This window comes from Myotis nattereri (assembly GCF_964212035.1).
Source record: "Myotis nattereri genome assembly, chromosome: 19".
NCBI lineage: Eukaryota > Metazoa > Chordata > Mammalia > Chiroptera > Vespertilionidae > Myotis > Myotis nattereri.
The window spans coordinates 22640330-22762225 of record NC_138095.1 but is presented as its reverse complement, the minus strand read 5'-3'; the positions used below and the strand labels follow the sequence as shown (position 1 = coordinate 22762225).

The window sequence follows — 121896 nt, the reverse complement described above, 5'->3', positions numbered from 1 at the left end:
CACTTTCTTTCCCAATGAACACAGTACACGAATGTGAAAACGAAGATTTGGAGCCACTAAAAAGATCAAGGACAGGATGCAGATAATTACGATGTCAAGTTTTGTATATTGTTATTAACTTAGAAACGAACAATAAAAGTGCGCTGGGAACAGGACCAACAAGTGGACTTTGGAAATTGCTGTTATTATTTTTAGTCTGATGACACGGAGGAGGGCTTTGCTGGCAAACACACTGGTTCTTATAACCCAGCATTTACTTGGGGCGTGAGAAGGGCCTGGAACTCGCCAGGGGAAAACCACGGGGAAAGGACGCCGCTGGGATCAGGCGAAGAGTCTTCACGCTCTAACGTCCCGGTCACGGGACGACCCGCCCAGGGCACGGGGGTCACTCACGAATGACAACATAGATCCAAATACACAAGGAACCCATTGGGACACAGTCATTCTTTTTTTCAATAAAATTCATTTAAATTACACCAAAAGGTACAACAGTGTCCTTCCTTCACACATCCATCGCTGATATGTTCTCTTGAGGTCAGGCAGAGGGAACCAGATGGCCCGCGTCACACCACGGCCTGCTGTCGAAACCCAACGGACTCGCCCCCAAACGTCCCTGTGCACCCGGACACGTGAAAGTGCGGCTCGCGTGCTGGAAGATTTCTGACGATCGTCATTACCCTGAAGTTTAAAACCCTGCGCTGGCCTCGCCTTCGGGATGGCTGTCAACGTCTCCAGTGGTCGAGCGCCTGCAGTTCCCACGGGCTCCCGTGTCCACGGGGGCCGCGCCCTCTGTGCCCAGTGCACCGAGCGCTCCCGGGGAAGGGGGGGGGGGCAGACCCGCAGCTGGGGGTGCAGCCACACGGTGAGGGGCCCAAGCACAGTCGTCCCAGAAAGCATCTTCAGCTTTCGACCTCAGGACAGCACGGAGCCGGGTGTGAGATGCACAGAAGAATCACGCGGCTGGCCTCCCATCCCCCGGGCGCACGGGGCAACCACGTAGAAAATCCGCAGTGACTGTTTCTGGGTAAAACATGGCGACCCCGGACGACCTGTGAGCCCACACTGTGGACGGGTACCTTCCGTCCGGGCAAGTCCAAGATATGTTTGATATCAGACGTAAAAACGGGTGAGTAGTGATCGCCTCCAGTTCTAGGTTCGTCGGTACCAAAACGAGTGTGTGGCGGAGAAAAAACTTCCTTTTCCTCAGGAGTTTCGACTGTGGACAAATATGAGGCCGGCGGCGGGGGGGCCCCCAGGACGGGAGGGAGGCCGCCCGGGCCGAGAACGGTCACGGCCCCGAGCAGGAGCATCCCGGCGGCCGGGTCTTCCCAGCGATGCCGGAACCGGGATGAGTGATCCACCCTCTAGGCCTCCTCTGACTGCGAAAGGCTCCGCGTCCAGGGCCGAGAACACCCGTGAGGACGTCCCCCAGGCACCGTCTTCCCCGGGACCCTCGTCCCGGCTGTCACCGGCGTCCCTCCCGGCTGTCAGAGGCCGTTGCTGCTCCGGTGGCAGAGGGGCGGCTTGGAGAGCTCCACGGCGCCCGCGCGGGGCTTGTTGAGGAACTTGGGCGCGCGCCGCAGCAGCTGCTGGGCCTCCGTAAACGTCTCCGTCAGCTCCTTCTTCCACTGCACAAACTCGGGGTCGCTCTGCGGGGAAGCGCACGAGAAGGTGTGACAGCTGCGCCCACTGTGCCAACAGACGTGGGCACTGCTGGCAATGCCCGGGTCCCGACACCCCCCCCCCCCCAACCCAGCGAACGCACACTCGACTCTTCTGCCCCCAGAGGGGAAGGAGGGCCCTGCCAGCCCTGCCGTGACCCCCGCATCCACTGAGGACGCTAACAAAACAGCTCGAGTTCAAATAACAGAGGAACACTTTTGACGAGTTTAATGTTCCTTCCCATGTAATGATGAATTAAACACACTTTTGTATCTACTACTGGTTATCTCTCTAAATATGCTTCTCTCTCTCTCTCTCTCTCTCTCTCTCTCTCTCTCTCTCTCTCTCTCTCCAGTGCCCCAATGGAAAAGGATTCAGGAATTAAACTGGGGCTACAATAGAGTTTTAGGGAGAGAAGCATGACATTTCCCTATGCCGGGTCACTTTGGTATCTTGCATTTACTTAGTTATTCCAAACTCAAACTCAAACACGCTGGAAGAGCGGGGAAGTTATGGCACAAGTGCTATTGTAGGACCCGCCAAAATATGAGACGAGTTATGCAGTCAGATTATGTCACCTGATTCCTCCGCACACGCGCTATTTGCTTCTCTGAAAATAACTGAATTTGCTGAGAACCTTGAACCTTAGGGCTTTCTTTCTAAGTATGCAAGTGGCAAAGCGTGGAGTAGGAGAATGCTCTCTACCCAAGCAGCCCTCGTGGCTGGAGAGAGAGAGAGAGAGAGAGAGAGAGAGAGAGAGAGAGAGAGAGACACGGAGACAGACAGACAGGAAGAATTGTTCTAAACTGCATCAATGAAAAGAGTAACAAAAACTCACCTCACATTGTAAGACAAATTGCTTCCCTCCTTTTATCCTCAACAAAATGCATTTTTTGTCTTTAAACTGAGTTTCTTCCACAGACATAATCTGTTCCATGGTCAGTAAATTTTGCTGATCATAAAAATAAAAACGACCGATTACTTCACATCATTCATGATTTCTGAAGTTAAATTACTAACGAATACCGAAAACTACCCACTTAGGAAATGTAAACAAACAAAAAACTTGGCATTTGTCTTTCTTTGCTGATATTCTAAACGTGGGGGAGATGGCTACAAAAGTGCAAACTATACCATCTCAAAAACAAACAAATAAACAAAAAAACCTGCAAAGAAAGGAATGTCTCTAAGGCCAAATAGCAAAGCTGTTCCCTCCACACGGGACTGATGTCTGAGTGACGGGACTGATGTCCGAGTGGCTGTGAGTCACGTGCTTTTGGCACCACGCACTCATCTAAATGCCACCAGTAAAGCCGGGAGGGAACACGGGGGCGCCGAGGGCGATTCACAGGAGCCAGAGGCGAGAGGCTGAGCTTTCACCCAGCAGCTCCGTAAATGCCGGGCGATGCAAGCTTGTCGGCTGACGCTATTTCGATCACATCCAGACGATGCTATAAACACAGGTGACATCCTTAAAGGACTGCCCCGCATGCAAGGTCTATAGCAGTATTGCTTAGGGTGAATGCTATAGCGTCCCGAGGACCTTACCATTTTATGTTTTTTTGGATAAATACTCCAGGAGTCCTAAATGAGAAACGACATCATAAACGCGCATGTTTGCTTTTTAACTCATTGGTACCTACGAATCCAAGCAGCTTCTCAAACGGGCCATTAAACATTGACTCTTTTTATTGCATACTAGAGGCCCGGTGCACAAAATTCGTGTACGGGTCGGGTCCCTAGGCCTGGCCGGCGATTAGGGCCGATCGGGGCCTTCCTTCCCTGGCTGCTAGCTTTGGCCTCAGCTCCCTGGCTGCCAGCCAGGGCCTTCCTTCATTCCATGGCACCCCCTGGTGGTCAGCGCACATCATAGCGAGCAACCGGTCTCCTGGTTGAACTCCCGAGGGGACACTTTGCATATTAGCCATATATATATTAGAGGCCTGGTGCATGACATTTGTGCACTTAGTGGGGGAGTCCCCTCAGCCTGGCCTGCGCCCTTTTGCAGTCCAGGAGCCTGCAGTTGGACATCCTTAGTGCTGCAGCGGAGGCGGCAGAGGTTCCTGCCACCACCGCTGTGCTCACCAGCCGTGAGCCCGGCTCAGGGCTTTTGGCACACTGAGCACACTGAGCACACTGAGCACCAGGGGGCAGTTCCTGCAATGAGCGCCTGCCCCCTGGTGGTCAGTGCATGTCATAGCGAATTGTTGTTCCGCCGTTTGGTTGATTTGCATGTTAGCCTTTTATTATATAGGATAATATATAAGAAGATTCCTGATGTTAAACAAAGAACGTTTTTTTCGTTTTGTTTTTGTTTAATTTTCAAATATACTGAAAAGTGGGACAATTTCCTGTCTGCTTTGGACCTCACAGAACAGCACATTCTATTTTCTGATATTACAAAATCCTTCCTTGACTCGGAAGTCTAAAAGTCACAGTCTGAACATCAAAATCACATGCACACAAGTTAAACAGGTGCACAGTGCTTCAGAGGCTGTTTTACAAAACGCGTCCTCACTACGCGATAACCACGTGCTATCCATTCAGCGTTAACGACAGCAAGTGCTTGGTAACGGGCGTCAGACTTACCCGGGACTCCCCCTCTCCTCGCCATTCAAGTCTGTTTGGAAAGAGGTAAAAATATCGACGCTGCCACTGAGTCAGAAACGGGTTCCCCAGTTTCAGCATGTACCCATGCATAATACAGTCCTTCCCCATGGCGTAATCTGAGAAATAGAAAGTCACTGTAAGTTAAATAGGGTCTGAAACAGAATGTCTTAATGTAGATGTGCCTCAGGAAAAGAGAAGTACACACTTTCTGGAAAAATCAAGTTTCTAGCAGTATGCGACATTACAGAAATCATTACTTCTTTCTTAAAAATTTTAAATTAAATTAAAATAAAATTTTAAATTAAATTTTGACAATACTTAAATTTTAAATTAAATTTTAATTTAAATTAAACCTATATAAAAATTATATAGGTTGCACGTGTAGAACTGTACAATACGTCACCTGTATACTTCATTGTGTTTAACACCCAAAGTCAGATTTCTGTCCATCACCATGTGCTTGACCCCCTTTACCCTCTACCACCTCCCCCCACCCCTTTTTACTCTGGTAACCACCACACTGTTGTCTGTGTCTCTGCGCTTTTGCTGGTTTGTCTTGTTTGGTCATTTGTTGCAGAAATAATTATTTCAGTCTTTAAACACGTGGGAACTGGGAACTGAAAAAATAGAGGTTTCTTTAGCTCTTTCCCTGCTGACATTAATAATTGCTTCTCAACTTCCTGATAAATTCACAGTGGTCGCTTATTGCTCTGAGAGGGCAAAAGTTTGTTCTGAAATGACTTTTTCATCTATAATAATAAAAGCGTAAAATGCTAATTAGACCAGACATCCTCCGAACGTAGCCCCTGGGATGGATCCAGGCAGCTGGCCCTCAGCTGGGAGGAACGGATCCAGGCAGCCACGACAGCTGCGAAGGCCTGCTCTTGCATGAATTTTGTGCATCGGGCCTCTAGTTGTATATAACGACAATGGAAGAACAGAGAGTAAATGAATGCAAGCCCCAGGTACCTTTGCCTCTATGTGGCACTGGGCCTCTCCCTTTCTTCTACTTCTTGTTTTCTATATAATAACTGAGTGGGGGTTTCCGTGGCTGACTAAGCCAAAGTAACACAAGGGTCAAAACTGTTTATTCCTTGGCTTGAGGTTATATTTCTCTCTCAGATGCATGGCTATGTAGAGAGATCAAGTTCATTCATTCACCCTGAGTCCTGATGACCTTTTATAGGGAAGTGTTGTCTCTTAAAACAAAAACAGGTTCATTTTCAGTGGCTTGCTTTGCCTTCATGAAAAGCTTGGGTGATTGGGCTAAAACCATTCATTCCTTCTCTCATTTGTTCATTCAACAAGATTAAGTGAGCAGCCAAGTGTCGAGCATGTTCTAGGCATCGAGGACTCAGAGGTGAGCAACAGACAAGACCCCTCGCCCTCAGGGAGCTCACAGTCTAGAGCAGGGGTTCTCAACCTGTGGGTCGCGACCCCTTTGGCGGTCAAACGACCCTTTCACAGGGGTCGCCTAAGACCATCCTGCATATCAGATATTTACATGACGATTCATAACAGTAGCGACATCACAGTTATGACGTAACAACGAAAAGAATTTTATGGTTGGGTCACAACATGAGGAACTGTATTTAAAGGGCCAGAAGGTTGAGAACCACTGCTCTAGAGGGAGGTCAGACAATAAACATGTAAGTAACACCCATAGGACAGGGTCGGGGGGGAGACCAAAGAGGGTCAAAACCAGGGAGTGAGCTTCCCGGAGGTGTCCTTTTCATGAAAAAGTACCTGCATTTCTAGAGTATATCTACGGTTGACATCTTGTGTTTTTAGTTGAAATCTAAGCCTAGACCAGTGGTCGGCAAACTGCAGCTCGCGAGCCACATGCGGCTCTTTGGCCCCTTGAGTGTGGCTCTTCTACAAAAATACCACGCGCGGGCGCACACGTACAGTGCGATTGAAACTTCGTGGCCCATGCGCAGAAGGCAGTTTTCGGCCTGGGCGAGTCTATTTTGAAGAAGTGCTGTTGATATTTGGCTCTGTTGACTAATGAGTTCGCCGACCACTGGCCTAGAGTGTTTTGTTCTATAGAGGTGACTTCTGAGGTCTTCAACCAAGACCTAGATATGCCCAAATTAATTCTTTATACATGAAGATGGATTCATTAACTTGTTAGAAGAGTTCTAATTCCAGCTCTAATTAAAAGGAAACACTTCAGTAAGGTCACTGGGATATATATTTTTTTTTCTGGGTCTAATTTGTCAAGACATCATGGCCCTCCTTGGAGCAAATGACCATTGATAGAATGTCATCAGTTCGATGTAAAATCTGCTACGGCAAATGCAGGCCAGAGGGATCTCAATGGACCTTTTCTCTCCAGAGCACCTTAGAAACGAAGCCCTCTCCCCAGAGAAGGGAGGTGAGCTCGGGGGACTTTTAATACGTTATTATTGATTTCAGAGAGGGAGGGAGAGGGGGAGAGGGACAGAAACACCAATGATGAGAGAGAATCATCGACGGCCTGCCTCCTGCATGCCCCACACTGGGGATCGAGCCTGCAACCCGGGCATGTGCCTTGACCAGGAGTTGAACTGAGACCTCCTGGCTCCGAGGTCGATGCTCAACCACTGAAGCACGCCGGCCGGCCCACAATACATTTAAATATCCCAAAGCCATAAAATCTTACACAATTGAAAGAGCAACAATACTTAGTGCATGAAGAATGCCGGATCACTGTACTACTCTATGTTACATGTTCTGCTTTGAAAACCGTGAGAGACGTGAGCTCCTTTACCTTCTTCGTGTCCCAGCTGCTTGTTCTTAGCCCTCTTCCTGGCCTCGATCTTATCCGTGTCCGAGTTCACTGTTTCGTAGATGGTCTCCACCACCTCCTGCTGCCAGCGCTCGGAGATGACCAGCGGGAAGTTCTTGTAGAGCTCTTGGTCACAGTCCAGAAGCTGCGTGTGGCGAGAAAGCGAGACGTCTATGAGCGACCGTGCTTACCGAGGCGAGAGGTCCATGACTGTGCGCAGGAACCGGGTGGCACGATGGCACGCCATCACTTCGAACAGGTTCTCCCCGGTGACAAATCCCTGCTGAGGACCGCCCAGCCGCCGGGACCCACAGGGGCTGTCACTGGTGAGCACTTCACTCTCAGTCCCCGGGTCAGGTGGCTTCGCCCCAAATGTCCTTCACATTCACTGCAGTTTTGCTGATGAAACCAGCACACACAGGCCTTTATCGGGAGTATGAAAAGGTTTTGACAACAAAATAAAATTTCCATTGTGGTGGGGATATTCGATTTACGTGGAAAACAGACTCCGATCGTTTTTAGAAGCAATGAAAAGGGAGAAGCCAGCAGAGTCTGCTAGCCGCCTCCACTGACTCTGGAAAGTGAGGAAAACAAAATGTGGGCGGGGCCAAACCTATCATTCACTCCATGAACCTCCCAGCGAATCCAAGCGCAACAGGTTCCATCCCGTGCACAAGCGAAAGCTCAAGACACAGGGAGGGTTTGGACAGCTTGGCCTTTAAGAGGAGCCGTGATAAACATGACACTCGTGATGTGTTTCTTTTTCCAAACCGTTACTCCGGCTTCCTCATCCTTCTCCCTGAGTGAGGCTGCACCCCGGAACCGAGTGAGGAGAACGGCTTTAGGCCTCGGAGCTGCAGGTGTGTGATAGAAACGGGAGTGGGCCTGCTGAGAGGCGATGGGTGGCCTGCAAAAGCAGGCGTCCCTATACGAACCGGACCTGCTCACCCCTCTGCCTGAGAGATGAGTACAGCTGACCTCTGACCTCAGGTGACCTTTCGACTCGGTGGTGTGAAAGTGACAGGCATTCAGGAAAAACTGTACGTCTGCTCCCCTGGCTGCGCCCCCTGCCCAGCCGCCGTCACGCCTCCTCCAGCCCCTTCCCCACCCCGTCTCTGCCCACATCCCATGGGATCCATTCTGTGTCTCTGGTCACAGCCCCTGCTGGGCCCGGGCATTGCACGTGGCAGTCTTTTATGCACACCTTGCAGGCATGTGTGTGTTAACAGTGCCCTGGCCTTTAGGAGGCGGAGCTACCAGGTAGGAAAAATGGGGGGGGCTAGATAAGAAGGGTATATAAAAGCAGGCAGCTGAGAGGAGACCAGGAGCATCCAGGAGGGAGGGGAGGTCCTGGGATGACAGTGGGGTTGGGGGGAGCCTGACGTGCAGTGACTCTGCACCCCAAAGAGGGTGATTTTCTCTCATGACTCACCATCCGTAATGATATCCTGACTACGGGAAAATAGTGATACGAACGAGCCAAAGTTTGAAAAATGCAGAGGATTGTATTTAAACAACAGCGATTACTTCACTTTTGATTGACAAATGCAACACGATGCACACGGTTTGCGCCATTCACCCCGACAGAGAGATCTGAGGCTTAGGAGAATCGGGTCGAATGCTGACTGCAACTCAACTCTAATTCAATACGACTGGCTCTGGGGCACGAGAAGTAGCTTTGCCTTCACACGGTTGTTTTTCCTGCTTCCTACACACTGGACTTTTATTTCAATCACCAATCTACCCAGGTCAGTAAAAATCTGACCATTTTGCAGTTTACCAAACAGAGTGATTATCCCCCAAAAAAGCTTTCAGTTTCTCACTCGTTTCGGTCCGAGACTTCTACATTCTGCAAATGTGCAGATGGCCCTTTGTAAGTTACATCCCACGGGGGGCGGGCCAACACTGAGACAACCACAGCGTCTGATTTCCGATTAGAAACTCCCCCGCACCCTCCGACAACATTGAGGGCCAACAGCACGTGAGCACCTTGATGCCTCTGGTGTCCTCTTCGTCAAAGGAGCCGATGTCGAAGGCGTCGGCCGCGTTCACTTCTCCCCGGGGAGGGATCAGGGGTGGAGGGTACTGGAGGGCCCAAAGGGGGAAGGGTCAGAAGCCAGCCGCCCCGACGGCCCCGCCCCAACCACCATCCCACAGAGAGGACTCGGTGCCGAGCTCACACAGAGCACGTCACAGGCTTTACCGAGGAGCTTCTGCCCCGAACGGCCCCAAAGGAAGACCTCAGATCTTAGACATATTTAAGGGGGAAAAAACCCAACAACACTCATGTCCAAGTAAGTCTTAAATAATTATTACATGGAATGGAGGCTCAGGACTGCACATCCTTCCAACTCGGCTTTAAGTAAGTACGTTTTCTCGGGGGGTTGGGGGCCACATTCCACTTGCTGGGCCCCTCAAGGCAGACAGAACACCCCACACCACACAGTCCTGGAGCCCGAACCCTAATTCTACGCAGGCAGGGCTAACAGATCACTATTCCTCCACAGTGTGAGTTTATGCAAAAAAAAGAGTCCAAAGCTGATAATCAACATTAAAAAACAAACAAACAAAACTTCCAACTTGGGGTGTTTTCCTGTATCAGTGAGAAAATAAAAATACCTTAAAATAAGATAGGGGAATTATGCTGATATGCAATCACGAGAATTCTTAAATTACATGGTACTGGGCTAGAAAGTGTATGTAAATTTACGATGAATGTTTCCTGTACATTTTTATATGGAAAAAATATAAAACTACAGTCATGCACTGAGATAAAAAGTCAAGTGGGTGAGCTAAAGCGAAAAAGCCTCAATCCTGTGGGCATTTGAATTCGCTACATGTCAGCTCCATGTCTCCACTTGTTAATTTGTGCAGAAGGTATTCTGAAAACCTTTAAACTAGGGGAAGAAGGGGCAGCAGCGAACAGCCCCCCAGGAGCGAGCCAGCCATCCAGCCACCCTTGGACGGAAGAGCAAGAAGGGCTCTATGGACGGGAAGCTGGGGGTGGGGGACGTTGGGGCCAGAGCCAGGAAGCAGAGATGGGGAGCACGCGGGGGTGCCCAGGGTGGGGTCCCACGGGGAGTACCTTTTGTAAGTAGACGTGATGCCAGTCGATGCCCCTGAAGAAGCTGTGTTCCTTCACTTCCTGAGACCTGTAGCGGAGAGGCCGTGACAGTGGTGAGCGCGCACTGAGAGATCCAAGCAATATTCTGCAAACACTCTCTCCTGGTAGGAGCACAGAGGAGCAACTAGTTCCCGTTCCTTAAGCAAGCAAGTAAAAAACACTCTTCCAAAGCAACACAGGAAACACGGTGACGCTGAGAAATACTGCTCGCCATGCCTGGCACCGCGGTGTGGCTGGGGCGGGGGGGGGGGGAGGTTTGAGCGTCGACTGATGAACCAGGAGGTCACGGTTCGATTCCCGGTCAGGGCACATGCCCGGGTGGTGGGCCCGACCCCCAGTGGGGGGCGCGCAGAAGGCAGTGAGCGATCAATGTTTCACTCTCACATCTTTGTTTCTCTCTCTCTCTCCCTCCCTCTCCCTTTGTCTCTCTTTCTAAAAACTAACAACAACAAAAAACTTTTTAAAAAGTTGGCGACTCCTTCAGCTTTAATTACAGAACACATGAGACAATATGCCTGCTTCCCATGTGACCCCCCCCCTCCCCCACTGGAATCGAAGTGGAAGACGTTCACGGACAAGGAAATGAAATACTGAAAAGGAGTGTTTTCTGCCCCGCGTGACAGTCCCGGCAGGCGAGCAGCAGCCTACCCGCCTCCGTGGCAGCCCAGCCGCTTGCTGACTTCCCGCTGCAGCAAGCCCTCCAGCAGCGACCTCAGCTCGGGGGAGAAGGCGTCCGGAAGGTCCACATTCTGGGGGGGAACGAGAACACGATTTCAAAGGCGCGTTCACAGGAAAGGCGCCTCCGCCCCCAACCAGACAGAAAGAGCGTTTCTGAGCAACGGACGGTGTTCAAAATCACAGATTCACCGCCAATTAGTATCTCCTCTAAAGAGACATCAAACGGGTATCAATCATCTTCAAAGTCAATCAAAAGAGAATCCGAACATCTCCTCCCTTCTCTGCATCTCATTTTCCCTTTTATTTGATTGCTTTGGTTTCGCTCTTGATTTTCTATATCTTTTTTTTCTTACCGATTGTTAGCAAATCTTCATTCCTGCCCTACCATCTATTCCCATTATTTTTTTTTTTCTTTTTGGGGGTTCTTCCAGGGATTGTATCTTCGCTTCTTTATTTTTAAGAAAGCAAAATTTTACATCGGTTGCGCAGGAAACACGACACTGAATAGAAATAGAGTCGTTCATCTCCTTACCACGGTGAGTGTCATCCGGTCTATTTCATGCTTATCTTTGGTTTTGTGTTGTCTGAAAGGGCTGTGGCTGCAGGAAGAAAGGACACTCTGTTATAACGCGGTATCAGCCAACCTAGCGCCAGCCACTGACTAACATTCGGTAAAGGATTGTGTTCTGTCGCTGTTTATTCAAAACTACAGAAATACCAAAGCCATCAACACCGATCATTTTCCGAGGAAAAACTGGTGATCAGACAGTGAGGCCCAGGAATAGCAAGGCTTATGTTTATCTGCTCTGCCTGAGCCTCTTATCAATAAAGTCATGGCACTAATAAGATACACGTCAGCAAATATATTCCAACTGATGTTTTAAAATATATTAACAAAAATTATGCCCTGGCCAGTGGGGCTCGGTTGGAATGTCATCCCGTGTTCCAAAAGGTCGCCGGTTTGATTCCCAGCCAGGGCTCATGCCCAGATTGTGGGTTGGATCCCTGGTCAAGGTGCATATGAGAGGCAGCCGATCAGTATTTCTCTCTCACATCGATGTTTCTCTCTCTCTCTCTCTCTCTCTCTCTCTCTCTCTCTCTCTCTCTCCGCCCCTCTCCCTCCCCCTCTCTAAAAATCAATAAAAACATTTTTTTAAAAAATGATTAACCAGTAGGCAGTCACGAAAATGAAAGTCATTTATACAAACACTTGTCAGACTAAGTGTTTGAGATCATTTTTTTTTTTAAAAAAAATGGTTATTAGTCCCTCAAGGAACTATAGTCAAATCAAAACATGCCCAAGACGAACACGCTTCCCCTCCAGAAGCCAGGCATCGTAAGCAATCAATCCCTCTGATGCTAACAGAGATAACCGCAGCCCCGAGCTGCTACTCCCTTTTTACTGACGGAGACCGCCTGGGCTCACGCCGGGAACCCAGTCATGTAAAACGTCAGCCTCAACTTCTTCATCGCTAAACGGGCATACTGCCACACACTTTACCGAAACGGTGCCGGGACAGCCACAATAAGGAACAACCACAACCTCCGCGCTAGCAGTGAAGACAACGGCAGCGAGCGGCGGCATCTAATAGAGAAGCCGTTTGTGGAATCAGTGAAGTTGAGCCTTACTTTACAAAATGAGCGTCTGCTTGATCAACTCCGTCAAACCAAGTATTCTTACTCTTCACCATGTTTTTAAAACTCCGGGGAAGCTGGCTTTTCAAGGCAATCTTCGCATTTGGAGAGACCAGCTAACATGCAGATTAGAAAACCACTGCCTTATTGACTTATTTCTTTGAAGATTAAAGAACGGATATAAATGATTACGTTTTCTTACAGTAAGACGTGCTGTAGAATTACTAATCCTAGAGATGTATTTATAAGGCATCTGAGGTGAGATATGTAAAATATTCTCAAGTGAACACCATGAGAGAGATTAGAATGTCGAACACACAAGTCAACGGGATTTACCAAAAACACTAAAATCCCACCCATTTTTGCACTTCCGCTCACTGGGACTGATCGGGCCATCCTGCCGAATTAGTGAAGCCATGCACTGAATCAGCTCGTGATGAGATTATTACTTTTCAGAGCATTTATTATCTGAAATATTTTCATTCTCATTTTGTACAAGAGAGGGCACTCTCCCACCTTATTTTCTTTCTCATCGTGCAAGTGAAATACAAAGTTATTGCCATCTCTTGAGAGCACTCATTTGAAAAAATACATATTAACAAGGAGAATTAGTACCCAGCAGATTGGAAGTATTTTTTTTTACCCTAATTATTTCCAAGGACAAAAATGTAAAATTACTACATTTGAAAATCAAATAGGATATAAGAGCAAACGGTACTGCTTTGATACTTAGAAGATAGTCTAACGTTAAAAAAAAAACAAAAAACACTGGCATCATTCCTCTATGCAAAATACAGGGACATATGAGCACGCTTATGGTTCGAAAGGACAGGAACAAAGTGTATTATTAAATCTGACTAAAACCTTGGTCTTTCTGCTCTGCACAGCTCTTCCCACCCAGTCCCTGAACGTGTGCAGGGGACTGTCTGAGGATCTTGGGGTTCTTGCGGCCCGCCACCCGCTGGTGCAGCTCTTGGTGCAGCGCCAGAGAGCCACTCCGCCCTTGACCCCACCCTTGACCCCGGGGTTTGCCTGCGCCTGACGCTGGAAGGGAAGGGCTGCCCTGCCGTGCCCCCACAGAGACGCTCTGGGCTAAATTTAAAAAGCTTCTCATGAGACCAGAGAGAGGCCTGCAAGGGGACTGCAGCCAGAGCTGGCGACTGCCAGAAACATTTCCGGCACACGGGCCCCCGCACCACAAAGCCCACGTTATAAACAGAGATCGTCCATGTCCAGCTGGAGGGGACGTGGCCGGGGACGCGTGGCGGCTCCTCAGCGCTGTGCTGCGGGGCTGGGAAACATGGGTCTTTCAAGCGCAAAGCCCGGCGCACATCTGCCTCCAGCGCGTTCGGTCCCGATTATTCTTTGTGAACAAAACCGAAGATTCCGTTTCTATTTTGGAGAAGGATAAAGAAAGGCCCCAACAGCAACGATCTCCGTGCGGAGCGAGGCGCGTGGTGCTCCCAGGTCCTGTGTGAGCACAGCTGCTCCCCGGCGAGCTGCGTTCCCCCGGCGGCACAGGCGATGTCCCCACCGCACCAGGGAACGTGATGGGAGCAATTCACAGGGGCAGCGGCCAGACCAGACGCGGCTTTTGAATCACAGACAGAGTGGGAGAGCGGCCTAGTCCCCTCCCCACGAGTGGGAAAATCACTCAAATTATGATAAATGGCGGCTCCACCCCCAGACACACACACACCATCATCACAGTGAAACAATGGGTTCAAAAACATGACAAGTGATTAAAACCTCTTACATCGAAAATTAATTTTAAAATGCCAAAAACATGGTGTTACACGCATTTTGAACCTGAGCCAATAGCTGCCAACATGCTCGTAAACATGCCTTGTTTTCTCCACGCGGAAGCACCTCAACAACCTCAGGCAGAGCTCGACTCTCCCCAGACACCCCCCACCCCCCTGGGGCTCCCTCCCCGCGTCTGACACCTTTGGGGACAATCAATGGTGACAAGCATAAGATCAGGCGACAGGGCGATTCTTTTCCCCTAGAGACACCTGAAACCCAGACTGAGGACCGTGACGGCAATTCCACACCTGCCACGTGGACACAGCGCAGGCACAGATGCTCCTAAGCATCTGGCCGCGGCATCTCCAGGGGAAGCGGGGACCCGCGCCCGCCCTGAAAGCATGGCCTCCGAACGGCTCGTCACTGTGACTCAGGGATGCAAGCCCGTGCTCAGGCCTGCACAACGCTCTTACACCGGTTCCTTCCCTCCTGCCCAGGGGGTATTCTTCCAGGGCGTCAAGACAAAAGCAGAAGCAGGGGACACACTGGTCCATCAGGGAGTATTCAATCACAGAGAACAGAAGCTCGGCCAGCCCGGTGTGGCTCAGTGGTTGAGCCTCGACCTATGAACCAGGAGGTCAGGGTTCAACTACCAGTCAGAGCACATGCCTGGGTTGCGGGCTCCATCCCCAGTGTGGGGCGTGCAGGAGGCAGCCAATCCGTGATTCTCTCCCATCCCCGGATGTGGCTTCCTTCCTGCCCCTCCCTCTCTTCCCCGTCCTTCCTTTCCCCACAGCATCAAGCACAGTCTTGCATACTGTAGGTGCTCAATAAATGCTCAGCAAATTTAATTTCAATCCATTCAATCAATACATACTCCCTACTCTTTGGTTTTAGCGCCACATCCTTTCCTGGGAACGGCTTTTGAACAACAGGATGGCATTAGACCACAAATCCCGGTGTGGAAGACCCATCGGGTCCGACCCATCCTACCCTGGAAGGACTATTCCCACTTTGGGCTCAGTAGGTGGTCCCCGGACAGCGGCAGGGAGCTGGCTACCTGGGCGGCAGGACATGCCTTCCTGGGCAGCCCATGCTGAAATGGGGGTTCCCATCCCAGCCTCACAACGCCTCCCCTCTGGGGCTACACAGCGTGACCTCCGCCCCGTCAGTAAGGCAACCAGCTCCTTCAACCTTCCCTGTGAGCCATGACTTCTAGCTCTTTCTCTTCTCCTCACCCATCCCATCCCATCCTCATGACCAACCCCTGGGTGTGTCCTGTCGGCCAAGACTCCTCTCCTAGGAGCCACACCGAACGTGCCGTTTCACCAGAGCCTGACCAGGGACTTCACAGAGGGGTGACCCCCTCCCGATTCAGCACTGTGGACGTGAATTCTGGCCAAATAAGGCTGAATTCACACTGTTAACCACAGATGGTAATGCTGGATCCTATAGAGTTATTAAACCAAACCCTCAGATCTTCTAAAAGGACTGCTATGCCACATCGTCCCTAATGGACACGCATGGACATTATGATAAACGGAGTAAGAATATGAAACAAAATAAAGACGCGCGCAGAGCCCTGAACGCAAGGCCTTGGCAGGTTTCCCTGGACCATTTTACGGCAGATTTTCGGATCCTGAACCGGTGCGTTCAGCACTTGAGCTGCTTTGCAGTTTTTCATCGTCTTAAACTTCTTGTCAGTGTGCATTCTGCATCTCTAACCTCATCTCCAGCGGAGGCCCGGGCAAAGACCCTGGCAAGCAGCGTGCGCCCACCGGGCCCGCTGACTCCCAGGGGTCGAAGGATGTCTCGGGTGGGAGCGGCTGTCTCTGGTTGGCCTGGCAGAAGCTCCCTAATTAGGTCAGCTAGTCTGATGACGGGAATTAAGCCCATCCAGGCTCCACAAACACAATAATTCAATTCAGGACCGACAAGACCTGCCTCTCTAGGCAATAATGCAATTTCAGTGCCCAAGCAGATGGGGGAGCAGAGATCAGCTGGATCGGCGGAGTCCCGGGGGCTCCGGACCGAGTGGGGGGGGGCCAGCCCCCTCCCAGATGTGCTGAAGAGAAGAAGATGAGTGGTGCTCAAGGAGGCTTTCCGACGGGAAAGTGAGAAAGTCAGCAAACACCAGCCTCGCGCGCTCACGAGGGAAACATCAATGGGCGAACCTGGATGGGGACATTTTCCTGTCGAGCGCTTTTTGCCTCTTCGTGAATGAAGAAAAAGCAACGCTATATGCTGAGAACTTAAGCTCCCTATTAAAATTGGCTCAACGTTCTTAAGCTCCGTGGAAATGCTAACAACGTTTAATCATTCGAGATGAGGACACGTTTTGAGAGCGCTTCCACGGCGTCATCTGTCCCCTCGATTCCACCATGTTTGGTAGCTTAGGACTGGGGGTCCGTTACAGCCAAATGAATTAAAAACACAAGACTACACAATCCCATCTTTGCGTTTCAAAAACAAATCACTTTCAGCAGGATTACAAATAAATGCACGTTTAAAACGGCTTCATCACGGGTCTTCATCCACGTGCGTAACCCTGAAAATGACCTAAGCGCACAAGACAATCATGGGTAATGCATTTGTAGAGGGGGGGGGGGGGAATCCTACCTTTGTCAATTACCCCCATTTTCAAATAACACTTATTCTCAAATAAGGGGTATCGATGGAAATATTTCAAAGCCGCCTTATTTTATTATTTTTTTAAAAAAATTTTCACGGCAGTCTTATTTCAGATTTAAGTATGCTGTGACTCCCACAGGAGATGGAATTAAAAACACCACACTGTAAGCTTTCTTCTATAATCTTACAGGAACAGAGCTGTCGCTTTCACGAGGCAGAGCGAGCCACGGTCCTCATTTAGATGAGCTTATAGGTCACGGTGGGACCCGGAATGGCATCAAGTCTAACAGCCTTGACTGTGACCCCAGCCGGGAGGGGGCGCCTCACTCACCCTCTCAGAAGCTTGAAGAGCATGCAGCCCAGAGAGAACCAGTCGGCGCTGCTGTCGTAGGCCGTCCCCTTCTGCAGCACCTCGGGGGCCATGTACCCGTGCGTGCCCCTGGGGAGGAGAAAGGGGGGCGCGTCAGCGGAACGTGGGCACCTCATACAACACGAACGGGCTCACCAAACGGCAGCAGCTGCGAACAAGGGGCCGGGACGATGGGGCCTCTGCACAGACATGATCCACCCGACACCCGGTGGGGGGAGCACCCCTTCCTGTCTTAACCAGGATAGGAATGAATCGCAACAGATCACCCCACGGAATCAATGTGAAGACTAGTGCTCCGTCCTGGAGGCGACATCTGAATCCGGTCAGCCCCTCCTCCACCGGGACAGCTATGAAGAGCGGAAGGTCCCCTGTGCGGACCCGCAGGGCCCATGCTGAGGTGGGGCTATTTTCTGGGAGTCAGACAGACAGACAGACCGGACTGTAGTTCTGGCCCCGGGATGTGCCAGGTGGGTGGCCTAGTTTTTCCACCACGGAAAGTAGATAATGGCGTCTACAGGCTCCTGGGCTTCTGTGAAGGTAACAACCTATTCAAAGCAGCAAGCGGTGCCTGCCTGGGACAGCTGAGGCCCCACCGATGGCACCGCCACCCCACGCCCTGGTCACCTCCCGGAGGTCAGGGGTCCTTTCTGTCGTGGTCGCCGCGGCGCCGCCAGCACCTAGCACACGGCCAGTGTAAATGAACACGTGTTGCGTTCATTCAATGACTGAATCCTCACAACTGTCATTTGAATAATCCCGGGTATAGAGAGGCCCTGGGGCCAGTGTCAACACGCCCCGATCACGCATGGCCACCGCCACGCGCAGCCCAGGGGGCCCTGGGGAGCCAGGTGTGGCGGAGGCTGCGGTGTCTGGGAGGGTCCCCTGCGCAGTCACTTAGAAAACTGATCCATGTTCAACAGCTTGAGCTGCAAGTAGATGTTTGGTTAAATTTAAAAAATATTCCTAATTTCTCTTCAGAAAAAACAACAACACACAGTTATTTTGTAAAGGAAGGAACAGGTGGATGGAGAAACTTGACCTCCGGCCGTCCTTGGAGAGTTCCCCATACAGCTGCCTCTACACTCAGCCCATGGACTATTTCATTTCTCCTTATCACGACCTTCAGAGATTTATTACTGAGGGTCGACTTGTGAACCAGGAGGTCACGGTTCAATTCCCAGTCAGGGCACACGCCCGGGTTGCGGGCTTGATCCCCAGTGTGGGGCGTGCTGGAGGCAGCCGATCTCTCTCATCAATGTTTCTCTCTCTCTCTCCCTCTCCCTTCCTCTCTGAATTCAATAAAAATATATTAAAAAAAGAAAATGACTGCTGGCAAGAAAAAAATGGGGGAGTGGAGGGGACGGTAACACGTGACCAGGGCGGGGTCCGAGGGAACAAGCGGGCTGCAGTGGAGAAATGATGGTGGGCAGAGGCGATGCACTACTCACACACTCGCGTGCGGCTTCTTTTTGGAGAAATCACAGGCCAGGCCGAGATCTGATATCCTGACGTGTCCGTACTCATCCAAGAGGATATTTGCGGGCTGAAGAGAAAGAGAAGGTGATCTGCGAGAGTTCCCCGGATGCCTGGAGGAAGTCTAAAACTACAGGCACAGGGTACCTCGTTATCTTATCACAGTTCCTTCCTGAACACAGACTCTAGCTCTATGAGATCACAGCCAAGGAGGGCATGAAGCTGAGAATGAATGTGGCACGTTAACTTCCGCTGAGAGTGGCAATGATGGGAGCGAAGGATTCAACTATTAAAGAAAATCAAGTGCAGGTAAGAGAGAGGGGCTGTGAGCACAGCTCATCAGCGTGACAAAGCTAGTTCTTTTCCCAGCCTTCCAGCTGGGACACGGTGCCTCTGCGAATCCTAACGACGTCTGGGAAGGAGACCGTGAGGCACAGAACAGAAAGGATTCTTGCAAGGTGGTACCGGCGCTGACCTAAGAAATCAAAGTCCTCCACGGGGCCACACGGGCCCCAATCAATGTCATTTCTGTTGACTGGTGCCCGATCCACCCAATGACCAAATGTAATTTTGACCGCAGCTCTGATGAAATGCAGCCACTGAGATTAGATTTGGTCAGCATAATCACGGGAAACAAAGCTCCTCTCCCCGATATACATTGAATTACAGTCGTCTTAATCGTTTTCTGCTGGAGATCACCATTGTTTCGCTTGAAATAAAAATAATGGCATGCTATTATAACAACGGAGCATGAATAATCATGAGTGACGAGGATGAAGTTGGAATAGAAATGAAATAATACCACTGCCTACTAAATAGCTGAGAAAACAAAACCATGGCATAAAGACGCTCAGAAGCCGGTTATAGATGCAAATGGAAACGCATGACAACGGTACTTTCTAGATCTTCGGCTTGTATTTTATTCTTCTGTAAAACTCACACGAGGAAATAAAATGTCACATACCAGCCAGTGTCTCATTCTTTCTATTCGATGAGAACAATATTGTTCCTTAATGCTCTTGTGAAAATTAAGAGAATAATTTACTAACTTTGAAGAAAGCTTTAAAATTGCATGCCCCCTACTGGGGATGGAGCCCACAACCCGGGCATGTGCCCTGACTGGGAATCGATCTGATGACCTCTTGGTGCATGGGATGACGCTCAACCACTGAGCCACACCGGCCGGGCACCAGTGAGATTTTTTTAAAGAAAACAAGAACAGAAGCCCAAACATAGCACGCCGGGGTTCTGTAGCTCAGGGATCTAGAACAATCTATCTATCTGTGGTTTTTATGGTGACCTCGAAACGTGAAGCTCTGGCACTGGCCTTTGGGGGAAGCTCTGCAGGCAGGGCAGCCTCGCCCCCCATGAACTCTGACCGGCCAGTCTATGTCCTGGTTCACCAGGGTGCGTCCTGTGAGACGCAAGCCCTTCGCTTGCTATCCCTGCACATCTCCAGCTCTGATGCAGCGCCAGGGCCAAGGCAGTGGCTTAGTGAGCATCGACCGAATTACAATTAATGGTAAAAATGAGCAGCGACACCAGAAAAGCGCCCATCCCTGCTTTGCACGAATCAACCAGTTAAAATTTTAGAATGAGCGTCTGAGCTGCGCCAGGCACTGTAGCAGGCACTGAGGTGACTGGCCCCTAGGACAGACACGAGCTCCGAGGACAGAGTCTGGAGCCTGGAAGAGACCGACATCACACGGATGTCGGGGCTGAGTGAGGAACACGACGGGGAATGTCTGAGCGCCGGGACCACACGCCTCCCGCGCAGACCCGGTGACCGGCGAGCCGGCCGCGCGGCTCACCTTCAGGTCCCTGTACACGACGAAGCGATGGTGCATGTGCTCCAGTCCCAGGATGATCTCGGTGGCGTAGAAGCGCATCTCCTTCTCGGAGAACACCCCGTGCTGTGACAGGTGATAGTGCAGGTCGCCCCCTGGAGTCGGAGGCACAGGGTTTATTTTAAAAGTCGCTGTCGTCCTCAAGAGTCTGCGTGCCTGACTTTGATTTCTGACAGTCACATAAATAGAATCGTACAGGCCGCAGGCCGCTGCGTCTGGCCGCTTTTGTTCGTTATTATGTCTGTGAAATTCCTTCATGTCGTGCGACAGATCCAGTCTTAAATCAAACACTCAAAACATAATAAAACATCCCAGGACCCTCAAAAAAAGGCCCTTTACTTGTTGAATTGTATGCCTTTTTATTTCAGCTCTTGTTACCAAGAAGACTTTCAGTCCATCCCATGTCGCTTTCTCGTATTAGAAATCGTTATTCTATCTAAACCTTGTTCGCCATTCTAAAGGCCGTCATTCACTCACAGTTTAAAAGGTCAAGGTACAGTTGTTCTGGGCTAAAGGTACAGAAAATCGGGCGAACACCCTTCAAAGTTGGATTTTAAATACATTTAACCTATACTCTTATGAGACATTTCATTCCTAAAAGTTGAGGGCCAGGAAGCAACCTAATTAAAGGCCCAGGCCAGCTGCATTCCAGAAAATCACGTCTCGCTGTAAGTATTTTATGAAAATCTTTTCTAGGAAATGCAACTTCCAGGGAAAGACGGGGAGGGGCAGAGGGAAACCCAGGTCAACATTTTACATGAACTGTAATTAGGCTGAAGAGTAAACGGCTGCCTCCATCTTCAGGGGTAAAATACTGATCGGAAAGACCCAACCTGCCCGTCGGCCGGGTCACGGCCACGTCCTGCAGTGAGTCCGACCTCGCAGGCTTACCATTCATCAGGTCCAAGATGAAGCAGAGTTTATCTGGAGTATGGAAGGCGTAGGTCATGCAGACAATGAAAGGACAATCCTAGAACGAAGGGGGGGAAAAAAAAACACATGAAAATGTGTAAGAAAAACAAAAGCTTCCCTGAAAAGCACATCTGCTACCAAACATCAGCTGCAGATTTTGTTTTTAATCCTCACCCGAGGAGTGAGGACCTTTATTCCACTGCTTTTTAGAGAGAGTCGTAGGGAGGGGGGAGAGGAGGAGAGAGAAACATCGATATGGCAGAGAGACATGGATCCGTTGCTTCCCACACGTGCCCCGACACAGGGCAGGGATCGGACCTGCAACCGAGGTACATGGCCTTGACCAGGAATCGAACCTGCGACCTCTGGTGTACAGGCCGACGCTCTAACCACTGAGCAATGCAGGCCAGGGCCGGCTCCAGATCTTTGCAGCCAGGCACTGCCCTGTGCAGAATGGGAGAAAATATCCGTAACCCATAAACGTAATAAGGACTCTTACTTAGAATACATAAAGAACCCCTGTATGTCAACAGAGAGAGAAAGCCATCCACTCAATGGAAAATTGACTGCTAATGCTAATTAGGAAGAATGCTAATGCTAACAGGAAGAAATGGGCCCTTCACATAAGCGGCTATCAAATGGCCCAAGGGCCTAGGAGCAGATGCTGAACCTCAGGTGTCCCCAAGGAAATGCAAGTTCAAAACCACACATGCCTTCACTTGAACTCACCAGAACCGGCTAAAACCGGCCATACCAAGTGCTGGAAAGGCACGGAGTAAGTGGCTGCCAGGAGCGTGCCACGGAACCACCACTCTCCCAAGCTGTTTGGGCGGCATCCGCTAGAGCCGAGCACCGTCCAAAACCCTGTGACTGGCGTTTCCACCCTGGGCTGTACCCCGCCGGGGGATCTGTACTTCCGTGCACCCAGAGGACTGCACGAGAATGCTCCTCACAACACTATTCAAAACAGCCCAAACCAGCAAACAACCAAACGTCTACCCCCCGAGAACGGGTCCCTAAACTGTGGCCTCCTGACGCAATGGAACCCCGGAGAAACAAGGGCCAGCAAGTTTTTCCTACCAAGGGCCAGACAGCAAATACTTTCGGCTTTGCAGGCCCCAGGCAGCCTCTGCCAGGCAGGCTGCTAATTTTCTCTACGACCCTTTACAAACATCCAGGCCATTCTGAGTTCATGGGCTGCACAACAGGAGGCCACACGCCCGATCGGGTCCGGAGGCTATACATAGCGTGCCGGCCCGTGTTTAGCTGCGGGATGCACTGTGGCCACGTGCAGGGACACAGACGAAATGTCACCCGCAACACTGAGCGAGAGGAGCCAGACACAAAAGGGAGCGTTTATATAAAGTTCAAACACGGGGGAAAGCTAAATTACGGTGCTAGAGTCTGGGTGGTAGTTAGTTGGGCGTGGGGTGAGTGGCGAGAGGGGCACGGGGAGGCCTCTGGGACACTGGTAACTCTCTATCCCGTGATCTGGGTGCTGGACACACACGTGGGCTCCCCGGGGAGACTGCATCGGGGCTGTGCTAGACCTATAGCCAGGTCTATTTAGATTCCTTTTGTACAGTGAATGCCTGCCCCTCCACCGATTCAAATAAAAAAACGGCATAGAACATCTGTATCCACTTTTGTTAAACAGAAGGGAAAAAAAAGAATTACTAAATTCAAGTTTTAGCAGGATAATCTGTAAACAGAATCCACATTGTTCAAACCGCTGCATTAAGGGCATCCAGTTAAACTTGAGCTCACACATTCCTATATGCTAAAGACTCATGAAGTTAGACCCCATCGCCACAAAGCTTCCAGGGGAAACTGCTTCCGAGTGAACTACAAAATTCGTTTTGCGGTTACCTAGTTTTCCTTGGAGTTCTGTTGAGATAGTATTAGTGTGTCCTGATGCCAAGATCTCTTTTGCTTTAAACAGGTAAAGTAAAGGTGCTCTCACTTTCCTGTTAAAAGCCATGTGACCTTCGGGGAATGGGGGTGGGGGGGCACTCCCCCTTAGAACCTACTACCCACGTTTCCCCAGACCTTCCCAATAGCCTGCTGCTCCTCCCTAAATGGGGTTCCCCGCCCACTCTGGTTCCTGATCTGGTGAGCAGTTAGTTCATCTGTAGCGCGGAGAAGTGGGCGACCCCAGAACTTAGTGAAGTCGGGATCTTCCCCAGGTCGAGACAGCTAGGGGACACGCAGACCCGGCCCAGGGGCAGGTGTGACCCGATGGCACACGACCCGTCTAATGACAGCGCCGAGAAGACGTCCAACGGTTAAAGGATCCTTAAGATACTGCGTCATTCAGTGAGGCGCAAACTGTAGATTTAGCATCATAGGCTGTCTGAGTAGAAAGGGCTCTTTTAAATAAGAAATTACCTGGTTCGACTTCTTTATTTTAAAGACAAGAAAATTAAGGGACTCTCCCCCACAACAAGGGAAATGACTTGTGAAAGGTCACAAGGAAACTTGTTAGCCGGCCAACATCCAAACCCCAGGCCTCCTGACCCTCCCAGAGTTCTGTGTTGGGTTGCCAGTCAGGTTTCCACAGCAACGCTTGGTTGTGAAGATGACTTGGTTCCCTCTACAGAGCCCACGGACTGCGCTCGAGGCCTCGCCTCTCAGGTGCCGAGCGGATCTGCGCAGAGTCTCACGTCCACTCTGAGATCCAGACCCGAATGCTGACCAGCAAGGACAAACAGGCGGCGATGTAACGAGTCATGTTGACACAGCTACTGTTAAGATGTTCTGCCTTGATTACAAATGAGGGCCAAGAAGAACGCGTGAACTTTTAGAAGCAGACCCTTCAATCAAGTTCCTCAGCAGAGAACTGCCTGGTTTCCTGCGGGCCAGCGAGCGAAACGGCTTCACTTTGCAGCAGCTCTGTGTAGGACTGGGATAAAAGAGGCCGGGGGTATTTTTTCAAGAAAGTTCTCCACATTGCAGCCAGAGGCATCCTCGCAGACCACAAGGCTTATCACGTTATCTTCCCACTTAACACGCGTTGCTTCCAACTGCTGGGAGATTTTTCAAAACCCTCAATATTGGCCCAGAAAGCTCTTTAGGGTCTGGCCCAGTCTGTTTTTCTCTCTCTGCAGCTTCGGCTTGTGCTCCTCACCCCATCACCTCGGACCCCAGCTCCATGGCTTTCCCTGAGGCCCCCAGACCCTCCGTGCTCAGGGCCAGATACACGCTGGCACCCTCTGACGTCACAGGAGCTCTCGTTGGCAACATCTCCACCCTGGTAAGTGCCTCCCGAGCCCTGCGTGCGCACCTTTCACAGCTCTCGCCACCTGTTCCAATCACCTATGCACTTCCAAGATGACCTGAACACTACCTCCCTCTCTCATCCCATATGCAGCTCTGCAAGAGCAAGGGCCAAAGTCAAGTCCTAGGACCCCCATCTCAGAGCAGAGTGCATGGCTCAGTCGAGGCCCGACATTGTGCTTCAATGACGGAAGAAATAACACCAGCTGAACGCTAAGGGACTATGTAAGGGAGATGCTGACTGCTCTTCCCACTTGTGGGCGAACTTATCCTGCATCTCGCAATGCCTTCCCTTGTTACTTGACAAGAATTACACATGAAAACTGACAACAGTACTTCCTGCTGTCTCTTTGGGGGATGAGGGGTGGAATACTCCGTTTGAGATGGAAAGGAAAAAAAAACAAAACACTTCTGGTAAAAAAAAAAAAAAAAAAAAATGAGTGCGTGCAGTTCAGTCTCATACCAGCACCTAGAGCATCATATTGATGAAGGGGATTGAGAGTTCACTTTAATGAGGCTATTTAAACTGAAGATCACTCCAAACCGATGAACAGTGGGCCGCTGATTAGCAAAAGCCATGCCAAACAATTTTACTATAACTCTTTTGGGTAAAATTTGTATTTATATGTAAAAAAAAAAAAAAATCTAGACAGTTTGCTACTGGAATACAAAATATAAACAATTCTTTTAAATTAGTTCAAAGCAGTAGCCCAATAAAAGCCCAATTTTTTATTTATTGCCTTCGGGGGAGACTGGCGAGGAACTACACAACTAATTAACCACATTCCCCTCAGCTGGATACAATAAATATGCAATCGCTACAGGAAAATTGTAGAAGAGAACGCGTTAAAAATTAATGCTCTTAATAAGCCCTGAAACTCTGCAGTGAGCGCACGTCCACGTGTGGAATTTAAGACAAAGACTTTTCCCGGGGAAATGAGGAGCCGGAGCCAGGCATATAGATCCCGCTACAGGGAGCCGGCCGCTCAGCCTCCGCTCCTGGTGGCTGCAGACGTGGTCGTGCGCACAGGGACTCCGATGGGAAATGCTCAGTGCCCATGTGCCAGGAGGTAGCGGCGCACAGTTATTTACAGCCATGGCATTTCCATTTGGTAGAGTCGAGCTCGATGTGGCTATTCTCTCGCTTCAACAGCAGGTAGCCCTTCTAGAACCATTCAGACTAATGCTAGGACAATATCAACCACAATGCGGTAAACTCAGGGGATGAACCCAAACCGCGCGGCCCATCGAGTGACGGTGGGAAAGGAACCGGGGAGTGTTCCTGGGAGGCCCGAGCCTCTGGGTGAGGGAGTTAACCTCCTGGGTCTCTGGCTCCTTGCTGAGGAGGTGAAAGGGGTTCTTGGACGAATCATTAAAATGCGGGATGTCTCACTGTGTACAAAGCTTCCTGGCTGGTGCTTTTATTTTTAACCAGTCAACTGCCACGATATTTTGAATTTAATTAAAAAAGGTCCACCTAGACCTAACCTGTTTGGTTCAGTGGATAGAGCGTCGGCCTGCGGACTGAAGGGTCCCGGGTTCGATTCCGGTCAAGGGCATGTACCTTGGTTGCGGGCACATCCCCAGTAGGGAGTGTGCAAGGGGCAGCTGATGGATGTTTCTCTCTCATCGATGTTTCTAACTCTCTATCCCTCTCCCTTCCTCTCTGTAAAAATCAATAAACTATATTAAAAAAAAGAAAAAAGTCCACCGCTTGCGTCTATAGACGCTTACAGCGTACAAATGGTTAATTTGATGTATTTATTGATTTGAGAGAGAGAGGAAGGGAAAGGGAGGGAGGGAGAGAGTAAGAAACAGAATGAGGGAGGGAAACGAGAGAGAGAGAGAAAGGGAGGGAGAGAGGGAGAGAAAACACGGATCGGTTGCTTTCCACACGGGTATCAAACCACAAGCTGAGTCTGTGCCCTGGCGGGGACTCGAACCAGTGACCTTTCGGCCCACCAAGACAAGGCCCAGCCCACGGAGCCACCCTGGTCAGGACGTGGTTTGGTGTTTAACGTGAAAGTCACATGTGAGCTTCTCAGCACGGGCCTGGCCATTCCGTGCTCGCTACATTCCTTTCCGCGAACGCTGGACGACAGACCTACGGACGCGCAGAGGCACGCCAGGTCGCCGGGACGGTGCGGTTTCTGGATGTGCCTTTACAGACACCTGCCCAAATAAATAAGAGCCACGGCTTTGATCCTGGGCAACGCTGTCGCCAGAAAAGAAATCCGCGGAAATCCGCACGGGACACTGCTCTGCAAGTGGAGACACGGGGTCAAGGTTTGTCTGACATACAAATACAACGCCCAGCAGGTGGACACGGTGTCCTGGGGAATGGGAACGGCCAAAGGCCACAGCAGATAAAACATGGCAAGTGCTGAGAAGGCAGAGCCACCTTCCGAGGAGACACTGACTGGGGACAACCCCACGGGGACAGCGCAGAGCTGGTGAGCCCCACTCGCTTGCTCTCTGTTTGTCTGTGAAGGACAGGAGCGACGGTCTCTTACTTTCTCTCTCTGGGTTAGTCCTGCTCGGTCATGCAGTTAATTCCTAACTGTACTCAGGGGATTTTTGTTGTTGCTGGAATGATTATTTCCTGCCTTCTCCCCAACCATATTCCGCAGCGAAGTTCATCATAAATGCATACTATTGGGAGAAGTCACGGGCGTTCATGGTGCAGGTTGCTGGTACTTGGCTACCTCCCCCAGGAAAGAGGTAATGTCTGAATGGTACACTGTATCAGCTCAGTGCTACCGTTCCCTGCTATGGATTCCAACCCACCCCAGAACCGGCTGGCCCCATAACTCAACCAGAAAATGCCTGCATTTTAAATACATCGTCCTGATATAAAACAGACAAACACATCCACACACAAAGAGCAATGCTCGCAATTGAGTATCGATCGCCCTGGCCGGTGTGGGTCAGATGATTAAATGTGGTCCCAAGCACCAAAAGGTTGCTGGTTTGACACCAGTCAGGGCAAAAAATAAAATAAAATAAAATAAAATAAAATAAAATAAAATAAAATAAAATAAAATAAAATAAAGGAAAGAAGGGAGGGAGGGAGGGAAGGAGGAAGGGAGGGAGGGAGGGAGGGAGGGAGGAAGGAAGGAAGGAAGGAAGGAAGGAAAATTTGAATACTTACTCCTGTACTCACGAGCGACAACATAATCCTTTCATTTAAGGCTAATGTTTCTCCTTGTTTCATCTTGATCCTCTTCTTATCCAAGCATTTCATTGCATACCTAGAAACAGAAATATGGCTGAAAAATCAACACCATAAACACACCCAGACTGATTTCAACACGACACACCGTACCCGGACAGATTTGGGCAGTGTTTAAAAAAAGCAAACCGGCACCCGAGTGCCATGCAAAAAAAAGTCTTACTGCACGTATTAAGGGAAAAAAAATCACCTCCCCTCTGCAGGAGCACAACCCCCCCACTCCTCAGGTGTGGGCTGTGCGTAGGGACCTCCTTCCAGAGCACAGCAGGGAGAAGGGGAGGGTGACTTCACGGTCAAGTCTGACACACACAACCTCGGTCAAGGGATCAAGACCAGTGTCAACAGAAATCCGTCACTTTAATAACAGGTAGCCTTGATGTGATCTGATGCGATGAGAAGGGCATTTTACCTCTGGGTCTTCCTTCCTGAAGCCCACCACCCCCATCCAACTGTGGGAAGAGCATCGGACAAACCTAAAGAGCATCAGACATTCCACTCCGTGCAAATGTGTCTTTAGAGACAAATCGACAGCATGTGCTTCTACAACATCATGGGACTGCCTAGGTATTCTAAACACCTCAACACACTGCAATTAAGTAAAGCTACTACGTTCCATGAGATGTAATAAGCGAGGAGAAAAGTGTATCGTTTAGGATCAAAGCCCCCGGGGTGAGTACTGGACGGGAAAGGAAGTCTTCATAGCAGGACTCTGTTTTGACAGTGTGTTCTCTCATTTAATTCTGCAACGAGGCAGGCGCTCTTTTTCATCCCTCCCTCCCTGACAAACGAGGATGTGGAGGCTCAGAGAGGCACAGGCTCTGCCCAAGCCAACGAGAACGTGCGGAAGCGAATCTGACCTGGCCGGGTGGCACCGGCGACCCACACCCCGGACCCCTACGCGATCCCGTCTCAGCAGGACGCCAGACGTCAGGCACCTGGGTGCCAGGCACCGGCTGCACCCTGCGCCGGGCCCCACAGCGGGAAGAGGAGCCCAGGTGGGCACAAGCCAGTGAAGGTGCGTTTCAGCCGCCAGAGAATACGAAACGTGCCAAGTGGAGGACCGGGACGGACTCGGGCAGGGGCTGAGCGGCAACCCCGGAGGTGATGCGGGGGGCAGCGGGGGTGGCGGGCACCGAGCTGGGTGACCTCAACTCCTCCGTCTCACCCTGACTGATGTCTGCACCACCCTCACAGGCTGTCCCGCCTCGCCCACTGCTCTCCCGTGCCTGCCCCTTAACCAGACGTGGAGGTCTGGGTCCGTCACACCAGACTTGCCCGTTCTCTTGCCTTCAGAAACATGTTCACTTAAACCGCTTCCATATTAACATACGTTCCCCACACTTCACAACTCCCCCATTCACTCCCCAGAAGACCCTTATGTCCCACACGTAACCCCCTCGCGTCCACCTCCCACGAGACGAGTGACTGAGATGAGCGATGGGGCCCATGGCCTTGACCTTTGTAGCAGGGCGTCCACCCTCCTCAACAGCACCCAGCTCCTCATCTGGGGGACCCACGCCGCCTGGATGCTACGACGCCCCGAACTGCATGTGCTAAATCGTGGACGGGCCTTTAATCAGGAAAGAATGTCTATTTCTTTCCGAGGCAGACAAGTCCCGGAGCGAGAATCACGGGCTTCCAAAAAGTCCGTGCAGGGGCTGTCTTTGGATGCGAGCACAAAACCCTCGTCACAATCCCGGGAAAACGTAGGAACGTCAAAAACTTACATTTTCCCAGTGTCTGCTTTCCGACAGCCATAGACTTCTCCGAAGCCGCCTCGCCCGATGATCCTATGTACGCTGAAATCATTCATGGTCAACTGTGAATTCAAAACACGAAATGGGACACGTAACGGCCGCATAAAGATGACGGGGTTAAGGGTTTTTTCAAGCAAGACACGCACGAGTTACTAACGCGGCGGTTCTGAGGGAGGGACCTGCCGCTCCTGCGACTGACTCCTTGAACAGAGGGGGGGCAGCAGGAGGAGGCAGGGCTTTCTAGAACCTCTGCCTGCTCCACCCGAGAAGGCCCAGCACAGAGGCAGACGGGAAGGAAGGTGACGGGAGCGGGAGCCCGGGGAGACTGCTGTGCCCACCTCATCGGTCTCAGACTACAAGACACACGCCTGGAAGCCAAGCGTCTGGGGAAGTTTCTAGTCAAAATGCAAAGCAACTTCGGCCACTCTGAAGCCTGAAGTTTGGCAACCACGCGGCGATCCCAGGAACCGCCGTGGTGGGAGAATAAGCCCGTGTCCGGGGCATCCGCGTTCCCCAGAGAGCGAGCCATATGATCAGAAAACCCGGCGGACGCCGGCCATGTGATTTTTTTTTTTATTGATCACATCCGTGAAGAGAGAGGGGACTCGTGCTGGGCATGTGAGCCTGCAGCAAGGCTAAGTGTGAGCAAAGTCTATAAAGAGGCTTTATTCATGGGCGCTTTTCCTTTTGGTCAGGATGTGTCAGCAACGCCCTGCTTCAGACGGAGTTTTAACAGCACCCAATGGTGCCAAGGCAGACAGACAACCCTACGGTCATGGGAAGAGGCCCTCGGATAACAGCAGAGGCCTGCTAGGCAGATTAAGGGTCAGATTCTTAACAGTTCCCCTACCCGCCCCCCAAAACGTCATGTCTGCAGCCAGGTAGGGGCAGCTGGCCACAGGCTTCATGTCTGATCATGTCTGTAGCTGAGAGGACATGGGACAAGGGGCATGAGGACACAGACACCAGGCCGGTGGAAGGAGCATGAGCGTGAGGAAAATCCACAGCAGATATAAGGGCTTTTTTATTCACTTATTTATTTTTGGCTAATCCTCACCTGACGTCATTTTCCCATTGATTTTCAGACAGAGTGGAAGGAGGGGGAGGGACACAGAGAGAGAAACATCGATGTGAGAGAGCTACATCGATTGGTTGCCTCCCGCACACGCCTGGACCAGGGCCGGGGATTGAGCCTGCAACCGAGGTACATGCCCTTGACCGGAATCGAACCTGGGACCCTTCAGTCCTAGGGCCGACGCTCTGTCTACTGAGCCAAACTGGCTAGGAGAGGGATTTTTTTAAACTGTGTGTTATTGCCTCATGCTTCTAAATCCTGCCAGGAAATGTGATGGAAAGGAGAGGTTCGATAAATCAATAAACAAACAACAACAACAAAAATAACTTCTTCCAACAGGACCATTCAAGTAAAAAACTCCCTCCAAAAAAATCCAATTGATAATTTTTTCCCCCAACTGCAAGCCTCTATGAAGGGAAAGGAGGAGGGAGGAGATAAGAGGCTGGGCAAGAAGGCATGTTCTCCAAGTACAGCAGAGGTTATGTCCTGTAATCACTGACCTTGAATGCTAATGGAGGATGGAATGCCAGGGGAATGAATACAGGTTAGAAAGCAGCCAGTGTTTGAGGACCGTTCTTAGCATTCTCAAAATTAAAAAAAAAAATTAAAAAAGGTAAAACTTTGGTCTAAAAAAGATGTGATCAAATGTCCTTTCTTAAAGAAATAAACACATGCTTATAGGAATATGAAAAAAAAAACACAGAATTAAGCTCGACCGGCGTGGCTCAGCGGTTGAGCATCAACCTATGAACCAGAAGGTCACGGTTCTTTTCCTGGTCAGGGCACAGGCCTGGGTTGGGGACTCCATCCGCCGGTGTGGGGCATGCGGGAGGCAGCCAATCAATGATCCTCTCTCATCGCTGACGTTTCTACCTCTTTCTCCCTCTCCCTTCCTCTCTGAAGTCTAAAAATATATTTTTTTAAAAAGAGAGAGAATGAAAATTCAACTTGTTTGCAGCTGGGATGGGAGGGCAGCTCTGTCGTACGCAGAGCAGCCAGGACATCTGCGCGGGCAGGGTGTCACCCTGGGGAGCAGGCTCCAGAAGCAAGTATTTTCTCACGAAGGGAAGCCAGGGGGAGTTTTTAATTTTAAAAAGGAAGTAAAAAGACGATACTCACATGGATATTTAATTCTACATTTTTCCACTGACAAAATCGAGTGAACTTGTCACTGAAAGAGAACACAAAGAATGGCCAGAAAGTTAAATATCAAATTAACCGCATTGAGAGAGAAAAGAGTTGGGAGATAAACTAGCGTCGCGCAGCTTGTTTTACGTCTCAGAGTTCGTTTTCATAAACATCTTTTCACAGTGCATTCACCTGTGGGCCTTATTTCGTGGCTCACATGAAAGGCATCATGTTTCCTTTAACAGTCATGATGCTACAGGGACGTCTTCATCGGAACCACCGTTGTTCGACAGAAGGGTAACACAAGCCACATATACACTGAGTGGCCAGATTATTATGACCGGCCAGATTACTATGACCACCCCATCGGTACTTCATTGACACTTCCAAACATACTGGATATTGAAAAAACTTCCTAAGCAAATACTCTCAAGGTTTTATTATTATTATTATTATTATTTGCATAACGAATTCACTTCATTGTACTGATGGGGTGGTCATAATAATCTGGCCACTCACGTGTCATCAAATTTTAATAATATATTGGTTTAACCGGATATATCAAAAACGACTATTTCAACATGTAACCAGCATAAATTAATGAGAAAGTCTACATTCTTGTTTTCCTACTAAGTCTTGGATCCTGGTGTGTACTTTGCACTTACAGCCCGTGTTTACTCAGGCCAGTCACGTTTTCAGAGCGCAGTAGCTACCTATGGCTCGCGGCTACGGTGCTGGACAGTGCGGCGCTAATGACCAAAAGAACCACCCGCTGACGAATCATTGTAAGAGCGGCGAACGCTCCGATGGGCCGGGTTCTGAAGGCTCGTTGACCCAACCCAGCAACTCCCTGGGCAGGGACTATGCTGATACCCATTTTACAGCCGAGACCAAGGCCTGCCCAAGGTCACACAGTGAGAGAATGGGTGGAGCAGGATTTGAACCCAGACCACGTACTGCCTCTCAAAGACACAGAGGGCATAGGACTGCCCCCCCTCCCCCCCCACTAGACCCGGAAGATGCCGTGGGCCATAGGGCAGCGTGTGCTCTCACGAAGCACTCAACTGCTGGCTGAGGGCTCTTCCCGCCCACGGAGTAAGAAAAACTATCTATTTAATAAATACATTGTTTTGATTACTTTTTTGTTACTGAGCAACGTATCTAAGCAAAGAACATTCTTGCTGACTGCTGGGCTCATCTCGCCCCTGCTATGATTTCTTAGACACAAGCAGAGTATGCAGCATTCTTTGAGTGAATAAAGGAATGAAGTAAAAAAAAAAAAAAAAAAAAGGGAAAGGAAGATAAAGGGGGGGGGGAAGGGAGACAGAAAAGGCACAAGGGGGGGAGGGTTCATATAAAGTACAAGTTATAGGAATTATCCTACCAGCGTTGTAATAACATGCTGTAAGGCATCCAAATACCCAGTTCTCTGGGGTTTGCCTCTAATACGCCTTCTAAGGACCTTTTAAAAATATTTCTGAGGCTGATAATCAAATTGAGACTCAAAAGTGTCATGCAATCACACATCATCTTTTTACAATGAATCTAAAAGGCCTTTTAACGAGCGTTTCGTTGATCCTCCTGACAAAATGACACTCTATTTTTGAGACTTCAAACTGTTGTTTTTTTTTCTTAAAGTATGGGGAACGCAAAGGGCAAAACCACACTGGGTGTGTGTACTCTGTATTTATAAATCGATGACTTGCTGTGAAGCTCACGTGGGGGGCTGGGCTAACTCATACTCCTCTCTCACACTGGAGTCCAGAGCTGGTGAGGGGCAGGTGAAGGGGGTGGGGGGTGGTTAGCACATTATAAACCACCAAATGCTTGGTCTGAGATGGATTTGTTTGTTTTTTTTGGTACTCATTTGAGAATGTATTAACATAAAAAAAGCACTTGAGAATGTATTAACATAAAAAAAGCACTTGAGAATGTATTAACATAAAAAAAGCACCCCAAAAGGTGTAACAATAAATTAGTTGACTTTAAAAATAATGCATTTATACAAAGTAGTAAATGGTTCAGGAAATCCAGAATTTCTAAATGCTCGCCTAAAATGCAGCCAGGGTGACTGATTCAGTCGGATTTTGAAAACCACATGCAGGTTGAGCCTCTTTCCCAACCAAAATGATCACCCCCATCTCTCCCCTGCACCCCAAGGATCCCAGAGCAGCTGGGCTGACCCCGAGGTGGGAAAGGCCAGCCCTGAGGACACAGGGCAGTGGAGTCAGCCCTGAGCCAGGGAGTCAGCCCTGAGCCGGCAGCCCATCCCTTCGGTTTGCTGCTGCTGCTGCTGCTGCTTTTTGGCCAAGTTCCTGCTCCCACCCAGAACAGTGTAATCATTCGTATGCATATTCGTTTCCCAAACTCTTGACTCCGCTCCAGGATAAAATTATCCCTTGAACTCCAGTGGAACCACAACACAAGCTTGTTTCTTTTCTAAATCCCTAGAACATGTGGAGAGCAACGCTGCCATGAAGCAGCATTTGTTCTTAAAGGGCAATCACGGCCCAGCTGCAGGCGGCCCGGCAGCGGGCACATCATCACGGCGATTGTCTGGATCGCAGCCGGGTGTGCGGAGAAAGGCACAGCCGGAGCGGGCGGAGATGCGGGTTAGAAAGCCGGACTCCGGCGGTGCGTGGCCGCAGACAAACATACTCCCCGCACGGAAGGACTGGCTGCCCGGAGCTGAGTGCTTTAGAGACGCCACTGAAGTGTGTCAGACCCGTACATGGCTCAAGGGACACACCTAGTAGGTATGTTAATGATACATACGATCACAGACATCACTTGCCTACACCCTTCAAATTCTATTAGAACCAGGCACGAGCTTGTGCCACTTTGGGGGACACGATTTACAAAGCCCAAACAAATGAATTAGGCGAGGAAAGCCGTGTGCTTGCGTTAGGAAGGGTGTCCCAATAAGAAGCTTTCAGCATCGAGGTTCCCCAGCCTCTTTAAACGTTAGACCACTTTGAGGTTGAAGAACTCAAAGTCGCAAGGGGGTGGGGGAGCTCTTACGAAGCACCAAGTTAAGTTTTTATTTTATTTTATCCCCTCCTGGCAAATCAAAATTATAATGTGAAGTATCAAGGAAACAGACTAACACAAAGCCTGGAACATAGGTCATGGTCAATAAATACTTGGTGAATGAATAAATTAACATACATTTTTAAGGACAGCATTTATTGGGTTAAGTGGGGTACACCTGCACAGTACAAGATTTTATTTATGTGTGTGTGTGTGTGTGTGTGTGTGTGTGTACGCGTGTATAAGATTCACGCGATAGGCCTTCCTTTCCCTGGCTGCTGGCACTGGTTTTCCTCTGGCACCCGGGACCCAGGCCTTTGGTCCGGCCGCAGCGGAGAAGCCAAGCCTCTTCAGCCTTCAGTCTACGCTCCACGCCTGCATATGCAAATTAACTGCCATCTTTGTTGGGTTAATTTGCATAGTCGCTCTGATTGGCTGGTGGGTATAGCGGAGTGACACCAATTTGCACGTTTCTCTTTTATTAGTGCAGATATATATATTATTCTAATACTATAATGTTACATGTCAAATATCACAGTAAAAGATTTTATATATGTATATATGTACACACACACACACACACACAAACACATATATATGGGGAAAGTTTCATACCTTTCCATAAATTTTTGAAAAATGTTGCCTCGAAGACTTTCACAGATTTCTTCTATGTATGGCTGAAAGGAAAGGAGACAAATTCCGTTCGGGGTACAGGCGGGAGATAATCAGTGGATGTGTCTCTCTCATATCAATGTTTCTTTCTCTTCCCTTTCCTTCCTCCCTCCCTCCCTTCTACTCTCTCTAAAATCAATGGAGAAAACATCCTCGGGTGAGGATTAACAACAACACCAAAAAAAGTACATTTCAATGAGGAGACAAGCAATATTAAACTTCAGCTGCTCCAGATAAGAACAGCCTGACACGTCAGGTCCTCCGCTAGCTACACGCATGGGAAGAAAACGCCACCAAGTCCAGCTGCTAAGCGAAATAGATGCTCTCACCGCGAAACGCTTTCGCCTCACCTGGAAGAGCGCGGACGTCGCCTGTTTCTTGGACAGAAGATATTGCACGTGGTCCACAGCTTGCTTCGAGAATGGCTTTTAAAAATCAAAAACAACATTGTTTCCAACAACTATCAACCATAACCAACCTCTATGTTCTATAACATCACAACGCAAATGTAACACAACATGTATTCAACAGTAACCTAGAAACATAACTAAGGACATTATAGTAGCGTGCATTCGCTAAAAAAGATCTGAACAAATGTGTTCCTCTGAGGATTCCTAGACACCACACGTTGGGAAAAATGGGTGAGCGTGGGGGGAGCTGGCTGATATCGAATCCCACAAGAATTCAAGATTCCTGTGAGAAAAAGAAGTTTAGAGAATCTTCCTTATCATCAGCTGATGAACTGAAAATATCCCTCGATGAGCTGATGATGGGGTCTTACAAATGTACAATTCCTATGAAACTGAATTATCTATGTGAGAGAAAATGAATGCGTGCAAACAGCCTCAGAATTAAATGCCAGGACTGCAAACGGAGCCAGGGCGGTGAAAGGCTCTAGGTCAAGGGAAAGCCCTGCTGTAGCCACAGAGGAGGGAACTGCTTCTAAAAGAACAAAGTTACTACACGACAAGGATTACAAGCTCTGTCCTCCCCCCAAACTCCAAACGATGTCTTCTTCAGTAATGCACAATAAGAAGAAATGTGGGTGGGCAGAAGGTAATCAACCAGGACCTTTATATGCATATATGCATGGCCCATGGACACAGACGATGGGGCAGTGAGGGCCTGGGGCGGGGGATGGGGGCGGGCTGGAGGGGGTCAATAGGGGACATATGTAATACTTTCAACAATAAAGACTTTAAAAAAAGAAGAAGAAGAAAGAAAGGCTTTAGGCCCGGCCGGTGTGGCTCAGTAGTTGAGCGTCAACTTACAAACCAGGAGGTCACAGTTCGATTCCCAACCAGAGCACAAGCCCGGGTTGTGGGATCGATCCCCAGTGGAGAGCGTGCAGGAGGCAGCGGATCAATGATTCTCTCTCATCATTGATGTTTCTATCTCTCTCTCCCTCTCCCTTCCTTTCTGGAATCAATAAAAACATATTTAAAAAAAACAACGACAGACTTAATGTAGAGAGATCCCATGGTAAATTTTTCCATGTAATCTCACTCCTGGTGGAATAATTTCCTAGGAACCTAGTTTATTCTAATGACCGAATTAAACTGTTTATCTGATTTATAAGAAAAAGAATTTCAACCATTATTTAACAATTAATGAACACAATTAATATAATTGCAATCCTCCCTATAAATCCAAAGAAGCCACTTAAGACATATTTGCCAATATCTCATTAGTCTAATTGCGAAAGTATAACTACACTAAAATAATGTAGTTATTTCAAGCTTAATTTTCTTGAGAAAGTCTAGAATTGAGGCTACCCTTTTCTCCTATTGCTCTGAATTCGCTATTCATCAATTTTTGCAGTGAAAGCATTTACTTTTTGGAAATATATATATATATATATATATATATATATATATATATATATATATATATATCAAGAGTACATGGAGCCCTGGCTGGTGTGGCTTAGTTGGTTGAGCATCATCCCATTCGCCAAGAGGTCGCTGGTTCGATTCCCAAGCAGGGCACATGGCACGGGTTGCACGCAGGAGGCAGCCCATTGATGTTACCCTCTTACATCAATGTTTCTCTCTCCCTCCCTCTCTCCCTCTCTCCCTCTCTCTCTCTCTGTCTCTCTCTCTCTCCCCCCACCCCTGCCTTTTAAAATCAGTAATAAAAGGAGTATGTGCAGCAATGGGCACTGTGTCGGGATTATCAGGAAACAAACCACAAAGCAGAGAGAACGGGTTCCCTCCTGGATGAGCCTCATTTGGCCTGTGAACGCCTTCCTCCTGCCTGACTCACATCCTGGGCCCTGAAGGCTGCCTCGCGCCGCTCCACACGGCAGTGACAGACCCGACAGGCAACACTCACATGCGAACAAGACAGCAGCTCCTTCATGATGTAGGTGTCATAAATCTGCCGACTTCGACTCAGGCGATCTTCCTCATTATCAAGCTTTTCGTATTCTTTTATCTAGGTTTCAAAAAGCGATCGTTGTTAGATGCGTCTTCCTAGAAACCCACTTGATTAAAAGGCATTACTGGCCTTGGCAGAAAACGCGAGGCCAGGCAAATTACAGAACGGGCTATTCCACGGGAAACAACGGCTCCTAAGGTTGTCGGAATGAAATTGGGATCATTAAAGTCAACGGGAAAACGACCAATGGGATGTTTCCAATGATGAAGCTCATCACTTAAATTTAGAAACACAATATTGGGAAACAAATGCTGCCATGGTTACAATTATCTTACACTCTACCAGCCACGGGCCACTCGCGCTTGCCAACTCTCCTCTCCAAAGCGCGAGCAAGTTCCATCTGGCTGTAATTCAGGCCTAAGAGTTATGAGGTCGTTCTTGCTCAATGACAGCATTGCAAAACTAACAGGAGAAAATGCATAGATCTGGTCAGGGTTCCTGCAGAGAGAATTTTTTTAAATCAACTAAGTATTTTGGAAAGGCGTTAGCTGTAGATGAAAGCATTGGAACCCCTTCCACACTATGAAAGTATTAACAGAAAGATCACCCCAAAGGGTGTACTTGCTAACTGAGGGAAGGTAACCCGACCAGTGTTGAGAGGGGCCCAAAAATAAAATGTGCCTTAGAAATACGCGCCTCACGTGGAAACAGCCCTGATCATTCTAACCTGATAACGGAAGCTCCTAGGTCAGAGGAGCGTTTTTTGTTTTTTTACTTTTAATCCAAAAGACAGAAAGAGAATGAAAACACAGATGAAATGTGGAGCTAGTTACAGCCGTGGGCGAACTACGGCCCGCGTTTGAAATGAATAAAACTATTGAAAAAAAAGACCGTACCCTTTTATGTAATGATGTTTACTTTGAATTTATATCAGTTCACACAAACACTCCAACCATGCCTTTGTTCCGGCCCTCCGGTCCAGTTTAAGAACCCATTGTGGCCCTCGAGTCAAAAAGTTTGCCCACCCCTGAGCTAGTAGGAGGCTAGCAGAGATCTCCACTGTAACGACTAACTTCAGGCAGTCCTCGGGTTACGTCAGACTGGCTGTATGTCGTTTTGTGGTTATGTCACCATCTCCCATTCATTTATTTAAAAAAAAAAAGTTCTGTCATTTCGACGTATGTACATATGTGCTTTGTGTTTTTTATTATTTACTGAATTTACCACAAGGAAAGGTCAGGAATTGTTATCTTCCTTTTAAATTTTTTTTACTGTTTCACTTCATTACTGCTGTGTGTGTGCTCCATGTGAGTGACGTAGGTGTTTATGTAGGTGGGTTCCGACTTACAGTCAAAATTGCGTCACATGCCAGAACCGGTTTGGCTCCGTGGATAGAGCGTCGGCCTACGGACTCAAGGGTCCCCGGGTTCGATTCCGGTCAAGGGCATGTACCTGGGTTGCGGGCACATCCCCAGTGAGGGGGCGTGCAGAAGGCAGCTGATCGATGTTTCTCTCTCATTGCTGTTTCTGGCTCTCTATCCCTCTCCCTTCCTCTCTGTAAAAAAATCAATAAAATATATATATTTTTAAAAAATTGCATTACATTGCGCCGTCCGTAGGAACGGATCTCCGACGTAACCCGAAGACCTACTGTGCTCTGTGTGACTTACTAAGGGGGGAAAAGGGAGGGGAAATGTTTCCCCCAGGTAGCCAGGTGTTCCACTGACTTCCATAGTTACTGAAAGCTCTTTATTCTCGAATAGTAAGAGGTGAGGCTAAGTCCTCCCAGGGGAGAGTACGAATCAATGGAAAGAAGTGTGACCCGTTTCCTATATTGTCAGGGTTGGACAGGTCTGAAATCACAATCAGTCAATCCTGTAAGAATTTCTGATGAGGAAAGGGCAGAAAGAGGGGGATGTGAAAGGCTGGGGTCCCCCCGAGGTCCCCGAGAAGCGACTGGGGTCCTCTCCATTGGCCGGAAGCGCCATCGGTGTAACACCGAAAGGCTGCGCTTCGCAAATCCACCACGGAGTCTTCTTGGAACAGAGGCTAAAACCTGCCACAGAGGCAGGCAGGTGGGGGTAGGCCTGGGCCCCATCCCAGAGGGAAAGGCGGTCTTCATGAAGACGTGACCCAGCAATGACCAAAGGGCCTGGGCTCACCCTCCCAGGTTCACTCGGCAGGGCAAGTCTCAAGGGTCAAACTTCAGGCCAGATGCGACCAGGGCCGCTGCAAGGCACAGAAACCAGACACCGGCACCAGAAGCAGAGCCGGGAAATAAACGCCGGCTTCTGGTTTGGGGGGGGTTCCTCCGGTTGTTCTGTTTGGGGCGGGCCAACGCCAGGATGCGAGGATGACACGGGTAGCCCGCCAGTGAACCCGAGGCCAGTGTTTCTGCCTAAACATCTGAGCAAACTCTAAGAATAATAAGCCTGCCCGGAATTATTATCCTTGAAAACAAGTGGGGTGACACCTAAGTCTGAGTTCCAGGGGCCCTTTCAAGCAGGTGGCACCTGGTTCCGCTAATGCTGATTCTATGGAAGCTTGGCGAGAACTGGAATAAGCCAGCTACACCGGACAGGCTCGTGTCCTGGGCAAGTGACATCTGAACCACGACACTGCCTTTGTTAAGAGCCTTGTGCTTCAGAAACTTCAGCTTGAACAACAGAAAAGGAAACCCTTACTTAGCAGGCAAGGTAAGAGCCTCAAGCACCTGGGTCCCCTTCTGCTTTGGTGGTTACACCGCTCACAGCCTAAACACCCCAGTAGCCTGAACACCCGGGACCCCAAGAGCAAGCGCTTTTGGTCTACGGGCGCCGTGGTCTCCACGTTCTCGCCCCTGGTTTGTTCCACGGCCATCCCAGTGGGATGGGCCAGCACCATTGCGAATGGCCTCTACTTCGCCTAGTCGGAGCGGGGTGCTGGGGCAACGCCCTTCACCCACAATATTCTCCTCGGGCACAACCGCTCGGTCCCACAGATTCAGAGACCAATGCCCTTCCCTGACGAAGCGTAGATCTTTGGGGCTCACCTGTCCCCCTGAGCTCCAGGTTCGAAGGAGCTACCTACCTACTCTGACATGTCCACATCCTGCCCACCCCAGCCACGCTCGCTCTTCCCTCACCCTCTTTATCACAAAAGTACGAAAGTCATACTCCTAGTAGCTTCCGCCAAAAAGGAATAGTCATCATTGATTCTGCTCTTTTGCTCACACTCCTGTCCCCACCCCCCGCCACGGCCCCGACCCCTGAAATCCAATTCATCGGCCAATCATGTTGGCTTTATACTCAAAATATATCACAAACCCAGGCTATGCTTCAGGTAACAGCCAACTAACTGCTAACAGAGCAATCCTCCCGGGGCGGGGGGGAGGGAAGGGGTTCGGGGGGGACACCTATAATACCCAATTACTGCCACTCTGACCTAATGGATATTTATAGACTCTTCACCTTAAATTTCCCATGGGGCTTTAGAATCAAATCTAAATCTGTTACTCTGGCCCCCAAACCAGGTCTCTGGACTGATCGCACACGACTCCAGCCCTCTCACCCATGCCCAACACGCCACACTCGTCTCTCAGTTCCTCAAGCACCCCGAGGTCTTTCGCACACATCAGGGGCTACACCTCAGCCATGGTGTCAGCCCAAAATGGTCTCCCCACCCCCACCCTGCTCCCACCTTCAGAAGGACGACCTTCCTCGCCATTCGAGTCTCGGTTTAGAGGCCGCTGCCTCGGAGGCAGGCTCTGACCCGGCACTCCCCGTGGCCACCCAGGCACAGGCCGTCAGCCCGGAGTCTGTTCGGAGTCGCTGCGCAACGGTTATTACTTCCTGATAGAGTTCCTACGTTTGCAATCTGTCGTGGGTCACTGCCTACAGCAGTCATTACTTCCTGATGTATTTCCTGTTTATTACTTGTTCATTGTTGCTTCTCTCAACAAAAATAGGAGCGAAAAGAGAGCAAGCACTTTGCCTGTCTTGTTCATCCCACCAGTGCCTCCGAGCACTGGTGTCTGAGAACTACTGGTTGAATGAGTGAAGAAATTTCTAGATGGTAACTTGGCCTCTGATCTTCCGTTTATTTTCTGTTTCCTATGATTTATTTCTAAACCTAGGCATCAAATCCGTATTTTTCTACACTGCCTCCAAATCTAACTGGAACGAACAAGTGTGTAAAGCAGCAGTGCCAGCATGTCAGGTACCGATCCGGTATGTTGCATTCACACACGACAACCCTAAGAGACAGGCACTGCTGTCACACGCATTCTTAGCTATGGAAACCCGGGGGGAGCCCGGCCGGTGTGGCTCAGTGGTTGAGCGTCAACCCATGAACCAGGAGGTGACAGCTGGATCCCCAGTGGGGGAGGGGCGGCAGGAGGCAGCCGATCAATGATTCTCTCTCCCTCTCCCTTCCTCTCTCTGAAATCAATAAAAACATTTTTTTTAAGAGAGAGATTGAGCTGAGATTGGTCTGAGTTGCCATTTTTGTAGGACTCGGTCTGCCTCTTGCTTGTCCCAGTCCCTAAGGCAGTGGTTCTCAACCTTCCTCATGCCGCGACCCTTTAATACAGCTCCTCATGTTGTGGTGACCCCCAACCATAAAATTATTTTCGTTGCTACTTCATAACTGTAATTTTGCTACTGTTATGAATTGTCATGGAAATATCTGATATGCAGGATGTATTTTCATGGTTACAAATTGAACATCATTAAAGCATAGTGATTCATCACAAAAACAATATGTAATTACATGTGTGTTTTCCGATGGTCTTAGGCGACCCCTGTGAAAGGGTCGTTGGACCCCCAAAGGGGTCACGACCCACAGGTTGAGAACCGCTGCCCTAAGGTGTGGGCTCTCCATGGAGTTCACTGAAATTACTCCTGCCGTTCAGGGTTTTCAGAGCAGCTCTCTGCCTCCTGCCCCACTCGTGTTCAAAACCTGGCATCTGTCTTGAGAGCGAGACTCACCACCTGCTTGGGGCTCCTCCAGCCCCACTTGTTTTTTTTTTACTTTAGCCCCAGAAACCTCTTCTGGCTCTTTTTCTCCCAGAAGCAGCTTTCTGCCAAGGGCCCAGCCTGGACTCTGTTATGCCCAGAATCAACCGCTGCCCCAGGGGATAAGTAGCAACAGCTCTTCCCTGTCAACAGAGCGTCCCCTGGGGCTGGTGTTTCTTGCCCGTCTGGTTTCAGATTGCTGCCCACAGCAGGACTTCAGTGTGTCTCCCACAGCTTCCAGCCCATCGCTTCGGCTCCCCTCCACCCTCCTCCACCAAGCCTCCCATGTGTCACTCCAGCGATGTGTGACCAGAAAACCGCCAGATTCTCTCTCACCCGGAGGTGGCCAGCCCTCGGCATCAGCTTGCGTCTCCAGAATCTGCGAGCTTCTGCGGAAAATGAAAAGGCCGGGAATCTTCGGGGCACCTCGGAAGGAGCCGCCCTGCTCAGGGGTTTTAGCCCCACTGCCCCTCCCTACTGCCACAGCACCCCGGGGCCTTTGCAAATCGGATTCGTGTAGAGGTCAGCATCACGAATACACCGCGTAGCTTATCCTGTGTTACTAAGTGCGTTCCATGGGTTTCTAAATATCTGCGAGATGCTCGGGTCGTCTTAAATGTTTTCCAAAAGTACAGTTGAAATGTGCTTTTGAAGTAAAAGCAGCAGTAAAACAGTTACTTCTTACCTCTTCATAAAACTTCACCTGAGGTACAGCTTCATTAATTTCATTCAAACAAAAATCTTTAAATAGCAAGAAACCTAAAGGAAAAGAATAAAAAATTTCAGGGTGGGCAATGAATGGAAATCTTACCCCCCACAGGGTACTTTCAAAGTCATGTGTTTGTACTTTAACTTCTTCCTCCCCTACCTTAGAAACAGTAAAAAACGCTGACTTCAAGAAGCTAATTACATCCTAGAGGGCAATACTCCAGGGAAAGCAAGGGCACCACATACCTGCCTCCTGGCTTTGGGGTTCCGTCTGTACTGGCCACCCCCCTCCCACTTTTTACAAACGCATGCTCAGCAGTGCTAGTGGTCACCACCACCTAGGGCAGGGGTGGGCAAACTTTTTGACTCGAGGGCCACAATGGGTTCTTAAACTCGACCGGAGGGCCGGAACAAAAGCATGGATGGAGTGTTTGTGTGAACTAATATAAATTCAAAATAAACATCATTACATAAAAGGGCACGGTCTTTTTTTTTTTTTAGTTTTATTCATTTCAAACGGGCCGGATCCGGCCCGCGGGCCGTAGTTTGCCCCCGGCTGTGACCTAGAGCCACTGGTCACTACAGCGAGCAGAAGAATGAGCACAGAAACGAGAGAGGCGGGGCGCATGGGTGTGTCGGTAAGGGTCGTCACGGGGCTAATAAACACTCTGTTCTCAAAAACAGGACAAAACTCCCTTAAAAGACAGAAGGACTTTCACAACCTTTCTAGCCCTTTTCTCTCACCACTTACTACCTCAGAGTCCCCACCAAATGCCTCCTGGCAGAGCAGGTAACCCAGCCCCAAACCATCCCTGGCTCCTTCGCGACTCGATGCTCCTCAGCTTTAAACAGTCAGCGCTGTACGGCCACAATACTACCCCCATCGCACAGTGCCGGGCACACAGTAGGAGGTCAATACATATTTGCCGAATGAATGTTTACTTACATCACCTTTCCAGCACGCCTCTCTCAAAGTACTCAGAACACTCTAATTACCCGATCTATGTCTCCCACCCCATTTGCAAACCTAGTGCCTAGCTTAATGCCCATTACACAGTCAAGCCTAAATGAATGAATGAAGTTGAACAGGACAGTAAAAAACAATGAAAAAGTCAAGATCATTGAAGAATTGCCGGAAGAGCCCTAGCCGGGTTGCTCAGTGGTTAGAGCATAGGCTCTCAGACTAAAGGGTCTCAGGTTCGATTCCGATCAAGGGCGAGGACCTCGGCTGCAGGCTAAATCCCCAGCCCTTGACAGAACGCCTACGGAAGGCAGCCGATTGATGTGTCTCTCTCACATCGATGTTTCTCTCTCTCTCTGCCTCTCCACCTCTCTTCCCCTCGCTCTAAAAATCCAGGGAAAAATATCCTCGGGTGAGGATTAACAACAACAACCAAGAATTGCTGGAAGAAACATAAGTCACAGAAGGGAAAAAGGAAGGACTCACAAAAAGTATAAGAAAGAAGGGAGACCAGAGTCCCCCAGGTTAAACTGACACAAAGGAAATGGCTTTGGCAAGGTTTTCATTAGAGTCATTGCCCTGACCGGTTTGGCTCAGTGGATAGAGCGTCGGTCTGCAGACTGAAGGGTCCCAGGTTCGATTCCGGTCAAGGGCATGTACCTTGGTTGCGGGCACATCCCCAGTAGGGGATGTGCAGGAGGCAGCTGATCGATGTTTCTCTCTCATCGATGTTTCTAACTCTATTCCTCTCCCTTCCTCTCTGTAAAAAAAAACACACCAATAAAATTTATATATTTTTACAAAAGAATGAGGATGTATTCTCTACTCTTCGATTTAAAAAATAAAAAATAAATAAAGGTAAGAGTCATGTAACTCGAATTAGCCTGATACTGCTCTGTAAGTTCCCCTCCATAGTTCCAGGAACGTGACCTTTGAAAATGGTAAATGGTCGTTTCCCTGGAACCGAAAGGAAAGCATTATGACGCCTACTTAGTGAAGTCAGCAAGGCCGACTCGCTGGGGCTGGAGGCAGACCGGCAGCAGGAACTCGGCCCCACTCATCTTGGCCAGGTCTTGAGACGAGGCTGACACGGGAAGCAGGTGGGAAACTCAAGAAGCGGACCAGCAGGAGGAGTTGGAGAGGGGACTCTCTACCTCTCTGTGTCATCGGTGGGGTGCCTCTGGGGGAGTGGGCTTCTTGGGGTGCCACTGAGGAAGGTGAGGAAGAGGGGAGTTGAATGAATGGCCATCCAACTTGAAAGGTTTTTAGCTGCTCCTTTCATGCCATTTTTCCATTGTCCGTCCACGTGCAGGATGGGCCAGAGAATTACCGAATTATTGTATTCTACTTTCTCCAACACCAAACTGAATCTGTCCTCGGGGCTTCTAAGTCGCTACCCCCACTTCCTCCAACACGCTTCCCCTGCATCTTGTGCACCTTCAGAGCTCAGCTCCAATGCCCTGAGGCCTTCTCTGATTCCCATTCTCTCTTCCGTGTCTCACCCATTCCCTCTCACAAACACTAATGCACGCATACGCACACAAACACGCTTTGTTTTGCACGTATGACCACCAAACCTGGCCCTGTGCACAGGTTCACGTCTTCACCATCGACCTCCCCACTACAGTGTGAGCTGCACATGGACAGGCCACAGAGGTGTTGTTCTCTGCTACCCTGACAGGGACAAGCACACTGCCTGGTGCATGCAGGGAGCTCAGAAGGAAGAACGAAGGCAGGAAGGAGGAAGGTGGAGGGAGAAGAAGGGGGGCAGTAAAAAAAGAAAAAAGTAGGGAAAACAGGAGGGAGGAGGAAAGGGGAGAAGGGAGGGGAAATGAGGAAGATGAGGGAGAAGGGAGTTCAATGAATGAACATCCAACTTAGTATGTTTTTAGCTACTTCTTTAATGCCATTTTTCCGCTGTCGGTGTGTCGGATGGGCCGGAGAACTACTGTAACACACTACAGGGGGAAAAAACATCGCTTTCCTCATGTCTTCCCATAAGCTGAAGCTGGACTTTCTATCACAGCAGCTGTTAAAATGGAGCAGGCAGAAGGTATTCTGCCTGTTGGATTAATTCTAGATCATTGTGTTCCAGTCTGAAAGCAAGTTACCTTCATGGAGCTTAAATTACATTTAAAAAAACAAACAAAGTACTTCTCAAATCAGAACAAAAGCTAAAGGACAAAAATTGGGAAATAATTTGCCTAACAGGTTCCTTTCATAAGTGCGATCTCTCCAGACTTTAAAGAATAAAAAATAGTGACCCAACTCCTGCTCCCGAGATAATTGTGGATGTGTCTAACCTTGTTTCCATATTTGAACCCCTGCAAACAGCATGCATACTGATTAACTTCTGAATGTATTTATAACATCCAGCAAAGGCAAACTATCCCAATTTCCCACCACAATATTTTTCAGAAATTAGTAGGAAGAACTGTGTTGCTTTTTATAAAATATCAATGAGAATTTCTGCAAGTGTTAAATATAAGTGGTATCTAAGAGAGATTTGAAAATGTGATCGCCTAAAAAAAAAAAAAAAAAAAAAATTTAGAACTTATGCACACCCAAAGACACTGTCAAGAAAATAGACTCCACACAGACTCAGATAAAATATTATAAAACTTAAATCGGAATAAGGCTTTGTATAAAATTTCTACATACACTAAAAAAACTCTTACAAAGAATGTTTAAAAGGAAATCATCTGGTTAAAGAATGGGCAAAAACACTGGAACACTTCACAGAGGAAGAGAAGTGAATGGTCAATGGGTACATGAAACAGGCTCATGGTCCTCATGCACATGTAAATTAAATCACGTTGACATACCCGCTGCTCAAGGACTTGAATGGCAGGATTAAAAAGACTGACAACACCAGCCCAGCCAGCGTCGCTCAGTGGTTGAGTGTCGACCTATGAACCAGGAGGTCACGGTTTGATTCCTGGTCAGGGCACATGCCCGGGTTGCTGGCTCAATCCCCAGTATGGGGGCGTGCAGGAGGCAGCCAATCAACGATTCTCTCTCATCACTGATGTTTCTCTTTCTCTCTCCCTCTCCCTTCCCCTCTGAAATCAATAAAAATATATTAAAAAAAAAAAGGCTGACAACACCCAGTGTTGGTGGCCAGAACTCTCATTGGCTGAGAAGCATGTGCAATGGTTTGGACTCCCCGTGCCTCTGAATCAACAGGCGAATAAGGAAGTTACTGTGCTGGTGGGGGTGACTGATCCCAGCTACCCACACAAGCATCTGCACATGGGTATTTATAGCAGCCTTATATACAGCATCCAAAAACTAGAAACAACTCAGATGTTCTTCCATTTGCAAACTGCGATGTATCCTACAACTGAACTCTGCAATGAAAAGGAATGTTATGGCCAAAACCGGTTTGGCTCGGTGGATAGAGCATCGGCCTGCGGACTGAAAGGTCCCAGGTTCGATTCCGGTCAAGGGCATATACCTTGGTTGCGGGCACATCCCCAGTAGGAGGTGTGCAGGAGGCAGCTGGTCGATGTTTCTCTCTCATCGATGTTTCTAGCTTCTCTATCCCTCTCCCTTCCTCTCTGTAAAAAATCAATAAAAATATATTTTAAAAAAAAAGAAAAAAAAAAGAAAAGGAATGTTAAGGATACCAAGCACCATGAGTGAACCTCCAGTGCATGATGCGAAGTGAAAGGAAACAGACTCCAAAGCTCCACACTGAATGGCTCCCCTTACGTGCCATTCTGGAAAAGAAGAAACCATGGCAACAGAAAACAGGTCAGTGGCTGATGGCGTTGGGGTTCAGGGGGTGGTCTAGAAAATTTGGGGAGGTGATGAACTGCTCCGTATCTAGATTCTGGGGGCGGTTGTACAACGTTACGCATTTGTCAAAACTCACAGACCTGTACAACCTGAATGGTACATTTTAAAGTCTTTAAATGAAACCATGAACGGAGAAACATGAGATTGGGTACAGACAGCGGAGCCACGTGCAAGGCTCAAAGGATGTTCCTGAATGAAAAGCGGCCGCAAACTGGGATCTAAAATTTCTAGAAGCCAAGGCCTGATCACTTCCTTAGACAGGTCTCAACAGCTACTGGATGTTTCTCGGAAAGCACAGGTTTCCACGGGACATAAAACCATCCCCACGCAGAGGCGTGGGATAAAATAAGGAGAAAGTCCCTAGGAAGGCAGAGATCAAAAACCATGACTCTGACACATCCAGAACACACAGTCTCCTTGACACGCGAAAACAAAGGCAATCTCAAATGATAAAAACAGAAAAGCCAGCTCATAAACGAAGGGGCGAAGGCACACCAATGCTAACCCGGAAAACTCCCACAGGGCGTCAGGGTCCCTCCTTGCTGCGTACCACTCGCCCAAATTCCCGGTGAGTAACACTCCCTTTCGTCTCTTCCAAGCCCCAAGAGGAAAGAATGAATATCAATCAAAACAAACGTTTAGCTAATTATAGATTTATCTAGTCCACATAAACCTTAAACATATTTATTTTCATTGAACTCTACTTAACAAATTAGAACCTTCACTTCTTGGCTTAAAACTTTACAGAAAGAGACAATTCTAAGTGAAAAGTGATTTAGGGATATTGTCAATAGTTCCGACCCCCCAATTTAAATTCAGCGCGGACATGCCCAATAGAACATTGTTGTACTAATTAATGGCGCCGTTCACTTAGGTCATGGAGAGCCGTGGGGCCCTGAATGTTAAGAGTCTGTTAGACAAAAGGACAAATGGATCATGAATGTGGCCAAAGAGAAATTCACGGAATGTTCCGAGCAACTGGCTCCTAACTCAAAGGGGAGCAAAAAGGAAAACTGGACGGAAGATGTGAAAATACGGGGCAAGAACATCCTATCTTAACTCCTCTCATAGTTGGATTGCTTTCAGCCTTTCAAAAGTATCGTGTTGTGAAATGATAGAAAAGAAAAAATTCCTGGCTCTGTCACCAGACGGCGGTCAGTGTTTTCCTGGATCCACGGTTCTGTGGACATCTAACTGTAAACAAACCAACTGACAATTAAAGTGAGATTTAAAATAATGTCAAGTGGCCCTGGCTGGTTTGGCTCAGTGGATAGAGTGTCACCCTGCGAGCTGAAGGGTCCCGGGTTCGATTTCGGTCAAGGGCACATGCCGGGGTTGCGGACTCCATCCCCAGCAGGGGGCGTGCAGGAGGCAGCCGATCAATGATTCTCTCTCATCATTGATGTTTCTCTCTCTCTCTTCCTCTTCCTCCCTCTCTGAAATCAATAAAAATATATTTAAAAAATAATAATAGCCCTAACCAGTTTGGCTCAGTGGATAGAGCATCAGCCTGCGGACTCAAGGGTCCCAGGTTCAATTCTGGTCAAGGGCATGTACCTTGGTTGCAGGCACATCCCCAATACGGAGTGTGCAGGAGGCAGCTGGTAGATGTTTCTCTCTCATCGATGTTTCTAACTTTCTATCCCTCTCCCTTCCTCTCTGTAAAAAATCAATAAAATATATTTAAATAATAATAATAATAACTTCAAGTGAAATAAAAACATTATTCCAAACCCTTGGTTCTTACCCCATTTAAGACATTCTGCCACTACACTGCCACCATCTACGTCTATGTCTTTGAATGGAAAATGGTTCAAAGTTCAAAAAACATGGAAAGAAGTCCTATTCCTGCCCCCGCCCCTCCCCTCCCCAGCTGTGCACCCCCACCGTCAGCCCCACGGGAACCAGTTCTCGGTTCCTGGTACCTTTTCGGGGAAAGGGTGTGTGTCATTTCTGGGCACAGGGCTGTTAAGAAATCGGTGGGACCTCTTGGTCCTCTTTCACCCAGTGGATGCGGAGGACTGCGAGTCCTAAGGGACACCAGCGCCACCGCAAGGGAAAAGCTCGGCACAGGGATGGCGGGGAGGCCCGATGCGAACCCGGGACGCCTGTCCTGTCACCGAACGAGGGCGAAGCGTCTGTGTGTAAAGCCTCTGACGTTTTGGATCTCTTCGTTACAGGTGCTTGTGTTACGTCCATCCAGGCTCAAATACCAACTCTTCTTTTCACCAGGCCAGACACACCGCCCCTACCAGCCTTTTCCCCACAACGCGGCACCTGGAGATCTCCCTGCACCAGCCAGGTACCGCTTGGCCGCGTCTATAGCTGCCGGGTATCCCATCGTCACAATCTCCGTAACCTGCTCCCTAATGATGAGCGTTTGAGATGTTGCAGATATTTCGCTTTTACAAAACTGCTGCCATGCCCTCTCCGCGCATCATTTCTCACGTGGTCAGGCATGTTCGTAGGAGATGCACCTCGGAGTGAACCTGCGGAGCCAAAGGTCATGCAGAGGCGCCGAGGTCTTACTCGACCTGACAGATTAGCCGCGCTGGATCGGTCCCGATTCGTGCTCCCGCCAGCAATGGTCTCGGAAGTGCCCGCTCAGACCCACGGCCTCACCAGAAGTGTGTTATTACACCTTTTTCCGATTAGAGTTGACGTACGATATTATATTAGTTCCCCTTCTGGTTTTTTTCTGTCCAACCCCTTACGCGTCTCCCCTCTGGCAACCGTCGATTTGTTCTCTGTATCTAAGTTTGTTTCTATTTGTTCTTTAGATTTCAAATACGTATAAATAAAATCATTCAATATCTTTCTTTCTCCAGCTGACTTACTTCACTTAACATAATACTCTCTAGGCCAGGGGTGGGCAAACTTTTTGACTCGAGGGCCACAATGGGTTCTTAAACTGGGCCGGAGGGCTGGAACAAAAGCATGGATGGAGTGTTTGTGTGAACTAATATAAATTCAAAGTAAACATCATTACATAAAAGGGTATGGCCCGCAGGCCGTAGTTTGCCCACGGCTGCTCTAGGCCCATCCACGTTGTCACAAATGGCAAGACTCCGTTCCTTTTTTGTGGCTGCATAGTATCGAGTCGTATATATGCACCACGGCTTCTTTATCCACTCATCTATCAACGGGCACTTAGGGTGCTTCCATCTCTTGGCTATTGTAAGTAATGCTGCCATGAACGTAGGGGTGCGTGTATGTGGTCGGTTTTCATTTCGTTCTTTTTTGCTGTTGGTCTTCTGCTATGTTGGACAGGTGGAGAAGGGGCAAAGGAGATCAACAAAAGGAAGAGTGTGGAAAGAAAGGCAGGAAGGAGGAGGGAAAGAGAAAGAGAGAAAGTAGAGAGAGGGCGAGGGTTTCTAAGAACCACCTCTGGTGGGAAAGTAATCATCCTTTGTCCTGGCAACAGCAGCTATTCCAGGAAACAACGAAGCACTTCATGCATGGAAGTCCCTACACTATCAACCCAAGCTCTGTCTCCTGCTGCCCCAGAAGCCACTTCCTCCAGGGAGTCGGGAAAAACCTCCTCGTTGGTCGCACTGGTCAGCTCAGCACAGAGTCTGAGGGCCCGAGGTCTGGACTGTGGCCGATCCCAACTCGGTGTGGCTCACTCCCGCTCTGGCCAACGCTGTCCACAGGACTCTGGACAAGTCCCTGCACCTCGGCGTGGTGTCCTCTCACCTGTACCAGTAAAATGGGGCTGCCCGTGACCTCTGCGTGGGGTTACTCTGAAGACTAAGTGACATGTGGACGTAGAGCACTGACCACATCAGGCCTCCATCGTTCGAACGGTGCCACACAGACTTCTGCAAAGAGTGCACATCCCAGGTTTGCCCACGCAGCCGCGGGTAGGCTCGAAACGGATCACCGTCCTCCTAGCACTTTGCGAAGCGATACCCACGGTGGTACATGTCTAGGGTTTCACAGGTAGCCCCAGTTTCAAATGTTTAACCCGTTTGCCTGCCAAGAGCCTGACAGCTTATTTCAAAAATAAAATGCCACTCCAGAGTATGATACAGCAACAAGAGCCAGACTTAACCTCTCACTATAACAACCAGAAAACTCTACATAAAACGGGACATAACTGTTTTCGGGCCTGGAAAGGGCTGGGGTGCCTGGGAGAAGGGAAACAGACCAGGAGGGCCCCGAGATGGGCCGGCTCTCGGCCGGGAGGTACTTTCTGAAAGGCAGTGCTGGGAGGGGGACCCACACAGACCAGGGCGGTCCTGCTGAGGCGAGGGCCCCAGGAGTGCAGAGGTACCTGTTAACACCACAAATAAATAAACGAAATGAAGACGGGTAGCTAATAAGCCGGTAGAGACAACAGCATAACATACCAGAATACACTCGATCCAAAAGAAGACAGAAACGAAGAAAAAAGCCACAAGGAAACAGACAGGAGGATGTGAGCCTCAAATCCAACTACACTGGTAATTACTCAACTGTAAACGGTCCAAACAACCCAACTGAGAGTTAGAGCAGGAGCCTGGCTGGTGCAGCTCAGTGGTTAAGCGTCAGCCTATGACCCGGGAGGCCAGGGTTCGATTCCATTTGCGGACTCGGTCCCCCAGTAGGGGGCGTGCAAGAGGCAGCCGATCAATGATGCTCTCTCATCACTGATGTTTCTCTCTCTCCCTCTCCCTTCCTCTCAGAAATCAAGAAAAATATATATATTTTCAAAGAGTTAGAGAACAGATGTGTCACGCAAACATTAATATCACAAACGCTGAAGCGATCTTATCAATATTAGACAAAGTTAATACCCTATCAGGATAAAGGACTTCTCATCATGGTAAAGGGGTCAATTCATCAAGATGACGTAACTAGCGTGCACCTTTCCTGGGAGATCCCGGGATGCTTCTAGGGTCAGGCCCGGAGCCGAGAGAAATGACAGGGTGTGCCCACAAGGCGTGTGTAAAAATGTCTGCAGCGGCTCCATTTATAACTGCCCCAAATCTGAGCAGCCCCAATGTCCGTGAACAAGTGACCGGTGTTAGGTCCGTACTGTGGTATACTATTCAATGAAAGAAACAAAAATCCCCACATAAGCAATAATACGTATGAACCTCAAGGACGGACATTGTGCTGAGGCCAGGAAGCCAGACACACACCGAGTGCTTGCTGCTCGATTCTATTTCTATAAAGTCCTAGAAAAGCCAAGTGTAACCTGCTGTGACTTAGGCAGATCAGTGGATGCCTGGGGCTGGGTGAGCTGAATGTAAAAATCCATGCGTGTTCCTCTGAAAGGGAGAAAAATGGTCTATAAGCGGATCGTGCAGTAATAATACACGGCACATACACGGTCAAAGCTCAACCTCTACACTTCAAACGGACGCCCGTTAGTGTACGCATCTTACACCTCTATAAAACCGTCCTTCAAATGCAAGAGCGCAGCAAGAGAGCATAATCATCAATAAACAAAAAGAAAAACAACAACTGGAGTCTGTGTGGTGTCTCCACGGGAGGCAATCAGGCACATTCTGAAACCCAGGCACTAAAGAGCAAGGGGAGGAGAGAAGGGCCCCGGTCGCCGTTCCCGGGAAGCTAATCTGGGTCAAGTTCTTCTCCGCCATCGACTCCGAACGCACTTGTTGGTTGAAGAGTAGAGGCCACAAAACAACTCAGTTCCATCTTCTTAAATAGTCCTAAAATTACAAGCTAGGTAAACGGATTCCTACAGAGCGAACTCTGGTGACCAACGGTGATATTTTTTTTTTTTAAAGTTACCGTGAAAACGTCAATTAAAAAATAAAAGATTTCTTTAGCGAGTAAGTGCATCCCACCAGGGAAGAATATTTGCTTCTTTAAGAAGCTGCCCTAGTTTCTCTCCTTGGGCGCCACTGCTTTCAATAGCCTCTTTCAGGGACGAGAACAGCTCTCCCTGCCCCACCTTTGCTGGGGTTTCTCGTCTACCCCGAAACATAAGAATCTTCTCTGCTTTGGCAAGCGGAGAGCGGGCAGAGGAGGGGCCGAGCTCCGAGCTACAGGGCTGACCTGACCTGAAAGCATCAGGCAGAATGAGATCGGGGTGTGACCATTCTCTTCAGCGGATGGCCCACTATGCAAATCAAGTCACCTAACTCAAGGATGCAGGAAGGAAAACACTGCCCCATATCCTGGGCTTCTTACCTGAGCCTTTCCTGCAGGTCCCGGCCCTACCTGAACCTGAGGGCATGGTGTTCCCTGCAAGCCCCGGTCCTGCCCACCCCCCTTTAGAGCCACAATACAATTCATTACAAATCCCATCTGCCAGTCTGGAGTTGAGGGACCTTCTCGCCAGCTCTGCTGCTGCTGGCCCAGCATCCTCACCGGCCCAGGCTCCCAGGGCAGGAGGCTGCTCTGTGAGGGCCTCCCCTCCGTCAGAGCCTGCCACCCCAGTGCTCACACCTGCTGCGTCCCATCCCACGCTGAGTAAAAGCCAAAAGATGGCCTCAGAAACCCTTGCCCCGTCCGTACCTGTCACTCACGCCCAGCGCCTCGGCACAGCCTCCTCGCTGCTCCCCCATCACCTGGCTCTGATCTGAGGTCTCTGCCCTACCGAACCCTCCGCCTGGACCCGCTTCCCCTAGATAAATACACCAGTAAAAGTCATGTTGCTTCAATGGCATGAAAGAAACTTTTTTTTTGCATCGAATTGTGACTGGTGGTGAAAAGTGGATTTATTTTGAGAATCCCAAACGCACAAAATCATGGGTGGGTCCAGGTCAACCATCAACATCGACTGCAAGGCCAAATCGCTTTGGAAAGAAGACACTGCTCTGCGTTTGGTGGGATCAGGAAGGTGTGGTGTCTTATGAGCTTCTAAAACCTGGTGAAACCGTTAATACTGATCGCTACCGACAAGAAATGATCAATTTGAACGCCGCTTTGATCGTAAAACAACCACAATGGGCCAGAAGACACGGCGAAATAATTTTGCTTCATGATGACGCACCATCACACACTTCAAAACCCGTTAAAGACACGTTAAAAGATCTTGCCTGGGAAGTATGTGCCCACCCGCCGTATTCACCAGACCTGCTCCTTCAGATGACCACTTGTTCCGATCGATGGCACACGCGCTTTCTGAGCAGCACTTCAAAACATAGGAAGAAGTGGAAAACTGGGTCTCTGAATGGTCTGCCTCACAACAAGAAAAGTTCTATTGGGACAGTATCCACAAATTACCTGAAAGATGGGGGAATGTGTAGCTAGCGATGGACATTACTTTGAATAAAGCACTTTTGATGTTTCTCTTGAAATTATTGTATTTTTTTTTTTTACAAAATCCGCATTTTTAAACGGTTAATAGCTAATCCGCATTTTAAAAATGTGGATACCCATTAAAAATGTGGATTTTAAAATACCCAGGCCTGCTGAAGCCGCACAGGTAAAAAAAAAAAATCAGCTGCGAAGCCTGCCTGCCCATCGGTCCTTAAGTCCGCCCAGCGCTTCCCTCTTTTCTGGCATCTTTCCTCTCTGGGCAGCATTCTTATTAGGAAACCCAAGTCGAAACTGCACAATCTGGGCCCCTCATTTCTCCAGGGTGAAAATCCAATTAGCGGCGCTCAGTCAAGTGTTTATCTCAGCAGTTTGAAAGTTTAAACGGATCTTCAACTCCTTCTCTCACTGAAAGTCTCCACAAAGGCCTGGATAATTGCAGCAGGACTGCCTGCGGCCCAACGTTTTTCTTCTCCCTCCTGGTAGGTTGCTCTTGGCTGGAGAAGGTTGGGCAGACAAGATCGGGTGGGAACCCGGCTCAGTGACTGTCAATCTGAGGCAGCATTTGCCAGGGGCAGGCCTGCAGGGCACAGCAGCTAACACAGCCAAACAAAGAGGGAAACAAAAGGGAAAGCAAAGACAGACACCAGTTGGCTCCCAGGTTAGGAGTTCTCCCTCCAGGGCCACATGCAAAAGTGCTGACTTCACTAGACTTTAATCCCCGCCTTTGAGTTGGAAGTTGCAGTTTTAAATATTTGCAGGTTTTAACCAAACAGTTGAAGAAGTAATTTGATTAGAAAACAGATTGGCAGGCTTACTCTTCTGAAACTGACAAAAAACAACAACAACAACAAAAAACCCTAATCTGTTTCATTCCGTCTTCCAGTGTTCCGTTGGTCTTACATAATGGCTAGCGCTTATTGATAGGTGCCTACAACATTTGTGCCCATCTTTGCGTATTTCTGTAGGGGCTGCGCAGAAATGTTTTTGAAAAGGACTTTTGGTACAATTTCTGTTTTTCCAATGTACTGCTTTAAAAATGAAATATTCATTTTTGTTGTCAAAAATCCCCGGACAAGTGTATATTTCTTATGCCTCAATCTTAAACGCCAAAAAATAATTTGCGCGTTCTTTTTCATGTAAACGTCCTCTGAAATCATGCTTTCGTGTAAATGTCCTTCTGAAACCACAGCAGCATCGTTCATAATGACACAAAGTGAGAAGAATCCAAACGTCCATCAGCTGGTGAATGGGTCAAAAAAAAAAAAAATGTGGGCTATCCACAAGATGGAATATTACTCGGCAGTGAATGAAGCACTGGTTACACCCGCCACGTGAATGAAGCTCCAAAACCTCACGCTGAGCTAAAGAAGCCAGGTGCAGAAGTCTCCAGTCTACACGCGGTGAGATGCCGTTTCTATGAAATGTTCAGAAAGGGCAAATTCCTGCGGAGACAGCCGGCAGATGAGCAGCTGCCGGGAGCTGGAAGGGGGTGACTACACGTGGGCACAGGGGGTCTCCCTAAGGCGTGGAAACGTTTGTAAAATGAGAGTGTGGTGCCAGCTGTGCAACTCCGCCAATGCACTAGAACTCATCAAACTGTAACTCGTCCAATTACAACCTAACGATGGGCGGATTTTATGGCATGTAATACCATAACTCAATAGAGCCCCCCCCCCTTTTTTTTTTAAAGAAAAAAACTGCAAAGTTTTGTTTTGACCAAAAGTCACGTTTCAGGCGCCAACATTACTTCATACCAATTCAGAAAGATTGGTACTTAAACTCCGGATTAAGCTCTGAAGCCCCGGTCTCATAAAATGAAGTGTCTTCCCAGGCAATAGGTGATGGAATATTCCATTAACCAGGAGGGTCTTTATACGGGGGAGCATTTGCATACCTCATGAATTCTGCCTCCTCTTAATCAGAAACATCCTCCTCTAATGGGAGAGGTTCGCAGACAGAGAAGCTAAATAGATTGCCCACAGACAGATGGAACCTATCAAACGCCATGTGCCTCCCTGGCAGAGGAGGAAACGACCGTTCCCATGTACGTATATTCTAGAAGAAACCTGTAACAGAATCACCTTAGCCATCGCTGACAAGCTGACTTTACTGTCTATTCAATAACCAGGATCCCTTGAAGGCTGTTCTTTCAATGAGCCAAAGCAAGAATATTGTGTCATTACCTAAATGTGTAAATTTCACTGACAGCCAATTAGGAACCAACTTAATTAATAAACATTAGGACGTAATCTCTATGGAAGAATGAGAAGGATAAATGCAGCTCTCAGTCTTTTATTCGGAAAATTGGCAATTAAAAACAAAATAATTAAGGCCCCCCCCTCCCCCCATCCCACTGTATTAGTTTTCTGTTGCCAGGTATTAAATTACCACGCGCGCCGTGACTTGTCAACAACCCCCATTCTTTATCGCACAAGTCCAGGTGGGCTCCTTCGGGTGCTGGTGAGCTGAGGTCTCATCCAGAGGCTCCAGGGAATCCAGTTCTCTGATTGTGAGACTGTAAGACCCTGGCTGGTGTGGCTCAGTGGATAGAACGTCAGCCTGTGGACCCAAGGGGTCCCAGGTTCAATTTCAGTCAAGGGCACGTACCTCGGCTGCAGGCTCAATCCCCTGCCCCACGTCTATGGGAGGCAACCAATTGATGTGTCTCTCTCACATCGATGTTTCTCTCTCTCTCAGTCATATAGGACTGAGATGCTATGAGGGGTTTACTAATTGCTTTAAAATATTTCGGCAACCACAAAAAGAGGGGATGACAAAAGCAAATACAGCAAAATGTTGAAAAATATTGAATCCGGGAGATGTATCTGTGTGCGGGACTGTTATTCTAGCCCACTTTTGTGTAAGATGAACCATTTTTATTAAAGGCCATTTCATTTAAGAGCTTTCATTCATTGAGCATCTGCTGAGAACAAATCATTGTGTCGAGGGCTTCGCAAACATTTCCTGCTGAATCCTCACAACAAGCCTTCTGAAGCGGCTACTGTTATTGTCCCTCCTTCATCGATAAGAAAGCTAATGAAACAACAACCAGCTCGGGGTGCAGCCAACAGGTCTGCCAATCACCCGTTATCTCAAGCAAAGGCTCGCAAAGGCTCCTATTTTTTTTTCATTTCACAAAACATGTTTCCCAATTGCCTAGAGCTCACACTGGGGGGGCGTCCCCCAAACCCTGTGCTAGCCATCTCCAAGCTCACAAATCGGAAGGCAGGGATGGTGCCGGTAGGGAAGGGGCAGTGAGAAAGGGGGTTGAGAGGCGAGGGGACAGAGGGTGAAAGAGAACCACAGAGAAGCCGTAAGGGGTAACACAGACATCAACAGGGCGGCAACACATGGAGACAGTCACGAAAGGGGGCAGGGGGACCAGATGGGAGAGACAGAGGGAGAGCGGAGGGAGCTGAAACAGGAATACAGAGCTGGAGAGAGGACCCATTTATCCTCCCGCGGCCCCTCTTCCACTCTTCCCCAACCCCCAAAGCCAGCCAGAGGAGAAAGCCACAGAGCAAAGGGGGGCCCAGACAGGCGACACATTAAACCTACAGCCACGGCAAAGCGCAGTGACAGATCGGTGTCCGGCCGGTTACCCTGTGCCCTCTCCCCACCCCACCCCCACCCCACCCCCACCCCACCCCCACCCCACCAGTGGCTGTTCTCCGTGAGCTCCCAAGAGTAAACAGCTCCTCTTGACCAGCTCCAAGCTCACACGTCGGAAGGAAGGGAAGAAGGAATGGCTCACTCAGACAGTTTTTTAACAGCATAACTGAGAGGCAATTCACAGGCCATCCGTGTCCAGCGAAGGGGCTCCTGGGGAAGAGTGGGTGTGGCCGAAGCTAAGGTTCAAGGCCTGGGTAATGCCACCAGGCGCTCAGATCCAAGGCTCCCGGAGCCTATGTCAGGGAAGGTGTTGGTCGAAACAGTGGGGAGGACATGTCTGGGGGTGGCATGTGTGCTGGGGGGAGGGCAGACAGGAAAGGGGGTACAGGAGGGAGAGCGAGGAGCAGAGAACACAAAGGGAGCAAGAACCCCCCATGCCTTTCAGAAACTGGAGTGAGAGCCGCAACGGGGGCAGGTTGGCCCATCTACCAGCACGTGTTTGTCACAGGGAGCCATTCACACAAACGACGTGTTAAAACGTGCCTTCCGCTCACGGCAGCATGGTGCGCAGCAGCCAGGAAGGGGAACCAACCCCGGCCTCCACCCGCGCACGGATGAATGAACGGACACACAGTGTGGCACAGCCACGCAACGGAAGACCACTGGGCATACCAAGGACGAGGTCCTGACACGTGGTACATACACCACGTGTGAACCTTCCAAATACTATGCTGAGAGCTCAATGCAAAGGCCTCATGCTGCCCTGGCCGGTGTGGCTCAGTGGATAGAGCGTCGGCCTGCGGACCAAAGGGTCCCGGGTTCGATTCCAGCCAAGGGCACGTACCTCGGTTGCAGGCTCCTCCCCGGCCTGGGCCCCGGTTGGGGCTTGCGCAGGAGGCAACCAATCGATGTGTTTCTCTCACATCGATGTTTCTCTCTGTCTTTCCCTCTCTTCCACTCTCTAAACATCAAGGAAAAACTATCCTCGGGTGATAATAAAAATTTTTTTTTTAAAAGGCCACATGCTATGGGATTCCATTTATTCGGAGTGTCCAACAGGCAAATCCAGAGGCAGAAGCTGGATTACTGGTACCCAGGGGTTGGGGGAGGGGGAGAATGGGTATATAGTTTCTTTGGGGGGAAGGTTTGAAGATGTTCCAAAATAAGTGTGGTGCCCGGTCGGTGTGGCTCAGTGGTTGCGCATTGACCCATGAACCAGGAGGTCACAATTTGATTCCTGGTCAGGCCGCATGCCTGGGTTTCAGGCTTGATCCCCAGTATGGGGCGTGCAGGAGGCAGCCAATCAATGATTTTTCTCTCATCATTGATGTTTCTATCTTTCTCTCCCTCTCGCTTCCTCTCTCTGAAAACAATAATAATAATAATAATAATAATAATAATAAAATAAGTGTGGCAATGACTACACAACACTGCAAATACACTAAAAAAACTACTGAGCTGTATATAATAGGTGAATTTTACATTACATATGTCTGAATATATATTTTTAAAATTAAAAATATTACTGAAAATATACATTTGTATAAGTCAAATATATATATTCAAGGGGTCAGTCTGCACTTATGAATCAGGGAAACAGAACTGAATGCAGAATTAGAGTTCCAGGGAACTGTAATAAGACCTTCATTTCTTGAAAGTTCAATAACATCACTCCCTTTAATAGTAAAATAATTCGCAAACTAAGACCCCGTTCCTCGGCGAATCTGACCTGAATAACTCTGGGGGGCTGGCAAGGTGCAAAGAAAGGAAAGGAACACGCTATTCGCTCAGACTCTGCTCTGTGGATGTCACGTGACCACCCTAGAATCGTCTGTCTACCACCTCGCTATGGGCAGATTAACAATATAGCCGGCTGGCAGGCCCAATGAGAAGTCTCTCCTAGCTGAGAGTAAGATGTTATTCTGGAAATTTCTGGACAGCAGGAACTGATAGGGGGGCGGGGGGAAAGCACGCAGACTACAGCTCTTCCCTGCACCGGCCGACAGTCCCCCCTAAATGCACCGCCAGCCTCAGAAAGCCAGGGAGAACACCTCCCTTCCTCGTGGGCCTCGAAGCTCCACGTTAAAGCAATTGCTGGTCAGTCCTCACTTCTGCAGGGACTAGCTGTGGCGGCCGCAGAGCACCCCCACACAACCACACGTCCGCACGGGCCAGGACCAGCGTTAGCCAGAGCCGGGGCCTCTGTGGATACAACCGGGGGAGGCCTGGTGTGGGGCCACAGGAGTAAAAGGCACTGATGTGGAACTGACCCGAATGAATGGCGCACAGAACCCATACAACCCATGACAACCGCCAAGATCAAGTTCTCCAGCCCCACACTTTGGGAAGATACAGTCAACCCCGAGAATGGGGTGATGTCTGGGAAGCTCCCTGGGATCCTGGAAAGTACAATCCGAGAGCAGCTGGGAGCCTCAGAAGTGGGTCCCAACAGAGGGAGCTTCTTTCTGGTACCAGGTGCCCGATTCTGGCCACCTCCCACGCGCCCTTAAGACCTGGAGTCAAACTCGTCTGTATCCCACGGGCTTATTCACAGGACAGGCTCCTCAGAATGGAAGTCATCGTTAAGCACCTGGTGAACTGCATGAGCTCTCCCCTCCCGGCCCGCAGTGTCCAGCACACAGAGCGCTGGGCCTGCACGCAGACGTCACCGTGGCGACAGCGACATCACGAGTGAAGGCGCAGAGGCTCAACGCGTAAGTGGGGCTTACCAATTTTCTGGTTGAAAATCTTGTCGAAGGTGATTTCGTTCCTCTCCTGAAGATACTTCTGCATCACGCTCCGGATGCTGAAAGAGAAGAGCGACACGTGTTTAGCGATGACAGCCTGCGCCACGCGCAAGCATCGCGACAACGGGAGACCCGTGGGTGTCTGTGATAACCCAAGGATGCTGGCCTGGCCAGAGACCCCTCCCACTGGCATCCGTGGCCGCACGAACGGGGCTCGACGTAAAGCTGGGAGCACCCCAGCTCCAGCCATTCGCCTCTCCTGCGACCCAGGGCCAACCTCACACGCAGAGTCGCCTCCAAAAAGTAACTTCAGCCCTTGGGGACAGCGTGTCCTTTACGCCACCGCTCTGCAAAATATGCGTGCGCACACATGACAAATTCTGCTCGTCCATCAATGGGCTTCTTCTTCCCCCCCTCCCCCCCAAAAAAATATATATATTTTTTATTTCAGAGAGGAAGGGAGACGGAGAGAGAGCAACATCAATGATGAGAGAGAATCATTGACTGGCTGCCTCCTGCACGACCCCTGCGGGCATGTGCCCTGACCGGGAATCGAACCATGACCTCCTGGTTCATAGGTCAATGCTCAACCCCTGAGCCAATGCTGGCTGGGTTCAATGGACTTCTTTTTAAAACAAATTCTAAAGTTACCTGCATATTGGATTCTTTTTTTTTTTTTTTGAAAAATCTTATTTCTGCACATCAACAACAAAAAACTGCAAGAAAACATAATTAGTAGAAAGATTTCACTTACGATGAAATAAAAAAACCATCAAATGTCTTGAAATCAATACAAAATACGTTCAGAAACTTTACAGGGAAAATTACAAACTGTCCTGGGAGACATTCATGAAGATCTTAACAAATCAAAAGATAGACCGCAGTTATAAACCAAAGAATTTAATGCTGCAAAAATCCAAAGTCTACCCAAGTTGATCAATAAAATCAATACAGCCCCCTCCCCCTCCCCCCCCCCCGTCAATATTCCAGCGGGGTTTTGCTCGAAACACAGAAACAGAGGAGCTCTTGGCAGAATGTCTAGGAAACAACACGGGCTCAGGAACAGCCTAAACATTTGCTGACGAGAGCGAATGACGACAGTGGGGCTGCGAACGAGGCTGGAAGAATTAAGACAGGATAAACAGTGAAACGGACCAGAGAGCACATAAACTGGCCACACACACATGGAACTCCGATATGTAACAGAAGCAGCCAGGCAGAAAGATCAGGGAAGGAGGGATTATTCAAGAAGTGAACCCCAAAAGTATCCAAATAGAAGGTGTAGAAATGGAATCTTTATCATCCATTGATGGGCAGCAATTTGGCGTTGCTTTTTTATGTAATTTTTTTTTTTTTTACTTTATAAAACAAACTAATTGAGGTATAATCGAAATATAATTAAATGTCTATGTAATTGTCCCATTCAATGAGTTTTCACATATAATTACTATCCTAACCAAGATATCAAAGATTTCTGTCACCCCAAAAGGTGCCTCTTTGCAATGAATTCTCCCAGGAGTCTAGGATCCAGGCAACTACCGATCCCCTTTCTGTTAATCCGGTGACTCGCTCCAGTTGGAGAATTTTATATTGTTGAATTCATACAACACATTGACTTTTGGGTCTGTCTTCTTTCGCTGGGCAAAGCGAGCCCCATCTATATGGCTGGGTGCATAAGCATGTAGTTCTTTTGTACTGCCATGCAGTATGGCCTTGTATTCCACCATTTGTTTATCCACTCATCTGTTGACAGACATAGGGGCTGTTTTCATGTTGGGGCTATTACGAATCAAGCCGTTTTAAACATTTGTACGTCTGTTTTGTTATGGACACGTGTTGTCATGTGTCATGGGTAGATATCTAGAAGTGAAACTGCTGGCCACGTGCTAAATCGTAGCTAACGCATAGTGAAGAGGTGCTGAGCTATATTCCAAACGGGCTGTCCACTGTTCATTCCAACAATGGATGACGTCAGTTGCCAGTGTTTTTGGTTTTAGCCGCTCTGTTGGGTGTGTGGTGGCATCTTATATTGACCTGTATTTGCATTTCCCTGGTGAACCATGACGCTGAGCGTGCTTGAACACGATGATTGGGATGCGTATATCATCTTTTGTGCGGTGTGTTGTGAAATCTTTTGCCTCTCTTTTAATTGAGTTGTTTGTCTTATTACTTGGCTGTAAAATGTCTTCATATAGCCTGGAAACAAGTCCTGGGACGGATTATGTGATAATAATATACTGATTGGAGGCCTAATTTTTTTTTTTTTAATTTACTATCAACTTGCTGGAGATACATTCACCCTCCTTGTCATGACCTATTGGGGCCTTGCTATATAAACACAAGGTAAGTATAATAAATACTGTAGCATAATTTTTAAAAAATGTCTACTACTATTGTGGTTGAAATACTAGCTACCAGATATCTGCTCTCTCCTGGCCCAAGAACAGGGTGAGCTAAGTTGTACTGCCACCTTACTAGCAGAGACACTACCGTACGTATGCAGTATGTACGTATGACATAACTAGATATCTCCCATTATTAAAAGCCTCTATATTTTAGCCCTGGCTGGTTTGGCTCAGTGGCTAGAGCGTCGGCCTGTGGAATGAAGGGTCCCGGGTTCGATTTCGGCCAAGGGCACGTACCTCGGCTGCAGGTTCCTCCCTGGCCCGGGCCCTGGTCGGGGCGGGCCCGTGCAGGAGGCAACCAACATATCACCTACAAAAGGCAGAGTGCAGAAGAGAGCTGTGAGGATCAAGCGAGATGGCAAGAGGGCGCCCTCAGAAGCACCACACAGCGAGAGCTGTTATCATCACGAACCACCACCGAGAAACCAAAAAGGCAGATTGTTTTAAAAGATAAGATGACTAAGCAGTCAGACCAAGATGCAATTCCCCCAAAAGGAAATTGCTTTCTTTCGTTTGTAGTTACTAAATATTTTCCACTAACTATTCATTAAACACTCAAAATAGAGCTGTGTTATCCAATGTCGCAATAAAAACTTTACCACTAGGTTCAAAACCACAGAGCTCGGCCAGATAGGCTCTGAAGAGGTCCGCAGAAGTGCCTGGCACAGCTTGCTATCCACTCTTCTCAAGTTTCCGGGGTTCCTCAGATCCTTGGCAGAAAAGTCTTGCATATAATTTACATATCGCTAGGCAATTCGGCATGGGACCATTTACATTCAGAAGATCGCAACCCAATTAAGCTAAACGTGCATTCCTTTGCGGTTTTTCTACAACATTTTGACAACCCACATCATGTTTTTAATGTCATTTTCTTGGCAATAGATGACCTGATATTAAAGTGACACGTAGCATACTCGAATTTCACAGGCCAAAAAGCGCCATGCACAAAGCCATTCCCAAACAGATGCAATTTGAAGGGTGAACAAATGGTTGGGGTCACCAGTTTACCTAATCAACGCTACGAAAACTTGGGGCTCTAAACTTTCCCCTTCAAATGGGTAACAATAAGCATTTGAGATTCCATTCACCTACTGTCAAAATACTTTTGAATCAGCAGCAGTACATAAGCAGCTTCCGTTTCACTGCTGTGTTGTTGTCTGTGTGAAGTTAGCGCTCAGGGAGAGAGGCTGCAGGAGGGGGGACTCCGCAGGAGCCTGGAGCGTCCTCCTGGCCTCCAAGAGCCATTCTACACGTAATGATCTCATTTTAAAAGATATCTGAGGGCCTCTATTTTGGCCCAAGGTCCAAACTCCTTGGCACAATATAGGGAGCAGTTCCAAAGGGGATCCCACCCAGCTCATCAACCGCCTCCTGCCACCATCTTGCTTCTAGAGCAGCCGCACTTGACTCTTTTCACTGCCCGATACTCCGGTAAGTAGGATTCCCTCGAATGCTTCTCTTGACATGAAAACCTTCTACACATCTTCCAGGATCCGGGTCGGGCTCACTAACACTGTGATGCCTTCCCCAGCTCGTGCACAGGTAAGTCCCACTTCACTTTCCACCGCATGTCCAATGGCACCGTGGCATCATTTCCCACAATGCACTGCAAATATATATATATATTTACATATATATATTTAAACATATAGTAAATATATGATATATCAATATAAAGGAACTATATATACATATAAACAAACAGATGTTGTAAATATGTGTGTGTGTGTATCAGATGCCAGTTGAGATAGAAAGAGCCGGCCACTAGACAGAGCTGGCGGCCTATTTTCACAGCCGAGGAGGATCAATAAGGAGTTTTGTTTTCCTACTTGTTTGGGGAATCTCTGCTATAGAAACACGTGTATGGTAGCTTCCTATGTATTGCTGATGGAACATTTTATTGCACACTTGGCGGCTTAAAACAACAGACATTTATTATCTAACGGATGTGTAGGCTAGAAGCCTGAGACGGGTCTCGCTGGGCTGAGCTCCAACTGCCAGCAGGGCTGTGTAGCGAGGGGAGACCCCATCTCCCTACGGCCCACGTGCCTGGGCCCAGGGCCCCCATTCTAGCCTCAAGGCCAGCACCGGCAGATGGCCTCCCCCAGAAACCAGGGGTAATCTCTTTATCATGACGTCAGCACATTAGCCACCCGAACTCCACCTGCAACCGACCCTCTTGCCCCATGGCCTAACAAGAGTCCCAGCTCCTGGGATTAGGACGTGGACCTTTTCAGGAGGCCATTCCTCTGCCCACCACAGGGTCTGAACAGACACAAAGTATTTTAACCAGCGGCAGGCGTGTTCTTTGGATGTTCTCCCTGTCCAGCCTGTGGCCAGGAGAATCCCTTCTGATACAACAGAAAGCACGGGTCCCTGGCTGCTTGCCCAGCCCCTGACCACACACACCTTGCCTGAGTCAGGTGCAGTGGTGCGGTCGCCCACTGAGATGAGATTTTTCCATGACTAGACATGACGAAGACATGTATTTGCAAAGAAAAGAAAAAAATCAGGAATTTAAAAATGACTTTCCAATTCAAATTTTAACCTTCCAGGGTTTTTACTCAGCTCCTGTCATGTACTCATGTACCTCTTCGTTTACAGTTAAGATCTTAATTCTTATTACCCAGCGGTATCTATAGAGTCTATATGAAACACCTTGAAATAATAACACTGAGACCTCTGAACGCCGTTCTGTTTATCCTTAAAAATCTAGAGGACCACATGGCATCATCTAGCAAAACTGAAAATGCCTGTATCTTTCTTACTTCTTTCTATTGGGGGGGGGGGGGGGGAGGGGGAGGTTTACTCTGCAGAACACACGGGTCCAAAGACACACAGGTAAGCTATTCACTGCAATAGCACTTGTGATTCTGAGCACGGGGCTGGGTAAATCGCGATTTTATGGCACATCAAGCAGCAATTCAGACAACTGAGACTCCTCTCTCCGCGTGCCACTGCGTGAAGAGGGCCGGCCGCAAACAGGCTCACGAGTGAGTTCTTGACAATCAGAGCTCCACCCCCATATGACCTCAACCACCTTTCTGTGTAAAAGTTAAACACGTGACCTGGCTCATTCATTTCCTATCACAGCGTAGAATGCAGCACTAGCAACAGTTATCAAGTTCAACAGGAAAAAAAATCCTTCATGTATTGAGAGTAACTGACAAGTATGTTCAAGCCAAGGATACCCGTGTGCCTAGTGTCAGGGAGAGATAGGGATCTGCATTTTGTTTTTTAAGATAAAGGTGCATGTGAAATTACAAAACAGTGTTTGGGGTGAGAAAATATTCAGGACCCTTGACGTGTAGCTTCTCCTAGTTTATAGCACTGCCATCATCATCGATAACTATCCTACCACCTAACATGAAATTGCCGACACCTTATCTCTAAAGGAATTGTCCATATATTTATTATTAAATCAGAGTCTCCAGGGAAATGATATGTAAGCTACTGAAGTACCACTTCAGGTTCCTGTAGCTGGTAACCTTCCATTGAATGAAGACGATGCATTCATGCATTCGCAAACTGTGTTGGTAACATCTGAAATGGACAATGTTCCGCTACCCAAATATAAGGACCTTCTTCTCTGAGATGATTTCCGTGGCAAAAGATAGTCTGTTAACGTGCACAGAATTTCCACTGAGGCTCAACTGTGCCCTGTGCTATCAATGTGACTTTGAGCAATTAGCTTCTCTCTGAACCTGAACTTCCTCCTTCTAAATCGGGAGGTGATGAGTATTGCGGAGATGTTTCCAAGAATCTAAAAATAAGGGGAAAAGCCTGCCCTCAGAGAATAAAAGATTTTCATCAGGACATAACGACAAAGGGCAGAGAAAGGCCAAAGGCTCCGGAGCGGGCTGGCCTTGGCCGTGGCTTCAGTGACTGTATCCCCAAGCCCAGCGGAGGCCGGCCACCAATGAGAACAGGAAGCAGAGGAATACGGAAAGACAAGTGACACCAGAGCCGCTGGCTGGCAGGGAATCCGAGTATTCCACGCCCAGTGGAAGGCCACCCGGGGAGAGATGACTCGCTCACAGCTGGAGCTGAAAGCCACAAAGCCACCTTCTGACCCATTCATGGGTCACGGCCAGGCCCGTGCTGGCTGTGCCACCTTCTGTAGGCCGCGCCACGTCCAGGGGGCAACCGGGGGGGCAGCAGGCTCTGCTCCCTCAGACCTGGGGCATCTGGGCTCCTAGGAGAGTTAGCGTCGAGCGGAAAGTAGCAGATTTGACATTTTCGTTATAGTTTGGCTTTCAGGTCATCTCCCATGTGAGTTCATGCGTTCTGGGGGGTGGGAGCCTCTAGCTTCATAGAGTCTCAAAGGGGTCTTTGATTTTAAAACAAGAACCACCTGCCTCTAAGAAGAGAATGGGTTGGTCAGGCCGACTTGGCTGATGGACGTGAATTTCACAATAAGAGACAGAGAGATGCTCGGGACCGTGAGAAAAGTCTAGTTTCTGAGGCTGAAAGGCTGGGGGTCGCCTCCAAGACCACAGGAAAGACACTAGTGCAGGGGTCCTCAAACTTTTTAAACAGGGGGCCCGTTCACTGTCCCTCAGACCGTTGGAGGGCCGGACTATAGTTTAAAAAACAACTATGAACAAATTCCTATGCACACTGCACATCTCTTATTTTGAAGTAAAAAAACAAAACGGGAACAAATACAATATCTGTATTTGCATGTGGCCCGCGGGCCGTAGTTTGAGGACCCCTGACCTAGTGTGTGAGGAGACAGCCAGCACCCCTCCCCCCCCCCCAAATAAGCAAAACATGCCTTCCAACATCTCCACATCGAGGACAAGTCTAGAATAAATTTGTCTTTTTTTAATCTCTCCTTACTACAGAGAATTGTAAGAACTAAAAAGAGTTAATATGTGTAAAACTGTAACACACTATAGCCCGGCCAGCATGGCTCAGTGGTTGAGTGTCGACTTATGAACCAGGGGGTCACAGTTCTATTCCCGGTCGGGGCACATGCCCAGGTGGCGGGCTCGATCCCCAGTGTGGGATGTGCAGGAGGCAGCCGATCAAGGATTCTCTCTCATCATGGATGTTTCTGTCTCTCTCTCTCTCTCTCCCTCTCCCTTCCTCTTTGAAATCAATTTAAAAAAAAATTTTTTTTTTTAAATACTACATACAAGTATTAGTGGAGGTTTTTCCCCCTCTAAATTTAAACCTATCAGATAAATATAAAATAGGGTATCAGATGTCACTGGGTTTAGTAAGTTATATACATACACAGATCTAAATAGTAAGTCCAAACGTTGACCTCCCATCGTGATCGTGTCAATACCGATCCAAGTTATACCCCGGTTTCCAGAGAGTTTCCTGAGGGGGGGAGAAAGGGAGTGTGGACCACTGAGGCACTTCAGGAGAGTCCTGCTTTGCTGTCTGTTCTGTCATCATATATCCGACCCCACAGAGGCATGCGGTAACTCCAATCTCATCTGAAGGAGTTTCCACCATCTACCTCATTAAACGTTTCCAGGATGAAATGACTAGAGAAAAATACGCTTTTTTAAATAAAATAGCCTGATTTTAAAAAAATAATTTAAAATACCAATCCCCGGTCCGCTTGATTTAAAGGACAGAAACACAAAGTTTTCCACACGAAATTTTAAAAAAAAAACAAAAAACAAAACAATCAACCCAATGACTAAACCCTAAGAAATGCCTCACCACAAAAACTCCGTTTTTCTTTTCTTTTCTTTTTTTTCCGGGGGGTGGGGGGAGGGGAGGGAAGATTATTGACATAGTTAGTAGCTTCTCATTCATTACTTAGAAATTGCTATTGTGCAGGAAACACCTTTCCCTTCTAGACCAATTCTATTTGAGAAGTTTTGCATAAATAATAAGCCTCCCTCCACGGCCACTGAAAACAAAACAGGAGGAAGCAAGTCCTAAGTGGAAAACAAAAACTTGACACTCCATACTTAGCGTTGTCATGACAAGAGTCACTGTACAATTTCTCTCCCAGTCAGGGCGTCGTTATAAGAAAAGAAATACAAAGAGCAGAAGAACTTGACACTCCATACGGCTGTCATGGCAAGAGTCACTGCACAATTCCTTTCCCAGTTATAAGAAAAGACCGTAGCAAATGTAGGTGAAAAAAGTGTGGCCCGTTAAAGGTGTGTAGGAAAGCCCCACGACCTCACCCATTAGGACGCATTCCATTTCTATCCAGAGTATGAAACTCCCCTCTAACGAACAGCAAAAGCCTCATATTTTTAAGAGATACGTCTAAAATGTCATCCCAGCCTTAGTCACGAGGCAAACTGAAAGTCTGCAGTATTTCACAGCTGTGCAAATGCCTTCCCGTGGAACTTTCTAGTTCATTTTTAACTTAAGCCCTTATCAACAGCAATACAGACCCAGAAAATTTAGAAGAAACAGCCTGAAAATATAGCCAGCGTTATCTTTCCAGATAAGATAACGGAAAGCAATGGACTGACTTAATTACACAACGCACAAACCAAGAGCGTGTTGTTCAGGCGCGCGGTGCCGCTGAGAATGAAGAAACGGCCACCTCTTCCGGCGAATAGAGCTGTAGGTCTTTGAATGTATGAAACTTACACCCTGAAGCCCTCACAGGGAGACTTCGACACAATTAAAGCTTCGCGTTCTTCCTAAAATACTTTAGCTCATGACAATCTAAAAATTATGCATGCATGCCTAGCACTTGCTTAGCACTAAGTAAACGACAACCATTGTCTTACGCATGGGGCCGGTGTCTAGCTTCCAGATTCCGGCTAATGGGAAACATTATCCCCCTAATCAAACCGCTGGAATGAATGTTAAATCATTTGAGGAACCAAAGAGTTTCTCCCTAGAATGGAACTTTACAGGGACCGGCACACACACACCTGAAATAGGATTTGTGACCAGTTTTGCCATCACTAAATTCATCACAGTAATGTTGCAGATACCTTTTTAGTCTTCATAAGCTTGAGTCATCTTACTTAGCCAGGTAATGTTCGGATGGACGAGCAGAGATTCCAGAACATGCAGGTGTCAGCGTGATATGAGGAATGAATGACCTGAGGAACTCGGCACAACTTCCTATGAAAGGCTGCCTTCAAATATTTGAAGATCTCCCTCGTTGGAAGGAGATGGCACTGGTGTTGCATGACCGCAAAGCGACAGGAAGAGGTGGGTGAACGGAGGGTTTACAAGAGAGCTTCCTAACTCCACAGAAAGGTGCTCCTCCAGGTGGCCCAGGTGCCAGAAGCCAGTCACCCATCCCAGGCAGCTAGACTGGCCGTCCTCCAAGACCTTTGCAAGCATGAGGCACCACATGTTAGGTTAGGAATGCGCGACCTGCTGATGTCTGAGGAAGACTAGAACGGATCATCCGCCTTGTGCTCACTGCACTGAAGCCTGCTGCTTTTGGATGCTGACTTTTGGTGCATTTTACTAAAGCCAAGACCTCTGAAGGGTGAGTCAACTCTCCTAATTGCTTAGTTCCCTATAATCAAGAGTAGGATGCTTGTGAACTCAGACTGAAGCCAACATAGACCAGAGCCGGATGGATGGATGGATGGATGGATGAATGGATGGATGGATGGACGGATGGATGGACGGATGAATGGATGAATGAAGGGAGGAAGGGAGAAAATAAATGGGGAGAGGAAGAGAAGAAAGAAGAGTAACCAAGTGGGGCACCATGTGGAGAAGGTTCTAGACCAGGGGTGGGCAAACTTTCTGACTCGAGGGCCACAATGGGTTCTTAAACTGGACCGGAGGGCCGGAACAAAAGCATGGATGGAATGTTTGTGTGAACTAATATAAATTCAAAGTAAACATCATTACATAAAAGGGTACGGTCTTTTTTTTTTTTTTTTTTTTTAGTTTTATTCATTTCAAACGGGCCGTAGTTTGCCCACGGCTGTTCTAGACACATAGCCACAACAGAGCTAGAGGAAGAAAATCTAGAAGAAATCTGGAAAATGCACCTACTACGGGTCTAAGGTCAACTTTTGCTCTTCCCTGTCGTTTCAACAATTCAACTGTCCAGAAGTCCTGCCTCCTGCACCTGTCCCTCCGAGCGCATGGCACAAGGGTCTCCGTGCAACACGGCCTCATACCTACCATGCTGTGCTTTCTGAAGGCGTTACATCTTGGACTGCATATAACCCCAGCCACCACCCCCCCATGGTGCCGTGAAAAGAAAGCCATCTTTTAATACGCCCTCCAATCATTTTCTTTTGAGTTGTCTGTGTCTGAAATCAGGCTTCTCTCCTGTTTACCAACACATGGCATGGACGGAAAAGGCTCCCGAGAGGCTGAGATTTTGACTGGGACATTTTAGGATCCGAAATGAATGGCTTTCGCATTGCACCAAAATGGAAATGGAAGTGACTTACCGAGACCCTGTGGCAAGTTGCCAGTGATACCAGGCCCGTGTTTCCTGGCTCCTAATCTAGAACTTTCTCTTTTATTGTAGTACGGCATCGTACAGTGGAGAGGACACAGGACAACGAGGGGCCGGCGATGATAGCGGGCCTTCACGTTCACTGAGGGTGAAGGTCTGTCCCGGCTACTTTCACATAATCGCCTTTTCCAGCTCCGGAGACCCTGGAAGAAGGAAATGGCAGCAAACGAGAGTGCAGGCCCAAGGCTGGGTCTAGGACAGTGACGGCGAACCTTTTGAGCTCGGCGTGTCAGCATTTTGAAAAACCCTAACTTAACTCTGGGTGCCATGTCACATACAGAAATTTTTTAATATCTGCAACCCATAGTAAAACAAAGACTTATATTTTTGATATTTATTTTATATATCTAAATGCCATTTAACAAAGAAAAATCAACCCAAAAAATGAGTTCGCGTGTCACCTCTGACACGCGTGTCATAGGTTCGCCGTCACTGGTCTAGGCGGACGGTTACCAACCACCAATCACAGGGTCTAGAAGCTGCAAGACTGTTTTCGCTGTCTCCTCTGGCGGGCTTTTCCTATAACGTCCTGGACAAAGTAATGGAATATGTTTACCCTCCACGCTGACGCTGGAGCCTAGCCGACCTCGGAGAAGACTCCCCGAGTCGGAAGGTACGCTCACGGGATGTGAGCGAGGAGCCGCGGTGTGTCAGGTCTCCTGCGCTGGAGACCCCAGAAGCAATCAAACACAGGCCCAGGGGTTCTGACTTCTAATCAATGATAAAAACAGAGAGGAATAAAGGAGCGAGAAATAGAAGCAGAGGAGGCAGGTCTGGGACATCCAGCCTCATTAGCATGCAAATTACCTCCCATACAGAGGACTTCATCAGCAAGTAAAAGAGGCTAACTAAATCATTCCCATTTCCCCAGGGCCAGGGCCCGGAGCACAGGGCCAGACAGCACCGCCCTGCACCCGGTACAGTTTCCCCTGCAGCAGCCTCCGATGCACGGCTTGAGTCACGAAGGAAAGCCACGAAGGACGGTTATCTGAATGGAAAGCGATTTTTTACGGCAAAGAAAAGACAAAAATGCCGTCTTGCCCTTTCACCTTTTTCCCAGGAACGGGGATTTCGGGGGCAGGGGGCGGGGAGGAGCCTGAGCTGCCCTCTTTTCTTAGTCGTGGAAATATTATTTGGAGGCCGGAGGGGGGCTGGGGGGGAGAAAGCGGCCTGTTATACAACTTCTCATTAAGAGCAGCAAGATTGCACTTTTTGTGTTAAACAGAACAGGCATTTAACCCTCACGCTCCTCATGGGAAATAAGGAACAAACTGCGTATTCACTTAGTCATAATTACTGCTCGCGTGGGCCCGGGGGGAGCAGCCGCTCTATCCGAGGACCGTCCGCACTTCGCAAACGCTGCGCCCGTCGCTGGTGGAGACGCCGGAAAGTGACTTCTCCCCAGGCACACAAACAAACAAACAAACAAACAAAAAGGATCGCTATTCTGTCCATTCCTTGCAAAAGAAGAGGGGCGGGTGCTCATGTCCGAGAGGGGGCACAGCGAGGTAGAAAGAACCCAGGTTCAGGGAGACCGGGGCCACGTTCAGCTGGCACCGGGCAGAGGGCTTTCACGTACACCTCCCTGGGCACCTGCTGCTGCTCCCGCGATGACACCCGGGAGGCCAGGTGCCCATCTGCGAACGGCCTGGTGGAGGGCGAGCTCCCGATAAATGGTGGTGATTATGCTGCCGCTGCTTCATGGAAGTTCAAGTTCTCTTTCCCTTCCCCGGTCAGGGCTCCAGGGACCCCGGCGCCTGTTGTCTAAGACCCTGAGTTCCCCGCCCCGCTGGCCAGCCCCTGACGGCTGAAGGCCTCCTCTCTCCTTCCGCGAGCTTCGGTGCCCGAGCCAGAAGTTCCCATCCTGGTCCCAACAGATGTTTGGCAAAGCCGAGGGCAGCGCGCCGAGGGGGCGCTGAGCCTGCGACGTCTGCCCAGCGCAGATGGGCCTGCCTGGGCCTCGCAGGGATCTAAGTGGGCTGCCCATCCACAGCGCCGGGCTCTGGGGGCCGCCTCCAGGCCCCCGGCTGACGGCCCTGGAACGTCTATTTCTGAGAACAGACAGCTACACCCAGCGCTTACATCGGCAAGTCCATGGCACAAATCAGCTCTGACCGAGAATGAAATGATGACCGGAGGGTACAAATTACGTCTGTCCCTTCCTTCGTGAAAAAGAAGCAAGACCATCACCGCTGGGGAATCCATAGACAGGCCCCCAGCAACAACAGAGTCCTGTCTCCCCGGAAGCTATTCTTTCTTCCATCACTGACTTTCCAGCTCCAAGTTAGGCTGGGGCGGGTGGGGGTGGGGGTGGGGGTAGGGGTGGGGTATAACAGAAAGTGCAGGCAGAGAATCTCCCTACACCCCAAACAGGCAGGACTATTTCAAGAGGCCCACCAATCACTCAGGGATTGATAGGGGTTTGGGAAATGAGCGAAGAAACTCCATTTCCAGAGACGAAGAAACAAAACAGCTCCCTCTCCACCCAATCGTGTCACACACAGGAAGATGCAAACTCCCACCTGACATCACCACGGCTAGATAGCTCCTTCGTGAGCGGCCTACTGGTCAAACAGTGAGTTAAGGTAATGTGTTCTCTGAATTCGGACTCATCACAGCCGTCCAGGTGCTGCACAATCTTCAAGCAGCTTCTTTGGAGGAAATCTCTTTCTTCACTCAACTCTCTGTGCATTTCCCACTAGAGTCCAGTGGTTCTCAACCTTCCGGCCCTTTAAATACAGTTCCTCATGTTGTGACCCAACCATAAAATTATTTTCGCTGCTACTTCATAACTGTAATGTTGCTACTGTGATGAATCGTCATGTAAATATCTGATATGCAGGATGGTCTTAGGCGACCCCTGTGGAAGGGTCCTTCGACCACCGCCAAAAGGGGTCGCGACCCACAGATTGAGAACCGCTGCCTAGACTGTGAGCCCCGTGAAGGAAGGGGCTGGGGTCTAGGTCGGATTCCTCAGGGCGCCCCCTTTGGGTGGCTCAGAGAAATGGCTCTACAACCAGCTACAGAATGAATGTGATCAACAATCCGACAAATCTCTTTAGGGACTGTCTTTAAGATGTTGTTTTCAGCCCTTGGCTGGTTGGGCTCAGTGGATAGAGCATCGGCCTGTGGACTGAAGGGTCCCAGGTTCGATTCTGGTCAAGGGCACATGCCAGGGTTGCGGGCTCAGTCCCCAGTAGGGGGCGTGCAGGAGGCAGCCAATCGATGATTCTCTCTCATTGATGTTTTTCTCTCTCTCTCCCTCTCCCTTCCCCTCTGAAGCCAATAAAAATATATTTTAAAAAAAAAAGTTGTTTTCAGGCCTTCCTATCATATTGTACGAATGCTTCGAAAGGATAAGCTTTGCAACTGATGATCCAAAATTTTCAATGTCTTCATAAGCAGAAATGACACCTCTGGGGAGAGATCAACTTCCTGTCACTCAATCTCTTGCCACCATGTGGGAGTCCCAGTCAACCAAGTTTCATTCTTCTCGCAAAGGGTTAAAAGAGGAACGCACCTAAAGCAAAAGCTGCCTTGATCATTCCAGGCCTTACTTAAGATGCTGGTCCCCTGTAGGCCTTGGCTTAGGAAGCGGACCCTATTAAATAAAAATATTTCTTTTCTAACATGCTGGTGTTTGTCGCTGGGCCGGCCCAGTGAGTCCCTGGATCAGTTTACTCTTCCCAGTAGATCCCATTATCAGTTTCATCAGCTCAACACATGTCTCAGTAAATAAGCAGCTCTAGGATTTGAACAAATAGTCAGCTTTTACACTCATGGGTCCATTAATTGAATAATGTGTCAACATGACAAACCGGTTGCCTCTTGCGATCTCACGCAAGTACCATCTCCTCTGGGCAGAATGTTCCATTTTTCTGAGATTTCCACCCCCTACCCCCACCCCACCTCTGAACAGCAAGGGAATGCAGCCCCAGCATTTCATTGAAAACAGCTAGATTCTGTTGCTTTTCTTCTGTAAAACTGAGGGAAAGGCAAAGTCCCTAAAATAAGGAAGCGCACAGAAGACTGTGGTGACTTCAAGTCATCCGCTGGAAAAAATAAAAAGTCACCCGTGATGAGCCAGTGACTGGTTTTATGTTTCTCGCTTAGATACTAAAGCTACACATCGAACCGCTCCACCAAAGACGGGTGATCACATGGGTCACTCCAAAATGAAGGAGGAAACACAAAAACATCTGACCAGTAACCTTTACAGAAAGAGTGAAATCACACTAGTCTTTCTGAGTCACTCTGCTGAGGCATTTTAACATGAAGTTAACTTCCTTACCGTATCTAGAAATCCCCAACCTTCCACCCCGAAATCCAGCAGGTAGGCCGCCAACTGCCATCCAGTGGTAGACAAAAACTGCAAGATGTTTTTACCTGATAATCTCACTGTAAACGAATCCTACCTCAGCCCAAGCAGTGGTGGTGACTGTGTAAAGCAGTGGTTCCCAACCTGGGGCACACGCCCCACAGGGGGGCAATTTGATTTTTAAGGGGGGGGGGGGCAATTCGAGAATGGGTTATTAACTGAGTTTTTTGCATTTCTTACAGCTCTAGGGGCCTCATATACAGTATATATATATATATATATATATATATGTATTGTGACCTATTGATGCATTTCAGTTCTCTAGTAGGTGTTTTGAAACTTTATTTGCTATTTTTTTTGTATCACTTCATAGTCTTATTTTTTTTTTTTTTTTAACAATTTCTTAGTGATGTCTTCCTCAGGACTTCAGCGGTCCTTTTGTTCTTTTATTTTTCTCTTTCATGGATGCCGTGTTCTTCAGAAGCTTGTTTAGACCAAGCTAATGGCCTCTTAGGCTTCCTCCACCTGAGTAGGAGTCCACTTTTTGAATAATAAAAATGCTATGTCATGGGGGGTGGGGGGAGGGCATCAGGATTTGAGAGATGCTTAGGTGGGGCGTGGCCAAAAAAAAGGTTGGGAACCACTGGTGTAAAAGTGTCACATTACAAATCTAAAGCCCTGAAGCCAAAGCCACTGAGATAAACACCAAAACAAACAAACAAAAAACGAGGCTCCCTGGAGGAGGTCCCAACTGCCTCACTCAAGAGTCTATTTTAAAAATAGCAACAGAATATCAATTGCTAAGGAGCTGTTTCCTAAAATTACTCTCCTGTAGATGTTTCCCATTTCTAAGATATCATAAGAAATATGCTCGCAGTCACTAATTCTGCCTTAAAGAAAAAAAGACTTGCTACAGAACGCCACCTAAACAAAGACATTTATACAAGGAAGTGAATACCCTAACAAGTACGTACATTCTTAGGGGCAATAAAAAGCAGAAGTCACATTAACTTCGAAACATTGAGGGGAGAGAAAAAAGAGCAGAAGTTCCTAATTTTAGTAATATTCTATATCTCACACACCCCCCAAAAAACTGCCTGAGTTCATACTTATTAAATTTATATAGAGGAACTAAATATTTAGGGCCCTTTAGGAAGAGTGGGGAAGGCAGGAGAAAAAGGAATTCAGCATTTTATACCACATTTAGAGAAACGCCGATTTTAAGAAAAAAAATGAAATTCAGGTTTGATTTGGAGGGGTTCTTGTTCTACTTCGTCTCCTTCCCATTTGCCGGAAATTGTAAACAGAGCTGATGTGTCCATGAGCTTCGGGTGGGTTCCAGTCTGGAACAGGAGCTGTTCATTTCACAAGGCCCCCAAGGGTCTGCACTTTGCCCGGGTTTTTGACTGCTTGGCACTGCGCTCCAAAGGGCAATCCCGCAAAACCAACGCCATGCCTGGGCTCAGCGGGGCCAGGAGGCCCAAGGTAGGGAGCAAGCACGTGTTCATTTACACAATTTGGCTTTTCACAACAACCCACTCAAAGCGGCTGATAATGAAAGATTTTGTTTCCTTATGTCAAGGCATCCCTGAAGCCAATCTTGGGTGGAGGATGCTTCCAGGGCTGATGCTCTCCAAGGGAGAAGGGCTTTGGTGGAGATTCCAACATCCTACAAAATGACACGGCTTCCAACTCACTGCCCAGGCGATGCCCCTTGTTATCGCTAAGTCCACCAAGAGCTCCTTAGAGTCAAGAAGCCACGTTCCCTGTACGGCTGGGGATGGTGTTAATTAGGGAAAGAAACCGGGGGAGGGGAGAAGGCGACTGGAATGCTTTTGATATGCCGTTAGCAACTCACAATTCATCTGCTGAAGAATCTTTTCTGCTAAGACCATGAACTAGTGAAGTCTTTTTTTTACTAGCTCATCAGTAATAAATGGTTTTCGAGAAAAAAAAAAAATGACAACTTGGTCATGGCCTCACCAAGCCCCTTGCCAATTCCCCAGGGCCCTTCCCTGGTCATTTCAACAACAAATTCCTGCCCGGAGGCACCCCTTCCATGTGCGTTTCTAAGGGAATCCGATTTCAACCTTTTAGCAAAGTGCCACCCGCAGGTCTGCAAGTTGAGGGGAGCCGCTCAGGGGACACACTCAGCGCCCACAAGAAAACTGTGGGGTCACACGCCTCTCATTCCTGCGGGGGCCGCAGAGAAGAGGGAAAGGAGGGCCACGGGACTATGGCAGCTGCCGGGGAACACGCACTGCCAACTGCGGCCGCAGTACCTGGGACAAAAGGCACTCACTCCACCTGCGCGCCCGGAGCAGGAGCCCCGCGGGGGCGGGGAGGATGGAGCTGGAAGGGGGACGGCCAGGAGCCGGGAACGGAGCCCCAGGGAGTAACAGGGAGGGGGCCGGAGGGAGCCACAGCAAGGGGACGGGGAGCACAGGGGGATGGACCCAGATCGGGCTGGACTGCGACAGGGACGGGACAGAAGGGGCGGCCAGTCCGGAGCTGCCCCAGCGAAGTCACCACCGCCTCCCGCAGCCCCTCGCTGGGGCGCCCGCTCGCTGCGCGCGGGGCGCTTGGCGGCGCGCTCTCCCCGAGTCCCCCCAACAGCCCTCCGCGGCCCCGTTTCTCAGACGGGGACCCCAGGAACCGCGAGGCCAGCCCCGCAGCGCCCGCTCCCCAAAGTCGCGGGGCGGCAGCAGCCGGGCGCCCGACCTTCCCGGACGCAGGGGGTCGCTGGCGGCCGCGGGGGGCCGGCCGCGCGGACCCGGGGAGCCGGTACCTGGGCTCGGGCAGGACGATCCTCTTGCTGGCGCGGGCGGCCGGGGTCGCCTTGCTCTTCTCCATCGCCATCAGGTAGCTGACATCGGCCAGCACGGCCTCGAGGTCCGCCATGTTGGCGACCGGCAGCGGCGGCGGCGGCGGCTCCTCGGGACCCGGACGGGACGCGCTCCCGCCGCCGCCGCCCGCCGCGCCCCGACGTGGGGGGGCCGCCCCGGGGCAGCCCCCCCCCGCGCGCTCCCGCCTGCGCGCCCCCCTCCCCTCGCGCGCGCGCCCCCCCGCGCCCCGCTCAGTGCCCGGCGCGCGCCGCTGCCTCGCGCCCGCGGGGTCACCCCGCCCCGCCCCCCGCGCGCGCACCGGTCCCCGCCCCTTCCGCGAGGGGTCGGCTCGGAGAGCGCGCGCCCCGCAGTCGGTGCCCCTCGGCGCTCGGACTGACCCCCGGGCCCTCCTCCCCGCGCCTCCCCACCGAGTCCCCGCAGGCACGGTCCCGCCCTCCCCTTGGGGTGGCCACGAGGGACTTCCTCTCCTCCCCCTCCTCCCGACTTCCCGCCCCCCGCCTCTGGCTCTCACGCCCCTTTCATCCAAAACGCCCCCACTCTCCACGCCCGCCCCCAGGGCCACGTGCGCGGGACCGAGGCCCACGACCCGAGGGGCCGCGGGAGGTCTCTTGTGCCCGGGACACGGCGACTCTCGAACTGGGGAGTCCAATCGCCCTTCCTCCAGGAGGTCTGCGGCGGCCCCAGCCATGTCCCCGCGGGTGATGCTGAAGCCGAGGTCAAGGTCGCCCCTAAACAGCGCCCCCGAACCCACTCCTGACCCTGAACATCCCCAGTGTAAACTCAGCAAAGAGAAACCCAACAGCTGGAGAAAGTTTGCTCGTTTCATGCCCAGCCGCCGCCGGGCAACGTGGGGGGAGAGCTACCCCCTGGAAGCCGAGCTGCCCTTAGGGGTCCCCCTGATGGAGGAGCTGCCGGCTGCACTGGGGCCTGGCGAGGGGTGTGCGTTGGGGTCCTAAGTGGCCTCTGAGAATTCGACCTGGTCCTCCTGCCCTTGCGGTGCCCAGGTCCGGACAATTGGGGAGCGCTGCTGAGCACCACAGGGGCGACTTAGGGAAGTGGAAAAGCCAGAAGCCGAAACGCCAAGGCAAGAGGGAATTTCCAGCTTCCTGATCCGCATTCTCAGAGTCTGGTCACCACTCCCCACGTGGGCCCGGGGTTTTCATCGGCTTCTTGCTTTTCCACAGCGGTGTACACCCTGGCACACGTTCGGAGCCCATGCGGCACACTGGACCGCTGTGACAGGACCCCCAGAAGCCTTCCAGAGACCTGAGCTGGGAATGGATTAATGTGTTTAAATCCCTTTCATTCATCCGCCTTGATCCCATTGCGCCACGAGCCTAGATGGCACTAGGACTTGAGAACGTGTTGTGTCCTCCGTTGCTTGGAAGGTTCACCGGAAACGTTCAAGTTGAATTTTGGGCATTCCATGTCATATCCCAGCAGGAGGGGAGCAGCCTGATTTGGTCATGGCAAGAACCCTACCCTCCTTCGTTCTCTATCTCTCTCCCTCTCTCACAACACCAAACCCCCTGCTTCTCCCCCCCATCTGTCCCCTGTGTGCCTGCCACCACCATTGGCCAGTTTTACCAGATGTTTTTCAAGATTCACGGCACGGTGTTAGTCAAGTTATCCGGAAAAAAAACAAGCGGGGTAGGAGAAGGAAGAGCATGCGTCGAAGGAGTGTGGTTGGGCAGCAGAAACTCTACATGACCAAGGAGCACGGAAATACTGGAAGGAGACCAAGACTTTGATTTGCATGAGCCAAATATCAAGCTTTCAACTCCCACCCACTTTTTTTTTTTCTTCTCTTTTGCCTAAAAACAGGAACACAGAATGTCTTGTCAAGGAGCACCCCAGGAGGAAGGGTAAGTTCCCCAAAAATCCTGTAACACATTTAATGATTTCATTAATGCAGTTTCTTTCAGTATGCCTTTTTCTCATTCCACCTTTGTCATGATCAGATCATCAAATACGTACATACGCCTGCCTGCCTTTTTATGGCCTTCCAAATGCCGAGATGTTTAAACTTGCCTCTTTGACTCCGTTAAGAATTTTTTTTGGTGGGGGTGGGTTTTTTCTTTTTTGTTTTGTTGGGGGGGGGGGAGGTTGTTTGTTTTGGGGGTTTGCAGCGTGGTGTAGTAAGACTGGGACAGGAGACGCACCTGAATTGGAATCCCTGCTCTGCTCTGGACTAGCTGGGTGATCTCAGAGGCGTCACTGTTCTCTTTACCACAGTGGGCATGACGCCACTACCCCCAGGGCTGTTGGAAAGACAGAGGAGAGAAAACATGTACAAATGCACCTTGCACCCTGGCCTGTGTCGCTCAGTGGTTAGAGTGCTGGCCTGTGCACAGAAGAGTACGATTCCCGGTCAAGGGCATGTATCTGGGTTGCAGGTTCGGTCCCCAGTCCCAGTCAGGACACCTGTGGGAGGCAACCAACCCATGTGTCTCTCTCACATTTGTTTTCTCTCTCTCTCTCTTCCTCTGCCCCTCCCTTCCTCCCTTCCATTATAAAAATCAATGGAAAATTTTTCCTCGGGTGAGGATTAGCAAGAAAACCCCACAAACAAACAAACAAGAACTGTGCACCTTGGCTGACACCCAGTAGGTCTCCAGCAAAGGCTACTGCACTTCCTCTGTTTATTTTGCTTTATTTCACCCGAGCATGCTAGCTACTGAAACCATTCAGTCTTTACCCTTGAAGCAGGAAGACCCCTTACCAAAAATAACAGCTCCCTGGGGCATTTCTAGGAACCCAAATGGGCAAACATGATTAGCCTTCATAAACACGAGCAATTGCCCTTTTAGAAGGAAAAACAGGGAGTCCAAACTTGGATCCCCCTCCACCACTGAAGTCAGCTGACTGGGCCCCCAAGGGGATTACGAGTGTGCCAGCCTGATTCCCTGTCTCTCTCCTTTGCTCTCTCACTTTCTCCACCTCCCCCCTCCCCACCCCCTTCTCTGTCTTGCCCTGGACTCTCTTAAGGCTGAACAGTTTTGTGTTGGCCGCAAACAAAAGGCACGAATGACAATGATGAAGTTGTCATAACTGACCTGCTGGATCCGGTTGCTAAACACCATCCCCAGCCAGTCATCATTACAGCCTTTACAGGGAGGAGAGAAAATAAACAGCCACCCATTTGTACTCAGCCAGCAATGCTCCCTTGGAAATGAGTGTCCTCCCTCCGCCTCCCCCAGATGATTTAAATGGCTTTTCGGGCTCACGCTGCTTGTGTTAATAGACAAAACTCCACACTTTGAATGTTCTCTTTCCTAGCACTTCCCTTGACTAGGGCAGGTGTTGCTGAGATGGACTCATTCAAGTTTATATTCTCCGGGGTTCATTTTGTTTTTTTAATCCTCGCCCGAGGATATTTTTTCCGTTGTTTTCTTTTTTTAGAGAGAGAGTGTAGAAGGGAGCAGGAGAGAGAGAGAAACAGCGATGAGAGAGACACATCAATTGGTTGCCTCTTGCATGCCCCCAACCAGGGCCGGGAGCCTGCAACTGAGGTATGTGCCCTTGACTTGAATCGAACCTGGGACCCTTCAGTCCGCAGGCTGATGCTCTGTTCACTGAGCCAAACCGGCTAGGGCTCCAGGGTTAATTTTGACAGAAGCTTCAAGGAGAAAAGCTAACTAGAAAACTCACTGAACTCACTGGCCTTACCTGTTGCAGATTCTGGGTTTTACTGGGACTTCCAACTCACAGTGAGTGAGAAATCCCTGGACTGTCAAACCTGGGGGTGGGGCTGATGGGAGGGTTATTCTGGAAATTAAGCATACGTGGGAAAAGTCAACTCCTAAGACTCCAATTAGAAGGTCTTTAAAAATATTTTTTTTATTGATATCAGGAAGGAAGGGAGGGGAGAAAGAGAAACATCAATGATGAGAGAGAATCATTGATCAGCTGCCTCCTCCATGCCCCACTCTGGGGACGGAGCCCACAATCCAGGCATGTGCCCTGACCAGGAATTGAACTGTGACCTCCTGGTTCAAAGGTCGATGCTCAACCACTGAGCCACACTGGCAGGGCTCCAATTAGAAGATTTTTGACCAGTAAATATGCTTGACCTTACTTGATTAATTACAATATTTAATCCAGTCCCTGCTAAGAGACACTTGATTTGGGGGGGGGGGGAGCGGTCCCCTAAATCTAGCTGCTTCTCAAGAAGACCACAACCAGTTGGGGTTTGAATGAGTTTATTCACAAACATCTCACTCTGTAAAGTCTGCAGGCATTTCGAACGCGCTGGGCCCACAGTCGCATTTCACCTGTATCTTTTGATCACATTTCCGTTCTTGTCACACACATCACATGAACTGCTTTTATGCTATTTTAACGGCAGGGCTTTACAGACTTTAAAGGCAGCTCTATACATAGCAACTCTGTACTTTAAAAGATCGGCCGAAAGGTAAGAATCCAAGCGTTGGTTTACATAGCACTGAAATTCTGTTCAATGCAGAAGTGCCTCCCTTTAAATATGTGGGTGGACACAAATTCCTCTACAGGGGCTCCTGGTCCGGGAGTCCCCCTTGAAAGAGAAGCTGTAGAGGGTTTGTGACTCAGGGTGTGGGGCCCAGGAACCAGATGGCCTGAATTAGAACCCTTCTGTGCTGTGTGACCTTCAACCGGTTGCTTCATGTCTCTGTGCCTCAGCACTCTCTCAGTGGCATTACTGGGATTTCTATGAGAATAATGTGGTAACATGAAAGCACTTAGGACAGTGTTGGGGACATAGAAAGCATCCCCCCCCCCCAAAAAAAAAAAAACCCTACCCCACAACATTATTATTATTATCCTCACTGTCATTGGAGTATCGCTGCATGACGCAAGGCATGATGGAGAGAGACCAGTCCTGGGAATGAAACGGCACAGCTGGAGATGACCGGCTGGGTCTGGCACTGCCGAGTAACTAACTAGAATCAAGTCTCTTAAGCTTTTTAAACCTCCGTTTCCACCGCTGCCTCGTGACGCCGTGGATGAGCTGGTCCCCGGGGGCCCTCCCGAGGCTGGACTCCTCTGGCTTTATTTAATCCTGTCGTGAATCCCTTTGCGAGGAGAATACTCACGCCCCTCCACAGCGGCTTTTACTTAAGTATTAGGCGATACCTAGAGTATTAATCGCTCTCCCTGTCACCACGGTCACAGGTGAAGTGAGCCATCCGTCACGAAACAAGCACATCTGTCTTTGTTCCTCCCGCATCTGCACTCAGCACACTGACCTTGCTCAATACGTACGTGTTGAACGAATAAGTGAATGAATGAATGACATAAAAGATTGTCGATCATGTGCCTCAGGGACTCGGCCTTCTACCAGAAGCTCCTCTAAAGAGAGAAGAAAATGCGATTGGAAACCACAAGTGCCCGCTGCAGAGGGTGCCTCGCGGTAAAGGGCGGGCCCTCACCCCCTGCAGGTCTCTGCTGCTGCTAATGGTCCAGAAAGCTCTCCAGCAGCTGAAAGCATGATGCCCTTGGGCTCTGCAGAGGTGGGTCTGGGAGCGTCAGGCCTGGGGCTGGAGATAGAGGAACTCCTTTGCAGAGTGGAAGGCTGGGAGGAGAATTTGAGTGAGGAAGTAAGAGAGAGACCAATGAGATGGCCCAAGGCCAGGCACTCCCTGGGATGGGTAGCCAGTGCAAACCCCTGCAGGGTGGGGTGGGCCAGAGAACATTCAGGAATAAGTCTGTTCTTTTATCTCCTGTGCCATTTTAAGTTGGCTGGTCTGCACGCCAACGTCATGCTACTCTGGTGACGCTTCCAACATCGTGACTCAGATTTGTGGGGGCTGTGAGGTGGGTGGCAGGGGATGTAGGGAGCCAGACCCCACGCTGGGATCTCCGCCAGCCACAAAGGGACAGCGCTACGACCTGGAGAACAAGAGCTCCGCAGAGGCAGGAAGTGAGGGCCAGCGGTGACCTCGGGAGAGTGGGCTGCCCCGAATCCTCAGACACCCAGGGCGGCCGTGACTTTCCCGTGGGACTGGGGAGCCCACCCACTCTCCCTCTCTAGGAGTGAGAAGATGACCTCTGGATACACAGGTCACAAAGGCCAGGATTTTCCTGCCTTGCCAAGTTCCCCGTAACCTGGTGGCCTTCCCTCCGAGATCCTGTCGGAAAGGGCATGGCCCACTCGGCTGGGAAATGTCATCAAGACCAACTGGAGCAAGGCCACCGGGCTCTGCTAAGAAAAGTCCTGGCGATCTCCCCTGACACTTAACCAGCGCAGGTCATTTGGGGGCATGCCGTGTGGGCTGCCGGCCCTCGGGGAACCCACCCCCACCTGTCAGCACCCCTCCTTGTTCTTGTCTCAGCCAGTTCTGTTTCTTCTCTCCCCATTGAGGGGAGTAGCTCCCGGACTGGTCTCATTATTATTATTTTTTATTGAGTTCAGAAAGGAAGGGAGAGGGAGAGAGAGAGAGAGAAAAATATCAACGATGAGAGAGAATCATCGATCAGCTGCCCCCTGCACGCCCCCCACTAGGGACCGAGCCCGCAACCTGGGCATGTGCTCTGACCAGGAATCAAACCGTGACCTCCTGGTTCATAGGTCAACACTCAACCACTGACCCACGGCGGCCGGGCCGGACTGGTCTCATTTTGTCCGAGCTCATGGGTATAGATAGATTCCAACAGGCCAGACTCAGTAACAAAAATCATGGTGCCCGGGCCAGGCCTGGTGTCGCCCCGAACCAAGAGGATCCCCAGGAGCCACCAGAAAGGTGGTCGCGTGCCCCTAAGAGTTGCTCTACACCAGAACTCGCAGCTGGTGAGCTGACGGCAACGTGCAGATTCAAGTTCAGATGAGGTCCAGGGCAGGGCCTGGGCGTCTGCATTTCTCACGGGCTCCCAGGGGCTGCCTCCACTGAAACGTTGGAACCTCAGGCCCCACCCCCAGCCACGGAGGCAGCAGCCGCACCGTGACACGATACCCAAGCGATTTCCGGGCACGCGAACGTGTGAGAAGCCTTCTGCTAGGTCACCCTGGAAGCTTCAGTTCAGGCCTTGACGTTGTGCAGGAAGTCAGCACATGGGAGGATTCCAGATTAGAAACGGGTCGGATCAGCTGAGCCAACGGGCAGCCCATAGAGAAAGGAGAAGAGGGAGAGCCAGCTAGAGAGGTCAGCGGGCGAGACCATGCAGGGCCTGGGAGGGGAACTGAAGTACTTTTGGGGAAGCCGGTGGCAGGTTTCAAAGACAAGAGTGATGCCATCCGAAGTGCCTTTTTGTAAGATTCTGCTGGCTGGAGTTACAGGGGACACCCACAGATACTCCCAGGGCCCCCAGGGCACATAATTGCTTCCGGAAACTATTGAGCATGGAGTCTGGCCGGCGACCACAGAAAGTCCCAGAATCCTGTCGCCTTGCAGGTATAGAATGCTCTCCGTCAGACAATCATGTTCTTAAGGCCAATTCTGAAGCATTCACTGGGGGTTGGCATCACTCCAGTCCTGAAGCTCTTCTTCCTGTCCCAGGGGCCAGCCCATGTCCCCACCTGCCATGCCAGCCTATGACATTCAACCTTTGACATTGAGTCTGTCAGCATCCCAGACCTGACCTCTCTGAGAGCAGAGCTCAGTCCCCTGGAGGGAATCGGAGTCCACCATAAACCCAAAAGCTTAGGACTAATGATGGACGGATGATGAAGGCTCTCCTCCCCATCTCACCAGGGTGCTAAGTAAGGTCTCAGATACAAAAAAATTCACACTAAAGTGTAAATGACTGAGTGGTCTCCATTCACTCATGTATTCTGATTCCTTCATTCCATCAATCATTTCTTTAGCAAATACGTATTGTGGACCTACCACCTTGTGCCAAGCAGCGGGATGATAAGTGGGAGCCAGGTAGAGACCCCCTACCTTCACAGAATAACCTCCCAGCAGTGGGGGGGGGTGGGGGGGGGAGGACGACGTCATTGGCAGTCAGTTGGTCATTAATTAAGTGAGTGCCTATAACGGAAACTCCCAATCAGATGTGGATCTAGGAAGGCCTCTCTGAGGAGGTGACGTGGAAGCTGAGAACTGAAGGATGAGCAGAAAGGGGAGGAAACTGGCTTCCTGGTGGAAGATACGGCCTAGGGAGAAGCCCCGAGCGGGAGCAGGGCTGGAGAACCAGGCGGTGAGGCCTGAGCCAGGGCCAACGTCGGGGCCATGGAGCCCACACTGAAAAGCTGGGTTTTCGTCCCGAGAGCCACAGGGGGGCACGGACGGCGATAAAACAGAGAGAGGGCATGCTCTGCTTGGCCTTGTGAATGAGAGCTTTAGCGGCTCCCTGGATAATGACCTTCCCCTCTCTTTAACCTGCTCCAAAAACAGGTGTGCACAGAGGCGGGTGTGTGTGTGGGGGGGTGGGGGGGCAGCTGGATTTTCTTCTGAAGAACTTTCCTTATAAACTGCTTTACATGGGAATGAGAGGAAGCAAACACATGGTAGCTCTGTCCATCCTGGCCTTCATTTTCCTAAACAAACAACGAGGAGCAACAGGAGGCCCAAGTGTTTCTACCCTGCAGGCCTTGGAAAGACATGCCTGGCGTGCCTCTCCTCGGAAGTGCCAGGGACCACTGTGGCCCATGCAAATAGGTGACACATGCAGACAGGAACTCGGGCGGATGGGCTGTCGACGGCAGGATCCGGGTGCTAGGATGGTGGTTGCCCGCATCTGACCTCTCCCCTCTGGGGCACCCATCTCTGTTGCTCCGTCCCTGAGGGAGCTACCGTCCATGTGGACACCCAGCACAGAATTAGGAAACTCCTTCAGCCGAACCCTTGCTCAAGAAATGTTGCTACAACTAGCAGCCCACTAGGGAGTCCTCGGGACTATTCTGATCACACGTAAGAGTCAACCAATACATGCGCAAGAGAGAAAGTGGTTTCCCAAGACTGGGAGGACAGCCCAGACATCATGAGGTGCTTGGCCCCAAAGGCCTTCATCTGCTGGTCATGACTTACAGGATTTAAGCAGCGGCCTGGGGAGATTTCCCCCATCTAGGAAGGGTGTGGCTGTCTACGACCAGCACTTCAATGGGGCGAGATCAGTCGGCTGGTCAAATCTGATTTCCTGATTGCATCTGCACCTCTATGCAGAGAAAAGGCCTTTGCATTCATTCTCGTTGTGTAGTGAATGGGACCACAGACTTCGCAGCTCCAAACAACACACAGTTGGCATCTCGCCGTTCCCGTGAGTTGGGAATCTGAGTATGGCTTAATGGGGGGGTCCTCTGTTCAGGTTTTGCGGGGCTGCAGTCTCATCTGAAGCTCGACCGGGGAAGGGTCTGCTTCCAAGGCTATGTGGGTACTGCCAACTTCAGTTCCTTGTGGCCTGTTGCATTTAGAAGCTCAGACTCTTGCAGACTATGGGCCAGAGGTGGTTCTAAGCTCCTAGCAGCTGCCCTGAGAACCTAGCCATCTGGGCCTCCCCAGCACGGCTACTTACTCCATCAAGGTGGGCAAGCAAGTCTTACACATCCCACCCTCTCTGCATATTGTACTGGTTCAAAGCCAGTCCCAGAGCCCACCCACACCCCAGGGGAGGGGACTACGCAAAGGCATGAATACCAGAAGGCAGGTTCCCAGGGGCCCCTCCTTGTGGTTCTGAGTCTGTCCATTGCAGCTTTGGAAATCTTTCCTCCATGGAGAAGCATAAAATCCTTTGTCACTGGTTCAGGTAGCTTGCTGTTTGTTAAAATAATACTAATACTACTACTAATAATGATAATCAACATAGTACACAAAGGGGTGTCGGATTGAGTGAGGGTGCACACCCAGACCCAGAGGGGACTCTTAATGAAATACTACAATCACACCTGGCCCAGGGGGACTGTGCCCCAAAACGCTGACTTGGTAGGTGACAGAGTGAGAACTGGGCATAGTTCAGCACATCCAGCCAGAACCAGGAAACAGAAACCCAGAGTGTTGAGTGTGGATCTCTTTACTCTACACGGGCCAAGGGACCTTAGGCAAGTGGCTTGACCGCCCAAGGCCTCTGGTTATTCACTCAGAAAGTGGGAACAATGGTAGGCTTGGCATGACGATTTGAGATAATCCATATAACATAACACAACATAGAATGATGTATAGGACAGTGTTGTGTGTTAGGATGACTACAATAAAGTGCTTACCATCTGACCAAGGGATTTTACTCCAGGATATATAGATATAGATACCTATCATATCTATCTATCTATCTATCTATCTATCTATCTATCTATCTATATATATATATATATATTCTACAGAAATGAGTGTTTATGTATAACCTAAAAAAACTGTACACAAATGTTCACAGCAGCTTTACGCACAGCCCAAACAGAAACAACCCAGACATCCACCAACTATCGGATGGATAAAAGGTTGCATTGCCATTCGGTGGAATACTACACAGCAGTGAAAAAGCACACCCCATGTGACAAGCAGTAACGCGGATAAATGATGTAAACATACTCTTGAGTTACAGAAGCCAGACACACACACAAATACATATATGGTATGAAACCACTTATATGCAACTGAACACGGGCGAAACTAAATGCTGATAGCGGTCGGAAGAGTGGTTATCTTTGAAAGGGACTGGCTGGGAGAGGGAAGAAAGAAATGTTTTCTATGTTGACGTAGCTGTTATTTGCTTGACCTAAGTAAATACAAATACAGTATTTATTGTGGGTCCTAGGACCTAATCCCTCACCCTTCTTGGTTCTAGGGCACCAGACGGCCTTGATTGCCCCGTTGTGGGCATCAGGAGAGAGGGGGGCATCTGTCCTTTCCCAGCCCAAGGTCTCTTCCACAGGCTGATACTGACCAATGAAGCAACATGGGCACACAGCCACGTGATCGACTATCTACTTGAAACTGAGCAGAGGCAGATGGAGATGTGCAGCCCACATCCTGCCAGAGGCTCTCAAATGCGAGCCATCAAACCCTCTCTCCTTCCGCTCTCTCCCTTCCCGCCGTGGGGGACCCTGCCCACAACATCCCACCGGGACCCTCTGAGGTCTGTGCGTCTGCCGCTTCTCATTATCTTGCCACAGTAACACGGGGGGGCGGGGGTGGGGAGATCTGGGGTCCCGAGCCCCCCGTATTTAGAACCCGAGCAGCCAGCCCTTCCTGTGAAAACCCGAATGCCGCTCTCCTTCCCAGGGCGGGCACGAGACCACGCTCTGTGACCACAATGATGTCAGCGGCAGATGTTTTCCTCCTCCCTGTCTCACTGAAGCCAGCAGGTGTGAGAACAGGCCCGTTTCCATTACTCCGTCTCTGGGCGGGACCCTTGGCAGAGGGCCGCGTCCCCGGCTTCCATCTATCTCGGCATCGCTGCCATATTAGCAGGCCTCTTTTATTTTATTTGTTAACTCTCCACCACGTAGCGCACGGAAAGCACTGGGCGCATGGGAGCCATGATCGCTCCCTGGCGAACGTGAGAAGGGAGCCCCACCGTGGAGTGGGCGTCACCGGCAGACCTGCGGCAGCCCGGCTGAACTTGGCCCCCGCACATGCGGATGCTCTCAACCCCGATTTGAGAGGAGAGGGGACTTTCTGAGTGACTAACTTTGTGACCTTCTGAGATTCTTGATCACAGGGAGAAATCCCCTAAAGGGGCATGGTGGGCGCTGCCGCCCAGGGCCCGTGAGTAGGTCACGGAATACATTGCGATGGGTGCAAGCAGCACTGTGAGCGCATGAAGAAAGCAGACGGGAATAAAAACCATCAGACAGCGGGCCCGCAGCTCGTTGTAAGGCTTGTTTTGGGAAACATTTGTCTCAGGAGATGCAAGTCTGCGTGTGTATGTGCATGTGCACGTGCGTGCGTGTGTGTGTGTGTGTGTGTGCTGGGCTGCTTTATAACATGTACTTCTTACTATGGGCCATGATCAAAGACTTTGAAAGTCCCTGAGCCATGTAATGTGCCCACAAGCATTCTCGTTACCGCCAAGATAAATGAGTAAGTTGAGCCCTAACCAGGTAGCTCAGTTGATCAGAACAGCATCCCGAAGCACCAAGGTTGCGGGTTCGATCCCCGGTCAGGGCACATAAAAGAAGCAACCAATGAATGCATAAATAAGTGGAACAACACACCAATGTTTCTCTCTCTCTCTCTCAAATCAATTTAAAAAAATAAAATAAGTTGGTGTCACACAAGTGAACGCTAAAATCAAGTCCCTAAAACAGGCCAGTCCCTGACCCGTGGCTGCTCCCACCAAGATACAAGCACCCCAAAGGGAGCTCAGCCCGGGGTGCCTGGTCATCGCCCTCTCTGCCCACTTTAACGGGAAACGGCAGTCACGTGACCCCTGCAAATTGTTTTAGGTGAAGAGGCTCCCTGGCGTCTTGGGTTGGACAGTCCGCACTTCAGAGAACAGGCGTTGAGGGCGTGGCCTTTTAAGAGATGGGTCGCTCATAAGCAGCTCCTTTATGAGGCCCAAAGGAGTGCTGTGCGATTCGGGGCAAGGCACTTAACCTCTCTGGGCTTCTGCATTTTTGATGAGGACCCGAGGAGTACGTGGTGCTGGGAGGCAGCGGGGGAGACATCGCCGTTTACCTTTTGCCTTTTTACACGTCTGTGTTGCTTGGTTTCCAATAAGGAGGCGCTGCTTATTGGAACGAGATCTAAAGTGAATATAAAAGGAGAGAGCTGAGCCCCACTGTGACTTCTCAACGTTGGAGATGCGTGTCCCCTTTTAGTAAAACGGAAACGGTATGTGCTTGAGCCACCTTTGCAGTCTTGGCTGTTTCTAGGCCAACTTCAGATCTGACTCAAGACACCTATAAGGAAGAAGAGAAAGAAAAGACGGAGGGAGGGAGGGAGGGAGGGAGGGAGGGAGGGAGGGGGAGGGAGGGAGGCCAATGTGCACATATGGCAAAGCGTGTGGGTGCCACTGAAGATCTGGTGGAGACAGGAGGGGATTGCATCCCGCATCTCACAGCAACACGGCCCAGAGGCCTTCCTGGGACCCCCTGCTCCCCCACCCTGTTCTTTGGGTGCAGGGACCTCGTCTTTCTTATCCTTCACCCCACCCCGCGCTGCTGGATTCTGTGGGCAACTCGCTTACACGGGAACCACGTTTCCCAGACCACTTCCTCTTCGTGGCTGTGGGTGCGAGTCGCCCACGAGTGAAGCTGTGAGGGCCCGGGGAGCCCCGGGGGAAGCAGTAGCCATCACACGGGGAAGGTGGACCTGGGGGAGGGGAGTGGGGGGCAGACAGACGCAGGGCAGCTCCGGGTTTGTGCTCGCTTTCCTGCACCGTGCCCACCTCCGCCTGGGCCTGCTGGGCCCACCTCTAGACGCTTAGCGGGCAATCCACGCAGGCGGCGGCCACGAACTCCTATAGATTCCGCATCAGCCCCTTTCAGAGGCCCCCGCGGCCGCTGGACGCACTGAGCACCAGATGTCCCTATGCGCTGGGCTCCTTTACTTGCACCAGCACTTGTGAGTGAAGGCTCTTCGTCCCCAGCTCCTGGCACAAACGTGCACGTTCTCATTCTTGCAACAGGGTCCCTGGCCCAGGATACCTCATGGCTCTGCGCCTGTGACTGGCCCTGCAGTGACACACCCAGGCTCTAGTCCCCGCCCCCAAAGATGGAGCTGGAGATGCCAAGGAGGAGCCAGACCCTGCGGGACCTTCAGCCTCGGCTAAGGAGCCCGGGCTGGATGCCAAGGGCACTGGGGAGCCATGGAGTGTGCTACACAGGCGCGTGGCATGGCTAGGTGTTTGTTTTCAGGACGTCACACGCGTCCCCAAGTGTTTCTTTTCACCTCCACAGGTGGAGCAGCCGTCCAGTGAAAGCAAACTTTAATCGTGGCGTGAGAGGTAATCAACCCCTCGTGGGGCAAATATTGACCATTTCTGGGCCCCGGCCCCCCAATGAGACGCGGTCCAGAACTTCAGAGCTCCCGAAGGTAGGGACCCCATGGATCAGGCGAGCAAATGAGCCAGGGGAGATGGGTGAGCGGCCCTGAGATGACAGACAAGAGGGGACATTTTAAAACAATAGCAACACGGCAGCCACGGGGACCACGTCTGCAGAGGTTGGTCCGTCAGCCACAGGAGGGAAATGTTCAGGAAATGAACGTTGAAAAAAATAAGACGCCAGTCTCTCTTGATATCCAACCACTGCCATTTCAGCTGTTTCCACATTCACACTTCATTTTTTTTTCTTTTTCTTTTTTTTATTGATGAGAGGGTGGGGTGGGGAGAGAGAGAGAAACATTGACTTGTTGTTCCACTTACTTACACATTCATTAGTGGATTCTTGTATGTGCCCTGACTGGGGATCGAACCTGCGACCTCGGCGTATGGGGGCGATGCCCTAACCCACTGAGCCACCCAGCCAGGCCCGGTAAAGAACAGGCCACGTGCGCACCAATTTCCAGAGCAGGTTTCTGAGGCTACACCTCCGTATGACATTATCTTCCTGAGAATTCAGCCCTGATGGAAGCACCTACATTTTCCCTTCTCTGCCGGGAAAAGAGAGGAAAATGAGGAAGAGAGGGGTGGGTTTTGACTGTATATTCTGGTTTTTGGTAAAAAAAAAAAAGATAATAAAATAATAATAATAATAATAATAATACAGCTGCCATGAGCGTCGTTCTTTTGAATTTCTGCTTTGAGATTTACATTTGATGACATTTTGGTCGAGAAGGGCGCCCCGAAAATAGGGGTGTGTGGACTTGAACTGGCCCCAGTGGCGGTGGGGGAGGGGAATTACCCAGCAGCCCACAGAGAAGTCATTTTCAGTTCTTCTGAAATTAGGGAACTGTGTTTCTTCCCAGCGCCTCACAGGGAAGTGGGAAGAACTGCTGCAGCTACCCTGCAATGGCCACCGTCCTTCTGTCCCCCCACCCCCCACCGTGGACCCTCAGCGTGCAGCTTGGAGAAGCTCCCGTGAACGATAAAGGCCCCGAGGGAGCACAGACCCCGAAATTCCAGGCAGAAACTAAGTGACAAGTGCCAGGAAGCTCCTCCGTCAGCTCCATTCTTTTTCAGATGAGGACACTTCTCTTCTTTTGTCTATCTCCTTCTCTCTCTCTCTCTCTCTTTGTCTCCCCCTTCCCCCACCTTTCTCTCTCTCTTTGTCTCTGCCCCTGCCCCTCTCACACACACACAGCAATTCCTTCTAGAAATAACATTGTAATAACTATGGGTGGTATCAGACAGGTACTAGATTTCTTGGGGTGATCACTTTGTAAGGTATATATAAATGTCTCATCACTGGGCTGTATGCCCAAAATTAATCTAATACCGTGCACCAAATGTAATTTTAAAATAAGAAATTATTGTTTGAAAAGAGTAGCAGTGCAACCACAGAGAAATTAAAAGATAAAGAGTTCCCAAGCATCAGCCCGTCCCTGGTCCCTTTCATGGCGCCCTCCCTCCCGTAAACTTCTAATTCCCACCCCACCCTCAGGACAACATTGAGAGTCCCCCTCCCGCCCCCCCCCCCCCCCCCATTTCCCAGCCCTCTCCAAAGGACAGTGCTGGAGACACTGGGACACCAGACTGGACAAGGGCCCAGCCCTCGAGGAACTCTTATTCTAACAGGAGATGGAGGCAGCAGATGAAGAAATGAGCCAGATACTGTGAGGCTGGTAACAGTGCTGTGAGGAACTACACAGGGATGTGGAAAGAGCGCCAGAGAGGTGGCCAGGAAAGGTCTCGCCGAAGAGGGACTGAGATCGGCAGAAAGAGGAGGAGCCAGGAGAAGAGCACTCAAGGCAAAGGGAATAGCAAGTGCAAAGGTCCTGGGGCAGGAACAAGCTCTGAGAATTTAAAGGTCAGTGAGCTGAGGGTGATGGGTGGGAGCACAGCTGATAAGGTCAGAGAGATGGGCAGGGGTCAGGTCAGACAGAGATTTGTACAACCTGTTATAAGAGCCACAGGGAGTCATGGACGGTGTTTGCTCATGCATGGGGCAGGGGTGTAATTCTTTTATGGAACATTCATAATCTTTTTGACTGAAGTCTCCAAATAATTAGACTCTCTTCAGTTACCAAGAAAAACATATTTCCATGTATAGATTACTGTAAACACATACACGGGGCCTCATATAGTCTATATTTTAGACCTAAAAGTCATATTTGAATTCAGGTGATCTGTTGCAATATCATTTACCATTTTACATTTTCTAATTAAATTTTCTTATCTATAATAATAAAAGGGTAATATGCTAATTAGACCGGACAGCCGAACAACCTTCCAGGCGTCCTTCTGGATGAAGCCGCAGCAGCGTGGGCCGAGGCAGAGGTGGTTAGGGGTGATCAGGCAGGCGGGCCAAGGCAGAGGTGGTTAGGGGCGATCAGGCAGGCAGGCAGAGTGGTTAGAGGTGATCAGGCAGGCAGGTGAGCAATTCCTGTGGGATTGGGCCTAAACCAGCAGTCGGACATCCCCCGAGGGGTCCCAGATTGCCAGAGGGTGTAGGCTGGGCTGAGGGACCCCCTCCCCCCATGCACGAATTTTGTGCACCGGGCCTCTAGTTTGATTATAAAAGGGATAATGTGGAATCCACTGAGAATACTTTGAGTATGAGTAATGAGATAAATCATTTCATAAATAATGAGGACGATCACCATAAATTGCCTGCCACATGTCCCCTGGTTTAGGTATGTGATCTGTACCTCTTTCTCCAGCCATGAGAAAGAAACCGTGGTAACTACATTTCATAAATGAGGAAGCTGACACCCTGGGAAGTTAGGTGACTTCCCCAGGGTCATACAACTAATAAGTGGGAAGCAATGTGACACAAATCTATGCTTCAACTTCCTTCTTTATCCTCAAGAGATGCCCTGGTGCTATTATTTTTTAAATAAACGTTTAAAACATATTACCTGAATTTTTTTTTTTTTTTTGCTTAAATTTTTTAACCCCCTTCCCTTCGGCAACCATCAGCTTGTTGTCTACATCTATGGGTCTGTTTCGGTTTTGTTTATTCCTTTGTTTTTTAGATCCCACATCCTATAAGTAAAATCGTATGGCATCTGTCTCTCTCTCTGTTTGACTTCTTTCATGTAGCATAATATTCTCTAGTTTCAGCCATGTTATTGTACATGGCAAGACTTTATTCTTTTTTTATAGCTGAGTAATATTCCATTATATATAGCACATCGTTATCCATTCATCTATTGATGGACACCTAGGTTGCTTCTATATCTTGTCTCTTAACTAATAATGCTGCAATTAACACAGGGGTCCACACATCTTTTCAAATTAGGTTCTATTATTATTATTATTATTATTTTAAATCCTCACCCGAGGATAGCTTTCCATTGATTTTTAGGGGGAGTGGAAGAGAGAGGGAAAGACAGAGAGAAACATTGATGTGAGAGAAACACATCGATTGGTTGCCTCCTGCATGTGCCCCGACCAGGGCCCGGGCAGGGGAGGAGCCTGCAACCGAGGTACGTGCCCTTGACCAGAATCAAACCTGAGACCCTTTGGTCCGCAGGCCAATGCTCTGCCCACTGAGCCAAACCAGCCAGGGCTCTGTTATTTTTTAAATAAACTTTCTATTTGAGAATAGTTTTTGATTGACAGATAAATTATGAGGATCGTACAGAACCCTAATAGACCACCCAGTGTCCCCTTATTCACGTTAATTATATCTTACATTCATATGGTAAATTGGCCAGAAGTAATAAACTTCTGTTTTTCAGTAGGAAAAATAAATCGGGGAACGTCTACTTTCCTAACCAATCATTCACAAGGGAGTCATTGCCCACGGTAGGTTGCGCATGCCGAAAATACAGAATAATTTCCCTCATCGTTGAGATAAACGTATGAATAGGCAAGCTATGCCGGAGCGGTGGGTGACACTGTCCGTCCACGGCTCTTTCTTCCTGCCACAGCTTCCTGCCCGCTGCGGGGCGGACAGAGTGGACTCCTGGCTCCACTGAGGCATGACCGTGAGATCTGCTTTGGCCGATGGCCTGTGCGCAGACGTGACGCAAGTGGAGGCTTTAAATATACTTGTGTGCTGTGACCTGGCGCCGCTCCAGGTGGCCACGGCGCCTTCATCCTGGTCCCAGCGTGAGGGACACCGGGAGCTGCCCTGTGTCCCGGCCAGTGCACCTTGGCTAATACCCGGGCCCTCGGCGAGACAGGGGTCGGGGTGGTCGATCTGGGGGTTGCTGTGCACCATTCTCACAGCCACAGCTGACCACCAGGGAGCGTGGCAGGAATATCTGGGGGCCGCCCAGGTTTCTCGGGCTGTGATTTATGGTGACTCGGTGGAGGTGAAGTTGCCCGTCCAGGAAAAGCAAGCAGCGCGCCTCCGGGGACAGGCTGCCAGAGGGAAGGAGAGCTGATCTGACGCAGAACGTGTACATCTGGGGCTGCTCGGGGATTTCTGCCCTAGCCTTTTCTTTGAATACTTCTGTGTCTCATTTATTTCATTTTTTTTTTCCCCTATAGGTCATCATCATCTAAAGCAGTGGTTCTCAACCTTCTGGCCCTTTAAATACAGTTCCTCATGTTGTGACCCAACCATAAAATTATTTTCGTGGCTACTTCATCACTGTCATGTTGCTCCTGTGATGAATCGTCATGTCAATATCCGATAGGCAGGATGGTCTTAGGCGACCCCTGTGAAAGGGTCGTTCGACCGCCAAAGGGGTCGCGACCCACAGGTTGAGAACCGCTGATCTAAAGTGTAGCTATTCCCAGAGTAGGCATCATGGGTTACACAGAGCAGACACTTCATGAAAACAATCCCCACCATCTATAATAATAAAGGCGTAATATGCTAATTAGACGAGATGGCCAAATGCAGAATGACCGTCCGGACGACCTTCCAGACGAAGCCGGGGCTGTGAGGGCCTACTCTCGCAACGAATTTCATGCATCGGGCCTCTAGTCCCCTTATAAAATTAGTTTTATTCCTGGCCGGGCAGTTCAGTTGGTGAGAGGGTCATTCCGATACGCCAAGGTTGCGGGTTCGAGCCCCAGTCAGGGTACATACAAGAAGCAACCAGGAAATGCATTAATACGTGGAACAACAAATCAATGTTTTTCTCTATTTCCTTGCAATTTGTTTATTGAAAAAAAAAAAACACACAAAAAAACTGGGTCATGAGCTAGTTTCTCACAACCTGGATTTTGTTCGTTGTATCCATGTGGTCCTTTTTAATATGTTCCTCAATCCTTTGTATTTCCTGTAAATTGGTAATTAGATTTAGGCTTTTGATCTGAGTCAGATTAGAGTTTGGGGCAAGAATATTTCATAGGTCAGCGATTTTCTATTCGTGTGCCGCAAGGATTTTTAAAACATATAATACCTGACTGTTTAGTCAGGGGCACTGAGCTCCTTTCCCTTCGACGGTCAAATGAAAAAAATGGCAACTTATTCTCCTGGTGTGAATGAATCAAAATGACACCTTTGTTTGGATCAGATCGGCAAAAAATATAACACAAGGGTGTCCTCCAAAAATGTACACACCCTTTAACATCTGAAGTTCAATTTTGAAAATGAAATGTATTTTAATAAACACTGCCTTTATCATTATTCAAAGTGTGTGTATACATTTTGGGGGGCATCCTATATATGTTTTGGTGTGCCACAGAATTTTAGTAATCAGTTTATGTGTCATGGTTAGTATCAGTTAACCATGAGATGAAAAAGATTGAAAATCGCTATCCTACGTAACTAAGTTATTCCATCAGAAGGCATGTGACGCCTGGCAGCCTTTTGGGGGGTGGGGCGTGCAATGGATGATCCATTTATTGACCTGGCATTTGCAGAATGGTGCTATTCTCATTTCATTACTCCTTCATTTAGTAGGTAGACTACTTTGTAAATTTTTACTTATTTTAAAATATTTTTAATTGATTTTTAGAGAGAAAGAGGAAGGGAGAGGGATAGAGAGATAGAAACATCAATGAGAGAGGAACATCATTGATTGGCTGCCTCCTGCACGCCCCCTACTGGGGATTGAGCCTGCAACCAGGGCAGGCCCCTGACCGGAAATCGAACTGGTAACCTCTTGGTTCACGGGTTGACGCTTAACCACTGAGCCAAACGGGGTGGGCCATGAAATAGTTTTGAAATTATAACACCAATGGTATTATCACTAATAATATGATTAATGAGAAAGGTTTAAGTTCTCTTGGCTGTTTTTTGTTTGTTGTTTCTTAGTTTGTTTGTTTTTTTGGGGGTTTTTTTTGGTCTTTGGGGTATTTTTCTTTAACTTTCTGAGGGTTTTTTTTTTAATTTATTTTCTTTTTAAAGATATTTTATTCATTTTTTGAGAGAGAGGAAGGGAGAGGGAGAGAGAGCTAGAAACATCGATGAGAGAGAAACATCGATCAGCTGCCTCCTGCACACCTCCCACTGGGTATGTGCCCGCAACCCAGGTGCATGCCCTTGACCGGAATCGAACCCAGGACCCTTCAGTCCGCAGGCCGACGCTCTATCCACTGAGCCAAACCAGCCAGGGCAAAACCCGCTCGTCTTAACCCCCTGCTTTACAATTGTTGATGGCTTCTAAAATGGCGGGTTTGGCTCAGTGGATAGAGCGTCAGCCCGAGGACTGAAGGGTCCCGGGTTTGATTCCGGTCAAGGGCATGTACCTTGGTTGCAGGCTCGATCCCCAGCCCTGGTCGGGGTGCGTGCAAGAGGCAAAACCAATCGATGTGTCTCTCACATCAATGTTTCTCTCTCTCCGTCTCGCCCCCTCCCTTATACTCCTAAAAATCAATGGGAAAATATCTTCTTGTGAAGATTAACAACAACAAAAAATGTTGGTGGCTTCCCATCAATCAAGGAACGAAACCCAAAACTCTTAACACGGTAATTAGCAGCTTTCATAACCCTGTCCCCACCCCATGGTTTGCTGGTCCACAGATCACCCCCTCTCCTCTTCCTCCCCCGGGTTCTCAGAGCATTTTCCATTCCTCTCTGCCTTTGCTCAGGTTGCTCCCCTACGTGGGGTGTCCTTCCTGCTCACCTCCACCACCCCCAACTCCTACTCATCCTGCAGCACCCAGTTAAGGAGCCGCCTCCCCTGTGGATTTCAACTCCCCACCTCCACACCCAAACTGCCCCCTGCCGCCTCCCTGCTCACGCCACACTGTGGTCAGGCTCTATTTTAGCATTTGCCTTTCATCGCAGGGAAGGGCTCATCACCTACGTTTTACGATGAATAATTGTAAGCCAACACATGACATGACCTGTACGAAATGGACAGATTCCTAGCCACACACAGACTGCCAAAACTGACACGGGAGGAAACAGAATACCTGAATAGATCTTGTTGTAAGGTAAGAGATTAAATCAGCAATCAGAAACCTCTCGACAGAGGAGAGCCAGGGACCCAATGCCTTCACCGGTGAATTCCAGTGTTTAAAGAAGAATGAATGCCAATCCTTCCCAAATTCTTCTCATAAGCAGAAGAGGAGGGGACGCTTTCCAATTCATCTACGAGGCCGCATCACCCCGATACCAAAGCCAAGAAAACTATATATGCACTTATACCAGGATGGGCGTGCCCGTGTCTCACCCACCTGTATGCCCTATCACCTACCACAATGCCCACTGGCACACGGCAAGAACCCATAGCAGCTTCTTTGTTCACCAACCATTTAAAGGATAAACACGGATGTGTCTGAACTGGAGGCGCTTGTCGAATTTCAAAGGGTCTGAATCCTGAGGTAGATGAAAATGTTTATGAAAATCAATCAGGGAAGCCCTGGCCAGTGTTGCTCAGTAGTTAGGGTGTCAGCTTGCATACAGAAGGGTTGCGGGTTTGATTCCCAGCCAAGGGGCTCATACCTGTCTTGCCGGTTTGATCCCCAGACCCTGTCGGATGCATGCCAGAGGCAACCAGTCAATGTGTCCCTCTCACATCGATATTTCTCTCTCTCTCTCTCTCACTTCCTCCCTTCTACTCTCTCTAAAAATCAATGGAAAAATGTCCTCGGGTAAGGATTTAAAAGAAAAAGCCAATCAGGGAAGACTGAGGGACAGGGAGACGCTGGGAGGAAGGAAAGGATGGGTTTCTCAGCTTGTCATTGTGGCTGTAAAACTCCTGTATTAATTACCCAGAGTCCCCACTGATCATTTTGGTTACAATTCAGCCCTGTGATGTACACCATCATTTTCCAAGCAAGGGTTTTGGTTCTTTGTGATTCTTTTCCAGAAACTTAGAATGGTCTGTGGGTGGGGAACAACATGGTCTCCCACCTCGCACCCGGCTGTAACATTTATCCCTGATCCCTATCTCGATTTCCAGTTTTCTCAACAACGTGCTCATCTTCGCTCCAGCCACTCCGAGGAAGACGTGCAGCGGAGCCTCCTCGGCAGGCCGGTCGTAGATGTGTCGGGATGTCATCAGAAGCGCAGCCGCACTCGTGCCCACAGATCTATGCACACGCGTCAGCCCTGGGACTCTGATTTTAGGCTCCTGCCTGCGGAAGGGTCATTTTTCACTGGCTGGGGTTCTAGAGACACAGGTTGGAAAGGTATCACCTCTCGATCGTTACTCTGGCCTCCCTCAGGAGGTGAGTCTGTGGTCTCTCTCCTCCAATCTGCCCCGGGGAAGGGGCTGGAGCTCAGCGTGGCTCAAGTTTTGCTGGAGCCGGTAAGGATTTGTCCTCTTTCTTGCGGGAGTGGCTGCCCATGCAGCGGAGAGTCTCAGAGCCTCGCTGGTGTATTTCTAGATCACGGCAGACAATATGGGAGAAGAACGGTTTCCCAGCCGCTGAATCACCCTTTAGGAAGAGCCTTGGTTTTGTCAGGCAGACACATCCGCGAGTTCCTTGGGCTGGGGTTGGGGCTGGAAACAAACAGAGGGACAGATGGTGGCTGTTTTTTATTTTTCTTGTTTTATGTGTTTGTTTTGTTTTTGCAGAGTACAGAACATCACTCTGCAGGATGAGCGTGGAATTACTAAAAAGATGCCAGGGAGGGGAGGAAGAAGAAAGATGAGATGAGTGTCAGCGCAGAGGTCCTATGGGGATGAGTGATGAATAATCTTACGATTTTGATTTTTTTTTTTTTTAAGCCACGGAAATTTCCTCCCCAGGGTTCCCATGGCAAGTCCAGTAAAATGCTCACCTGTCGTTCACAGAGTACGCTGTTAGCCTTGGCTGGTCTGTTTTGTAAGGTTAAGACTGAACCTACGTGCTGGGGTGGCTTTACGGCGGGCTCACAGTGAGGACGCGGGTCTCCGTTACGGCCTGTTCATCCTTAAACTGTAAGCGTGACGATCGATGCATCCGTCAGGATGCTTCCCACGGCAAGAAAAAGAACCCAGCGCTGAAGGATGTGGAGCATAAAAAGAATGTGTGGATTCCTATGAATGAAAATTGGTCAAGGCGAGTTTCAGGAACAGCTTGATCAGGGTGCTGACTCCGTTTCTCTGCAGTTGTCTTGACTCTGCCTCTTTCCACACGATGGTTTAGTTTTCAGATTCACTTTTATCACAGTGACCGAAGGGCTGGCACTGCTCCATACATCACATCTTCTCGAGGAAAAGAGGGGGTTCTTGATCTCAAACACCAAACAAAATTCCGAGCTTCACTCTGATTAAACTAACCTGGGTTGCATGACCACATCTGAACCAATCATCATGGCCAAGAGAACCGCCATGTTCTCATTCATTTAATGGAGGGTTGGGGACCCATCTCTGAAATAATCATGTGTGACAATAGAATTTTCTTCCTTCCTTCCTTCCTTCCTTCCTTCCTTCCTTCCTTCCTTCCTTCCTTCCTTTCCTTTCCTTTCCTTTCCTTTGCTTTCTTTCTTCTTTCTTCCCAACTTTATGGAGATACAATTGGCATATAACATTGTGTAAATTGAAGGTGTCCAATGTGATGGTTTGATATACGTATATATTGTGAAACGTTGACCACAATAAGATTAGCTAACACCCTCTTCACCTCACATAATTACCGTTTTGTTGTTACGGTGAGAACATTGAAGCATAAAACACGGTCTTGTTAACTGTAGTCACCACGCTGTCCCTTAGATCCCTGGAACTTGGTCACCTTATGATTGAAAGTTTGTACCATTTGACCATCATCTCCCTTTTCCCCACCCTCCTGCTCCCTGGCGACCATCGCGCTAGAGACTAGGATTTTCTGATTGGTGTAGGCCAGTTGGGGGGAGGGGCTTACCTCTGGAGCTGGGAATAGAGTCACTATCCCCTAAATTACATGACTATCAGGCATTGGGGGTAGAGTCAACGTCTTTAAAAATTACATTTCCGGCCCTGGCCAGGTAGCTCAGTTTGTCAGAGCATCATCCTGACACGCCAAGGCTGTGGGGATGGTGGGGTACGTAGGGAGAGGCTGGTAAAAGGCACCACGTTTCAGTTGTGAGATGAATAAGGTCTGAGGATCCGACGTGAAGCATAGTGATTGTAGTCGATAACACACATTGTGCCATTGACAGTTGCTAAGAGAACTTCAACGTTCTCGCCAAATATATCTCTATCGTCTCTCTGTCTGTCTATATGTGTGAGGTGATGGATGTGTTCATTTACTAGGCGGGCGGAAGCTTTCACAATGTGTACCTATGTCAGATCATCGTGATGTACACTTTAAATATCTTGCAATTTTACTTGTCAGTTCTACCTCAATAAAGCTGCAAAGACACAAAAGAGATGGCACAGCCCGCAGCCCGCGCAGCTCCGGGCGGGGTTCCTGCCGTTAGAGAAATGGTGCTTTCAGGAGAGAAATCAGGTCTGTTTTTGTTTTGTTTTGTTTTTTGACCTGCGGGTTGTTAAGTAACAGCCCCAAGGACGCTTGGTGGAAGGGCAAGGCCCCCGGGTGGATGGGAAATGACCCCGCCAAGGTTTCATTTGTTTTACGTCATTGCTCATATATTCTCCAAGCTGGAGGCCAGGCCAACCAATCTGTTAGCAATCTATCTTCCGGTGCTGGCCTCATCCCCTCGGCTGTTATCGGTGGAGTGTTTCAACACGGATGGATGGGTTCTGCCCGGTCAGGGAGACGCAAGTGAACTTGAACGGAGTCCAGCTGGCAGCACTGCTGATTGCCAAGATGACCTGTTGCTTTCAAGGAGAGCAGAACCCAGTGGTGATTAGAGGAGGGACAGGAGGAGAGTGAGGAAGGGCACAGGTATTTGCATGCCAGAATCCAGGGCCATGCCGGGCCTGGAGGAGGGATTTCCCTGGTTGTATGGGAGGAATTGGAAGGGCTTCTTCTCCCCTCCGACCCCCAGTAATGGTCATGCTCTCTGTCCTTTTTTGTTTCGATGAATCTTTTCTTTTCTTTTTCTTTTTTAATATGTTTTTATTGATTTCAGAGAGTAAGGAAGAGAGAGAGAGAGAGAGAGAGAGAGAAACATCAATGATGAGAATTATGGATTGGATGCCTCCCGCACACCCTACACTGGGGATTGAGCCCAAAACCCAGGCATATGCCCTGAGCAGGAATTAAACCATGACCTCCTGGTTCATAGGTTGACACTCAACCACTGAGCCTCGCCGGCTGGGCTCGGTACATCTTTTATTTGTCAATGTAGTCAACCCAGGTTTGGATCCCAGACTTGCTGTGCATTATAAGGGCATTACTTAACTTCTCTGTGCTTCTGTGACCTTACTGCATAACGAGAACAACAGGCCTTGGAAGTCCCATGAGTTGGTAAGATGGGAAGCGCAGTGCCGAGGTTAATAACGTGGGCTATGGGGCTTCTGGCTGGGTTTGAATCCCAGCGCTACCACTCCCCTGCTGTGCAGCCTAAGGCAAGTTACTTAACCTCTCTGTGCTTCAGCTGCCTCATATATAAAATGGACACGATAATGACTCTCATCTTGGAGGCTTGTCCTGATGAGTCAGCCTCCTGGGCCTAAGCCTAGGACCTTGGGAGTTGATAATAAGCGCCCGGGTGGTTCTTCTGCAGGGAGGTGGGGAGCAGAGCATCTCCATGAGGTCTCCTGTGCGTCCTCAGGTAACTGACTTCCCTTCTCTGTGCCTCCGTTTCTGCAGCTATAAAATGGAATGACTAGACTGATGGTCTCTGACATGCCCCTTTTATGGGCAGTTATACTGACCCAGAGGATGGGGCCTCATGCCTCTGTGCCTTTGCACATGCTGTTCCCTCTGCCCTCATGAAGCTGCAGCGAGGCAGGCGCCTCCATACTCCTGCTGGGATGGTGTCAGGGACTTCATCCCACCACTCAGTGAGGAGCCGCTGCCGGATTTCCACCTCTAGTTGGTTGCGAAGGCGGAGTCCCTCCCACTCCCCACGGGAGTGATGTTAGAGGAAGAATCAGAAATTCCACCATTGCCCAGTGGTGAGGAGGCCACCCTGCCTCGGGGTCAGTGGAGGCCGTGTGGGGAGCGGGAACTGCCCACCCCGTCGTCATAAGCACCCCACCCCTTTGGGCATCAGTGGTGGGACATCGAGCCTTCTGTCTCCTTCGGGCAGTGACCTGCTGACAGTCCTACCACCGGTCCCGCCAGAACAGTGACAGAGGCAGCGCACTGAAACCGAAGCTTTCAATAAGACGCAGTCTCGAAATACACCGCAAAAAAGGCCCGGATTCCCATCACAAAGCACTTGTCAGAGCGAGAACCAGACCGATCTCCAGCCGAATGAAAAAAGACAGTGAATGGGTGTCAGCGCCACGAGGGCAGAGATGCTGGATGATCTCACAGGGGCTTCAGAGAAACCATGATAACGACGCTTCCGTGAGCAACGACAAACGCGCTTGAGCTGAGTGAGAAACAGACAGGCTCGGCAGAGAGACAGGAGCTGGGAAAAGGAAACAGGTGGGAGCCGAGCACTAAGAAACAGACGGAAATAAAAGGCCCCGTGGACGCCCTACCCGCAGAACGGAGGAGAGAGAGGGGGAATCGGCGGACTGGAGTGCAGCGCCGTAGAAATGACCGCATCCGGACAGCAGAGAGACGGTAGATTTGGAAAAAGAACACGCCGAGCCTCTGGGACCGATACCGACGGGACGATAGCAAAACCTCTAACACTCATGTGACCAGATCCTGCGGGAGCGGAGCGAGAGGGCCAGCTGAAAACACACTCACAGAAATAATGGCTGAAATCTTCCCAAATGTGTCCAAACACAGGAACGCGCAGATTCCAGAAGCTGAGCAAACCAGAGACACACCCTCATTAGGTCACTGAAAACGAGGGACGAAGGAAGCCGCGTAAAAGCAGCCAGGGAAATGTTTGCGAGGCTCGTGTACGTTGTACGTGAAGCACTTGCCTTGTTTGGTTTTATGTTTGTGTACTGTTTGTTTTGTACGAAAACTCCCCAATTTTATGACCCGCCCTACTACCGAGGGCCATGGATTTGCTCCCGGTTTTTAACACAGTTTGAGAAACACTGGATATTTTGAGTTCTAGCTAACGCAGACACACATAATTTGGTTGGATGGGCAAGATCGATAAAGCCTGCATAATATCTCTCTCTCTCTCTCTCTCTCTCTCTCTCTCTCTCTCTCTCCCTTTCCCATTTTATCAGCAAGAAAAGTAAAAGCCTTAGCACCACTGTGTCCTTCTGAACTTTTCCAGCAAGCTTCACAGTTTACTAATAACAACATGATGTGTCCCTGCTCGTGTTGACAAATGTATCAGTTAGTTATAGCTGTGTAACAAAACATCCCCCCGAAAATCAATGTCTCAGAACAACAGGATGTATTCAGCTCCAAGCCTGCGGGTCTGCCCAATGGTCTGTTTATCTGTGATTGCCTACACCTGGGCAGCAGGTTGGCTGGACTTGGCTGGTCTGGAATGGGACCAGGACAGACTGTCTCTGCTCCACATGTTGCTCACTGTCCAGCAGCCTGGCGTGGGCTTATTCACATGGCAACTCGTCAGGCTTCGAAGAGAATGAGAGGAAGCCTGGGGTCGGATCCTGTGCGCCATCACTTTTGCTGTGTCCTTCTGGCCAAAGCAAGTCACAAGGGCGGCCCAGATTCAAGGAGTGGGAAAAGAGAGGCCACCTCTTGCTGGGAGGGCCTTCAAACTCTTATCACAAGGGGTGTGGATACGGAAAGGCCACGGACGGAATCATTCATGCAATCAGCCCACAGCCACCATCAAGGAAGAAAGTCCATCAGCTTCTTCCTTTGATTGCCATCCGTGGCCCCAGAGTTAGAACCAGATCTGCTCTTTTATCTTTCCAGCGCGCAAATATTTATTATGCAAGGCCCACCATCGAGGAGGAGCCTAAGGGGGCCTACTATCCGCCAGGCATGCATCGTGCTCGGCGATAAGGAGATATAAGCAGAGACCGTCCCTCAAGTCCCGTGGGAGAGGCACACGTGTACAAACCAAGTGAGAAGCACCACGTGATAAGAGGCCTGAAGAAGAACATGAGTGACTCCTCAGGTCCACCGAGAAGGGGCCACGGAAGAAGGGGCATGTGAGCTGGGATGAATGAGGATTCTTTTCAGGCCAACGAGGCGAGGGAAGGCATTCCAGGAGAGGGAACGGCAGCTGCAAAGACATGGCGGCGTGAAACAGGATGTCGGGTACAGAAAACAGCGGGTGCAGTGCAGGTGGGAGCCAGGAATGGTGAGAGATGAACCTAGGAGCTAGGGACCGCAGAGGGACTTGGGTGCCCTGCAGAGAAATTCAACTTAATCCTCAGGCCCAGGCATGAGGCTGGGAGGGTATTAAGCGGAGGGGGGAGGGAGGAGGGGGCTGAGCTGTCAGGTCTGCATTCGAGGAGGACTTGGGATGCCGGTGGAGGCGAGGCCAGAGCTGGCGCCGGGGGAGGGAGAGAGGATGAGTCTGGATGGGGAGTCTGTGGGGGTGGATCCCTCATCAGAAGAGGATGCAGGAGACTGGGTGCGCTGCAGGCGGAAGGGGGCCGTGGAGAAGCAGCGCCATCCTCGCCAGGATCTTCTCACCCTTTCCTGTCTCTCCCTTGGCATCGCTCCCTCCGCCCACACAGGCTTCCTGGAAGCCAGCACCCAGTCCTTCCCCTCCGCTGGGAGGCGGGTACGTGAAGAATTCCCGGGGAAGCAGTATCTGCTCTCTGGTGGGCCGTCCCGAAAACATGGCAGAACTCAGACCCCAGCCAAGTGCCCAACCCGCCTCGTCCCCCGGACACACACCCCCCCCACACACATACACACATACACTGACCACACACATACACACACACACACTCACCACACGCATACACACACATACACACACATACACACATACACACACACCCCACACATACACACATACACACATACACTCACCACACACACACACACACACATACACACACCCCACACATACACACATACACTCACCACACACATACACACATACACACACACACCCCACACATACACACACCCCCACACACACACCACACACATACACACATACACACATACACACCCCCCACACATACACACACCACACACATACACACACACCACACACATACACACTCATACACACACGCATGCACACACCACACACATACACACTCATACACACACGCATGCACACACACACCACACACACCACCATCCCTTGCGGTCTGGGAGCCGGCGTTTCGCCATCTCCGCGCACATCTCTGCCTTCCTCTCAGGACCATCTGTCGCTGACTCTGCGTAAATCTTGCTGGGCTGCCTCACCATGTGGCTTGCTTAATTGCTTCAAGGCACAGAGGACCCTGCCGCCCCACGGGCTGGGAACCAGCCGGCTCGCCGAGGAGCAATTTGCCACGATGGGGTCTGGCCTGGCCACCGTGCCCCTCACCCAGCCCCACGCAGGGCCCGGGGTGGGGAGGCCCCCATTCCCCGTTGCCTCTGACAGCAGCTTGGCAACAGCGGGACCTTGCGGTGACATGGGGGACATTTATAGATAAGGACACACACCACCTATGGCCATAAAAGGGCCTGTGCGTCTATTAGTTCAAACCTCATTTATCTTTGTCATTTAACGGCTAAGTCGAGAAAGTCTGTCCACTCCACTGGGGCTGGCGTTGGCTGGACTTCCAAATCGTTGGAAGAGAGCTTTGGGGTGAGAGGGGGTGGAACTTAACACAGTCATGGAAAGCTGGGGTGTTGAGAGAGCCCCCCACCGCACCCAGCATTTAGCCTCCACATCTGTAAACAAGGAGGATACGATGAGCACTGGGTTTCTTTCCAGCTCAGGGGAGCCAAGATTCCTTCGGTCGACCGACAAATATTCAATCAACAACCAGCCCTGTGCTAAATGCTGGGACACAGCTCTGACGGGGGCAGACACGGCGGCCCCTGCTCTCAGGGAGCCTGCTCACACACATAAATAGACCAGAACAGGCCCGGGTGGGGGCCCGTGGGATGAGGGACTGAGTCAAGCAGGGGAGGAGTTTCAAAAACCAGCAGGGGCACCACCTCCCGAGAGAGGAATCCCGGAGGGCTTCTTTGAGGAGGTGCCTTTTCGTGAAACCCATTTACGGAGATGAAATTCACATACCACAGCACTCACCAGGTTAAAGTACACAGTTCCGGGGTTTTTAATGTATTTGCAAAGTTGTGCGATCGTCATCACAGTCCAATTTTGGCACATGTCCTCACCCTCTCCACCCTCCCCTCCCGCCCCCGCACCAAGGGAAGCCACTTCCCATTCCTCCCTTCCCCTTCCCCACTGGCAGTCACTAACCGATTCTGTCTGTCTCTTCGGGTTTGTCTAGCCTGGGCATTTATTATGAACGAGATCATACATGAACTCCTGTGAACGGCTTCTTTCACTTAGCACAATGTTTTCAAGGCTCGTCCACATTGTATGTCACTCCTTTTAATCGCCAATGAATATCCCATTGTATGGTTATAGCGCATTTTGTCTCCTCATTCATCGGTTGGTGGGCATTTGAGTTGTTGCCACTTTCTGGCGACTGCAAACAACGTTGCTGAGACCATCCCTGTAGAGCTGTTGTGTGGGTGCGGCTTCATTTCTTGAAGGGGTGACGTTGAACCCACGATCCGAAGGCTGAGGAAGAGCCAGTTGTGCAAGGAGCCGGGGAAGAGGATTCCCGGCCGAGGACCAGCCTGGGCAAAGGTCTGAGGACATGCAGACCCCCGGATCCTTCGTGCGTCTCACAGATTCGAGAGGAATGAAATCAGCATCCTCTGCGAGCGACACATCAAGTTTGCTTGTTTTAAGGACGCTTCCTAGAAGCTCTATCGAACAACTTTCACTTACATCTCATTGTCCGCTCCTTTCTGCAAGGAAGGCCAGGAGACGTGCTTGTGTAGCCAGGGATACCGCCGATCCCAGCAGTGGAGTGTGGCTGTTACTCTGGCAGAAGGGGACGGTGGATACTATGCAACTAATGTCCCCGCAGCCAGGTCTGCGTTTGAGCATCTCCTGAGAGAGGGCTCCCCGCCCACGGGATCCAGAATAGCACCTCGCACTCTCCGCTCCTCTCTGAGACATGTTTCAGAGAATGGACCACTCCCTGAAACGACTGACATGTTCGTTTCTGGTATTAGTACCGTGGGTGGCCCCACTCGCGTCTGGCAGTGGATGCCGTCCAGCTAATGGGCCACCTCTGATGTCCCCCACATGGTCTTTCACCCACAAGCAGGCGGGACTGGGCTTCCGCACAGCCTCGTGGTCCCACAGTTCTCAGGGGGGCAGGAGCAAGTGCAGTGCCTCGTAGACCTAGCCTCACAGGCCCCGAGTACCCCCGGGCCACAGAGCAAGTCGCAGATTCCAGAGGGTGAAGGGATAGACTCCACGGCTTGTTTGGAAGAGCAATGAAAGCTCGTTTGCAAAAGAGGGGGGACCCAGAGTGTCGGGACCTTTTGGGGTGGGAGGGGGGTATTAGTATAATAGTCAACCCCAAGGAGTTAACGTCACATGATGTGCTTGCCGGCATTTTGCATCTTCCTGCTCCTGTTCCCGCCCCAGCCCCACCTCGCAGCTCTTATTCCTGCAGAGATGTGCGAGGCACGCATCTGAACCACGGAGGTCCATGCAAACTGCATCTCAGAGACGTGGCTGCACTGACAGGCTCATGAGCGAGGGAGCGGCCCTCCCTGGCTTGGCACGGGGCCTGGAGCTTGGAGGAAAGGTCACCGCGCCTGCTGGCAGGAGGTCTGAGTCAAATAGCTGTTAAACCAAACAAACACCCCCATCCACTGCCCGGGCAGACGGGGCCCACTCCTTCCTGGAGAGAGAAAAGGCTTCTCTTCGCCGTTCGATATTCTGACCCCCACAGCGTGGAAACTGACAGCAGTACCCACAGGGAGGGTGCTGTGTGCTTAGCCTATTGCCCCGAACACTCACGGGAACCTGTGCCATGGACACGGAGGTGAGGGAGGGAAGAGGGCTCCGCCGCGAGCAGAAAGGTCATAGGTCTACAGAAACCAATGCTCACATCTGTCCTACGAACCATCCGTCTATAGCATCCGCCCACCCACTCATCCATCTACCCACCCTTCTTGTTTTCGGTTAATCCTCACCTGAGGATATTTTTTCCATGATTTTTAGAGAGAGTGGGAGGGAGGAGGGAGGAGGGAGAGAGACGGGGAGGGGAGAGACACATGGATGTGAAAGAGACACATGGACTGGTTGCCTCCCACACACATCCCAACCCAGGGGTGGGGATCAGATCTGCAACCCAGGTACGTGCCCTCGACCGGTAATCAAACCCATAACCCTTTGGTGTATGGGCCGACGCTCCAACCATTGAGACACACCAGCCAGGGCCATCTACCCACCCTCACTGCTGTGGCCGTCCATTCCTCTAGTTGTGGCTGTCCACTCTACACATCCACTGTTTACTCCTCCACCCATTGATCCACCCATCCACCCTCCCACCCTCCTACCCTCCCACTCACCCATTCATCCGTCTATCCATGCGCCCACCCGCTCAGCATGGGGTGAGTGCCTTTTACGTGCCGGGCACCACACCACACATTCACTGGGCAACAAGCCCAGTCAGAACCTCCCCTCACGGAGCTCACAGACCGGGGGAGCCGGGGGGGTGGGGATGTGGGGAGAGGGGATCAGACGCTAACAAAGCCAGCAAGGCAAGAAGCACTAGAACTGCTTTCTGGGTGAGCACCTGTAGCCACTGCCCAGGGGGGCAGTGTGAGCCTCTTCCGGGTCCGGCGTTGCTGCCAGCAGGCGGCTACTTTCTCAGTTAACGCCCATGTCCACCTGATGAGGCTGTGCCTATTAATATCTCCGTTCCTCAGAACGGCCAGTGGAGACGGAGAGCGGGGAGGTGACTGGCCCCAGGTCACCACTGGCGGGGACACAGCTCGAGTTGGACCTCAGTTGACGTCCACGGGTCATGGCAGAGCATCAGGAGGAGAAATCACTGCAAACCAGGGGCTTCTGCCTCCGTTGGCTCTGGGCCTCGTCGCCACACCAGGGCCCAGGCACCCGGGGTGCCCCCCACAGTCACCCTCCTTGCACCTGACCTTGGTCTGATGACTCCAGTCTCTGGGCAGGAGATAAATATTAACCCAGCTTGCCTCCGCCAGGGCCCATGACGGCCCCGTCTCCCGCCAGGCTCATAACCTGCCTCCCAGGGAGTCGCCAATCGCCAGCCACCAGCCACCAGCCACCAGCCTGGCTTTGCATGGCCATCAGCATATGGCTGGCAGCCACACACTCTCTCCGAAGGTCTTTGAGGACATAAACAGAGACGTCACTAGCAGACAAAGGGAGGGGCGGCCACCCCGGGAGCCTTAAGAGCATCGACCACAGTCGTGCCTCAAGTGTCCTCACTGCCACAGGCTTGCTGTGTGGCCCTGGGCGAGTGCCGCCCCTCTCTGCGCCTCTGCTCCCCGTCGCTGATGGGCTCGCTTCCCGCGGAACTCATGCATCCAGATGATTTTGGGAACCGACCTTGGACGAGGCTGACAATACACCCTGGGGAGCAACTAAGCACGGGGTTCCAGTTACAAGAGGAAAGGCGCGGGGCGCCATGGGAATGGAACACAGCCGGCCTGACCCAGATGAAAGGCTACAGAGGACTCCCTGGGAAAGCGACATTTCAGCTGAGGCTCAGAGATGAATAGACGATAACGAGGTGAAGAAACAGAAGAGGGAATTCCAGGCAGAGGAATCATGATCGGCAAAGACCTCGATGTGGGAAAAGCCAAGAACCCGGGGAGCTGGATCTCAGGGGGGAGGGGGGCAGTGCAGGAAAAGCATGGAGCCTTGGGGACGCCCTGGGCTTGGGGACCGTGAGCCGAGGACTATGGGGGACCATTGAGTTCCGGGAGGTCACACCCAGGCCATGTAGACTCTCCGACGGAGGTCAGCTGGAACCCTGCGGCTCCGGAAACAGCCCTGAACAGCTGCCAGGAGTGGATTCTGTAAGGAAGCGCGGGGCAGTGGGTAGGAAGACAGAGAAGAAAAGCTTTCAGTGGGGCTGGGAACTTGTACCAGCAACTGCGTGACTCATTTACCCTTTACCGTTGGTTTGAGCATTCTCCTGGCCCTGGGACCAAACCTGCACGTGGAGCTCTGTCCATTACAGGCAGCAGAGAAAGGAGGATTTATTGGCTCCTGTGTTTGAATGGTCCAGGGGCAGGCCTTCAGGTGTGGCTTGATCTAGGCGCTTGAATGATGTCCCCAGGATCCAGCTTCTGTCTCCGCACTTCTCAGCTTTACTTCCTTGGGGTTGGCTCCATGTGTAGATCCTTCATCAAAAATGGAGTTGGCAGCTCTGCATGCCATTCTTCACTCCTTGGGGGCCCCAAAACAGGGGCCCCAGGCTGTTCTCAGGACCGCAAGCCATGCAACAACTCTGATTGGCCCCTGTCTAGCTCAATCAGGGACCAGGGAGATGGGGTGTACTGACTGGCTTAGCTTAGGCCACATGTTCTACCACTGTATCCAGGGGGTGGAGTCAGCTTCCTTGAAAGCCCAGAGAATGACAGGATGGGGGAGGGGTGTCCCACCTTAGCAAAACTGGGGGCACTGTTGCTACATAGAGAAGGGGATGGTGGTAAATAAGGGGGATGAGAACCACCAGGGTCAGGGAGGGGCCTTCCTGGGGAGTGGAGAAGAGTTATTTCAAGATGGCTAAGGGGCCCCGCTGGGGAGCTCAGTGGGGTGAGCCACGGTGTAGGTTCAATCCGTGGTGAGGGCACATGTAAGAAGTAACCGATGAATGCATACACGAGTGGAACAGCACGTTATTGTTTCAATCTCTCTCTCTCTCTCTCTCTCTCTCTCTCTCTCTCTCTCTCTCTCAAATCAATACATTAAAGACCATTTTTAAAGACTACTAAGAGCTGAGGGGTGATATCACTGCCCAGGGGCAGGGTGAGGAGTCAGGCAGGAAGACGAGGGGACGAGTCAGTCACCAGCGACGAAGAGCCGGAGGAAAGGGGGCTCCTGGCCTGCGCGGTCTCGGTGTGTGTCCACTGTCCCTGTGCCCCTGTCCACCTCAGAGTGTCCTGGTTCGGATGAGAAGTGAGGGTCACTGCCTATACCCCTCTGCTCCCCCATCCCTGCTCACTTCCTTTCTCACAACAGCCCTGAGGGTCCTGTTAAAACCTGAATTCGGATGATCAGCCGAAACCTGCATTTCTTCCCTGCAAGTCTCAGCTTTCAACAACGAAGTCGCCACGCGTTCCCAGGCTTGTGACTGTCCAGGCCTGGGCAGGGGGCCTCCCCGCCAAGACAGGTGGAAGGGTTCCTTCTTAAGGAGCAAAGAAAAGAGAGTCCACATGGAAGCAGACCCAGTCCCGAGGGTTTTCCTGTCTCCACCCCCCGCCCCTCCAACATTCCTGTCCCCACATCTTCCCACAATACACCCCCTGTTTTAAGGTAATGTGCGTGGGTCTCTTTTTCCTGCAACAGAAAGAGGTGGACCGAAAATAGGCCAGGGCCTGGGCCAGGGGCCAGATTTGGATGAAAAACTGGGTCAGGCAGGGGCGGGAGCCGCCGGCTGGGATCCTAGAGGATCGGGCTACACAGGGCCCGCTGGAGGGGCCCTTGTTTGTGCCCAGCGAGGACTTGCACGTTCACCAACCATAATCATATGGAGCCCTTTTCCTGCCCGAGGAGGTTGGTACTATTGCCTACAGTTCACAGAGGGGGGAGCTGAGGCTGAGTCAGGATTTGGGGCTCACATGCCAGTCTCCTGACTCCAAAGTCTGCACTTTGGGGTGCAAAGCAAAGTTAGGCAGAGCGCAGCCACAGGTCGGGCAGGCTCTGCTGTTGATTTATTTATTTTTTAAATCCTCGCCCAAGGATAGTTTCCCATTGATTTTTAGGGAGAATGGAAGAGAGAGGAAAAGACAGAGATATCGATGTGCGAGAAACACGTCGATGGGTTGCCTCCTGCACATGCCCTGACCAAGCCCCGGGCTGGGGAGGAGCCTGCAACCGAGGTATGTCGTGCCCTTGACCGGAATCGAACCTGGGACCCTTCCGTCCGCAGGCTGTCGCTCTATCCACTGAGCCAAACCGGCCAGGGCAGCTCTGCTATTTGTGATGCCCACTTTACAGGTGGGCAAACTGGCTTGGAGTGTAGAAGCCACTGGCCACCTATAAGCCTCAGAGCCAACAGGCGTCATCGCCAACGTTCAAACCCAGGCCTGCCCACGGGCTCCTAACGACTACTCCACACTGCCTCTCAGCCCTTAGTCCTCAAACCGCCAAAGTCTGCCAACACACCAGTCCTCGGCCCTCAGAGGTGGGGTGCTAAGTGCCTACCTGGTGCCTGGCACACAGTAGGGGCACCTGGCACACAGTAGGGGCACCTGGCACACAGTAGGAGTGTGGTAAGGGTGGGGTCCTCCCTTGACCCTAGACAGAGCCCTCAGTGCCTTGCTACAGGCAGCTCCTTCCCGTAAAACCCACCAGACCTTTGTTCAGATTCCTGCCCTCACCCCAGCCGCACGGAGGGCCCCGAATAACAAGCTGCGTCTGCCCAGGGGGGTGGCCTCAGCCCCCACACAGCCGCCCCCATCCTCGGACGCGTTTTCGTTCCCTTTGAGAAAGGACCAATTTGGGCAGCTCGAGAGCAGATGTTTCTTAATGACCAGTTTATCATGAGTATTTTTGGTCCCTAATCTCCGTAAATTGCCGGGACTTATTTGGTTCTCCCGGGAGCAGAGAATACGTCTTCCGTCCAAGCCTCGGAAGGGGCGGCAGAGAGTGGGCTGTCCCCGCAGAGCGAACTGTCCCAGGACTGGGCGGCTTAAACAAGAAACATTTGTTGTCTCCCAGCTTCCGTGGGTCAGGAATTCAGGAGCTCCTTGGCTGGGTGGTTCTAACTCGGGGTCTCGCACGGCGTTGCCATCTGGATGTCAGCAGGCTACAGTCATCTGAAGGCTCGACTGAGGCCGGGGGACCTGCCTCCAAAAAGGGTCCTTCGCACGGTGGCTGGCTGGAGTCCCCCGGTCCTCACCACGTGGGTGTCTCCACAAGGCTGCTTGAGTGTCCTGACAACATGGCGGCTGGATTCCCCAGAGGGATGGTCCTCAAGAGAGCAAGGACGGGGTCCCAGCTGTCACATCCATCTTCTGCTCATCAGAAGGGAGTCAAGAAGCCCAGCCCACGCTCAGGGCTCCACCCTTGGAAAGATGTGCGGACATACTTTTCATAAGTCACAGGCCTGTCGTAGATCCCAGCGCTGGCCCCAAATCTCTCCCCCTCCCTGCATTCCCACTCGCACCAAGTGACCTGTGAAAGGGACGGAGTGTAGTCCCCACCCTCTGATGTTGGGCTTGGTCCCGTGACTTGCTTCAGTCACCAGAACGAGGCGGGAATGGCTCTGTGCTGGTTCTGAACCTTCGCCCCCAGAGGCTTCGGGTGTCGCTGCTTGCCTTCTCCCTGACATCTCCGGGAGAGGACCATGTCCGAGGCCGCCCACTGACCCCCAAAGGATGAGAGACAGGAAGCAGAAGAGAGCGGCCAGCTGAGCCCAGCCTGGCTCAGCCAACGCACATTGGACGGGTGAGTTAGCTCAACACTTGTTCTGCGGCGCCGAGGTTTTGTGATTATTTGTTACTCAGCATTACGGCGGCCACACCTAACGGATACAGGGACGCGGGCTTGGGAATCAGCCAGTCCTGAGTCCAAGTGTCAGTTGTGCCACGCTCCCCAGGTGAGCAAACCACGTCACTTCTCTGGGCTTCAGTGGCCTCATCTGTAAAATGGGGTGATCACAGCTCCTCTCTCCTGGAGTTTTTGTGAAGGTTAAGATCATGCCTACAAAGTGCTCAGCGCAGTTTCTGGCGCTGTGGTGGTTATCATTAACAAAACTGCTCGGAGGGTACTGCTCCAACACAGACGTGCAGGCACGGCTCGGACTTGACTCTCCTGCTCAAGCATCTGCTGTAGCTCCCTAGTTCCAAGTTCTCCAGTGGGACCTCAAGGCCCCTCTCCTCCTCCTCCCGTGCTGTGCTCACTGGCCACTCACCCTCCCTCCCTAACCAAAGGGCCTGGACGAGCGCACATGTTGGACCCAGAGCCCCAGCCCTGCACAGCTGGGCGCTCCCCTCCACGCCAGGCCACCTCTTCGAGCAGCTCAGCTCGACTTTCAACAGCCTGGGCCACATAGCGGCCAATGGCCCAGGTTCTAGAATCAACCACATTGAGCTCTTGCGTCTGGCTTCACCACGCACGCACCGGCTGGGTGACTTTGGGGAGTGGCTATACCTCTCTGAGCTTCCGTTTCCTCATTTGCAAAGCGGGGATCATCAGACCTTATCAGGGGGTTTGGGGGATTGATCCCGTCAGCCATGTGAAGTCATACCCCTGCCCCTGGCCTGTGTAAAGTGTAAACACAGTAGTCGGCTAACATGACTACTTACAGCAACAGTTCCTCCCTCTGTGCTGAGGGGACTGGTTTGTCTTTTCAGCCCATCGGGCACCGATAGTGGACGCAGATGCTAAAGTCTCCCATGGGTGGGGGCGATAAGGTAGAGACCCCCATAGTTCGCCCCCTCCCCTGGCCAGGATTCCAGGCCCCCACTCCCACCCCGACACTCTCTTACCTGCTTTGCATATTGGGGTTCCTCAGCCGGAAGATCCAGAGAACAGCTTCTTTGCCTAAAACAGAGATCGGAGACCAGGGATCAGGTGGTCCCCGGGCCTCCCAGCTGCACGTTTTGGGGTTTTGTGGCAAGGAGCTGACGCAGGGCTGGGCAGTGGGCACGAGAGGTCACGTGCTGCCGTTCAGACCCCTGGGGACGCCGTGGGCCCGGGCGAAGCCACTTTCGGCTCCAGACATGGCACAGTGCCCGCTCCGCTCTGCCACCCCCAGAGCACCCGCTGCCTCATGGCCCGTCTCCTCCAGACCTCGCCATGCTCTGTTTCCTTTTGTATATTTTAAACCCCCCACTTGGCTCCCGGCCGCGGTCGCTGGAGGGAAACAACTTGGGGGGAGAATGCCTTTTGCTGCGAAGAGACAACGCCAACCAAATCACTTCCATAAAGGAAAGCTCGGCAGTGGGGAGTCTGGAGGGGCGCCTGGTTTTGGGGGCGCTCCCCCCTCCCTCCCCCTCCCCCGCCCTCTCCCTTCTGATCTTTTATTAAGAGCCTGTTTGGATTCTGCGGCTGCCACGCTACGGGAGCGCTTGGTGGCTGCTTCTGAGAGGCCTGTGGAGGGCTGGTTGTATCAGCTCCACATGGAAGCAAGAACTCAGTGGGTGGCCGAGCCTCAGGGCCAGGCCCGGGGCCTGTCTGCAGGAGGAAGGGCTGGCCCTGAGGGTCCCCAACAATGAGCCCAGGGACCCGGCCCCGGGGCGCGGCCTGGAGGAAGCCCACCCACCCCAACGTGCTCTGTGACCTGCAGAAAGTGTCTCCACCTCTCTGAGCCTCAGTCCCCGCACCTGTCCCCGAAAGACCTCCCAGGGGCGAGGAAACGGCAGTGAGGCGAGAAAAATGCATCTTTGCCGAGTGTCTACTAAATGTCACCACCGCCTTCGTCACAACGGCCTGCTCTACCCACGGGGAAGGGACTTGTCCAGAGGCACAGCCTGGGAGAGGCGGGACACGGCTCCATCCACACCTTCTCTGCACCCCCATCCAACACTTGCCTCGCAGGCTCTACTCCAAGTGCTTCTCCTACAGCAGCATGCGAGTCCTCACAATGGCCCTAGAAGTAAGCACCGCTATTCCCGTTTTTATGGGTGAGAAAGCCAGGGCTCCTGGGGGAACGTGCTTGCTTCCCAGCCCTTAAGTTACAGGCTGAGATGCGAACCCGTCAGCACTCGAGGAAGTGAGAGAAAGGAGTGGGCAGCGTTAGTGTCCACCCGTGGGGGCCGGGCTTCTAACCCGCGTTAGGTCCCCGCAGTGAACCACTCCGCACCAATTCGGAGGAACGACCTACACCAGCGATGGCGAACCTTTTGAGCTCGCGTGTCAGCGTTTTGGAAAACCCTAACTTCACTCTGGGGCTGTGTCACATAGAGAAATGTTTTGATCTTTGCAACCACAGCAAAACAAAGACTTATATTTTTGATATTTATCTTATATATTTAAATGCCATTTAACAAAGAAAAATCAACCCAAAAAATGAGTTCGCATGTCACCTCTGACACGCATGTCACAGGTTCGCCGTCACTGAATTCTAAACCCACTACGTGTGATCACACAAGTAAGTTTTGGGGGCATAATGTTGAGAGGAAAGAACCAGTTACTAAATGATGCGTAGGGTTTCCTGTTTAGGTAAAGTGTAGAAACAGTACCATAGCCCAAACCGGTTTGGCTCAGTGGATAGAGCGTCGGCCTGCGAACTGAAAGGTCCCAGGTTCGATTCCGGTCAAGGGCAGGTGCCTTGGTTGCAGGCACATCCCCAGTAGGAGGTGTGCAGGAGGCAGCTGATCGATGTTTCTCTCTCATCGATGTTTCTAACTCTCTATCCCTCTCCCTTCCTCTCTGTAAAAAATCAATAAAATATATTAAAAAAAATAAAAAGAAACGTAACTCTTGCAAAAAATACTATATATTGTTTATGGATATTCACAAATGTAGTGAAATTTTTTTAAAAAAGATACAAGTGGCACCTCGAGGCAAGGGAAGAAAAGGGAATGGTTTTGGGGCCAGGGGTACACAGTCCTGTAATCTGTAACCTTTAATTTCTCATAAAAGGAATGTCTGAAGCAAGAAACGAACTGTTATAGGGAAAAAAAATCACAGGCCCAAAATGGCGTCACTTGTGCCAAAAGCCCAGGATACCAAGCCTGGATCTAACTCCTGATCTGAGAGCAGCCGCTGCGGCTCCTGGGACAGAATCTTCATCAACCAGTCTGGAATTTTCTGGCCCACACCACTGAGCTCATCTGTCCCGTGACCCTCCCCTCCCTCTACCCTGGAAAGAAGAGGCAATCCACAGATACAAACCCTTCCCCTTCTCTTCTCCCCCCGAAAAGGTGTCCCAGCCCCAATAATCTTTCCTTTCCTTCTGTTAATAGCTCCCTGGCCCCACCCTCCCCCCTATACCAGTAAAACCTTTCTGCTTTGCTCGGCCCCTCGGGGCACCCTTCGAGTTGCTGGTGGGGACGCTGCCAGATTCATGAATCGCTTTTTATTTTGATTTTTTTATGAATCACTGTTAAAGCCGGTGAGATCTTCAGCTCTCCTCGGCCTCCTGTGGTGGCGTAACGGAGCGAGTGTGTTTGGAAACGTGAATGAAAAGGGGGCGATGTGAAAAACCGGACACGCTGGGGGTGGGAGCACAGGGCAGGCCCGACAGCTCGCTGACCCAAGGTAACCCCACGGGAGGGTCTGAGCGCAGATGGCTCCCTGGGCAGGCGGCCGCGTCGCAGGCCACAGCTTCCCCAGCAAAGGCCTCCTCAGCAGAAGTGAGCCCTGCCCGCTGTCCCTACGCCCCAGGCAGCCTCCCTTCGGACTGGCCGAGTGGTTTCCTTCTCTCGTCCCCTCAAAGGCTCCCCACGGGCAGGGGACCGCAGACCGCCCCCCCTCACCATCAGTACCTTGTTCCCGACCACCTCTGTGCGC

The 121896-nt window shown here is 50.3% G+C and overlaps 1 protein-coding gene across 5 annotated transcripts; it reads right to left on the bottom strand.

The window, feature by feature from the left end:
- Positions 1 to 443: 443 nt before the first annotated feature.
- GRK3 (G protein-coupled receptor kinase 3) lies at positions 444 to 80202 on the bottom strand. Of its 5 annotated transcripts, XM_081113702.1 has the most exons (22): positions 79994 to 80202; positions 62031 to 62107; positions 43687 to 43760; positions 37963 to 38064; positions 35979 to 36053; positions 35572 to 35633; positions 31918 to 31969; positions 29694 to 29785; positions 27886 to 27985; positions 21438 to 21516; positions 20511 to 20641; positions 18675 to 18769; positions 17188 to 17295; positions 11377 to 11443; positions 10815 to 10915; positions 10128 to 10194; positions 9032 to 9127; positions 7025 to 7187; positions 4252 to 4388; positions 3211 to 3246; positions 2501 to 2614; positions 444 to 1649 (listed from the first exon to the last, which is right to left on the bottom strand). In XM_081113702.1, exons 1-22 carry the CDS (start codon positions 80104 to 80106, stop codon positions 1488 to 1490), a joined length of 2103 nt encoding a protein of 700 aa, XP_080969828.1. In that variant the 5' UTR covers positions 80107 to 80202; the 3' UTR covers positions 444 to 1487. The 5 variants fall into 5 exon arrangements, with proteins under 5 accessions (XP_080969828.1, XP_080969829.1, XP_080969831.1 ...); XM_081113703.1 differs by lacking the exon at positions 3211 to 3246; XM_081113705.1 differs by lacking the exon at positions 43687 to 43760 and having other exon boundaries at positions 79994 to 80189.
- Positions 80203 to 121896: the final 41694 nt, after the last annotated feature.

Coding starts and splice junctions, on each gene's coding strand:
- GRK3 (XM_081113702.1), bottom strand. CDS start 80,106: ATGGCGGACCTCGAGGCCGTGCTGGCCGATGTCAGCTACCTGATGGCG. Junction 35,634..35,978: donor CGACGTCCGCGCTCTTCCAG/GTGAGGCGAAAG, acceptor CTTTCCTTTCAG/CCATACATAGAAGAAATCTG. Junction 3,247..4,251: donor GAGGAGAGGGGGAGTCCCGG/GTAAGTCTGACG, acceptor TTTCTCATTTAG/GACTCCTGGAGTATTTATCC.